At 39.5% G+C, this 120,165-nt stretch overlaps 15 protein-coding genes across 15 annotated transcripts; 12 read left to right on the forward strand and 3 right to left on the reverse strand.

The window, feature by feature from the left end:
- The first annotated feature begins 6,851 nt into the window (after positions 1–6,851).
- Positions 6,852–8,309, forward strand: LOC148215322 (vomeronasal type-2 receptor 26-like). Its single transcript, XM_088144102.1, has 2 exons — positions 6,852–6,963; positions 7,408–8,309. Exons 1-2 carry the CDS (start codon positions 6,960–6,962, stop codon positions 8,307–8,309), a joined length of 906 nt encoding a protein of 301 aa, XP_088000228.1. The 5' UTR covers positions 6,852–6,959.
- A 2,587-nt stretch (positions 8,310–10,896) lies between these two features.
- Positions 10,897–14,405, forward strand: LOC148215323 (vomeronasal type-2 receptor 26-like). Its single transcript, XM_088144142.1, has 3 exons — positions 10,897–11,114; positions 12,134–12,425; positions 13,536–14,405. Exons 1-3 carry the CDS (start codon positions 10,897–10,899, stop codon positions 14,403–14,405), a joined length of 1,380 nt encoding a protein of 459 aa, XP_088000268.1.
- A 353-nt stretch (positions 14,406–14,758) lies between these two features.
- LOC148215324 (vomeronasal type-2 receptor 26-like) lies at positions 14,759–22,321 on the forward strand. Its single transcript, XM_088144143.1, has 3 exons — positions 14,759–14,791; positions 16,296–16,422; positions 21,414–22,321. The coding sequence occupies exons 1-3, from the start codon at positions 14,759–14,761 to the stop codon at positions 22,319–22,321; spliced, it is 1,068 nt and encodes a 355-aa protein (XP_088000269.1).
- A 1,634-nt stretch (positions 22,322–23,955) lies between these two features.
- On the forward strand, positions 23,956–33,101 carry LOC148215325 (vomeronasal type-2 receptor 26-like). Its single transcript, XM_088144144.1, has 5 exons — positions 23,956–23,983; positions 24,994–25,165; positions 26,107–26,398; positions 30,283–30,409; positions 32,194–33,101. The coding sequence occupies exons 1-5, from the start codon at positions 23,956–23,958 to the stop codon at positions 33,099–33,101; spliced, it is 1,527 nt and encodes a 508-aa protein (XP_088000270.1).
- A 4,004-nt stretch (positions 33,102–37,105) lies between these two features.
- Positions 37,106–46,218, forward strand: LOC148215326 (vomeronasal type-2 receptor 26-like). The gene is made up of 4 exons (XM_088144145.1): positions 37,106–37,167; positions 38,277–38,568; positions 41,569–41,695; positions 45,317–46,218. Exons 1-4 carry the CDS (start codon positions 37,106–37,108, stop codon positions 46,216–46,218), a joined length of 1,383 nt encoding a protein of 460 aa, XP_088000271.1.
- Positions 46,219–48,627: 2,409 nt separating this feature from the next.
- Positions 48,628–57,050, forward strand: LOC148215327 (vomeronasal type-2 receptor 26-like). The gene is made up of 6 exons (XM_088144146.1): positions 48,628–48,845; positions 50,045–50,222; positions 50,730–51,590; positions 52,556–52,783; positions 55,541–55,667; positions 56,149–57,050. The coding sequence occupies exons 1-6, from the start codon at positions 48,628–48,630 to the stop codon at positions 57,048–57,050; spliced, it is 2,514 nt and encodes an 837-aa protein (XP_088000272.1).
- Positions 57,051–60,696: 3,646 nt separating this feature from the next.
- On the reverse strand, positions 60,697–61,641 carry LOC103054119 (olfactory receptor 2D3-like). The gene has a single exon (XM_007437714.2). It carries the CDS (start codon positions 61,639–61,641, stop codon positions 60,697–60,699), a length of 945 nt encoding a protein of 314 aa, XP_007437776.1.
- A 5,346-nt stretch (positions 61,642–66,987) lies between these two features.
- LOC103054365 (olfactory receptor 2D3-like) lies at positions 66,988–67,932 on the reverse strand. Its single transcript, XM_007437715.2, has one exon. It carries the CDS (start codon positions 67,930–67,932, stop codon positions 66,988–66,990), a length of 945 nt encoding a protein of 314 aa, XP_007437777.2.
- Positions 67,933–73,913: 5,981 nt separating this feature from the next.
- On the forward strand, positions 73,914–76,213 carry LOC103054605 (olfactory receptor 2D3-like). Its single transcript, XM_007437716.4, has 2 exons — positions 73,914–73,963; positions 75,271–76,213. Exon 2 carries the CDS (start codon positions 75,281–75,283, stop codon positions 76,211–76,213), a length of 933 nt encoding a protein of 310 aa, XP_007437778.4. The 5' UTR covers positions 73,914–73,963; positions 75,271–75,280.
- Positions 76,214–79,734: 3,521 nt separating this feature from the next.
- Positions 79,735–80,673, forward strand: LOC103054834 (olfactory receptor 2C1-like). Its single transcript, XM_007437717.2, has one exon. The coding sequence runs from the start codon at positions 79,735–79,737 to the stop codon at positions 80,671–80,673; it is 939 nt and encodes a 312-aa protein (XP_007437779.2).
- Positions 80,674–85,550: 4,877 nt separating this feature from the next.
- On the forward strand, positions 85,551–86,549 carry LOC112541810 (olfactory receptor 2B8-like). Its single transcript, XM_025172870.2, has one exon. It carries the CDS (start codon positions 85,551–85,553, stop codon positions 86,547–86,549), a length of 999 nt encoding a protein of 332 aa, XP_025028638.2.
- Positions 86,550–91,577: 5,028 nt separating this feature from the next.
- Positions 91,578–92,513, forward strand: LOC148215328 (olfactory receptor 2D3-like). The gene has a single exon (XM_088144104.1). The coding sequence runs from the start codon at positions 91,581–91,583 to the stop codon at positions 92,511–92,513; it is 933 nt and encodes a 310-aa protein (XP_088000230.1). The 5' UTR covers positions 91,578–91,580.
- Positions 92,514–100,605: 8,092 nt separating this feature from the next.
- LOC103055322 (olfactory receptor 2D3) lies at positions 100,606–101,556 on the forward strand. The gene has a single exon (XM_007437719.3). It carries the CDS (start codon positions 100,606–100,608, stop codon positions 101,554–101,556), a length of 951 nt encoding a protein of 316 aa, XP_007437781.3.
- A 7,108-nt stretch (positions 101,557–108,664) lies between these two features.
- LOC112541811 (olfactory receptor 2C1-like) lies at positions 108,665–109,609 on the forward strand. The gene has a single exon (XM_025172871.1). It carries the CDS (start codon positions 108,665–108,667, stop codon positions 109,607–109,609), a length of 945 nt encoding a protein of 314 aa, XP_025028639.1.
- Positions 109,610–118,876: 9,267 nt separating this feature from the next.
- LOC103055555 (olfactory receptor 2G3-like) lies at positions 118,877–119,821 on the reverse strand. The gene has a single exon (XM_007437720.4). It carries the CDS (start codon positions 119,819–119,821, stop codon positions 118,877–118,879), a length of 945 nt encoding a protein of 314 aa, XP_007437782.4.
- Positions 119,822–120,165: the final 344 nt, after the last annotated feature.

Consider the following 120,165-nt stretch of genomic DNA (forward strand, 5'->3'; position numbering starts at 1 on the left):
CCCCTTGTTTTACTGAGAAATATTTGGAATAAACAGTGGAAATAATACTGGAAAAGGTTCTACAGAAATTCTCATGAGTTCTCATTTACTGTTCACTGTTCACGTGAACCCATCTGTAGTATTTATCTTGACCTGCTATTATTTACTGAGAATTATTTAGCTTTCATTTTGGAGAGTTTGATATTTCCTATTCTTTTTTCCCCCTTTTTTAAAATAACTTTATTAAATTTTAAAATGGAAACAGTAAAAACTAACAAAAAATGAATATTAAAGAAAGGAAATAAGAAAAACAATGGAAAATTAGAAAAAAAGAATGACCAAGGTCAAAGGTGTGAGAAAAGAAAAAAGGAAAAAGAAAGGTAAGAAAGATAAGAAAGAAAAACAAAGAAAAATCGTTGATTTCCGACCCTCTTCACAACAGATATATAAGTAACGGGATACATCAATCTCTTCGTCTAACTTTACAACCAAACTTTCATTGTTTCTATAAACCCACCTTATTTCTAATCATTAAATCCATACAACATAATTCCATCTTTTTCTGTTACCTGCAGAAAGTCCAAAAAAGTTTCCAGTTAACATTAAAATTAACAATGTCTTTTCTCAAATCAAAGCCATCAATTTCACCATCTCAGGCATCTCCATCAGCTTCACCATCCATTCTTCCATTGTAGATAATGTCATTTCCTTTCACCTTTGTATATATAAATATCTTACTGCTCTTCTCATATATAAAAACAAAATTCCATACATTTAATAACAAATATACACAGATCCTTAAAACCTCATCATTCAATCCTAGTCACAAAAAAATCCCATTAATAACTACCAAAACCCTCAACATCTGTATTAACCATAATCAAGTAACTTCACTTTGTAAACTTTTTTTTTACTTTTAAGAAGTTTCATCATTAATCCTTTCAAATAATATCCTACAAGTTGATTCCCCATCAGTCCCTCCTCCTCTTCTCCAAGAAGCAGTCCCAGGAATTTCTCTTTGTCTCTTCATAGGAACAGCCTCACCAGTTCAGCACATTCCTTTTGCAAGTCCAAGATAAAAAGTCTTTCCAAGCCACTGTTCCATTATTTGTATGTCCCCTTTGATCATGATGACATCAGTTGGTTTCATTTGTAAATCCATTGTGGCATTCTTTTCCATATCAATCTTCTTCTTTAGCATTTTGAAATCCATTTTCAGATCCACAGCATCTTTGTTCATACCACCTTCATCAACCAGCATTTTTTTAAACTCCAAATCCACATTCCAATCAATCTGCACCTCCATTTCAAAATTAACCATCTTATCCCATCTTTCCTTGATCTTTTTTTCAAGGGACTTGAATTTAGCTCCTGGTTCATCAAATGTTGACTGGAGTAAACTTAAAGAAGTCATTTTTTTTCTAACGGCTGCTGCAAAGGGCCTCTTCTAGCCATTTTTTCTTCTTCCCCCCAAAGCAAGCAACCGTAGCTATCACATCAGGGAAATTAAGCAGACACTTGACGTTCACTGGTGCCTTTCACGCTGCAAAAAATACACAGAGGGCTCCGATTACTATCTTCTTCTGTTCTGAAAATCCAGCCAATCATCAAACATATCACAGAAAACAAAAACTATTCCCATAGAAAAATCAAATCCAATTAATACAGATGGAGTTTTGGAAAATTAAACTTTTAACAAATAAATCTTCCCCTTTCACCATAAATAACTTTTATATCTTTTTTGTATTCTCCTTATCCTCCAGCTTTTCATGAATTATTCAAATTAGAATAAAATTCTAATTCTTCTTTTAAAGTTATAGTCCCAGAAATAATGAAAAGAAAATCAAGAGAATTACTTATCTGTTGCAAAGGGGGTCTCTCTTAAGCTGAAAAATAGTTATATCCAAAAGTGATTTAGAAATGTAGTTTGCTGGGCTCTGGCATTCCATATTTAGGCTGCACCACAGCTGTAAATGAAGATGGATCCCCCGCCTTTTGCTACTCACTCGCAGGTCATTCTCAGAAGCTTCCATTTCTGTGATTGGCTTTCAAGGAATGGCTGTCCCGTAACAGAATGGGTTGATTTCTCACTTCGTCCTTGATCTGGAGCAAGTTGGGTGGCCACCATTTGCTACCAGCCACTGATGCAGCTGTAGTTCAGTCTTTCCTCTCATGGAGATGACTAAGCCCTCGTTGTCCCCACTGGAAGTCTTGATATTTCGTGTTCTCGATTTTGTACCTCATTTCCTCCCCCTTTCACAGATGAAGATGCCAAATGGATTTATTACCTGATCTTAATGTTTTATGGTGCTTTCCCTGCTAGCATAATTACTAGGAACTATTTTACACTTGTGGTAGTGGTGGGGGTGGTACTAGTAGGAATGATACATTTGGCTGGTATTCCATGAGTATAGATGAAAGTCCCTACTGGAGTATTCATTCTCCTCTCTGCTCCATGTAATATTTCCCAATATGAAGTGCCAGGTATGTCCCACATCAAAGTTTCTGTCTGTTAGATTCAATGCCTTGCCTACTTGAGAGCTTTCTAAAAAGAAATCAGGTAGTACTGATTATTTGTCCATCAAATATCAGAAGCATATGTTACTATCAATTTTGGTAACCCTTCCTCTGAAGATGAGCTAGCTTCATAAACAAATCTAAAGATACATAAACCCTTGAGTTGCTTCTCCCCTCTAAGACACAGGGGTGAATACAAATAAAACAGAAATGATAAGAAAGCTGGTCTTTGAACAATCTAGATGGGAATGAGTCCACTCATGGCTTCCAAATAAATATCACCGATAAAGAGGTATATGAAGACAGCTCTGATTGTATGGCCTAAATATTTGCTTTCGATGAAAATTTAGCAAGACCATTGCACTCATTCAACACGTAAATCACATTGCAGATTTGTGACTCAGATTTATCAACATACTCTGGCCTTTGCATTTGCTGTAATGGAGATTAACGAAAATCCTCAGATATTACCGAATATCTCTCTGGGCTTCCACATCTATAATAGCCATTTTGTTGCAAGTTGGACTTACCTCGCCTCACTAGAACTTCTCTCCACATGGAGCAACTTCATCCCAAACTACAAGTGTGATAGTAAAGATAATACTGTCGCAGTCATTGGGGGACCCAACTCAGATGTGAGTTTCTTTATGGCAACCATTCTGAGCACCTACAAGATACCACAGGTAAGATGTGCACACAGGGATTAGCTCCTGAACAAATGTGCAGCATGTCCCTTCAATCTTGGATGTAGCTTTGGATGTGTAGTATAAAATTGATTTATTATTTATCAAGTTGTGTGTGGGATAGAAACAATAGAAATAGCTGAACACCATATACAAAGATGATGCAATCTATAGATTGTACGATTAGAAGTCCATTACATTGAATAATGAATTAAGCATAAGGAATTTAAAAAAAAAAGAAAACTAAAAGCTTGATTGAACAGCCAGGTCATCTTTTGGTAATAAGACGAAAGTGAGGCTGGCAACTGCCTGTTGTAATGGGAAGTCAGATGACCATCTTTCATATTTCTATCAGAGATACAACATACACTCTTGAAGATCTTGATCTTCATTTGGGGGGTGCAGATATGTTCCCTGAAATATCAAGGTCCAAACTGTGGAGGCCAAATGTCAATAGTGAATAGATGCAGTATTTCTTCGGGGCAGATGGTATAGGATAATGAAAACAAGGACGAATAGGCTGAAGAATAGCTATTATCTTAGAGCTGTAACTATACTGAATTCTATCGTACAGTGCAGTATTAATGCAGCATCAGGGGTTGTGAAATATGGAATGTGAAGTTTGTGTTATATGTGTTTTATGTGTGTTATGTATTTTATGTGTTCTATGGTTTTTATATTTTGAAAGCTGCACTGGGGTGGCATTAATTTCGTTGTACAAGTAGTACAATGACAATAAAGATTTCTATTCTATTCTATTCTATTCTATTCTATTCTATTCTATTCTATTCTATTCTATTCTATTCTATTTTATTCTTAAAGTACAAATCCTGAGCAAGAATACACAAAAATACATAGTATACACACTGCACACTACTGCACCCTTGCTTTCTTGCTATCATGAATTCACAAAACCTTCCTTTACCTAGATGGAATGACATTTAAAAACGAGACAAACTCACAGAAACATAAAGTTGGATGGTCCCATTTAGGCCACTGTCTCCTAACCCTATCCTTGATCAGGAAGTAGAACTCACCATTGCCCCTCTTTGAAACTCATCTTTCACTCCCACTTGAAATGTGATGTCCAGACCTAGACACAGTACTTTGAGTAGAGATGGACTGAATAAAGTAAAACAATTTCTTTCCTGTTTTTTGGATATTATATTTCTTCTGATACAGATACAGATTGGGAATTAGTCCTTCCCTTTCTCCTTGCTTATATCTTTTCCCTACAGTTCAGTTATGCTTCTGCTCCAGTTATCAATGACCGGACCCAAAGTATTTTGTTCCAAAGGATGTTCCCCAGTGGCGACCATCAATATTCAGGGATCCTACAGCTGCTGCTGCTTTTCAGGTGGACGTGGATTGGAGTTATTTTTATGAATGATGACACTGGATGGAGATTTGTACAAGTGGTGCTACCCAAGTTTTCCAAGAGAGGCATCTGCTTTGATTTTATAAAAATGTTGCCTACACTGTATATTGCCTCTGATATTAGTGAAATGGTGGATGGATGGATCAAAACATTCAGGGTGATTAGCAGTAGCACAGCCAACGTTGTGATTTTACATGGAGAAATGCACACTATGATATTTTTGATAATCTTCCCTCGTGTTTCAGAATTTGAGAATATACCAGTCAAGACCAAGAGTAAAGTCTGGATTATGCCAGCCCAGATGGAATTCACATCAGTTCCCTTTATCAGATCTTTTGAGGTTGATATTATCCATGGTGCTCTATTGATTGCCCTTCATTCAACTGAGGTGCTGGGATTTCAAACCTTTCTGAAAAGAAGAAACCCAAATGTGGAAAATGGAGATGGCTTCCTCAAGGACTTTTGGCAACAGGCCTTTACCTGTAACTGGTCTCCTCCAAGCGGGGACAAGATCGATGAAAATGTCTGTACCGGGGAGGAGAAGATGGAGACCCTGCCTGGGTCAGTTTTTGAAACCACGATGACTAGTCACAGCTACAGCCTCTACAGTGCAGTTTACACCATGGCCCATGCTTTGCAATCCATGGGTTCATCCCAGTTCAAACCCAGAATGATGGGAGAGAGAAAGAGAAAGAAGAGCATCAGTAAACAGCCATGGCAGGTAATGTCCTGAATGGAGAAATTCAGGAGAGCTGATCAATACTTCCAAAGTGCTTCAAGTGTCAGAAAGCTTTCTCTGTGACAAGTTTCAGGCAGATTTTTTTCATTCTGAAGGTGTAATATGAAGATTTAAAAGAGTGATATGAACTTCTTAGAAATGCAACATCATTTTCCGATAAAAAGGAATGTGATGCAAACATTTATTAAGCACTCAGTGTTTGTATTAAATTCTTAATACCATTGATTTTGCTACTTTTTCCCTGCATAGTCTGCTGCAAAAGGAAAAGGAAGCAAGTTCACATTCTGAGTTGACAGACATGACATCAAAAGTTAAGGAAAGTTCTTCCCAATTTGAGGAGAAGAAAAAAGGGTTTCCTTGATGTACAAGTGTCCTTTCCTTTCCATCCATGTTAATTTCTATCATGTGTAATTTATTCCTAGTGGAATAGTATCACTTGTAATTATAATGATAAAGGTGCATCATATCTGAAAAACTCAATGAGATTGAGAAGATTGACACAACAAAGATGTCCAGAAGAACATTTTTTCTTTTTTGGAATAATGTAACTGTGGTCAGATTTAAGGAAAAATGTATGTATATGACTTAGGTCAGGAAAAAACAAAGCAATGTTGATTAAATTATGGGGCTTTACTAGGAGTATAAAACAATGTTTCTATTTGAAACATATCATTTATTCGCCCTCCTTTTCCTTTTCTTCTTTATCCCTTTCTCCTTCCATTTAGCTCCACCATTATTTAAGAAGCCTCTCGTTTAACAATAGTTTTGGGGAAACGGTTTCTTTTGATGAAAACAGGGAACTGAAAGCTGGGTTCGATATTATCAATTGGGTGACATTCCCAAATCAGACCTTTCTTCGAGTCAAGGTGGGAAACATTGATCCCCTTGCTCCAAAAGACAAAGCCCTCTCCATTTCAGTAGATGCCATTGTGTGGCCCAGGCCATACGATAAGGTACAGTAGATACAGAGGATGGGGTAAATCTAATCCTCTGAAGGCTTTTCAAGAACCAGTTTAAGATTTGGACATGAAAATAAGTCTGTTGGCCTTTCAGATCAGGTTCACTTCCTTCACAATCCACACTATTCCAGAGCTCACCCTTTGAGATAAATGCAACCTCCCCTTCCCCTTGTTTGAGTGTATTCCTGCTTGCTTCCAAGGTCATTTCTTAATCTCTTCCCTTCATTTGGTGATTATATCTGACAATTATATGGAGGAAATAAGTCAGGGAAGGTGAACCTCCAAAAGGAGCTGGTAAGGTGTCATCATCTTCTTCCCCTTTCCTTCCTTTCCCTTCTCCTGATTAACCCACCAACAGATCACACTATGACATACAAAGACCTAGTTACCCATCATACCCATCTTTCAAACCAATTAGGGAGGAGGTCACTTTTATGTCTATTTGGCATTCTTTCTCTGCAACTGATACAGCAATAATAGGTGTTCTTTGGATTTTGATTCCTTTTTTCTTCTATTGGCTGATGATTCTCACCTCTACCTTTCCTGTCAATATTAAAACACCTGCTCTCATTTGCACACAGGAACCACCTTCTTCCTTGTGTAATTACCTTTGCCATTTGGGTCACAGGCGGACGAAGAAGGAAGGAAAACCCTTTTGCTGCTATGATTGCCTTCCATGCCCAGCTGGGGAGGTCTCAGAGCACATGGGTAAGCGACAGTATTTTGAGTTTCATTGCATCACTCTGTATTTCGTTTAGGACTCATTGCATGGGGAGTTGAGCCTGTCATATCTGTCACCCCATTGATTGGCTGATCTGACTGGCAAAGGGGATGTCACCTCCCTCCTTTACCACTCCATGTTGTTCCCCTCAAAGCTGTGTCCTCGGTGGAAGAGGAAGAAATCATTTTCCTTATATTTCAAAACAATGTACATGTCAATGGGTTATCTGTAGTGAGCTAGGTCAGCTTTACTTTTGTTATACGAGATCCCCAGCTCTAGATTGTTCTCCTCTATGAATGTTTGTGCTGGGCAAACATTGCAACCTGGCTTGGAGCTACTTGTGTGAGATAAGGTATCCCTGGAATGCTGGTGATCTGGATGCAGTATATGGAAAACCTCTGTACAGACAAATTGTGCTTTTCTTTTTTCAGACATGGATGCCTGCACCCCATGTCCAGAAGATCACTACCCAAACAAAGAGCAGGATCACTGCATTCCCAAAGATGTAATCTTTCTGAGCTACACAGAACCTTTGGGGATCAGCCTGACCACTCTTGCTCTTTTCTTTTCTTGCACCGCAGCTCTAGTGCTTTGGATCTTCCTTAAGTACAAGGAAACCCCCATCGTCAAGGCCAACAATCGGAACCTCACCTATGTTCTGATCATTTCTCTCCTCCTCTGTTTCCTTTGCCCTTTACTTTTCATTGGTCAGCCAGAGAAGGTGAGGTGTCTCCTTCGCCAGACCGCTTTTGGCATTATCTTCACAGTGGCGGTTTCTTGCATTTTGGCCAAAACGATCATTGTGGTTCTGGCCTTTATGGCCACCAAACCAGGCTCCAGGATCAGGAAATGGGTGGGAAAACCACTGGCCGGCTCCATCGTCCTCTCCTGTTCCCTCACTCAAGTTGCTATTTGTATGGTGTGGCTGGCAACCTTTCCTCCATTCCCTGATGTTGACATGCATTCTCTGGCTGAAGAAATTGTCCTGGAATGCAATGAGGGTTCAGCAATCATGTTCTCCTGTGTGCTGGGCTTCATGGGCTTCCTGGCCATGACCAGCTTCACTGTGGCTTTCCTCGGAAGAAAGTTACCAGACAATTTCAATGAAGCCAAGTTCATCACCTTCAGCATGATGATCTTCTGCAGCGTCTGGCTCTCCTTTGTTCCAACATACCTGAGCACCAAGGGGAAATATGTGGTCGCTGTGGAGGTCTTCTCCATCTTGGCTTCTAGTGCTGGCTTACTAGGCTGCATTTTCCCTCCCAAATGCTATATCATTTTGCTCAGGCCTGAGCTGAATGACAGGCAGCTCCTGATGGGAAGAAGGAATTAATCAGCTGAAATCTGTAAAGTCTCAGCCCTGTTAAATTAAGCTTTAGCTATTAATCGTATGGTATGCTTTCAAGTGGTCACAAGCACACTGTTATTCTGAGATTCAGTGCAACTCTATACTTATTTGTCGAGTTAATTTATATAGCTGTTCTGGACAGATCAATTCCAAAGGGTTTCCTAAATGTTGAGAGTTCCTTCTGAATGTGTCCCAAGAAGTTGTTGCACAGGCTTGGTGGTATTGCTGAGAAATCAGAAAGTGTTCTTCTCCTTCATATCTCACATGGGGAGGAAACATCAGCATTCCATACTGGGACACAGATACTGGAGGAGTAAACAGTCTTGGCTGTGAAAAAATACTAAGCAGAGCAAGACCTGTTTAAGACTTGGATGGTAGCCCATCACAAATAATCTGTGTTGTAGTCTACACGGGGAGGGAAATTGACTAGATAAATTAATCCAAATTTGTGATAACTGTAGGTATGTTCTAAAAACCAACAAAAATACATTCAGGTTACTGTACATATTTTTAGACAACATGGTAATAGTTCAATCAGAGATTATGAATATTCAAAGAAATACAGTTCATTAATGCATAAAACAAACCAGCCAAGTTCTTGCTTATTTTTATATGCATGTATGTATGTATGTATGTATGTCTCTTGCATGGTGTCTCTGCTGTCCCTATCATAACACTCTAGGAAGCTTCATATAATTGTAGCTATTTTTATTTAATAACTGGAGGTGTGTCTACACTATATATCTTGAATGAGTCATTACATTACATATAACTTCTTATGAGTGGAATATGGATGCACATATGTTGGCTCGTAAAGTAGACTCTCGATTAGAAATCTAGCCTGTATAGAACAGCATGCGCACACTTGGAGCAAACATATATTTATTTTTTGTATCATTTTATTTTGTTTTATTTTATTTAAGAGATATATATGGCCACCGATCTTGTAGGACATAACTCTGGCTGGCTCACAATAACACAACCAGAAATAAGGACATCAAGAAAACTAGGGTTCCATAATCCATAATCACTAATTCTTCACATCAGTTGACAGCTTATCTCATGAAGGGCAATGTGTTCAGGTGGAAAGAAACCTCGGAAGAAATGTTTCAGTTCATTCCAAGCCTCTGCCTTAATTGACTCAGTAGGAAGGAGGCTGGGATATTCCTCTGACACCTTCCAGGATCTGAATTTTTCCCAGACTAGCATTAGAGACGCCATGTAGTTCTTGTGGATTTGACCTTGCCCAACTGATGAAGCTTGATCAGAAAGCTATCTGAAGATCTGAAATGGTTAATAGGTTAAAAGTAATTAAGTCAGCCATACTATTGTATCAAATCCCATCCTTAGAATAAGAGCTGAGGGGTTGACCTATTCAATCTATTTCTGGCATGTCCAACCTTCATTCTAATATGGACATGGGGGGTTCAGCTGATCTTCATCAATTATCTATTTCATTTTAGCCAAATTGAAGAAAAGGAAAGTAGAAGCATCAGTTCCTTTATGACAACAGGGTTTCTTGATAATGAAACGCTTTATGGTTGAGGAAAATTGCCCTATTAAAGATTTATGCTCTATTTTACGTCTTTAGGTGTTAATGAATATAAGGAACAGTAAAGTCTCCTTTGAGCTGAAGCGTCCTCAGAATAAATAAGGTAGAAATTGAATTATATCATCCTGAGGGGTGGGGTGGGGTGCGGAGGGTGGGACGTTACAGATGTCCCATTCTCAGAGCTGAAAGAAAGGTCAATAGGCAAATCAGGTCTATCATGGGGACCCAAGTATGTTACTCCACATCTAAACGAATGTTTCCCTATCTAAATAACTAAAGATTGCAACCCTCTATTAAACTGACAGTCCTGGTGTGAGGATGGATGAATTCATATAAAAAATACCAGTTCGTTATCACATTTTAGCAAAGCTGAAGAAAAATACATGGAAAAATTCTGAATTGAAGCTTAGTGACCCAAATGTGGATCAGAACCCCACAAAGTGTACTGAAATAAAAATATGGATGGCAAATATAAATTCATTCATTCATTCATTCATTCATTCATTCATTCATTCATTCATTCATCATATTTATACACCTGCCCATCTCAAGCAAAGTGTGAGAAATATGACATTTCAAAGCCAGCCCCAAATGGGGAAAGCCTTTCATCGCAACACAACTCTCGTCCTCTTGCCTGTTTTGACTGCACTTGGACATGTCCCTGCACCTTTTATGAATCTATAGGGGGAAAATGTTTTCTTCTCCTACATGAACATCTTGTTATAAGTAGGTGTTTAAATTCCCCATAATTATCCAATTGAGGATGATTACTTGGACAACTCCTCCCGAAGACAAGTGATTTTCTGGTAGTAACTAACAAAACAGTGAATCAAGATTAAAGAGCGTTCTTAATCTGTGCTGCAACATTTGGAGCAGGGATTTTGAAGCAATTGGGACCCCTGAACTTACTAATGAAGTTGACGCTGCTGGTCATGCAAAAATAGCACAGCAGATCACCCACCCTTGAATGACTTGTGAAGAACAGGTGACTTGACATTCAGGAGAAGATGTGAATGCAAGATGATGAACTTTACTCTCTTGACTCTCATGCTGCTTCCATGGACTGTGTGTGAAGTTCCGGTTGCTGAATGCATAATCAGTGACCCTCGGCAAATCAAGCATAAATATTATCAGTCAGGGGATGTCATCGTAGCTGGCATTACTTCGCAGAGCTACATGTTTTCCAACCCTCTCAACTTTGAAAAGCATCCCTCTTCTGAACTCCTTGATGACCTCATGTAAGCAACTCATACCTGAAACCAACTGTTTAAGGGGATGAGTCTCTCCTTAGATTTGGGCAGCAAGAGTAACCATGACTTTTCAATCAAAACAAAAACTAAGGGCCGTGCTATCTTTTCAGCTTTCATGGGTCAGAATTCTCATCCAATGAAAAGGAGTCCCAGCTAATGTGAACACATTACACACCCCTTTAGATGATTTTCCTAAGCAAGGTGTTCAGCTAAATTTGAATGGATGGAAATGACTGGGACTGATTCCACCCTCCACCCCTCTTTGTGATGCATTATTATCATTCTCCTTATAGTTTTTCTGTAATTTGCCATAGGTTTTAAGAGAATTGTTCATTTCACTTTCTTGGTACATCTAAATAAGTTTGATGCTGATTTATTACCCTTAGAAAAGCACCCATCTTTCATTATGAACTGTGAAATGAAAGATAACTAAAAGCTGTCAAAGACGTAAGTCAGTAAAACAATCCCTATCAATATCATGGTGGGATTTGAATCTTGTGTAAGGAAGAAGAAGAACTCGCAACTAAGTAGCATTCTTGGGGGGATGGTTACAGGTACGGTAACAGGAAGGTCATGTGCCAAAGATGGGATGTTCAGCTAATCTAAATCCAATCTCTGTTAGTAGGACGTGCGATCCATGGCTAAGTGAAGACTGGGATGGATTTTTTGGAATCAACACCCAGACAGAGATAGTTAGAGATTTAAATTCACCTCACTGAAATAGATGCATATTAGTACAGAATTTTTGAAAAAAAGTACCATTTTGGCATGTGCTTTGGAAAGTCCATGGATCATCTGCCACCACAAAGCCAGTTTTGTTAAATTCCATCTTTTCAGTTAGAAATATTTGAGAACCTGATCCTGGGTTTAATCACAGCTGCCCAGATATCTTTAGATCCAGTAATATGACAAAATACAAGGCCTAAATATTAAGGAAATTGGAATTTAGCAAGCTTTAAACTTCCTAACTAGAGACAGTTCAATGGTGCAGGTTAATCTCATTGCAGATTTCTGACTCAGACCTACCAGCATGTCCTGGCTCTTGAATTTGCTGTGAAGGAGATCAACAAAAATACCCAGATGTTGCGCAACGTCTCTCTGGGTTTCAACATTTATAATGACTACTTCACTGGAAGCTTAACTTATCTTTCCTCACTGGAGCTCCTCTCCACATGGGGCAAGTTCATTCCAAACTATAAATGTGATGCCCAAAGTAGTACTGTGGCCGTCATTGGGGGACCCAACTCGAAAGCATGTCTTTTTATGGCTACTATTCTGAGCATCTACAAGATACCACAGGTAAGGTGCACATTTGGAGCAATAAATTTTAACAAGCCTGATCAACCTCTCTTCTATTGTCCGTTATACATTTTTATTTGTTTGGGACAAAGAAGATGTCATCCTTGAGGTGGTGTTTTTTCTCTCCCTTAAATGTCAGTCCTGACCCAGAAGGGGAACCCTTTACAAGTCATTTGGAATCAGCAATTCACAATATCTATCCTGGATTCCTGAGGAAGGGGGTGAAGTTTGGAGTTGGCAGAGGTTGCAAAGTCTCCACTTGTGAACAGGAAGAGAAGGATCAGGGAGTTAGCAGGAAAGACATCTCAAAGCAGGAGCATCAACCACAGGGAAGCCAAAATCTGCAAGTGGGTGGGCATGACTTTTGCCATCAAAACCCTGTATGTTTTGTGCATCTGACGAGGTCACTGCTATATTTTCATTGACTTATAATAAATAATTCAATATGCTAATTGTTAGGTTATTAACTTATTTTGGTTATTAAACTGAGCCTATCAATATTCTCCCCCATTGTGTCAACTCATATTACTAAAATAAGGATATGACCTCCAAACTGAGGGACGGGGGGAAATGTGTTGGTTATAGTAGTTGTACCAGGAAGGGTCTGATTTAACTTCCTAGAGGAACTTATTCCAATTTCTTCTTAAGGAATTGAGAAACAAATTTCTAGTTTCTGACAACACCGTTCTTCAGATTGTATTAATTGTCTTGCTTGATATAATTTATCTATTTAGAAAGTACTGATTGAACAAATGAAATGGTTTCTGCCGATTTCTTTTAAGAATATTCTTAGGATTCAAAGCATTACTATCTACAGTTACATTCCGAATTTGGAAACATCTCTATTTTCCCATTTCTTGGCAATTATTTTGGTGGAAATTTATCTTTATGGTAGAATATGAGTTGTTCTTGCCATAAGAAGTAGGAAGCAATGAAAATGCTTCCCAAACTGCCACTGTATCTTGGAAAATAGAAAAAAGTCAAAAGTTTTTGCCTCCGCATTTCATCTTCTTCCACCCTGTATCAAAAGATGGGTTGAATACCCACACTTCAGGCACTAAAATGTTACCCACACACAACCTATCTACTTTGCCTTTCTTTTCTTTACAGCTTGGATATGGTTCTTCTCCTGTGATTCATGACCCATCCCAACAAGCTTTTTTCCAATGGATGTTCCCTAATAAGAACCAACATTATGTGGGGATGCTCCAGCTGCTTTTGCTTTTCAGATGGACCTGGATTGGTGTCATTTTTATACAGGATGACAACGGCCTCAGGTTTGTACAGAATGAACTTCCCAGGTTTTCCCAGGGAGGTATCTGTTTTGACTTTGTAAAAGCATTGCCAACTGTATATTTTGAAAAAGGTATTCATGACATGATAGAGTCATGGGTCAAAATATACCAACTGATATTTAGTAGCACGGCCAGTGTTGTATTCTTCCATGTTGAAATTCACATTACAATCTTTTTGAGAATGTTCCCCAGAATTTCAGAAATCGAAGACATACCAATGAAGACAGGCAAAGTCTGGATGATGACTGCACAGATGGAGTTCACTTCTGTTCCCTTTCAACGATCTTGGGACATAGATATCCTTCATGGTGCCCTAGCTCTTGCAACCCAGTCAAAGGAAGTGGTAGGTTTCCAGAACTTTCTTCAGATGAGAAACCCTGGTGTGGAGACCAGAGATGGTTTTATTGAGGACTTTTGGAAACAGGCATTTGATTGTTCCTTCTCAACCTCCTTGGAAGAGGAGAATGTTTGGAATCGCTGCACTGGGAAGGAGAAGCTAGAGGCTCTTCCTCGATCCGTGTTTGACATGAGCATAACTCCCCATAGCTACAGTGTCTACAATGCGGTTCATGCTGTGGCCCACATGTTGCAGTCCATGACTTCATTAAAGTTGAAACACAGAACTATGTCAGACAAAGGAGAAAAGAAGCTCCTGAATCTACAGGTCTGGCAGGTAATGTCCTGATTACACAAACAGAAGAGAGACTGTCCTCTCTACATATCTACTGAAGCTGAGTTTTTCATATGTTTTAGAGCTGGCTTCCCCTTTTTCTTCCATCATTTCACAGCTGTTGTTGCTTACAAGAAGTTACCTTGGTGAATAGAAGGAGTGTGCTTTTGCTGTTGGAGATCCAAATCCAACATCAATGATTCTTCAGCAGGTCATCCTGTGCTGACCACAAGGGGAGAGCAAGGTCCAAAAAGAGGGTTAAGCATTTACTGTATCCCCTTTTGATTATTACTCTGCCTGTTCTTTCTTGTACGAGATTGCTGACCTCAGTTCTCCCCCTTTGCCTTTCTGACTCGCCACCTGGTAGGATGAAGGTGCTGAACTTTGCTTATCCCTACAATGTATGTCATTAGAAGGCACCATAATCTTTGCTTGGGTCAGATTCCCATTCTCAGGAATGCTTGTATGGACACCTAGGACTCTTCAACATTTCTCTAGTGGCTAATGAAAATTATATTGGAAAAAAACATTCTGTAATGGCTATGTCATAACATTATTAGTCAGGTCCAAAGGCGTAGCATGCTCCCATTAAAGCAAAATTATGGGGAGCACCATAGGAGAGAAACTATTTTCAATGGGAAGGCTCACTCTATGATTATTGGTCGACTCCCAAATTAGAATCAGGAACAGTAGAGGGAATTCCAATGATTCAGATAAGACCTGAAGATCCTGATTTCTCTCTTGACCCATTTTTTTCCCTTTCAAGTTGGTTACTGTGACAAATCAGTTTCTTGATGCTTGAATTTGCTTCTCTTCTTCATTCTTTCATCTTTCTCTTTAATGTGATAATCTATATGCCTAGAATCTGTGATAAACTTGTTTTGACTCTTTATATTTTGTTTAAAATTTTAGGCATATTATAGGTCAAACAATATTGAGCACCTGATTGACTATAGTGTTTAATCATGATTATTGATAATTTGGGTAGACCACTGCTATTGTCTACCTTGTGAAATACTCTCACCTTCTATTATATTATTTGTATTTTTTTGCAGTTTATTGCTTATCTTTCTTTCCACTTTCAATATAGCTCCACCACTATCTACGAAAAGTCTCATTTAACAACAGTGTTGGGGAAATGATTTCCTTTGATCAGAATGGGAACCTGGAAGCGGGATTTGATATTATCAACTGGGTCACATTCCCAAATCTAAGTGTATATCGAGTCAAAGTTGGAAAATTTGATTCCAGAGCTCCCAAAGACCAAGTCTTCAGTGTTAATGTCGATGCCATTAGATGGCCCAGGAGATTTAACCAGGTATTTCGCATATAGAGTGGGGTCCCTCTCATTGGTTCAGTGAGCAGATAATGAAAATAGCTGTGTGGCCCCATTAAGGCAATTAGTTGAAGTGATTCCAAGCTTTGTGCAGTGACCCACTTGTCCTTTGGCCAACATCCACAGCAGGGTGATTTAAGTGCCCACTAAGGTTGTAATTCTTCATTCAATTTTGTACGAGAGATTAACCATGCATAATTTTTTTAAAGGTAAATAGAACAAGATTTTGAGGGGAAAATGTAACTAATGTAATATTGTAAATGGTAAAAATTGGTGGGATATAACACCAAACAATTCCATTGCAAAACGATTACCACAAACCTGGCAGGGGTGGAAATATTTGCATTAGACCTTTTTTTTTTTAATGTATTTACTTGTAAGAATGCAATAATGACCTTTGGCTAGGATGGAAAGAGTACATGTATTGGTTTAGAAGGACTTGCTCTGTGCACATTACTGTCTCAGACTACTGGATTATTCTGATTGTCTAACTAAAACCAATTTTAAGTGGTTGTCCCAGTATCAACCCAACATGTAAGTATTCTGCATTTTCTTTTCTTTGCGTCCAGGCACAGCCTCTTTCCTTGTGTAATGAACTCTGCCATCAAGGTCACAGCAAGACCAAGAAGGAAGGGAAACCATTCTGTTGTTATGATTGCCTTCCATGCCCAAGAGGAAAAGTTTCAGACCAGATGGGTAAGGATCTGATGGACTGAGTTTTAATTTGGAAGCAGGTGGTGAGGTTCATAAAACATCACATCAAGATCAAGTTGGATAGAATCAAGTCTATTCCTTTGTGTGGATGCCAGAGGCATCTCCAGGATCCAGTGCACTGGCCAGTAGGATGTTTAGCAAAGCAGAGTTTCCATTGCAAGAGTACACCATGGCTTTCATAAATTTCTCCTTCCTGTGGATGCCTTGGTGGATAGGCACTTGATCCAATTGCTTATCTAGATCTGGAAGAGAGATCTCAAAACAGATTATCATGGGAAATACCTTGACTTTTTTTCATTCTGGGTTTTGTTTTGGTTTTTTTGGTAGAACATCATAAAATACCCATAGAAGTATGCAAATTTTATTTTATTTATTTTATTTATTTTTCCAATTTATGTATGCTGCCCATCTCACTATACAAATTACACTGAATGCAAAGCAAGGATTTTTTCAGCTATCAAACTTTGATTTCATATTTCCATCAATTAAGAGTCATGCATATATTCCATTTAATGTTCTTTTGTTTTGCTGCTAACAGAATGGGGGGAGAATTACCAAGATCTTCAAAGGTTATGAGAGAACAAATCATGCCCTTTCTCATGAAAATTGGTGGAACAGGTTCCAGCCTACCTTCTTTGAAACTTAGCTTTGTATGATTTTAGGATGCTGAAGAATAAAAGAGTCCTACCTAACAGTTTAAGAATGGAACATGTAGATTATCCCTTTGTGGCTGAGCTCAGATATGACTCTTCCCTTAGTTAAGGGTTCCTGAACTGACTCATTTTCTGGAAGACCCCAAGAGAAAAGCACAACAGATTGTGACTACATAGATCACCAAATCTCAGAAGTACCAAGGCTGGAGCTAACATTGTGGGAATGAGATAATGAGCCACTAATGTGACTAAACCCCTTCATCAATCACTGGCTTGTCATGGCAAAGGGGCTTGCGTTACTCAGTGAAGCCATGAGCTATACTGTGCAGGGCCAGCCAAGATGGAGAGTTCATGACAAAGAGTTCTGAAAAAATGTGGTCCACTGGAGAAGAAATGTCAACCCACTCCAGTATCCTTGCCAAGAAAACCCTATGGACAATGTCAAAAGGCTAACAGATATGATGCCAGAAGATGAGCCCTTCAGGTCAGAAGGTGTCCAATATGCTACTGGGGAACAGCGGAGGGCAATTCCAAGTAGCTCCATAAAGAGTGAAGCAGCTGGGCCAAAGCCAAAAGGACATTCAGCTGTGAATGTATCTGGAAGCAAAAAGAAGATTCGATGCTGGAAAGAACAACATTGTATAGGTACCTGGAATGTAAGATTTATGAGCCAAGGCAAGCTGGATGTGGTCAAACATGAGATGACAAGATTGAACATCGACATCTTGGGAATCAGCGAATTAAAATGGATGGGAATGGGTGAATTTAATTCAGGTTACCGTTATATTTACTACTGTGGGCAAGAAACCCTTAGAAGAAATGGAGTAGCACTCATAGTCAATAAAAGAGTGGGAAAGGCAGTAATGGGGTACAACCTCAAAAATGACAGAATGATCTCAGTGCGAATCCAAGACAAACCATTCAGCATCACAATAATCCAGGTCTATGCCCCAACTACTGATGCCGAAGAAGCTGAAGTTGACCAGTGCTATGAAGACCCACAACACCTTCTAGAACTAGCACCAAAAAAAGATGTCCTAACCAGACTGATTATATACTTTGCAGTCAAAGATGGAGAAGCTCTATACAGACAGCAAAAACAAGACCGGGAGCTGACTATGGCTCAGATCACGAGCTTCTTACTGCAAAATTTAGTTTTAAATTTAAGATAGTCTTAAACTGAAGGTAGGGAAAACCACTAGACCATTAAGGTATGACTTAAATCATATTCCTTGTGAGTACACAGTGAAGGTGATGAATAGATTTAGGGGATTAGATCTGGTAGGCAGAGTGCCTGAAGAACTATGGATGGAGGTCTGTAACATTGTACAGGAGGCAGCAACTAAAACCATCCCAAAGAAAAAGAAATGCAAGAAAGCAAAATGGCTGTCTGATGACGCTTTACAAATAGCTGTGGAAAGAAGGAATGTGAAAAGCAAGGGTGAAAGGGAAAGATATAAGCACCTGAATGCAGATTTCCAGAGAATAGCAAGGAGAGATAAGAAGGCCTTCTTAAATGAACCATGCAAAGAAATCGAGGAAAACAATAGAATGGGGAAGACTAGAGATCTCTACAAGAAAATTGGAGATATGAAAGGAACGTTTAGTGCAAAGATGGGCATGATAAAGGACAAAAAAGGCAGGGACCTAACAGAAGCAGAAGAGATTAAAAAGAGGTGGCAAGAATACACAGAAGAACTATACAAGAAAGATCTTAATGTCCCTGATGTCCATGCTGGTGTGGTCATTGACCTTGAGCCCGATAACCTAGAGAGCAAAGTCAAGTGGGCCTAAGGAAGCATTACTAGCAACAAAGCTAGCAGAGATGACAGTATTCCAGCTGAGCTATTTAAAATCCTAAAAGATGATGCTGTTAAAGTACTGCAATCAATATGCCAGCAAGTTTGGAAAACTCAACAGAGGCCATGGGATTGGAAAAGGTCAGTTTATGTTCCAATTCCAAAGAAGGGCAATGCCAAAGAATGCTCAAACTATCGCACAATTGCACTCATTTCACATGCTAGCAAGGTTATCCTCAAAATCCTACACGCTAGACTTCAGCAGCATGTGACCGAGAACTACCGGATGTACAAGTTGGGTTTTGAAGAGGCAGAGGAACTAGAGATCAAATTGGCAACATTCACTGGATCATGCAGAAAGCACGAGAGTTCCAGAAAAACATCTACTTCTGCTTCATTGACTATGCAAAAGTCTTTGTTTGTGTGGATCACAACAAACCTTGGCAAATTCTTAAAGAGAATGGGGTACCAGACCACCTTACCTGTCTCCTGAGAAATCTGTATGCGGGCCAAGAACCAACAGTTAGAACCAGTCAGGGAACAACCGATTGGTTCAAAATAGGGAAAGGAGTACGACAAGGCTGTATACAGTACTTCACCCTGCTTATTTAACCTATATGCAGAGTACATCATGAGAAATGCCAGGCTGGACGAATCACAAGCCAGAATTAAGATTGCAGGGAGAAACATCAACAACCTCAGATATGCAGATGATACCACCCTAATGGCAGAAAGTGAAGAAGAACTAAAGAGCTTCTTGATGAGGGTGAAAGAGGAGAGTGCGAAAGCTGACTTAAAACTCAACATTAAAAAAACTAAGACCATGGCATCTGGACCCATCAATTCTAGCAAATAGAAGGGGTAGAAATGGAAGCAGTAACAGACTTTATTTACTTGGGCTCCAAGATCATCACAGATAGAGACTGCAGCCATGAAATTAAAAGACGCTTGCTCCTTGGGAGGAAAGCTATGGCAAACCTAGATAGCATATTAAAAAGCAGAGACATCACCTTGCCAACAAAGATCAGCATAATCAGATATGGTTTTTCCAGTAGCAATGTATGGCTGTGAGAGCTGGACCATAAGAAAGGCTGAGTGCCGAAGAATTGATGCCTTTGAACTGTGGTGCTGGAGAAGACTCTTAAGAGTCCCTTGGACTTCTAGGAGGTCAAACCAGTCAATCTTAAAAGAAATCAACCCTGACTGCTCATTGGAAGGATTGATAATGAAGCTCGAGCTCAGATACTTTGGTCACCTAATGCAAAGAGAGGACTTTTTGGAAAAGATCCTGATGCTGGGAAAGGTTGAAGGCAAAAGGAGAAGCGGACAGCAGAGGATGAGATGGTTAGATAGCATCACTGAAGCACTGAGCATGAAACTGAGCAAACTCAGGGAGGCAATGAAGGACAGGAAGGCCTGGCGCAATATGGTTCATGGGGTCACGAAGAATCGGACATGACTTAACGACTGAACAACAACAACAACAAAAAACCTGAATAAAAATGTTGTCCGAACCCATCTCTGGAAATGCTTTTCTTTGAAAGGGGAGGGTTTGTTGCTGAGCGTCAGGAGAAGATCAACCCTTCAAAAAATCAATTACTACAAAATGAGAAAGGAAAGAAAAGCAAGTTGAAAATCCCAGATTCCTTTTTTAGCTTTGGAATAAAACCTACCTTCTGATTATAACAGCTTTATTTAAAAAAAGAGTTGACCAACTGTTTCCACCGGACCTAAAAATAAATGGAATGCTCTATTTCCATTTTTTCTTCCCAAACAACAGAGTCAGGGAAAACCAAAGAGGAGGCTAAGCCTAAACTTGTAGGCAAGAAAAGTCAGCTGACTGCTAGGGTAGATCTCAGAGCTCTCTTCCTGCTACCTTTGATACATGGGGAGGGAGGATTGCCACCGTCATTCTTAAGGCCTTTCTCCAGGTCATCCAATAGAAAAGAGGGAGATTATTCCAAGCAAAACAGAGCAAAGGTATCTGTTACATTGGGGAAAAAAAACAGAATGATGTTCTGAATCCCCATGTTCTACCCAGGACCAGTGTTTTGACTGAAATGGATTCCCATCTCCAAGAAATACATGCTGAACCTTTCCAAGATATTTCAAAATGTCTGAGCAGTGGCAGCCGATAAACAGGCATCTGCCCAGCTTCCGCAGTGGTGGAACAGGAGACAAACCCAGGTTCTATTCCACTTTCATCCATGGAAAGTGATGGTGACTTTGGCCCAGTCGCTCTCTCTCCCAAATATTTCCCACCAGGTTGTTGTTGTAGGGAAAGCAGAACAACAGAGAGCTATGACTGTTTGCCTAGAGCTTTTGAAGAAAAGGTGGGATATAAATTGAATGAGTGAATAACAAAAAAAAAAAAGTGAGACACTGGATTATGCCATATGAAAACAACTCCATGAGAATCATGCACTTGCCCTTGGAACTCACATTGTGTACTGAATTCTTAATTTCATCTTGATTCTATACATCAGCTTCTAAATAAAGAGACCCGGTTTTTCCTTTTCAGACATGGATTCTTGTTACTACTGTCCAGAGGATCACTATCCCAGCAAAGCCCAGGATCAGTGCCTTCCAAAAGGTATCAGCTTCCTGTCTTTCCAAGAGCCTTTGGGGATCACTTTGGCCATTTCTGCTCTTTTATGTTCCTCCATCACAGCCCTGGTCCTCGCAGTCTTTCTTCAGCACAAGGACACTCCCATAGTCAAGGCCAACAACCGGGGCCTCAGCTATGCCCTCCTGCTCTCCCTTCTGCTTTCCTTTCTCTGCCCTTTGCTTTTCCTTGGTCGGCCTCAGACGGCAACCTGTCTTCTTCGCCAAACCACTTTTGGCATCATCTTCTCTGTGGCTGTTTCCTGTGTGGTGGCCAAAACCCTCACTGTGGTCCTGGCTTTCATGGCCACCAGGCCAGGCTCTCAGATGAGGACCTGGGTGGGGAAAAGGCTGGCCCTCATTATGGTGCTTTCCTGTTCCCTCTTTCAAACCACTCTTTGCACTGTGTGGCTGGCGAGCTCTGCCCCCTTCCCAGATCTTGACATGCACTCTCTGCCTCAGGAAGTGGTCCTGGAGTGCAACGAAGGCTCCCCTGCCATGTTTGCTTCTGTCCTGGGTTTCATCGGCCTCTTGGCCATGATCAGCTTTATGGTGGCTTTCCTTGGCAGGAACCTCCCAGACAGTTTCAATGAAGCCAAATTTATCACCCTTAGCATGCTGCTCTTTTGCAGCGTCTGGATCTCTTTTGTTCCAGCCTACCAGAGCACCAAAGGGAAATACACGGTGGCTGTGGAGATCTTCTCCATCTTAGCTTCAGGTGCTGGATTACTGGTCCTCATTTTCTTTCCCAAACTCTACATCATCTTGATAAAACCTGAGCTGAATAGCAGGCAACAGCTCATGAGAAAAGTCCTTATACAATGAAGTATAAGAATCATTCGCTTTATACACAACAGAATTTAGATTAGTGGTAAATCCACTGTGGGGCTGCCAGCAGTGTCAAGTGTCTTAAGTGTTTATTAAAACAGAAAGGGTGGGTATGAATGTAATAATAAAATAAAATAAAAATTCATCTTGCTCCATCCCTCCTAGGTGTTCTTAAACAATATTTTCTTTTCCTCTCCAGCACAGTTATTTTATTTTGCCCTCTGTCATGCATGAAACTATCCTTAGTTAGGAGGATAGTTAACTTAACTCTGATATACAGGACAAGACTATTTTCGCTTTTTTCCCATTATAGCTTTCTGCTAGCCAAAAGCCACTTTGTACAATGCAGTTTCTTCCATTAATATATATCCGTAGCGGCTGCTTTCAGTGATGCTTAATGCTTCACCAAAAATTAGAAAGAAAAATGTTGAAGGATCTCTGCAAAAATAGACCTAACTGAAGTTGCTCCCAGCCCAAGGTCATTGTGCTGCTTTAGATCCAGGATGATACTGCACTTCTCAGATTGCAGCCTTATTTCTGCAGAAGTAATCTCAGGGACATAAGGTGAGGTGAGCTCCAGGCCCCACCCAGAACCAAAGGGGAATCCTCTCTCCCTTGAATGAGATTGACAAAAAAATTCAATTCTGCCCCTGACTGACACCCACCTACCAGGACAGTTCCCAGAGCAGAAGTGATTGGGATCTTGGTTAAGTACAAGGACATTCCTAGAGACAAAGCCAAGAATCAGAATCTCATCAACATTCTCCTCATTGCCCTCCTGCTCTGCTGTATTATGGTAAAAGCTGAGTTGAATGTAAGGCAGCCCCTGATGAGAAGAAAGAATTAATGCATTGAAGTCTAAGTCAATTAGATGAGAATCATTTCAGATTCAGAAGCAAAAAGTTGTTTTGGAGCACATAGGAATAGCTAATATAAATATTCCTGGCACCTTCTTAAAGTAATTGCATCTTTTCCCAGGATCCTCCAGGGGCTCTCCACACTTGCTGACTATCTTGGGTGAAGAGGTATTTGGTTTAAGGAGTTCTTAACAGGTGCTACATATGTACCCATAAAACCCTGCTCCTTGAAGTCACTATATTTTACTACATCAAGAAGTTTTAACTCTATCATAACTTTTTAACTTGTTCTCAAAGAATGTTGTCAAAAGTCTGATGCATTTCCATGATCCTTTTGTTATATTCCCAGCCAGCAAAGACTTCTCAATCGATAGGTGTACTAAAACCTGCATTCTCCACATTTTAGAATTCTTCCCTTTCGATATCTCCATCAATAATGCCCTTACATTGTGGTCTTTCAAGGCACGTTATTCTCATCAGATCAATTCTTAATGGATGTTTTCCTGTATTTATTCTAAGTGACAACTATAGGGTAAACTTTACCCATATTGTGATCATAATGGATTAAGCAGGTCTACCACTTAGCAGCCCTAATTATTTGAAGTTTGATGTAAACATCGAATAAGAGTGGAGGATTTGAACTATTCGATCTATTGCTGGGGTTTGCAGCCTTCATTCTAGCATGGACATGGGGGATTAAATAGATCACTTACCTATTTCACTTCAGCAGAATTGAAGAAAAGTAAAGAAAGGAACATCAGTTACTATATGACGATGGGGCTTCTTGATATTGAAGCACTCTGTGATTGAGGAAAATAGCCCTATTTAGGATTTCTACTCAAATTTATGCCTTTGGTGTAGAAAAATATGAGGTGCATTAAAGTCCCCTTTGAGTTGAAACACCCACAGAATACATAAAACCACAACAATATTATGACTACCATGATCCAGGGTGGGGTTGGAATGTTACAAACATCCCATTCAAGTGCTGAAAGAAAGGTCAATAGGAAAGTAGGTCTGTCCTGGGGACCCACTTTTATTATTCCACATCTAAATTATTGTTTCCATTTCTAAATTAATAAACACTGCAACCCTCTTGTGAGGATGGATGAATTCATGTCAAAAATATCAGTTAATTATCATATTTTGGCAGGGCTGAAGAAAAAAATATGGAAAATTGCTAAACTGAAGCTTAGTGACCAAATCTGGATCAGAAACCCACAAACTGCACTGAAATAAAAATATGGATGGCAAATATGACATTTCAAAGCCAGCCCCAAATGGGGATGGGCTTTCATCACAGCACCACTCTTGCCCTGTTGCCTGTTTTGACCGCACTTGGACACGCCCTGCACTGGTCTCTCTTTTTTTAGGAAGTTGCATTCTTTTGAAACTTTTAAGAAAAGAGAAAAACTTTTGTGAATCTATAGGGGAAAAATGTTTTCTTCTGCTACATGAACATCTGATTATAAGTAGGTGTTTAAATTCCCCATAATTATCGAATTTAGGATGATTACTTGGACAACTCCTCCTGACGACAAGGGGTTTTCTGGTAGTGACTAACAAAACAGTAAATCAAGATTAAAGAGGATTTTTAATTTGCGCTGGAACATTTGGAGCAGGGATTTTGAAGCAATTGGGACCCCTGAACTTACTAATGAAGTTGATGCTGCTGGTCATGCAAGAATAGCACAGCACAGCATCAACACTTGAATGACTGGAAAAGAATAGATGACTTGATGTTACGGAGAAGATGTGAATGCATAGGGATGAACTTTCTTCTCATGATTCTCATGCTGCTTCCTTGGACAGTGTGTGACATTCCGGTTGCTAAATGCATAATCAGTGACCCTCGACAAATCAAGCATAAATATTATCAGTCAGGGGATGTCATCATAGCTGACATTACTTCTCAGAGCTACATGTTTTCCAACCCTCTCAACTTTGAAAAGCATCCTTCTTCTGAACTCCTTGATGACCTCATGTAAGCAATTGATACCTGAAACCAAATGTTTAAGGGGATGGGTCTCTCCTTAGATTTGGGCAGCAGGAATAACTATCACTTTTCAATCAAAGCAAAAACTAAGGGACATACTATCCTTTTGGCTTTGTAATTTCTCATCAATTTTAAGAGAATTGTTCATTTCACTTTCCTGATACATCTAAGTAAGGTTGATGCTAACTTATTTCCCTTAGAAAAGCACCCATCTTTCATTATGAAGTGTGAAATGAAAGATAACTAAAAGCTGTCAAAGACACAAGTCAGTAAAACAATCCCTATCAATGTCATGGTGGGATTTGAATCTTGTGTGAGGAAGAACATGATCTTGCAACTAAGTAGCATTCTTGGGGGGATAGTTAGAGGTACGGTAATGGGAAGCTCATGTGCCAAAGATAGGATGCTCGACTAATCTAAATCCTATCTCTGTTAGTAGGACATGCAGTCTATGGCTACACCATATTTCCTGCTATATTATGCAGTTGGTGGAACTCTTTCCATATATACAAAAAGTCCCTTGCCGTTTTCTCTCAGACATGTTCTCTTTTTTAGCAATGAAGGTTAACACTGGGGAGGATTTTTGGAAACAATATCCAGACAGAGATAGTTAAATAGAGATTTAAATGCACCTCACTGAAATGTGTGCATTGTGGTACATGATTTTTGAAAAAAAGTACCATTTTGGCACTGTGCTTTAGAAAGTCCATGGGTGATCTGCCAGCACAAAGCCAGTTTTGGTGGATCCCATCTTTTCAGTTAGAAATATTTGAGGACCTGAGCCTGGGTTTAATTGCAGCTGCCCAGATCTCTTATCATCCAGTAATATGACAAAATACAAGGCCTCAATTTTAAGGAAATGGGAATTTAGCAAGCCTTAAACTTCTGAACTAGAGACAATTCAATGGTGCAGGCTTATCCCATTGCAGATTTCTGACTCAGACCTACCAGCATGTCCTGGCTCTTGAATTTGCTGTGAAGGAGATCAACGAAAATACCCAGATGTTGCAGAATCTCTCCCTGGGTTTCAACATTTATAATGACTACTTCACTGGAAGCTTAACTTATCTTTCCTCACTGGTGCTCCTCTCCACATGGGGCAAGTTCATTCCAAACTACAAATGTGATGCCCAAAGTACTACTGTGGCTGTCATTGGGGGACCCAACTCCAAGTCATGTCTTTTCATGGCAACCATTCTGAGCATCTACAAGATACCACAGGTAAGGTGCACATTTGGAGCATCAAATTTTAACACCCCTGATCGACCTCTCTTCTATTGTCCAGTATAAATTTTTATTAGTTTGGGACAAAGAAGGTGCTATCATCTAGAGGTGATGTTTTTTCTCTGACTTAAATGTCAGTCCTGACCCAGAAGGGGAACCCTTTAAAAGTCATTTGGAACCAGCAATTCACAGCATCTCTCCTGGATCCCTGAGGAAGGGGATAGAGTCTGGAGCTGGAAGAGGTTCAGAAGGTCTCCACTTGTGAACAGGAAGAGAAGGGTCAGGGAGTTGGCAGGAAGGACATCTCAAAGCAGCAGCATCCACCAGAGGGAAGGCAAAACCTGCAAGTGGGTGGGCATGACTTTTGCTATCAAAGCCCTGTATGTTTTGTGCACGTGACGAGGTCACTGCTATACTTTCAGTTACTTGTAATAATTCAATATAGCAATTTTTTTTTAGTTTTTATGGGTTTTAGACTCAGCCTTTCAATACTCTCTCCTCATTCTGTCAACTCATGTTACTAAAATAAGTAATATAGACCTCAAAACTGAAAAAAAAATGTGGCACTTATGGTAGTTGCACCAGGAAGGGTCTGATTTAACTTCCTAGAGGAACTTATTCCAATTTCTTCTTAAGGAATTCAGGAACAACTTTCTATCTTTTCTGACAACACCATTCTTCAGATTGTATTAATTGCCTTGCTTATATACTGTATCTATTTACAAAGTACTGATTAAACAAATGGTTTGTGACCATTCATTTTGAGAAAATTCTTACGATTCAAAGCATTGCTCTCTACAGTTGCATTCCTAATCTGGTAAAAATCTCTCTTTTCCCAGTGCTTGGCAATTATTTGGGTGGAAATTTATCTTCAGGGTAGAATATGAGTGTTTATTGCCCTAACAAGTGGGAAACAAATGAAAATGCTTCCCAAACTGCCACTACATCTTGGAAAATAGAGAAAAGTCAAGACCTGTTCCCATCACTTTTCATCCTCTACCCTGTATCAAAAGATGGGTTGAATACCCACCCTTCAGGCACTTGAATGTTACCACCACACATCCTACCTACTTTGCCTATCTTTTCTTTATAGCTTGGATATGGTTCTTCTCCTGTGATACGTGACCCATCCCAACAAGCTTTTTTCCAATGGATGTTCCCTAAAAGAAACCAGCAGTATGTGGGGATGCTCCAGCTGCTTTTGCTTTTCAGATGGACCTGGGTTGGTGTCATTTTTATACAGGATGACAACGGCCTCAGGTTTGTACAGAATGAACTTCCCAAGTTTTCCCAGGGAGGTATCTGCTTTGACTTTGTAAAAGCATTGCCAACCGTATATTTTGAAAAAGGCATTCATGACATGATAGAGTCATGGTTCAAAATACACCAATTGATATTTAGTAGCACGGCCAGTGTTGTATTCTTCCATGATATAACTCAGATTACAGTCTTTCTGAGAATGTTCCCCAGAATTTCAGAAATTGAAGACATACCAATGAAGACAGGCAAAGTCTGGATGATGACTGCACAGATGGAGTTCACTTCTGTTCCCTTTCAACAATCTTTGGACATAGATATCGTTCATGGTGTCCTAGCCTTTGCAACCCAGTCAAAGGAAGTGGTAGGCTTCCAAAATTTTCTTCAGAGGAAAAACCCTGGTGTGGAGACTAGAGATGGGTTTATTAAGGACTTTTGGAAACAGGCATTTGATTGTTCCTTCCCAACCTCCTTGGAAGAGGAGAATGTTTGGAATCGCTGCACTGGGAAGGAGAAGCTAGAGGCTCTTCCTCGGTCTGTGTTTGACATGAGCATAAGTCCCCATAGTTATAGTGTCTACAATGCGGTTCATGCTGTGGCCCACATGTTGCAGTCCATGACTTCATTAAAGTTGAAACACAGAACTATGTCAGACAAAGGAGAAAAGAAGCTCCTGAATCTACAGGTCTGGCAGGTAATGTCCTGATTACACAAACAGAAGAGAGACTGTCCTCTCTACATATCTACTGAAGCTGAGTTTTTCATATGTTTTAGAGCTGGCTTCCCCTTTTTCTTCCATCATTTCACAGCTGTTGTTGCTTACAAGAAGTTACCTTGCTGAATAGAAGGAGTGTGCTTTTGCTGTTGGAGATCCAAATCCAACATCAATGATTCTTCAGCAGGTCATCCTGCGCTGACCACAAGGGGAGAGTAAGGTCCAAAAAGAGAGTTAAGCATTTCCTGAGTCCCCTCCTGATTATTATTCTGCCTGCTCTTTCTTATATGAGATTGCTGACCTCAGTTCTCCCCCTTTGCCTTTCTGACTCTCCTCCTGGTAGGATGAAGGTGCTGAACTTTGCTTATCCCTACAATGTACTATATGTCATTAGAAGGCACCGTAATCTTTGCTTGGGTCACATTCCCATTCTCAGGAATGCTTGTATGGACAGCCTGAACTCTTCATCCTTCAACATTCTGTAATAGCTCATGAAAATTATATTGGAAAAAAAAATTCTGTAATGGCTATCACACATAACATTATTAGTCAGGTCCAAAGGCATACATTGCTCCCATTAAAGCAAAATTATGGGGAGCACCATAGGAGAGAAAATATTTTCACTGGGAAGGCTCACTGTATGACTGTTGGTCAACTCCCAAATTAGAATGAGGAACAGTAGAGGGAATTCCAATGATGCAAATAAGACACGGGGATCCTGGTTTCTCTCTTGACTCATTTTTTCCCTTTCGATTGGTTACTGTAACAAAACAATATATTGATGCTTGAATTTGCTTGTCTTCTTCATTCTTTCTTCTTTCTCTTTAATGTGATAAACCATATGCTTAGAATCTGTGATAAACTTGTTTTGACTCTTTATATTTTGTTTAAAATTTTAAGCATAAGTCAAGCAATAGTGAGCACCTGATTGACTATACTGTTTAATCACAATTATTGATAATTTAGGTAGATGCTGCTAATGTCTACAGTACCTTGTGAAATACTCTCACCTTCTATTATATTATTTGTATTTTTTTGCATAGTTTATTGCTTATCTTTCTTTCCACTTTCAATATAGTTCCACCACTATCTACGAAAAGTCTCATTTAACAACAGTGTTGGGGAAATGATTTCCTTTGATCAGAATGGGAACCTGGAAGCGGGATTTGATATTATCAACTGGGTCACATTCCCAAATCTAAGTCTACATCGAGTCAAAGTTGGAAAATTTGATCCCAGAGCTCCCAAAGACCAAGTCTTCAGTGTTAATGGCGATGCCATTAGATGGCCCAGGAGATTTAACCAGGTATTTCGCATATAGAGTGGGGTCCCTCTCATTGGTTCAGTGAGAAGATAATGAAAATAGCTGTGTGGCCTCATTAAGGCAATTAGTTGGAGAGATTTCCCAGCTTTGTGCAGTGAGCCAGCTCTTCTTTGGCCAAAATCCACAGCAGGGAGATTTAAGTACCTACCAAGTCTGTAATTCTTCGTACAATTACATACAAAAGATTACCCTTGCATAATGGTTTTCTTTTTCTTATTTTTTTTAAGGTAAATATAAGAAGATTTTGAGGGGAAAATGTAACTAATATAATATTGTAACTGGTAGAAATTGGTGGGATACAACACGAAACAATTCCATTGCAAAACGATTACCACAAACCTGGCAGGGGTGGAAATATTTGCATTAGACCTTTTTTTTTAATGTATTTACTTGTAAGAATGCAATAATGACCTTTGGCTAGGATGGAAAGAGTACATGTATTGGTTTAGAAGGACTTGCTCTATGCACATTACTGTCTCAGACTACTGGATTATTCTGATTGTCTAACTAAAACCAATTTTAAGTGGTTGTCCCAGTATCAACCCAACATGTAAGTATTCTGCATTTTCTTTTCTTTGCGTCCAGGCACAGCCTCTTTCCTTGTGTAATGAACTCTGCCATCAAGGTCACAGCAAGACCAAGAAGGAAGGGAAACCATTCTGTTGTTATGATTGCCTTCCATGCCCAAGAGGAAAAGTTTCAGACCAGATGGGTAAGGATCTGATGGACTGAGTTTTAATTTGGAAGCAGGTGATGAGGTTCATAAAACATCACATCAAGATCAAGTTGGATAGAATCAAGTCTATTCCTTTGTGTGGATGCCAGAGGCATCTCCAGGATCCAGTGCACTGGCTAGTAGGATATGTGAAGGAGTAAGTTTCCATTGCAATAGTACACTATGGCTTTCATAATTTCCTCCTCCCTGTGGATGCCTTGGTGAATAGACGCTTGATCCAATTGCTTATCAAGATCTGGAAGAGAGATCTCAAAACAGGAATCCATGTTTCCATTATTATGGGAAATACCTTGACTTTTTTTTTTCTAGAATGTCATAAAATACCCATAGAGGTATGCAAATTTTATTTTATTTATTTTATTTAGTTTTCCAATTTACGTATACAGCCCATCTCACTATACAAATTACACTGAATGCAAAGCAAGGACTTTTTCCAGCTATCAAACTTTGATTTTGTATTTCCATCGATTAACAGGAGAGTCATGCAAATAGTCCATGTAATGTTCTTTTGTTTTGCTCCTCACAGAATGGGGGGAGAATTACCAAGATGTTCAAAGGCTATTAGAGAACAAATCATGCCCTTTCTCATGAAAATTGGTAGAACAAGTTTCAGCTTACCTTCTTTGAAACTTAGCTTTGTATGATCTTAGGATGCTGAAGAATAAAAGAGTCATAGCTAAGGGTTTAAAAATGGAAAATGTGCATTATCCCTTTGTGGCTGAGCTCAGATAGGCTCTTCCCTTAGTTAAGGGTTCCTGAATTGACTCATTTTCTGGAAGTCTCAGAAGTACCAACCAAGGCTGGAGCTAACATGGTGGGAATGAGATAATGAGGCAGTTACCTGACTAAAAATGTTGTCTGAACCCATCGCTGGAAATGCTTTCTTTGAAAGGGGAGGGTTTGTTGCTCAGCTTCATGAGAACATCAACCCTTCAAGAAATCAATTACTACAAAATGAGAAAGGAAAGAAAAGCAATTTGATAATCCCAGATTCCTTTTTTAATCTTTTTTAGCTCTATTTCCATTTTTTCTTCCCAAACAACAGAGTCAGGGAAAACCAAAAAGGAGGCTAAGCCCAAACTCATAGGCAAGAAAAGTCAGCTGACTGCTAGGGTAGATCTCAGAGCTCTCTTCCTGCTACCTTTGATACATGGGGAGGGAGGATTGCCACCATCATTCTTAAGGCCTTTCTCCAGGTGATCCAATAGAAAAGAGGGAGATTATTCCAAGCAAAACAGAGCAAAGATATCTGTTACATTGGGGAAAATAAACAAAATGATGTTCTGAATCCCCATGTTCTACGCAGGACCAGTGTTTTGATTGAAATGGATTCACATCTCCAAGAAATACATGCTGAACCTTGTGTGGCAGTCAATAAACAGGCATCTGCTGAGCTTCCACTGTGATGGACTAGGAGACAAACTCAGGTTCTAGTCCACTCTCATCTATGGAAAGTGATGGTGACTTTGGCCCAGTCGCTCTCTCTCCCAAATATATCCTACCAGGTTGTTGTTGTAGGGAAAGCAGAACAACAGAGGGCTATGACTGTTTGCCTAGAGCTTTTGAAGAAAAGGTGGGATATAAATTGAATGAGTGAATAACAAGAAAAAAAAGTGAGACACTGGATTATGCCATATGAAAACAATTCCTTGAGAATCATGCACTTGCCCTTGGAACTCACATTGTGTACTGAGCTCTTATTTTCATCTTGATTCTATACATCAACTTCTAAATAAAGAGACCTGGTTTTTCCTTTTCAGACATGGATTCTTGTTACTACTGTCCAGAGGATCACTATCCCAGCAAAGCCCAGGATCAGTGCCTTCCAAAAGGTATCAGCTTCCTGTCTTTCCAAGAGCCTTTGGGGATCACTTTGGCCATTTCTGCTCTTTTATGTTCCTCCATCACAGCCCTGGTCCTCGCAGTCTTTCTTCAGCACAAGGACACTCCCATAGTCAAGGCCAACAACCGGGGCCTCAGCTATGCCCTCCTGCTCTCCCTTCTGCTTTCCTTTCTCTGCCCTTTGCTTTTCCTTGGTCGGCCTCAGACGGCAACCTGTCTTCTTCGCCAAACCACTTTTGGCATCATCTTCTCTGTGGCTGTTTCCTGTGTGGTGGCCAAAACCCTCACTGTGGTCCTGGCTTTCATGGCCACCAGGCCAGGCTCTCAGATGAGGACCTGGGTGGGGAAAAGGCTGGCCCTCATTATGGTGCTTTCCTGTTCCCTCTTTCAAACCACTCTTTGCACTGTGTGGCTGGCGAGCTCTGCCCCCTTCCCAGATCTTGACATGCACTCTCTGCCTCAGGAAGTGGTCCTGGAGTGCAACGAAGGCTCCCCTGCCATGTTTGCTTCTGTCCTGGGTTTCATCGGCCTCTTGGCCATGATCAGCTTTATGGTGGCTTTCCTTGGCAGGAACCTCCCAGACAGTTTCAATGAAGCCAAATTTATCACCCTTAGCATGCTGCTCTTTTGCAGCGTCTGGATCTCTTTTGTTCCAGCCTACCAGAGCACCAAAGGGAAATACACGGTGGCTGTGGAGATCTTCTCCATCTTAGCTTCAGGTGCTGGATTACTGGTCCTCATTTTCTTTCCCAAACTCTACATCATCTTGATAAAACCTGAGCTGAATAGCAGGCAACAGCTCATGAGAAAAGTCCTTATACAATGAAGTATAAGAATCATTCGCTTTATACACAACAGAATTTAGATTAGTGGTAAATCCACTGTGGGGCTGCCAGCAGTGTCAAGTGTCTTAAGTGTTTATTAAAACAGAAAGGGTGGGTATGAATGTAATAATAAAATAAAATAAAAATTCATCTTGCTCCATCCCTCCTAGGTGTTCTTAAACAATATTTTCTTTTCCTCTCCAGCACAGTTATTTTATTTTGCCCTCTGTCATGCATGAAACTATCCTTAGTTAGGAGGATAGTTAACTTAACTCTGATATACAGGACAAGACTATTTTCGCTTTTTTCCCATTATAGCTTTCTGCTAGCCAAAAGCCACTTTGTACAATGCAGTTTCTTCCATTAATATATATCCGTAGCGGCTGCTTTCAGTGATGCTTAATGCTTCACCAAAAATTAGAAAGAAAAATGTTGAAGGATCTCTGCAAAAATAGACCTAACTGAAGTTGCTCCCAGCCCAAGGTCATTGTGCTGCTTTAGATCCAGGATGATACTGCACTTCTCAGATTGCAGCCTTATTTCTGCAGAAGTAATCTCAGGGACATAAGGTGAGGTGAGCTCCAGGCCCCACCCAGAACCAAAGGGGAATCCTCTCTCCCTTGAATGAGATTGACAAAAAAATTCAATTCTGCCCCTGACTGACACCCACCTACCAGGACAGTTCCCAAAACATGTCTCGTCCAGGAAGCTTTAACTAGCCAGAAGGGACAGGGTAAGAATGTACCCTGGGCATCTCTATAGACCATGCCTCATGCTTGGTACCCAACTGGAACTGGATGCAAGCAATTTAATCCTCCAGATGCCTAGAATACTCCTCTGTGCAACCCTGTAAATGGGCTACTGAGCCCCCCTTTCCCAAAAGAGATCAGGTTTTCTTAAACAGGGCCACCGGGCGGTATTCTGTGGATGCAATAAGAATGGAGAAATATTGACGGTTCGCCGCTCTTACTGCCACAAGGTAGGCCTTAATAGCAGTTCTAGTTTGTGTTCAGTCAGGTTCAATCCTTGTTTTCCTCCAGTGGCACTCTAGACCTCTTTTAACCCTTTTCAAAACCCTCAGCTCCTGCGTAAACCATAGGAAGTGTCAGGTCCAATGGGTCAAGAGAGGTCACATGGGTGCGATCTTGTCCAAGGCCTCAGACGCTTTTCTACTCCAGGTAGCGGCCAAGGCCTCCACTGGAGCGTGCAGCAGGCTCTCAGGTATAACCCCCAGCTCCCTTCGGAACCCAGTTGGGTCCATCAGTTGCCAGGGGCAGACCGATTGAATGGGTCCTGCCTCCCTGCGGAGAGGAGAAGCATAGGAGAATCTCGGGGCCACCAGGACATGATCTGACCATGACAAAGGGGACAGATGTAATTCCTCCTGGATCACTTTTCCACTGCTCTGACAAGAAAACCAAGTCCGGTGTGAGACCACTGTCCCGAGTCAGGTCATGGATAATCTGGGGCAGGCCCATGGCTGCCATGGTAGCCTTGAACTTCCAGGATGCCTCTGAGGCATGTCCCAGGGATGGCGGATTGAAGTCCCCCAAGACCATCAGTTTGGGGAACTCCACTGCCAGCCCCGCGATGGCCTCCAGCAGCTCAGGCAGGGAAGTTGCTACGCAGCAGGGAGGCTGGTACAGTAACAACAATCCCAACTGTGCTCACAAACCCAACTTCAGGAACAGGGTCTCACAACCAGCCACTTGTGGAGAAGCGCCCCTGACGGCCCACAGAGATTCTCTGATGACAACTGCTACCCCTCTTCCCCTACCCTGGGGCCTCAGCTGGTGCCAAACAGTAAACCAAGCCAGGCACATTTTTGAAAGAGGGACCCCCCTTTCAGGGCCCAGCCAGGTCCCATTGATATATGCCAGGTTGGCCCATTCCTCAGTGATCAACTCACATATAAGAGGGCTTTGTTGTTAACTGACCTGGTGTTAAGAAGCAGCAGCTGAAAGCCAGGGTCTCTGCAGGTCTGCTATCCAGGGCCTGGGTCTGAGTCCAGAGGGCGTTGTCCCTGAGTGCGGCCTGCCCTCTGACTCCCATCATAATACCTCCTCCCCATCACCACCTGAATAGCGTAGTCCAACCTGACCTCCCAGAGCTTCCATTCCCCCCCAATCCCAGTCCACCAGTTTCCCTGGTTAGAGGTCCCTCCATCCAGCCAAACAACATCAGACACATCCAGTCAACTAAAAGGCAATGGTAGCCTCCATAGTACTTCAGCTCCTGCTCTCCACACCATTGGAACCCTAATCATCACCCTGCTCACTCACTATACCCCCTTGCCCACCTCTCTCACTAGTTGGCTGGCTTCTCAATGAATAGGTGTTACTAAAACCTGCATTCTTCACATTTGGGTTTTCTTCCCTTTTGACACCTGCATCAATAATGCCCTTACACTGTGGTCTTTCAAGGCACGTTATTCTCATCAGATCAATTCTTAATGGATGTTTTCCTGTATTTATTCTAAGTGACAACTATAGGGTAAACCTGACCCATAGTGTGATCATAAGGATTAAGAGAAAGGTCAGTGGAATAAGCAGGTCTGCCACCTAGCAGCCCTAATTATTTGAAGTTTGATGTAAAAATCAAATAAGATTTTTAATGAGACTTTGACCTATTCAATCTATTGCTGGGGTTTGTAGCCTTCATTCTAGTATGGACATGTGGGATTAAGCTGATGACCATCAGTTATCTATTTCATTTCAGCAGAACTGAAGAAAAGTAAAGAAAGGAACATCAGTTCCTTTATGAAAATGGGCTTCTTGATATTGAAGCACTCTGTGATTGAGGAAAATAGCCCTATTTAGGATTTCTACTCAAATTTATGCCTTTGGTGTAGAAAAATATGAGGTTCATTAAAGTCCCCTTTGAGTTGAAACACCCTCAGAAGACTACTACAGTACTATGATTCCATCATCCAGGGTGGGGTTGGAATGTGACAGATGTCCCATTCAAAGTGCTGAAAGAAAGATCAATAGGAAAGTAGGTCTGTCCTGGGGACCCAATTTTGTTATTCCACATCTAAATGATTGTTTCCATATCTAAATTACTAAACATACCAATCCTCATTTACACTGATGTTCCTGGTGTGAGGATGGATGAATTCATGTAAAAAAAATCAGTTAATTATCACATTTTAGGAGAGCTGAAGAAAAAAAATATGGAAAAATTCTGAACTGAAGCTTAGTGACCCAAATCTGGATCAGAACCCCACAAACTGTACTGAAATAAATATATGGATGGCAACTTATCTATCTACCTACCTACCTACCTACCTACCTATCATATTTATACTGATACCCATCTCAAGTAAAGTATGAGAAATATGACATTTCAAAGCCAGCCCCAAAAGGGGATGGGCTTTCATTGCAACACCACTCTCGTCCTCTTGCCTGTTTTGACTGCGCTTGGACATGCCCTGCACTGGTCTCTCTTTTTATTAGGAAGTTGCATTCTTTTAAAACTTTTTAGGAAAATAGAAAACCTTTGCTGAAACTATAGGGGAAAAATTGTTTTCTTCTGCACATAAATATATAGTTATAAGTAGGTATGTAAACTCCCCATAATTATCCAATTGATGGTGATTATATTGATCGCTTCTCCAGATGACAAGGGGTTTTCTGGTAGTGACTAACAAGAGAGTGAATCAAAATTAAAAAACCATTCTTAATCTGCGGTGGAACATTTGGAGCAGGGATTTTGAAGCAATTGGGTCCCCTGAACTTACTAATGAAGTTGACGCTGCTGGTCATGCAAGTATAGCACAGCAGATTATCCAGCCTTGAATGACTTGTAAAGAATAGATGACTTGATGTTACGGAGAAGATGTGAATGCAGAGTGATGAAATTTATTCTCTTGATTCTCATGCTGCTTCCTTCGACAGTGTGTCATGTTCCAGTTGCTAAATGCATAATCAGTGACTCTCTGCAAATCAAGCATAAACATTATCAGTCAGGGGATGTCATCGTAGCTGGCATTACTTCACAGAGCTACATGTTTTCCAACCCGCTCAACTTTGAAAAGCATCCCTCTTCTGAACTCCTTGATGACCTCATGTAAGCAACTCATACCTGAAACCAACTGTTTAAGGGGATGGGTCTCTCCTTAGATTTGGGCAGCAAGAGTAACCATGACTGTTCAATCAAAGCAAAAACTAAGGGGCATACTATCCTTTCCGCTTTCATGGGTCAGAGTGTCCATCCAATGAAAAGGACTCCCAGCTAATGTGAACACATTACACACCCCTTTTGATGATGTTCCCAAGCAAGATGATCAGCCTAATTTCAATGGATGGAAATGACTGGGACTGATTCCACCCTCCACCCCTCTTTGTGATGCATTATTATCATTCTCCTTATAGTTTTTCTGTAATTTGCCATAAGTTTTAAGAGAATTGTTCATTTCACTTTCTTGGTACATCTAAATAGGTTTGATGCTGATTTATTTCCCTTAGAAAAGCACCCATCTTTCATTATGAACTGTGAAATGAAAACAAGGGAAAGCTGTCAAAGATGTAAGTCAGTAAAACAATCCCTATCAATGTCATGGTGGGATTTGAATCTTGTGTAAGGAAGAAGAACTCGCAACTAAGTAGCATTCTTGGGGGGATGGTTACAGGTACGGTAACAGGAAGGTCATGTGCCAAAGATGGGATGTTCAGCTAATCTAAATCCTATCTCTGTTAGTAGGACATGCAATCCATGGCTACACCATATTTCCTGCTAAATTATGCAGTTGGTGGAACTCTTTCCATATATACAAAAAGTCCCTTGCCGTTTTCTCTCAGACATGTTCTCCTTTTTAGGAATGAAAGTTAACACTGGGGTGGATTTTTGGAAACAATATCCAGACAGAGATAGTTAAGTAGAGATTAAAATGCACCTCACTGAAATGGGTGCATTGTGGTACATGATTTTTGAAAAAAAGTACCATTTTGGCACTGTGCTTTAGAAAGTCCATGGGTGATCTGCCAGCACAAAGCCAGTTTTGGTGGATCCCATCTTTTCAGTTAGAAATATTTGAGGACCTGAGCCTGGGTTTAATCACAGGTGCCCAGTTATATTATGATCCAGGAATATGACAACCTATAATACCTAAATATTAAGGAAATGGGAATTTAGCAAGCCTAGAGACAATTCAATGGTGCAGGTTAATCTCATTGCAGATTTCTGACTCAGACCTACCAGCATGTCCTGGCTCTTGAATTTGCTGTGAAGGAGATCAACGAAAATACCCAGATGTTGCAGAATCTCTCCCTGGGTTTCAACATTTATAATGATTACTTCACTGGAAGTTTAACTTATCTTGCCTCGCTGGAGCTCCTCTCCACATGGGGCAAGTTCATTCCAAACTACAAATGTGATGCCCAAAGTACCACTGTGGCTGTCATTGGGGGACCCAACTCTAAGTCATGTCTTTTCATGGCAACCATCCTGAGCATCTATAAGATACCACAGGTAAGGTGAACATTTGGAACATCAAATTTCATCAAGCCTGATCAACCTCTCTTCTATTGTCCAGTATAAATTTTTATTAGTTTGAGACATAGAATATCATTAGGATTCAAAGCATTACTATCTACAGTTACATTCCTAACTTGGTAAAATCTCTCTTTTTCCATTTCTTGGCAAATATTTTGGTGGAAATTTCTCTTCAAAGTAGAATATTAGTGGTCATTGCAATAAGTAGTAGGGAAAAAATGATAATGCTTCCCAAACTGCCAGTATATCTCAGGAAATTGAAAAAAGTCAACACTTGTTCCCTCCCCTTTTCACCTTCTTCCATCCAGTCTCAAAACATGAGTTGAATACCCACACTTCAGGCACTAAAATGTTACCACCACACAGCCTACCTACTTAGCCTTTCTTTTCTTTGTAGTTTGGATATGGTTCTTCTCCTGTGATTCATGACCAATCCCAACAAGCCTTCTTTCAAAGAATGTTCCCTAAAAGAAACCAAGAGTATGTGGGGATGCTCCAGTTGCTTTTACTTTTCAGATGGACCTGGATTGGTGTCATTTTTATACAAGATGACAATGGCCTCAGATTTATACAGAATGAACTTCCCAAGTTTTCCCAGGGAGGTATCTGCTTTGACTTTGTAAAAGCATTGCCAACCGTATATTTTGAAAAAGGTATTTATGACATGATAGAGTCATGGGTCAAAGTATATCAACTGATAATTAGTAGCACGGCCAGTGTTGTATTTTTACATGGTATAACTCACATTACAATCTTTCTGAGAATGTTTCCCAGAATTTCAGAAATTGAAAATATACCAATGAAGACAGGCAAAGTCTGGGTGATGATGGCACAGGTGGAGTTCACTTCTGTTCCCTTTCAACAATCTTTGGACATAGATATCGTTCATGGTGTCCTAGCCTTTGCAACCCAGTCAAAGGAAGTGGTAGGCTTCCAAAATTTTCTTCAGAAGAAAAACCCTGGTGTGGAGACTAGAGATGGGTTTATTAAGGACTTTTGGAAACAGGCATTTGATTGTTCCTTCCCAACCTCCTTGGAAGAGGAGAATGTTTGGAATCGCTGCACTGGGAAGGAGAAGCTAGAGGCTCTTCCTCGATCCGTGTTTGACATGAGCATAACTCCCCATAGCTACAGTGTCTACAATGCAGTTCATGCTGTGGCCCACATGTTGCAGTCCATGACTTCATTAAAGTTGAAACACAGAACTATGTCAGACAAAGGAGAAAAGAAGCTCCTGAATCTACAGGTCTGGCAGGTAATGTCCTGATTACACAAACAGAAGAGAGACTGTCCTCTCTACATATCTACTGAAGCTGAGTTTTTCATATGTTTTAGAGCTGGCTTCCCCTTTTTCTTCCATCATTTCACAGCTGTTGTTGCTTACAAGAAGTTACCTTGCTGAATAGAAGGAGTGTGCTTTTGCTGTTGGAGATCCAAATCCAACATCAATGATTCTTCAGCAGGTCATCCTGCGCTGACCACAAGGGGAGAGTAAGGTCCAAAAAGAGAGTTAAGCATTTCCTGAGTCCCCTCCTGATTATTATTCTGCCTGCTCTTTCTTATATGAGATTGCTGACCTCAGTTCTCCCCCTTTGCCTTTCTGACTCTCCTCCTGGTAGGATGAAGGTGCTGAACTTTGCTTATCCCTACAATGTATGTCATTAGAAGGCACCATAATCTTTGCTTGGGTCAGATTCCCATTCTCAGGAATACTTGTATGGACACCTAGAACTCTTCATCTTCAACATTCTGTAATGGCTGATGAAAATTATATTGGAAAAAGAATTCTGTAATGGCTATCTCACATAACATTATTAGTCAGGTCCAAAGGCATACATTGCTCCCATTAAAGCAAAATTATGAGGAGCACCATAGGAGAGAAAATATTTTCACTGGGAAGGCTCACTGTATGACTGTTGGTCAACTCCCAAATCAGAATGAGGAACAGTAGAGGGAATTCCAATGATACAAATAAGACACGGGGATCCTGATTTCTCTCTTGACTTTTTTTTCAATTTGAATTGGTTACTGTGACAAATTATTGATAGTTTTGGTAGAGACTGCTAATGTCTACCTTGTAAAATATTCTCACCTTCTATTCTATTATTTGTATTTTTTTGCATAGTTTATTGCTTATCTTTCTTTCCACTTTCAATATAGCTCCACCACTATCTACGAAAAGTCTCATTTAACAACAGTGTTGGGGAAATGATTTCCTTTGATCAGAATGGGAACCTGGAAGCAGGATTTGATATTATCAACTGGGTCACATTCCCAAATTTAAGTCTACATCGAGTCAAAGTTGGAAAATTTGATCCCAGAGCTCCCAAAGACCAAGTCTTCAGTGTTAATGGCGATGCCATTAGATGGCCCAGGAGATTTAACCAGGTATTTCGCATATAGAGTGGGGTCCCTCTCATTGGTTCAGTGAGCAGATAATGAAAATAGCTGTGTGGCCCCATTAAGGCAATTAGTTGAAGTGATTCCAAGCTTTGTGCAGTGACCCACTTGTCCTTTGGCCAACTTCCACAGCAGGGTGATTTAAGTGCCCACTAAGGTTGTAATTCTTCATTCAATTTTGTACGAGAGATTAACCATGCATAATTTTTTTAAAGGTAAATAGAACAAAATTTTGAGGGGAAAATGTAACTAATATAATATTGTAAATGGTAGAAATTGGTGGGATATAACACCAAACAATTCCATTGTAAAACAATTACCACAAACCTGACAGGGGTGGAAATATTTGCATTAGACCTTTTTTTTTTTTTATGTATTTACTTGTAAGAATGCAATAATGACCTTTGGCTAGGATGGAAAGAGTACATGTATTGGTTTAGAAGGACTTGCTCTGTGCACATTACTGTCTCAGACTACTGGATTATTCTGATTGTCTAACTAAAACCAATTTTAAGTGGCTGTCCCAGTATCAACCCAACATGTAAGTATTCTGCATTTTCTTTTCTTTGCGTCCAGGCACAGCCTCTTTCCTTGTGTAATGAACTCTGCCATCAAGGTCACAGCAAGACCAAGAAGGAAGGGGAACCATTCTGTTGTTATGATTGCCTTCCATGCCCAAGAGGAAAAGTTTCAGACCAGATGGGTAAGGATCTGATGGACTGAGTTTTAATTTGGAAGCAGGTGGTGAGGTTCATAAAACATCACATCAAGATCAAGTTGGATAGAATCAAGTCTATTCCTTTGTGTGGATGCCAGAGGCATCTCCAGGATCCAGTGCACTGGCCAGTAGGATGCTTAATGGAACAGAATTTCCATCGCATCAGCATACCATTGTTTTCATCATTTCTGGATTCTTTTTGGGATAGTTGTTTCATGCGATTGCTCATCCAGATGTGGAAGAATGATCTGAAAACCAGAATCCATGTTTCCATTATTGTGGGAAACAGATTTATTTATTTATTTATTTATTTTTCTATTTATTTATTTATTGTAGAATGTCATAAAAGACACATCAAAGTCGCCAGATTACACCAAATGCAGAGCAAGGACTTTTTCTAGCTATCAAACTTTGATTTCATATTTCCATAGATAAGAGCAGAATCATATAAATATTCCCTGTAAAGTTCTTTTGTTTTGCTCCTCAAAGAATTGGGGGGGGGGGATTACTGAGATGTTCACAGGCTGTGAGAGAACAAATCATGCCCTTTCTCATGCAAATTGGTGGAACAGGTTCCAGCCTACCTTCTTTGAAACTTAGCTTTGAATGAACTTAGGATGCTAAAGAATAAAAGAGTCCTACCTAAGAGTTTAAGAATGGAAAATGTGGATTATCCCTTTGTGGCTGAGCTCAGATTCCGCTCTTCCCCTAGTTAAGGGTTCCTGAATTGACTCATTTTTTGGAAAACCCCAAGATAAAAGGGCACAACAGATTGTGACTACACAGATCACCAGACCTCAGAAGTACCAACCAAGGCTGGAGCTAACATGGTGGGAATGAGATAATGAGGCACTAACCTGACTAAAAATGTTGTCTGAACCCATCTCTGGAAATGCTTTTCTTTGAAAGGGGAGGGTTTGTTGCTGAGCTTCAGGAAAAGACCAACCCTTCAAGAAATCAATTACTACAAAATGAGAAAGGAAAGAAAAGCAAATTGAAAATCCCAGATTCCTTTTTTAGCCTTGGAGTAAAACCTACCCTCTGATTATAACAGCTTTAGTTAAGAGAAGAGCTGAGCAACTGTTCCCACCAGACCTAAAAATAAATGGAATGCTCTATTTCCATTTTTTTCCCCCAAACAACAGAGTCAGGGAAAACCAAAGAGGAGGCTAAGCCCAAACTCGTAGGCAAGAAAACTCAGCTGATTGCTGGAGTAGATCTCAGAGCTCTCTTCCTGCTCCCTTTCATACATGGGGACGGAGGAATGCCACTGTCATTCTTAAGGTCTTTTTCCAGGTCATCCAATATAAAAGAGGGAGATTATTCCAGGCAAAACAGAGCAAAGGTATCTGTTACGTTGGGGAAAATGAATGGAATGATGTTCTGAATCCCCATGTTCTACCCAGGACCAGTGTTTTGACTGAAATGGATTCCCATCTCCAAGAAATACATGCTGAACCTTTCCAAGATATTTCAAAATGCCTGAGCAGTGGCAGCTGATAAACAAGCATCTGCCCAGCTTCCGCTGTGATGGACTAGGAGACAAATTCAGGTTCTAGTCTTTTCTCCTAACCATTGTTTTATGTCCTTCATAACCAACATGATCTGGAGATCCAGATTCCTAACTTTTATTTATTATTTATTTTGGTGACTTCAAGTTAGTGTTCTTTATAATATTTTTTTTAAAGTTTTATATATATATAAAAGCTAACATGTAACTAAAAGAATCTTCAAACAAAAAGAAAAATAGAGAAAGAAGAAAAAGGAGGAGAGAAAGAAATATAAAAAGTGACTTCCCCCTCCCTTCTGACAAGTATATGGATTAACAGTAACTTAACAGCTTCTCTAATATTACATAAAAAAGCCCTCTTCATCCTAATTTTCATCCATAAACAATAACCAAACTATGAAACATATTCATCAGTCTGTCCAATCAGGAAATGCCTTAAGAGTTCCAGTGATAATAAACTATATATATTAAGCTTAAATAAATCTCTCCTGAATTTTAACTTCTAATTTTTTTCTGAGAAATCAAACATAAAAGATCTCTCCCCCTACACGCATAAGAAAGACCAATAACAATAACATCTGTATTTTAAACTAAACCAAATAAATTGCTTTTGCAGGTGTAAATCATCATCTTACTGTCCTGGTCAAAAAAAGAAAATTCAATTTTAACTACTCAGGATCAACACTTATACCATTTAACCCTGATCTGATAAATCCACTTTAAATTCTTTTCTTTTTAAAAGGCTCATTCTTCAATCTGTTCTCCAAATAAAATCCCAGATAGCTTCTTTCTCCATGTCATTCTTATAATCAAGTGACCTTAAATCCATCTTCAGAACCACAGCATCTTTTTCCATATCTTCCACGTCTCTCTGTTAGTCTAGCATTTCTTTAAAGTCCATTTTAGAATCCTTATTCAAATAGTCCTCAGCTCCTGTTTTATCCAATGAAATCTTTTCTTCTTCTACAACCTCTGTTAGACCCAATTTTAGAAATAATTCCTGGACACACTGATCCCAAACAGCTAAAAAATCTTCTATGAAAAGGGAATGTTCCTCCATTATTTTAGGAGATATCTTTCTTCTTTTTTTTTTAACTGTCCTCTGGCTCCTCTAGTTAATTATGAAAGCCCAGTCTTATCATATGTTTATTTTCAGAACCAGTACTTTCCCAGGACTGATTTTCTTACAGTTATATCCAAGATCACATGCTGTATTTTCTTAAAAGTTTAAAACAATCCATAAAAAAGCTATTTCAAATCCATCTGGCCTCTTAACTGTCCCCAATCAGCATTCTTAATTTCCCTTTCGCTGTTTCCAAAAATCTTAATATTTCTTTTTGAACTTTAAACTTATTTTAATCTTCTTTCTTCCAAGATAGAAGGAAATTCTCCTGGTGTGCAGCAACTTGCCTTTCAGGAGGTTTTTAATTCCAAGTAAATCCCAAATAGGCAGTTTCCAATGTGAATTAAAAGAGGAAGTGAACGCAAATCTAGTGTCCCTTTGCAGGCTCTGCACTGTAGCTTGAGCTTGATGCTTCCTTCAACTCCCAGAGGGCTGAACCCGCTGGAGATTGCTAAATAGTGATCCTTTCAAAGGGACCCTCTGTAAGGAGTACCTGTGGGCGATTCAGCCATCTCCTTCAACCAAAGATGGCTCCAAAGAGTCAGACCAATCATCAGCTCCTCTAATTACTGCGGGCATCACTTCTGCAGAAATGAGGCCGTATTCAATCTGTCATGGCTCCCCCAGAGGTCTCTATGTTCTATTACCTTCTCATCCATAGAAATGCATGGTGAATTTGGCCCAGTCGCTCTCTCTCCCAAATCTATCCCACCAGGTTGTTGTTGTAGGGAAGGCAGGACAACAGAGGGCTATGAGTGTTTGCCTAGAATTTTTGAAGGAAAGGTGGGATATAAATTGAATGAGTGAATAACCAAAAAAAAAAAAAAAAGTTAAACACTGGATTATGCCATATGAAAACAATTCCTTGAGAATCATGCATTTGTCCTTGGAATTCATATTGTGTACTGAGCTTTTATTTTCATTGATTCTATAGATCGAATTCTAAATAAGGGGCTTTTTTCCCCCTTTTCAGACATGGATTCCTGTTACTACTGTCCAGAGGATCACTATCCCAGCAAAGCCCAGGATCAGTGCCTTCCAAAAGGTATCAGCTTCCTGTCTTTCCAAGAGCCTTTGGGGATCACTTTGGCCATTTCTGCTCTTTTATGTTCCTCCATCACAGCCCTGGTCCTCGCAGTCTTTCTTCAGCACAAGGACACTCCCATAGTCAAGGCCAACAACCGGGGCCTCAGCTATGTTCTCCTGCTCTCTCTTCTGCTTTCCTTTCTCTGCCCTTTGCTTTTCCTTGGTCAGCCTCAGACGGCAACCTGTCTCCTTCGCCAAACCGCTTTTGGCATCATCTTCTCTGTGGCTGTTTCTTGTGTGGTGGCCAAAACCCTCACTGTGGTCCTGGCTTTCATGGCCACTAGGCCAGGCTCTCAGATGAGGACCTGGGTGGGGAAAAGACTGGCTCCCTTTATAGTGCTTTCCTGCTCCCTCATTCAAACTACTCTTTGCACTGTGTGGCTGGCGAGCTCTGCCCCCTTCCCAGATCTTGACATGCACTCTCTGCCTCAGGAAGTGGTCCTGGAGTGCAACGAAGGCTCCCCTGCCATGTTCTCTTGTGTCCTGGGTTTCATCGGCCTCTTGGCCATGATCAGCTTTACGGTGGCTTTTCTCAGCAGGAACCTCCCAGACAGTTTCAACGAAGCCAAATTTATCACCCTCAGCATGCTGCTCCTTTGCAGTGTCTGGATCTCTTTTGTTCCAGCCTACCAGAGCACCAAAGGGAAATACACAGTTGCTGTGGAGATCTTCTCTATCTTAGCCTCCGGTGCTGGATTATTGGTCCTCATTTTCTCCCCCAAACTCTACATCATCTTGATAAGACCTGAGCTGAATAACAGGCAACAACTCATGAAAAAACCCTCATAAAGTGATTTATAGGAATCATTCTTATTATACACAATGAGATTTAGATTAGTGATAAACCCACTGTGTGGCTGCCAGCAATGTCAAGTGCCTTAAACAGCTGTTAAAACAGAATGGCTGGGTATAAGTGTAATAATAAAGTATATAGTGTGCTCTTTCTCTCCATTCAATCATGTCTATAATGTAATAATAAAAGTATTATTGTGATGGAATGGACTTATGAAGGCCAGGTTCAGGGAGATAAGCTTGTTCTTAGACCCTAGCAGGAGCGTGGGAAGTTCAAGAAGATGAGGCTGGCACCTCCCTAAGGAATTCACGGTGTTGTGGCTGGCTGGCTTGGGAACTAGGGTTCAGTCTGGGGACATTTTCTTTCTGGAAGTTGTAGCTAATAAATGCAACAGAACTGTATTTGCATAATCTCTTGGAGTTCTCTGGGCTGAACCTGACAATTATAGAGACAGGTTCTACCACAAAATATGGACAAATTTCCTGATTGTAAGAGCTTTAAGCAGTCAAATATCCTGCCCCCTGAAGCTATAAAGTTCAATGAGTCACAATACTTAACAGTTACAGTTCTGGAACAAAATTTGAGGAGTGTAAACAGGAAGAATTGTTAAACAACATATGTTTGTAGTCAGTCAAAGGTAAAGGCTTCATCTGAGATGATTAATGTCTTCAGTGGTGGGTGCAGAAGTCCATGAGCATCAATGTACCAAAGAAACTCAAGCCTGCTCACATGTTGAGGTTGTCTAAAAGCCAACAGTTGAGAAACTGTTCTGTCTACAGAAATTTAGACCTCAGGCCTTCTAGATCCCTTTGCCCTGCAGATCTAGGGATTTTTCATTAGTTACTTTCAATTACGCCCCTCCCCCAGTCTGGCTCTCTGCACCTACATTTCCAAGCATATATGCACCTACTTTTTACCAAATTAGCCTATGAGGGAGAGAGGGATTGCAATCAAAACCTCATGCAAGAAAATTGGGGAAATGAATAATTTGGTATACATTGGTGGGGGTTTACTATGAGAAGGAGATAACTTGGGTGCTAGGAACCTGAGTTCCTGGCATTTATAAGAATCTTAATGTAAGAAAGAAGGGAGAAGAAGCCAGGGTTGTATAGTGGTTAAAAAGCTGGACTAGCAGTGGGGAGACCTAGCTTCTTGTCCTCTCTTCAGCATGGAAGCCAGCAGGATGACTTCAAATTGGTCCCTCTCTCTCAGGCCTGGACTTGAAAAATACCTCAGAGGAAAACAGTGGCCAACCACTTGTGCAACGTTCCCATGAAAATGGCATGGACCTCTCCATCTGGCTAGAGGAGAAGGGGAGAAAAGAAGCAGGTTAAGAAGACCAGAGAGAGAATTCAGAAGCTTTTCCTCCTTATCCTGCTATATGCCTCCTTGCCAGCCTGTCTTCAATCTGGGTTCAAGGGAGCTGGATCATCCAGCTCTTTTTACCCTTCAAGGAAATCCCCCAGCTGGGGAAAGATTGAGGCCCACAAAGTGAGGAACTCAGTAGGCGGAGGCTGCAGGAATAGACTGAAATGAGCAAACAAGAAGAAAATACAAAACAAACAGGAGCAAAGATGGCAGAGATGACAAACTCAGATAGGAAAAATTGTGTTCCTGATAGATGGCATTGTTTAACTGAAGGAACTCAAACTGGCTGAGCAGATACTATGGGAGACAGTGGTCCCTCAAGTAACCAGGCCCTATGCCATATAGTGCTTTATAGATAGAAATCAACACCTCAATAAGACCTTGAAGCAAACTGACAACTAGTACAGGTCACGAAGCAGATCTATCATATGGGCATACGGAGGCATGTCCATCACTGCCTATGCTGCTGCATTCAGGACCAGTTAAAGCTTCCTGGTGATCTTCCAGGGCAGCCCCATGTAGAACGCATGGCAGTAGTCAAGCCATGAGGTGTCCAGCACATGAGTGACAGTCTGAAGGGTCTTTAATCTAGGAAAGGCCACAACTGGTGCACCAGATGGCATATAGACTAAATAGAATGACCCTAAAATAACCCTAGTCTCTTGGGATCTTAATAAAGTGAAAAAGAGAAAAAACCCTGTAGAAATAAGCAATCAAGCTTTTTTCTTCGATGGCATTGCATAGAACCCATAATTTTGCAAAGGCAATTATCTCCCCCGTAGTTATCAAGCTGACAAGGCTAACTTCTACTTCACCTCCCAAAGGACAACCAATTCACCTTGGCAGAAGACAGGCAAGATCAAACTATGCTACTAAGAGATGTTTTGCCATTCAAGAAAGGGACCCAACACGTTTTGCTTCGTGACTTTCCCCTGAAGATTCCTAGTGCAAAGTTTGAGAGGGCACTAAAGTCAGCCAGAACTCCTTAAGGACACTTACGACAGGAACTGATGTCCAGAAAAAAATGTTTCTACCTAATGCCACTCTTTGTGCTCCTGATGTTACTGCTACTACCTCAGACCGTGTCCAATGTCCCAGCTGCTACATGCAGTATCCGTTACCCTCTGCCAGTAAGTCACCGGTATTATCAGCCAGGGGACCTCTCCATTGCTGGCATTATTTCTCAAGCTTTCACATTTTCGAACCCTGTGACCTTCAATCAACATCCATCTCAGGACCTTCTGAATGAGACTGGGTAAGCCAAGAGGTGGCTAATCCTTCCTGATCAGATGGACTATCATGAAATCTACTAGATCACAGTTCATTTGGTTATTTTCATTGTTTGTATATTATGTCCCTCACTCATTCAGTCTATAACCATGACAATATTTCTATTACTGTTCTGTATAACTCGTACTATAAATGCTACACATTATTCAAGAATTTCATATATGTCATGCCTGTGAAAGGACGTTCACTGCATTGCCTTGTATCTGTTAGGAAGGAGGACCCTGAATTCACCTAGTTTTGCTATGAAATATTTGGAATAACTAGTGGAGGTAAAATTGGAAAAAGCTCCACACAGATTCTCATGAGTTCTCATTTACTGTTCATGTCTACCCCACCATTGCATTTATGTTGATGTGCTATTATTTGTTGAACTGTATTTAGCTTTCATTTTAGAGAGTTTTGATATTTCCTATTCTGGATTTTGTGTCTCATTTCCTCCCCTTTCACAGATGAAGATGCCAAATGGATTTATTACCTGAGACAATGTTTTATGGTGTATTCTCTACTAGCTTAAGTACTAGGAACTATTTTACACTGGTGGTAGTAGTGATAGTAAAGATATATTTGGCTGCTATTCCATGAGTATAGATGAAAGTTCTCCTACCCTCTCCACATAATATTTCACAATATGAAGTGTCCCACATCAAAAGATTCTGTTCACTAGATTCTACACCTGGCTTACTTTAGAGCTTTCTAAAAAGAATATCAGCTGCATATATCATGTGGAAGTCTACCATTAATTTTGGTAACCCTTCCTCTGAATATGAGCTAGTTTCATAAACAACTCTGAAGATACAAAAAGACTTGAGTGGCTTCTGCTCTTTAAAATGCATGGGTGAATGCAAATAAAACAAAAACAATAGAAAGCTGATCTTTCAACATTCCAGATGGGAATGAGTCCACTCATGGCTTCCAGATAAATATCACTATTAAAGAGATATTTTAAAACATCTCAGATTGTATGGTCTAAATATTTGCTTTGGGTGAAAATTTAGCAAGACTCATATTCTTCAACCACAGTACTCATTCAGCATGTAAATCACACTGCAGATTTGTGACTCAGATTTATCAACATATCCTGGCCTTTGCGTTTGCTGTAATGGAAATTAACGAAAATCCTCAGATATTACCCAATATCTCTCTGGGCTTCCATATCTATAATAGTCATTTTGTTGCAAGTTGGACTTACCTCGCCTCCCTGGAGCTTCTCTCCACATGGACCAACTTCATCCCTAACTACAAGTGTGATACTAAAAGTAATACTGTCTCAGTCATTGGGGGACCCAACTCAGATGTGAGTTTCTTTATGGCAACCATTCTGAGCATCTACAAGGTTCCACAGGTAAGATGTGCACACAGGGATTAGCTCCTGAACAAACCCACAATATGTCCTGTAAGTCTTGGATGTAGTTTTGTATATGTCCTACAATATTGATAAACATAATACATCAGTGGATAATTTGGAATAGAATTTATAAAAATAGTTGAACCCGCATACGATGGTGGTACAATCTATGAACCGCATCACTAAAATGCCATCACTTTGAATAAGTGATGGATGAGGTAAATTTTTAAGAACTAAGAACTTGATTGAATACCCTCTCTCTCACAGCATTTAATTTCTAGTTCCTTGATCAAAATCTAAATCTCATCCATGCCCTTCTGGAACGCTACTCTTTCATGTGCATTTAAGATGTGATGTCCAGACCTGGACACAATACTTGAAGAACACATGATTAGAATGTGAAATAATTTATTCCCTGTGATTTGGATATTATAGTTCTTTTGATTCAATAGAGAATGGGAAGTAGGCCTTCCCTTTCTCCTTGTTTATTTCTTTTCTCTACAGTTCACTTATGGTTCTGCTCCAGTTATCAATGACCGGACCCAAAGTATTTTTTTCCAAAGGATGTTCCCTAGTGGGGAGCATCAATATTCGGGGATCCTACAGCTGCTACTCCTTTTCAGGTGGACGTGGATTGGAGTTATTTTTGTAGATGATGACAATGGATTGAGATTTGTACACGTGATACTGCCCAAGTTTTCAAAGAAAGGCATCTGCTTTGATTTTGTAGAAACTTTGCCTACACTCTATTTTTCCTCTGATATTGGTGAAATGGTGGATGGATGGATCAAAACATACAAGGTGATTAGCAATAGCACAGCCAACGTTGTGCTCTTACATGGAGAAATTCAGACTATGATCTTTTTGAGAATGTTTCCTCGTGTTTCAGTATTTGAGAAATTACCAAACGTGACCAAGAGTAAAGTCTGGATTCTGACTGCCCAGATGGAATTCACATCAATTCCCTTTCTCAAAAACTTTGAGGTTGATATTATCCATGGTGCTCTATTGGTTGCCCTTCATTCAACTGGGGTGATGGGATTTCAAACATTTCTTAAAAAAAGAAACCCAAAAGTGGAAAATGGAGATGGCTTCATCAAAGACTTTTGGAAACAGGTCTTTAACTGTAACTTCTCTCCTCCAAGTGGGGACAAGTTCAGTGAAAATGTATGCACTGGGGACGAGAAGGTGGAAACACTTCCGATGTCAGATTTTGAACTCACTATGACTAGTCACAGCTACAGCCTCTACAGTGCAGTTTATGCCATGGCCCATGCTTTGCAATCCATGGATTCATCCCAGTTCAAACCCAGAATGATAGCAGAGAGAAAGAGAAGGAAGAGCATCAGTAAACACCCATGGCAGGTAATGTCCTGAATGGAGTAATTCAGAAGAGCTGATCAATACCTCCAAAGCACATCAGGTGTCTCCACTCAGCACAGAAAGCTTTTTCTGTGGTCAGTTTGGGGAGGAGTCTTTTCCTTTTGAAGGTGCAATTTCAAGGTGAAAAAAAAGTGATATGAACTCCTTTAAAAAATGCAGCTTATTTTCTTATAACGCAATGGGGTGTAAACATATATTATGCACTTTACTACAGTTGTTTTTGCTACTTTCTCCCTGTATTGACTGAAGCAAAAGGACCAGGAAGCAAGAACTTCACGTTCTGAGTTGAGGAATATGACATCAAAAGTTCAGGAAGGTTCTCCCCAATGTGAAGAGGAAACAGAAAGTTTTCCTTGATGAACAAGTGTTCTTTCTTTTCCATGCATCCTAATTTCTACCATCAGTATTTTATTCCTGGTGGAAAGGTATCAGTTGCAATCGTAATGATAAAGGTGGTGGTGCATCATGACTGAAAGATTCAACAAGACTCAGAAGACTGGCACAGCAAAGAGAAGGACAGGAGGGTGGGGACCACACCATTACTCCTACCAATGGACCACTGGCCATTTGGTTCTCTTGTTCCATGACTGTCCTTTACTAGGAATCCATTCAGAAGGACCAAGGAGCTGATCCCCATTCCTTAGGTCCTCTGGGCATTTTTCCTGCCACTGCTCTTTTATTCTAGCTGGTCACTAAAATCAAATATATTTATGTAAAGCTTGGTGCCACCATTTCTATCATTTTTCCTAGCTTTTTTTTTTTGAATAGTGTACCAGTGGCCAGATTTAGAAAAAGAAGTATGCATATGAATTAGGTCAGGAAAAAAATGAAGCAATGTTAATTAAATTATGGGGCTTTACTATGAGTATAAACAATCTTTCTATTCGAAACATATCATTTCTTTGCCCTCCTTTTCCTTTTTTTCTTTATCCCTTTCTCCTATTTAGCTCCACCATTATTTAAGAAACCTCTCATTTAACAATAGTCTTGGGGAAACTGTTTCATTTGATGAAAACAGGGAACTGAAAGCTGGGTTTGATATTATCAATTGGGTGACATTCCCTAATCAGACCTTTCTTCGGGTCAAGGTGGGAAACGTTGATCCTTTTGCTCCAAACGACAAAGCCTTCTCCGTTTCTGTGGATGCCATTGTGTGGCCCAGGCCATACGATAAGGTACAGTAGATACAGAGGATGGGGTACATCTAATCCTTTGAAGACTTTTTGAAATAATAACTTTATTAAATTTTTAAAAAGGAAGATGAAAAATAACAAGGACTAATAATCAAGAAAGAGAATAGAAAACAAAAAATAAAGAGAAAGAAAGCAAAAGTGCAGAGAAAGAAAGAAAAAAAAGAAGCAAAAATATAAAAAAGAAACAATGATTTCCAACTGCTTTTACAGCAGATATAGGTAAAATATACATTAAACTCTTATTCTAAGATTTCAACTTAACATCCATTTTTTTCTATAATCTATTAATTTTATTAATCATCAGATCCACATATTTTACTCTCTTTTTTTGTTTCCCGCATAAAGTCCAAAAGGGGCTTCCAATTAGCATTAAAATTATCCAGTGTCTTTGTCTAATCAAAGCTGTCAGTTTTGCCAACTTAGCCCGTTCCATCAACCTTACAATCCATTCTTCCATTGTAGGTAATGTCAAATTTTTCCACCTTTGAGCATATAAAAGCAGTTATCATATATAAAAACAAAATTCCATGGGATTTTTCCAATTGTTTATCCATCAACCCCAAAAGAAATGTCTCTGGTTTTGATGGTATATTAATCTTCAAAACCTTCTGAAGTAATATATGCATTTGAGTCTAAAATTCTTTAGCTTTATTACATGTCCACCAAAGATGATAAAAAGTCCCTTCTTGTTTTTCACATTTCCAACATATATTTGAAGTCCCTTTATACATTTTTGACAATCTTTCTGGTGACAGATACCATTGATACATCATTTTATAAAAATTCTCTTTAAGATTGTAACATAATGTAAATTTCAAGCCTTTTTTCCATATATTTTCCTATTGTTCCATTTGTATATTATATCCAAAATTTTTGCGCATTTTATCATACAGTCTTTAACGTGTTCATCTTCTGTTTCAAATCTCAACAAAAGTTTATACATTTTAGCAATAAGATTTTCATCATTAGTACATAATTCAATTTCAAATACAGTGTTATCACATTCAAAACTGTATGTCTTTTTATCAACTTTAAATCTTTCTACTAATTGTACATGTGAAAACCTTTGACACATATATCCTTCTGATGTCAAATCTTCTCTTGCTTTTATTTTAAATTCACCCTGGTAGAAATCTAAAATTCATCCTGGTAGAAACCATAAGTTAACCATTTCTGCTTAATTACCATTTCTCTTCTACAATAGACTTCTTTTGGTGATAGCCATAAAGGTATTTTTGAACACGATCTAGATTTATATCTATTCCAAGTTCTCAAAATGACATGTCTAATAAAATGATTTTTGAAAACTACATTAACCTTAACTTTCTCATACCATAAATAGCCGTGCCATCCAAATCTCAAATCATGTCCTAAGTCCAATAGTCTTCTGTTTCTCAATGTCACCCACTCTTTCATCCAAACTAAACAGCAAGCTGCAAAATTCAGTTTTAAATCAGGTAAAGCTAAACTTCCCTCTTTCTCTGGCATTTTCCACACCTTGTATTTAACTCGTGGTTTTTGCCTTGCCACACAAATTCAGATATATCCTTCTGCCATTGTTTCAATGGTAGTTACAATTGCTATTGTCTGAAACAAAAATAACGTCCTAGGCAAAACATTCATTTTTATCACAAACATTCTTCCCAATAATGACAGTTGTAGTTTCTACCATCTTAACATGTCTCTTTTAACTTCATTCCATGTCTTAACATAATTATTCTGAAACAACATACTGTTCATATTTGTCAAATTAACACCCAAGTATTTTTCTTTTTTCTCAATCTGGAAACCTGTTTTGTTCATCAGTTCTATTTCATCTTTGTCTTCTTATTTTTGTTAACAGCTTTGTCTTTTGTTTATTAATCTTAAAACCAGCTAGTGTACCAAACTCTCTTAATTTTCTCATTAATAGTTCTACCCCTTTCAACAGCTCTTCCAACACCAGCACCAAATCATCTGCAAAAGCTCTCAATTTATATGTCCCTTTTTAACAATTTTACGCCCATTATTCCCTCATCTTCTCTTATATCTCTATTCAAAACTTCCAAAACGAAGATAAACAAAAATGGCAACAATGGACATCCTTGTCTTGTTCCTTTTGGTATCTCATATGTTTTTGTTCAATCTCCATTGACAATAATTTGTGCTTTCTGTAGCATATATATCAATTTAACCCATTTTATAAAGTTCTCACCAAAATCCAAAACTTTAAATAAAAATGGCCAATTAAGGTTGTCAAAAGCTTTCTCTGCATCTCAAAAAATCAGTGCAGTTTGTTTTTCATTATGCTGTTCAAAATATTTTTAATGTCCAATACTGTTCTAACATCATCCTTTAGTTGTCTTTTAGGTTAAAATCCACATTGGTCTTCATGAATAAAATCTTGTAAAACCATTTTCAGTCTATTTGTCAAAATCATTGTAAATAATTTATAGCCACTATTCAGTAATGGTCTACAATTTTTAGTTAAGGTTAAATCTTGTCCCTTCTGCTGATTAAACCAACAAAGAAGCCATATGGCATCACAAAAACCTAGTTATCCATCATACCAGTCTTTCGAATCAATCAGGGAAGGGATAATCTGGAGGTTATATGTGTTTGGTGTTCTTTCTCTGCAACTGATACAGCAATAATAGGTGTTCTTTGGGTTTGGATTCCATTTTTCTCCCATTGGCTGATGATTCCCAACTCTACTTTTCCTGTCAATATTAAAAAAAACCTGCTCTCATTTCCACACAGGAACCACCCTCTTCCTTGTGTAATGACCTTTGCCATTTGGGTCACAGGCGGATGAAGAAGGAAGAAAAACCCTTTTGCTGCTATGATTGCCTTCCATGCCCAGCTGCAGAGGTCTCAGGCCAGATGGGTAAGAGACAGTATTTTGAGTTTCATTGCATTACTCTGTATTTGGTTTAGGACTCATTGCATGGGGATTTGAGGACAATCTGACTGCCACATTTGTCACTCCATTGATTGGCTGATCTGAGCAGCAAAGGGGGTGTCACCTTCCTCCTTTACTACTCCACTGTGTTCCTCCCAAAGCTGTGTGCTCAGTGGAAGAGGAAGAACTCATTGGATGCACATTTTCCTTAAGTTTCAAAACAGTGTACATGTGAATAGTAGTTCCTGGGAATGGGATATCTGTAGTGAGCCAGGTCAGTTTTACTTTTGTTATAGGAGAGCCCCCAGCTCTAGATTGTTCTCATCTATGAATGTTTGTGCTTGGCAAACATTGCAACCTGGCTTGGAGCTACTTGCGTGAGATAAGGTATCCCTGGAATGCTGGTGATCTGGATGCAGTATATGGAAAACCTCTGTACAGACAAATTGTGCTTTTCTTTTTTCAGACATGGATGCCTGCACCCCATGTCCAGAAGATCACTACCCAAACAAAGAGCAGGATCACTGCATTCCCAAAGATGTAAGTTTTCTGAGCTACACAGAACCTTTGGGGATCAGCCTGACCATTCTTGCTCTTTTCTTTTCTTGCACCACGGCTCTAGTGCTTTGGATCTTCCTTAAGTACAAGGAAACGCCCATCGTCAAGGCCAACAATCAGAACCTCACCTATGTTCTGATCATTTCCCTCCTGTTCTCCTTCCTTTGCTCTTTGCTTTTCATTGGTCAGCCAGAGAAGGTGAGATGTCTCCTTCGCCAGACCGCTTTTGGCATTATCTTCTCAGTGGCGGTTTCTTGCATTTTGGCCAAAACGATCATTGTAGTTCTGGCCTTTATGGCCACCAAACCAGGCTCCAGGATCAGGAAATGGGTGGGAAAACCACTGGCCAACTCCATCGTCCTCTCCTGTTCCCTTACTCAAGTCACCATTTGTATGGTATGGCTGGCAACCTTTCCTCCATTCCCTGATGTTGACATGCACTCTTTGGCTGAAGAAATTGTCCTGGAATGCAATGAGGGTTCAGTGATCATGTTCTCCTGTGTGCTGGGCTTCATGGGCTTCCTGGCCATGACCAGCTTCACTGTGGCTTTCCTCGGAAGAAAGTTACCGGACAATTTCAATGAAGCCAAGTTCATCACCTTCAGCATGATGGTCTTCTGCAGCGTCTGGCTCTCCTTTGTTCCAACCTACCTGAGCACCAAGGGGAAATATGTGGTCGCTGTGGAGGTCTTCTCCATCTTGGCTTCTAGTGCTGGCTTACTAGGCTGCATTTTCCCTCCCAAATGCTATATCATTTTGTTCAGGCCTGAGCTGAATGACAGACAGAACCTGATGAGAAGAAGGATTTAATGACCTGAAATCTGTACTGTCTTAGCCCTGTTAAACCAAGCTTTAATATGGTTTAAAGTGGTCACAAGCACACTGTTATTCTGAGACTCAGTGCAAGCCTGCACTCATTTCTTTATTTAATTTAGTTTAAATTTAGTTCCCAAATGTGATGACTTACTGATAAGATATAAAATGACTCACATCATTACTGTGCCTCTGTAATGGATCTATCCCTTTCATCACTCATCTAACTAATCTTGGCTGTGAAAAAAATGCTAAGCAGAGCAAGACCTGTTTAATACTTGGATGGGAGACCATCACAACATAATCTGTGTTGTAGTCTAGACTGGGAGGTAAAATTGACCAGATGAGTTAATCTTACTGTAAACTGTAAGGAGGAAGTTGGTCAAAACACCTCACTGATATTTCTGAATGCAGTGCAAATCTACTCAATTTCTCCATTCCTGATGTTCCTGAACCCAAACTATGCCCACACTTTCCCAGACACAACCACTCAAGTACTGTTAAAATAACTTATATTTTTTCCCTTCAAGATGGATCTTTCCCTTACAGGCATTTAATGCATCTTTTTACAAGAAACCAGTCTATTCAGAGCATTTATGACTGTATGATTATATGATCCAATTCTTGATAGGTCAGTTGAATTCCATTCTCTCTAACAGCTGCCAAACATCTGTCCAGAGTTATTTGTAAATCTTAGATTTTTCTTTGAGTAGCTGACCCAGTTGGCAGTCAGAGATTTCTGTCAGGATTTTCATTCTCATGGGAAAGGATTCATCCTGTTATCTTTACAACAATAACAAATAATATTTTGGCTACAGAGATCATGTGAAAAACACCTGTTATTGTGTGTTGTGTGTTGTGCTATTTACTGCCACCTATAGGCATGTGTATGCTAGTTACCCAGTGGGGGTGGCATAGAGCTATAATACAAGGAGAGGAAAATGTGCAGCCTCTCTGAGTAGTTGTTAGTTGTTTTAGTGTTAGCCACTATGTAGGTTTTATGGGCTACGTAGTTGTAACAAAGTACCAAGTAGTGTACCTCTTCTCTAAGAGTTTGTAGCTAGAGATTTTGTTAAGCTTGTGTTGCTAATAAGTCTTGGATGCTACATTACATGGGAAGATGTGTTTTTCTTTATATTTTGTATGATATTTGCATTTTATGGAATTTTGCATTTTTATTAATAAACACCAGTTAGTATATATTTTCTGACTGGATTTCTTTGGGAAACAAGAAATGGACATTGCATTGTGTTTGCTTTCATGGCTAATATTTTCCTGGAGTTTTTGCTGTGTTCTGCACAAACAGGAGTGTTTGTGATTATCACTCTGCCTGACAATTTCCCACTCTTGGAAAGACCCCTGCTGAACTATTGTTGGGACTCAAGCTCCTGCTGCATGAAATGCTTTGTATGCTATTGCTGATTTTATTTTAAAAGCTATTGATCATTTCTTAACTTCCCATTGCTTCATTCTTGCATAAATATTTGACATTGCTTAATCATTTCGTTACACAGAAGATGGTGCTAGATTGTTATCTAGTTTTCATAGTGCTCCATCCATCCATCCATCCATCCATCCATCCATCCATCCATCCATCCACTGGAATATGGGCCATACTTCTTCATAAGTACATGAAATAGCCCAAACTCTCATGGATTTGGGTTATGTTTAATTATGCTGAGTAAAAGTTCCTAGATCAATAATGCATGTCTTCCATTGTGTCCTACTCAAGAGAAATGAAAATGGACATGCCTATTTGAGACAGATGTAATCATGATGGATTTGATTTGTCTCTTCTGCTTAAGTATTCACTCAACTTTTAGGATGCAAATCCAAATTTGTGATAATTATGGGTATGTTCCACAAACTAGCAAAAGCAGATTCAAGCATTAGATATTTAGACAACGTGGTAGTACTTTAATGAGAGAGTGTGACAGTTTAACGAAATACAGTTCATTATGAATAAAACCAACCAGTGTTACACACGCTGCTCCCAGGTTCGGCTTATGGTCACTCACTCACACACTCACAGCCTGTTGAGGCACCCGGATCTTGTCAGCCCCCCTTGCTTTCTACCTGTCCATCTCTTGATTGCATTAATGCGTGAGAAGGGGTTTAGGTCTAATTGTTCTACATCAAGTCCAACCAAATATCTTCTGGACTCCATTCATATGTAGCTTTTGTTAATACATGATGCAGATGCTCCTCATTCATATAAGACCTACCAGAAGCTGTGACAATTAATTAATAAAGCATCCATAACCCAAACATTTTTTTCATATTATTTTTATTAGGAATTTTAAAAAGGAGGTAAAAACTCACAAGAACTAATATAAAGTAAAGTAAAGAAAGAAAGGGAAAAAAAAAACAGAGAAAAACCCAAAAGTGCAAAAAGAAAGGATGAAAAGAAATAGAAAGAAGTCACTTCCGATGTTCTTTACAGCAATTATAAGTACAAATACAAAATTACCTTTTATGCTATGGTTCAAGAAAAAAAAAAAACCACCTCTCTTTTTTCTGTTATCTATTTTTTCTAATCATCAAAACCATAAATCATAAGTTCATTTTTTTCTGTTTCATGCAAAAAGTTTCCAGTCAGCAATAAACATGATATTGTCTTTTCTCTAATCAAAGAAGTCAATTTAGCCATCTCAGCAAGTTCCATCATTTTCACCAACTATTCCTCCATTGTGGGTAGTACCAAATTTTTTCACTTTTGTACATGTAATAAACTTGCTGCAGTTATCATATATAAAAACAAAGATCCGTGATTTTTTCCAGCTGTTTGTCCATCTATCCCAAAAGAAAAACCTTCAGTTTCATTTGTATATTAATATTTAAGACCCTCTGAATTTGTGTATGTATTTGTATCCAAAGGTTTCTAGCTTTTTTACATGTCCACCAAACACGATAAAATGTCCCTTCATGTTGTTCACATTTCCAACACAAATTTGAAGTGCCTTTATACATTCTAGACAATTTTTCTGGTGACATATACCAACGATACATCATTTTATAAAAATTGTCTTTAATTATAACATGATGTAAATTTCAATCCTTTCAGCCACATATTTTCCCATTGTTCCATTTGTATATTGAAACCAATTTTTTTGTCCATTTTATCATACATTCTTTCACTTGCTTTTCTTCTGTTTCAAATTTCAATAAAAGTTTATACAATCTGGCAATTACATGTTCATCATTGGTACACAGTTCTATTTCAAACTCAGTCTTACTGTGTTCAGAACCATAATTTCTTTTGACTACTTTAAACCTTTCTAATAATTGTACATAAGAAAACCATTGACAAGTATGTCCCCCACATATTTTTAATTTATTTTAAAGCAATTAAGGAGCAAAATAAATAACTACATAAAGGGAAAAAAATTAAAAAGTACAGAGTGGGTGGGAAAGAAAAATATCAGTGAATAAACAGGGAATTTGCAATGATCATAAAATTAAAATTCATTATTTAATTGATTAATTAATTGGATATATAAAACTCACCTCCTATCATCTAAAGAAATAACTGAAAATCACTACAAAACTCTAGACATTAATATTTATACTGAAAACCCTACTACTGTCATTAAATGTTCCAAAAATATATATATATCATGTCCCTTAAGCCAAATAGGAATTCTCATGGCCTTTCCCCAACAATCGGTCTGAACAGCACTTTGGCTGCTGCATCATGGACATCTTTGTTCCGTAGGGTATAAATGATAGGATTGAGCAGTGGGGTGATTACCATGTAGAAGACAGCAATTTTCTTGTCAAAATCAGATGCTGTGCCCAAGCCAGGCCTCATGTACATAGTAATTACAGTGCCATAAAACACAGTGACCACTGTCAAATGAGAGGCACATGTAGAGAAGGCCTTGTGCCGGCCAGCGGTTGACTGCCTTTTCAAGACACTGGCCAGAATGAGCCCATATGAGGTCAGAATAACAGAGAGAGGTCCAAGGAGGATCACGGCAGCTGTTGTAAACACCACAAACTCTGTGATATGTGTGTCTGTACATGCAAGCTTCAACACCGCAGGCAGCTCACAGACAAAGTGGTTGATGTAGTTGGGGCCACAAAAAAGATGGTGGAATGTACAGCTTACATTGATGGTTGCAAGAAGAATGCCAACTGACCATGAAATGATGGTAAGCAGCAACTGGCGCCATCGACTCATGAGAAGAATATACAGCAGGGGATGGCAGATAGCTAAGTAGCGGTCATAAGCCATGGCACCTAGCAAAACACATTCCGTACCTCCAAGAGTCAAGATCATATGCATCTGGGTTGCGCAACCAATGAAGGAGATGCTTCCATGTCCTGTCAAAAGATTAAACAGCGCTTGAGGCAATGTGGTGGTGATGTAACAGATCTCCAGGCCAGCAAGATGTTTGAGGAAGAAGTACATCGGTGTGTGGAGGCGGGAGTCCATCTGCACCAGCAGAATGATCACCAGATTCCCCACAATGCTAAGGGAATAGATACTAAGAATGACTGCAAAGAGCAGAATTTGTGTCTTCCGATGGCTGGAGAGTCCAAGTAAAATGAACTCTTTAATAGAAGAGACATTGTTATTCCCCATCCTGGCCAGCCTGCCTGTAAAGGGAGAGGGAGAAAAAAAATCAGGATGACTATAAAGGCAGGTAATTTTTCTTTTTCAAAGACATGTGATTCTCCATTCCATTCTCCAGTATTTTCCAACCTTGCAGAAGGTCTGATGCACATATTTACCGGTTGTTTCAAAAATGAATTTTCGAGGCTCATATTATTTCAAGTTGACTATCTCCTTCTGAAAAAGTATATTTAAACAGTCAATTAAAAAAAACAAAAGAAATGTTTAAAACATTGCAGCAACTGTCTAGGGTATTTGGAAGAAATTAACTATGTAACAGATACTAGACAATTAGCCCTGGGCCCAGAAAACTTCTCCTGGAAACTGGAAGAACCTCTGCCCTATTTCTCTGATTCTGAAAGTATTAGAGCTATCAGATTAGCATAGCTGAGTGCTGCTGTTTATTATATTTTTAAGAGTTGAAGTTAATAAGGAGCAGTACTAGCATTCATAATAATATTTGTATTCATATTGTTGAAAGATTAAGAGAGATTAAAGGAAAATGAAGATCTCTTTAAACACATGAAAAAAAGAGCAAAAGCTATAAATGTTTTCTACTGGCGGAGCATGAACTGAAATCAGTAACGTATTGGGGATTAAAAAGGGACAAAGAGGTTGGGGAAAAGATCAAGATGATAATTATTCAATAAAAAGAAGAGCAGAAGGAACCATTTTTCCTCATTTCTATTCTTTTTATTTCTTTCTCTCTTTTTGTTATAGTTGTTTATTTAGGTAAGATTAAGAAAAGATCATTTTACTGGGCTCAAAGGTATCTGTTAAACCATGTGAGCTCTTCCATATACCAAAGCCTTTGTGTCAGATGGTCCACAGCAGCTAACAAAAAGTTTGTCATGATACTCGCTTATCTCAGTGTAGACAAGCTAAATGGCTCCCAGTCATCTTGGGGGGGGGGGGGGGTGAACGTTGAATTTTAAAAAAAAAAGCATGGAGAAAGGTCACCAGATAGGCAATGATTTCAAAATCAAGCCTCTTTACTCAGGATTTGGAAAGGAAATATGTATCCATCAATATAGGACAAGATCAAGAATTTATGCTGGTAGAACGATTTGGTTATTTTAGACTCTAAAGTACCCATTCCTCTTTAGATTTTTAAAAGTTCATTTATGTTTTAATTTCTTTATTTGGCAGATTTGTATGTCACCAAATTCATCTCACTTACGTTGTGAGTATCAACATGCATGGTACATATAACAGTGTAAAACAGTGGACATCTACACTAAATATAAACATGGCAACACTTAACATCCCCCTGGGGATAAGTGAGGGATTAGGAGTAAGACATCTACATCTCAAAGACTCTACTAATCACATCTCCTATTGTCCCTTCAACGAGCCTGTCGTGCTAGTAAGAAACAGCCACCCTGGAAGACTTTTATGGGGTCCCCCAATCCAACTTTTTTAGACTGAAGAAGCTGCTTGGAGAAGTAGCGAAATGTCTCTAACCAAAAAGAAAAGAAGTCCAGTTGACTCAACCTCCAGACAATTCCACCTGGATGACTGAGAATCTTCATAAACATATAGCCATGATAAACAATAAACTGAAATCTCCACAGAACACAATATAAGAAAAACATCATACATTCAACTGCCCAAATAAATGGATAACTCCTGTAAATGCAATAATCTTATGACAGTTACCCAACAACGTACAAATTGAATCTATCACAGCATCAGGATAACATTCAGGTAGCAAAGGCCCTCCAGAATAGCTCATTTTTTATTAATCTAACATCAGAACAGAAGCTGTTCTATAATGCAGATATAATGATGAAAAAGCATAATCTCCTAGCCTCGGCCCCCTTCATCCCATGTAAGTATAAAGTTACCAGGAGCTTCTTCCATGATGTATGCCCTGGATGGGATGGGCTGGTTCTGGCTGAAGAACTAATTGCATGATTTACTTCAAATTGCAATTAGCCAACCCTGAAACTTTCATGGGCTCTTCTCAGGTGAGGCCCTGGATTTCCATCGGATTTTCCATGGAATGTGCTAGCTTTTGAGATTAAGTTAGAAAGTAATATCTGTACTTTTCTCCCTAGCATTTCTTATCTTCATCACAGCTTTCAGTGAGCTTAGAAAAGTGTCCTTCTATGTCCTGAGAATATGCAGAACTGCAAAGTGCTCATTGTTCCACCAAACTATGGTTCCTAAACTAATTTTACTTCTTAGAAGTTGCTCCACTTAAATGTTTAAAAACCTTGTCAATAGGAAACCCCATCTATTTGTTTGATTTCCTATATCTTTTCTGTTCAAAATTGAATAGCCTGCTGGCTTGTTCTCTCTGTTTTTCTCCCAGTCTTCCTATGTAATTTCTCAAATGTTTAAGGATTCAGTAGGATAATAAGGACTTTGGATCTCCCCTGCAGAGATTGCTTCAATCCCCTTGCTGCTTTCCTGCGGATCTTTAATGATCGGTTGTTTGTTGCTGCAATCTCTTGGGGCCAAGGCACTAATTGAAGTACAACGAATAATTGACAATTTACACCTGAGAAAGAGGAAGGAAGGAAGGAAGGAAGGAAGGAAGGAAGGAAGGAAGGAAGGAAGGAAGGAAGGAAGGAAGGAAGGAAGGAAGGAAGGAAGGAAGGAAAAAAAATATCCAAATCAAGAAAGGGTTTGGCAGCAACTGCAAAACAGTGGATCCTACACATATATTCCTAGATTAATGGGATTACCCTTTAATTTTGAAGAAAGAAAGAAAAAATAAGAAAAGGACCACCACCACCCCACCACCAAAAATGTACATGACTGCTATATACAGGAAATACCAACAATCATGTCAGTGTAGTTTCTAAGTTCTACATTAGTTATCTCTCTTCCACTTAACCATGTAGTGTGTTTTAGGGTGGAGAAATAGAATACGATTATTTGTTGGTTTTGCATCCCCTAACTTCAAGGGAGTTCAGCAGAATCGTTGTGACCAAACAAGTAAGAATATCAGTATCCATTATTTATCTTTGCCCTTGGATAATAAGCTTTCTTCAAAGTTTTCTGCAACTTTTTGTTCTGTCTTATTTACTGATCTTCCTAGAACCAGTGGTCTGTTTATGTTCCATCATATCATTGGCCATAATATATCATGTGTGAGCAGAAGACATGGATCTTCTAAAGACACTCCACCAGGGTGATGGAGAAGCCCTTAGATATGAAGTACTGTCATACTGAATTTTAAATCTGCAGTGAAAACTCTGGAGAATGTATGCCAAGGAAGAGACAAATGGCAATGAGGAATATCTAGAGTATCCTTAAGGAATAACTAATGGATGTAGCCAAAGATCATACTGCATAAATAATAGGTGATGGACAAATATACATACACCAGCTATACAAATGCCCTGACAGTCCAGCTCTGTGGGCACAAAAAATCCATCTAGATGTCATTTCTTGATTAATAATCTGAGATATTTTGATGGGGATGCTGCAAATTTTGGTGTGTACCATTTATAAACTCCAGCTGTTAGTGGCTTTGAAACTTGCTTTTCAGGTCAACTCAAAGCTCTCATAATGGTCAGACCCAGCTAGTGAAATTGACAGTGGAATTTTTCAGTGCATGACAGGATACAGTTAGACCCTGGTCTCTTCGTTTCAATACTGGGAACAGATTTGTGGGTTTCATAAATTAATAAAAGTTATTATTCTAGAGAACTACAGCATACTCCATGGATATTGTTCCATCCTCAATGGTAACTACCCAAAGATTGTTATAGATGTGTTCCTTTTTAGCTAAACCTCTTTCTTTTCTGCATCTTTTTCTTTTTATTCTTTTAGTTTTTTTCAGTCTGTATTAGTTTTTACTGTTGTAATTATAATTCTTAATAAAATTACTATTAAAAAAACCCTACTAAGATGTGAAACCAGGTGTGACAAAGACATACTGACATTATTTCAAGCAATGAAAACATTTTCTATATGTTGGTAAAGAGAGACCAAGGAGAAAGTTATTTTTTCCTGCTGTTATTTATTTAGGTTTGTAGTCTACAAAAAAATAAGCATATAAGCCATCAAATGTGTTCCCTGCTTCAAATTTCAAAAGAACAGTGGAACCTGTTGCTTCAAATTCCTCTAAACTGATAAGGCATGAGGTTGGAGGAAGAAAACATGCACAATATATGTAAAAATGCTCTAAATATCCACTTCTGGAGGCAACATTTTAAGAAAAGCATTGAAGTTCTAGGGCACTTCAGAGGTTGAGATGTTTAGAAAGTCCAGAGAAATTTTCCCTGGCAAAATAAGGCATAGAGATAAATAGCAGCTTTCCAATCTCCAAAGGATTGTCCTGTGAGAAATGGGAAGAAAATTGTTTTTTGTAGCTCACACAGCAAAGAGAGGAGTCAGGGGATGGAAAAGGTAGGGAATCAGGTTCGGGCTACATTTAGAACACATGAACCCAGAAGGTGATGGGCTCTTCTTTGTAGTATGTACTTCAACCCAAACTGGATAGGCATTGTGTGGTCTTAGGGTTAATATATTCAGGACTGGAGTCACTAAATTGAATAGGGAAATAAACTGGGCACGTTCAAACAGCCTTACACTTAATGTTCCCTTTACAACAGACTCAATGAAGTATAGAAATGCTTGCAGAAGAACTCAATGCTCCACTGTTATATCCCATTGCCTTAATGTGTGTCTGCTTCAACCACATTGCCTTCCAAAGGTCTGCCATAAGCATGTCCAGCAAAAACTCTTCCTAAATCTGAGAAGATCCCCATTTCACTGTAGCAGCAGGCAGAGCTGTAAGAAGAATCAAAGTAAAATGTTCTATGGAAGGGGTGAGGTTCTACATTATTATATTTTATGGACTCTATTTTATCACCCCTTAGCCTAGACGTAGCACTACAATGTTACTACTGCTGCTGTAATTTGGAACTGGAATGTTGTACATTGTTATGTTAGTAATGTTAAGTTTCACTGACTGTTGAAATGGCTGCAATCTTGTATCTGTGTAATTTTATGCTGGTCTCTGTAAGGGTTTGTTTGCAGAATCCCTCTTAATGTTTTCCCAGTTTCTAACCTCTTCAGGAAACCATCAGAAGCTGGTGCTTCTTTCTGCTAAAGTCAGCAAGAACTCATAGAAGTTAACTCTTAAATAATCAAGAGACAAGTTCAAGCACATCAGGATTCCCCTGGGTTTGATTCCAGACTTTCCTTCCAGCAACATTTGAAGACCCAGAATTAAACTTCACTCCAGTCCACTAATAAGGGCTCCTAATATTTTCTAACCTGTCCACAAAATCACCAGCAGAAAGCATTTCTCTTCTGGACTGATAATCAGCAGGTTTTAACTAAAAGCAACCCAGTTCATGTTTTTTCTTTGAACCTCCATCTTTTCAACACCTTGGCCACAGCCTGGTGGACATCCTTGTTCCGCAAGGTATAAATGATGGGGTTAAGCAGGGGAGTGACCACAACGTACAACACTGCAATTTGTTTGTCCCGATCAGAAATTGTGTTTGATTGGGGGAGAATGTAGATGGAGATGATGGTGCCATAGAACAAGGTGACCACAATAAGGTGGGAGCCACAGGTAGAGAAAGCCTTATGCCATCCTGCGGCTGAGTGCATTTGAAAAACTGAATACAGGATGAAACTATAGGAACATAAGATAGTCGAAAAGGGGACCAGAACAATAAATGCTGCTAGACCATTCAGTATGGCTTTGGTGCGTTTTGTATCACCACATGCAAGATCTAGCAAAAATTGCAGCTCACAGACAAAATGGTTAATGTGGTTGGGACCACAGAAGGGGTGACGGGAGATGCAAACAACGTTGATGATTGAGAAGAGACAACCTATGATCCAACAGGAGCTGGCAAGCAGATGTTGCCGCTTCCTGTCCATAGCAGAGGCATATCTCAAGGGGTTGCAGATGGCCAAGTAGCGATCATAAGCCATGACACCCAACAGCAAACATTCCGTACTGCCCATGCTCAAAGCGCTGCATCCTTGCAACATGCAACGTGTTATGGATATAATTCCATTTCCAGCCATGAGATGAGCCAATAACTGGGGTGAGCTGCTAGTGACATACAAAATCTCCATGCCTGCAAGATGGCTGAGAAAGAAGTACATAGGAGTGTGCAGTTGGGTGTCAATCTGTACCAAGATGATGATCATCAGGTTACCCAAAACTGTCAGCAAGTAAATGATGAGGAAGACCACAAAGAGCAGGATCTGTTCTTTTCGGTGATGGGCCAGTCCTGAGAGAATGAACTTTGTTTCAGTGGTGACATTCTCAGGTCCCATCTTGGCATCCTGCCTACAAAATTGAGACACAGAGAGGCACACTGAGATTAATGGAGAGAGAGAGAGAGAGCTATATCCGCTCCAATACAATAAAATCTCAATTCTTAATTTCTAATACATCATCATGAAAGTACTGTCATATATTTGTCAGCAGGATGTATATGCCTAAGTGTGGTGTGAAGAGTTCTTTTTCCTTAGGGAAACTTTGTCATCAGCATCCTCTTCATTCAAACTTTCCTGAGAACACAGAAACATGCGTCCTTGCTCATCCTTACGAATCCGTTTACAACTCTCAGAATCTTTTCAGAATTGACTCACATTATTAAATTATGTTGTGTTTTAATTTTGGGTACATTGAATGTTGTCCTCCAACAGACCTCCATTGATCTGTGGCAATATATCAAACCTCAAAGAATATAAACTACTGATTTCTCAGAGGTTTGTTTGCTTGAGTTATTGATTTAGCATCTCATAAGTTACCATTCCTGCACAATAACATGAGGATAGCTCGGTTTTCCCATCAGAAGAGTTAAAAAACGAAGTAGCAGTAGGTGATTACAGGTGATAAATATCTTTATGGATTCCATGGATGGTGAGCTTTGAGATGCAGAGAGAATATTGAGCGAAGGAAAAGCTATGAGATGAGACACTTTCCTCAGATCTTTCTACACAAAATCAGGAAAGAAGCTGCTTTCATCTTCCCCTTCAAAGTACATCTATGATCATATTGGAATCAGGATACATGGGGTAATACTTATTTTAATGAATAGATTTCTGTTTTAGAAACCAGCAATTTAGATCCATAAAAAGTGAGGACTACCTGTATACCCTTCTGACAGATTGGCAACAATACAGGAGTGATCTGCGATTGTCTTCTTCTGGCATGTTTCTTCAACTTCCCAGTGTAATCTATAGTCCCAGGATTTCATAATGATCTCCTAACTAGGTAATAGCCAGATCTGGTCCCTTTTTGAGATCAGGCAAAGTAATCTGCCATTTAGCTGATCCTTCATCCATCAACTGTTACAAGGAATGTTACAAATAGAAAATTTACCTCTGTGCTTCTCCCAGGCATTAATTGGCTGTCAGTGAGATCTGCTTCTTTCTACCAGCTTCAGATAAAGTGCTAAGAGCTAGGTAGCTGTTAGCTCAATTCCCCATGAATGATGCTGAAATATATTGAATTATACTGTCATCCATATTCCTTAAAAATGCTGCCTGAGCCAGGTTCCCAGTAGACTAATGGAAATGGGGCTGTAGGCTCGACTGAGAAATTAAAGAAACATGTTAGAAAAAGGCAGTGGCAAAACACTTCCGAACTGTTGCCATGAAAACAACATTAAGTCACAGGAGCTGAGCTCAGCTTGAAGGAGACTCTACTTTTATGAAGTTTTAATTCCTCAATTACCTTGCCATCTGTTGATAAATGAAATTTTAAATCTTTCTGGGATGATGAGCAAAGCACTACACAAATTCACCTAGAAACTATTTAGTGCCTGAAAGGAAGTGAACGGCAGACTGGTTCTTTGTTTTACATGTGCAGAAGGTTTTGCAAGATCATAAGTAGATGGAGATAACTCCATGGGAATTGCTCCACTCTCTTAGGTATTCTTTTGTACATCATTATCACTGTTTTGCTCCTTCTTTAAACCTCAAGAGCATCTGAGAGACTAATCTCAAAAGATGATGCTAACGTGATGAAATTGCTCCATTTAGCAATCCCAGATTTGGTCCTGTTTCCCTTGCCTGGGCAGGAGAAGGCTCCAGACTTGCCCTTTTGCCTTCAATGGAGATGTTGTCTCCAGAAATATCACTCCAAGATGGCTTCATGGAGAACAGTGGTCACCTTCTACTTCAGGGCTGTTTCCATTGGTGGGAAAATAGTTCCCTTGTCATATTGTCATGAGAAATCAGGGCCTTCCAATTACATTCTAAAATGAAAATATCTTAGAAACGTGTAGTGAACGTTTGGTCTATGACACTAAAACAAAATAAATAAAACCCTCCTGTTGTTAAAGACTTTCCAAAGGCTAAGGCTCAAGAAAAACTCAGAAACTTTTTTCTAGAGCAAACTTCTCCAACCTGGTGCTTTGCAGATGTTCTAGCACTGCAAAACTGCAAGCAATTGTCTTCCCAAGAACAATCTGGTAGGTTTGGAAGCAACATAATTACAGAGTGTCAGAAGCTATTCAAGGCATTCCCTACTCAGTTCAATGAAGGTGTGTATGTATTTGCTTTTTGCCATCAACTTTCCTTTGTAAGTTATTTTTTCAAATAGATCTACCATATCTGATCTATATTTTAAGCTTTCAAAATGCTCTGAGAGATGTCTGTTTCTCTTTGCCACCACCTAGTGGCTATCCTTATTTTTGCAACCTAGAAGTTCTATCTAAAGAAAATATTTTCAAACCAACATTAATGGCTAAAATCATTTCTTGGATCTAGCTATGTCATTTCTGTTTCCAGGTTTAGACTGGACTGAATACAAAGGAAAAACAATCAGCTAAAATGTGATTAAACTCATTCCTGGATAATAAATAAACATATGGAAGATGACATGATTCAGAAGTCAAACCCATCATTATCTTTGAATAATGATAAAGATCTCTCAAATGGTAGCGGAGCACTAAATAAAGCACGGTCAGTCACAATATCTTTTAGCTCTATTGTGGATATGAACATTTTCCTGTCCAGCTCAAACTCTACTTTGTCTCTTGGCTCTCTGGAAAATACAGGACTTTTCTCCAATTCAAGTTCCATTCCAGACTGTCCAGATGGGAATTGCTGATATGTACTTTCCTCCTCCATTGATAAATTGAAACTTTTTTTCATTATGTTTCCTTATTCCTCTTTCTTTTTCTGTTACAGATTTATATTAGCTGGTCCTAATGGTGATGTGATAGTTAAGGTCTAATCCCTGGCTTCAAGAATAGCACAATATGAAGTTCCGTAGGAAGGTCTCCTGTGTTACGGGACCTCAGCTTTGGAATGTCTTTTCCATGGAGATCAGGGCAGCATTGTTTTCACCCACAGGTTTGGGCCATGTCATCTCAAGAGTCTCTGTGTATTTTCTGTAGCTTTGTTACAACGATTATGTTGTGTTTTAATTTGATTTATTATTTATTTTACTTGATGACCCTGTTTGATCTTGTTGATCTTGATTTTATAGATTACTGTCTGCCACAGGATCTTCTGTGTGAAAAGTGGACTATAAATATCCTAAATAAATAAATAAATAAATAAAGCTCTTTTCTGTGACCTGCAGAAACTTCATCAGATGGATGAGTGTCTAAACCTGGGTAGGTTTTAAACTGGGATAAGGTGGGGAAGGTGGGGGAAATAAGTTGGTTATGCAGATGCAAATTACATGTGACAAATGTTATGAGTACCTGATCGATTAACAACTGTAAGTGTTAAACTCCATTGTGTTTGTTGAGCCTTTTGGAGATAGCCTGAAACTTTTCATACTTGTATATGTGAGTTCTGCAATCACTTGCTCAATTGTTTTGTTAAAGTCATGTTTCTTCCAACATGGACACTTTGAAATCTGCAATAGAGTCCTGGGAGGTTGAAATACCCTGATATTACTTTGACCTTGTTTGGGGTACTGATGTCAAACTTACATCCATTAATTCCTTTCTTCAAAATTTATCCCATTTGTCCTATGTAGAATCCTGAGATAAATGCTCTTAATTCCAGTACATGATTTAGTACATTTATCAAAGTAAGTATCATACTCCCCAGTATATAGTTATCAAGATCAGTCTCTGTCCTGTTTGAATATAACCCTACCCATATGAAAATTGTGAGACTTCTCCTGGTCCACAGTAGAATTAGAAGCCTTGGAAGTAGCGATTCAAGGACATATCTCTTCAATCAGTAAGTTTATGCAAGAAGTAAGGAAGCACTTGAAGGAAAGAGAAGAAGAGGATGACCAGCAGCAAGGTGGATAGATTGTTACAGTGGCAACGGGAGTGCCATTGGAAGAGCTGAAAAACCAGGTTAGGGACTGATCATCATGAAGAAAATCCATCTATGTGGTCGCTAAGAGTTGGCAATGACTTGATAGCATGTAATCGATCAATCAAAGGAAGCAATCAAGAAGAATTCCAGCAAGTATCAGCTGTAAATGGAGATGCTCCTGTATTTATAATAGCAGTAAGATTCAATTCCTGTGTTTCTTTCTGCTGCTATGTAGTACAATGTGCTAAGGCCTCACATTTTGGGCAACAGGAATAGCTGCTCCTGGGCCTTGTTTCTGTAATGTACTAGTCAGCAATCAAGCTGTTTCTTCTGCTCTTGCCAGTCCTAGTCATCACAGAAATACAGTCCTGACTGTGGTGGATGTTTGATTCCACGTGGAAAGGCTGAAGCTTTATAGCAGTGTTTCTCAACTTTGGCAACTTTAAGATATGTAGACTTCAACTCCCAGAATTCCCCAGCCAGCATGATAATATTGAGATCATCTTCTTACTCTTTTGGAATGGTCAAGGGAATACTGGTTCCAGGACTGGTGTCTCCTGATACGCTCATATAACACAGCTGTTCCGTCACCCGCATTGGCTCCCAGTAGGCTGCCAGATCCACCACCTATGGCATAGGACCAGGCTATTTGTGGGACTGCCTGTCCCCCATTGTTTCATTGCCCACCCCACCCAGTATAACCTTGCTATTACAGGTCTATCTTCATTGCTGTCACAATACCACTTCCCCAGTAAAGTTTATATTGGTTTACTTTCACACAATTGCCAGCCTCCAAAAATTCTACTAATATAGTACTCCCAACATAATTATTTCTCTCTCAACATTTTCTTTTCCTTTGTTCAAAGCAACCTGCGTCAACAAGGCAATGGTTAAAATATTGGATTAAGACTGGGGAATTCAAGGCTCAATTCTCTGCTGGGTTAGGGTTAGAGAATTGGTTGTAATGTTAACACAGCAGTCTTAGCTCATGAGACGGAGGAGGGGCAGGGTAAAAATGGAATAAAAGTCTACTCATCTTTGTCCATTTATCTCCCTAACCAAGGAATCACGAATGGTCTTCTTCCATCTATGATGGAAGAAAAGCATGGAAATACATTCAGTATTCCTATCAGTTGTATCAGTTGAAACCTTTTTTATGTCTTATAATTGCCATCCCCTTCTTTGCTTTAAAGTTAACCCTGGTTGTCACACTACAAAAATCAATAAAGCCAGTGGACTTTCTACAGGTCAAGCCTCCTACATAAAAAGCACCTTCCTTTGTGTTCTTAGCTAAAGACAGTCCCGAGGGAGGGAGTTAATATTCTGAAGAATTCAAAAGAGAATTAAAGAAGTCCCTGTAGAATAGATTCAGAGTCTTCTATATTAGACTTGGAGCTTCAGGCAGATGATGACTTGAAGGGAGAAGAAAAGATAGCCCATTTTGCATCTTCAGGCATTGGCTGAGAATTATCAAGCAGTTAGATGATGCAGGTTGGATTGAACTGAGTTAGCCCCCATATAATGGAGTTTTAAAACAGTCTGCTAGATATACTATATCAAAGTAATTTAGCAAAATAGGTTTTTTGACAAGGGACATCTTTTGCATGGTTAAGATTGATGGAGTCTCCAGTTCAGGAACAGGGCATGGTAGAACATTTTCCAGAGAGCTGTTATTAACATAAGGAAATATTTACCCATTTGAAGCTCTAGAGACAAGGCAATATGAGAAATTGCTTTATCCTTCTAACTCCCAGAGAATGGCAAGCAAAGCTCAGTATGTAACATCCAAGATCTTCACTTGTAACATTCTAGCCACTTCTGGTTTGGGTGTGTGTAGGTGTGTGCGTGAAAAAGTCTTTCTTTGTTTGCAAAGAATGTCTGCGGAGAAGCAGGAAGGTAAGATCATATTTTGTAATCTGGAATGCAGGCTGGCAGCATAAGGAAACGTCACCAGTTATTTGCAGGTATTTTTTTTGGCTGGCAATATTAGATCTGCCCTAGTTTTCACTAGAATCAAAATTGTTACTATATCAAACGTATTCAAATTTCAATTAAAACTCAGTAGAAAGTCTAATTTGGCAGGAGATGCCCATTTAAATTTCTCCTTCTCCTTCTCCTTCTCCTTCCCTCCTCCTCCTCCTCCTCTGCCTCCTGCCTCCTGCCTTCTGCCTTCTACCTTCTCTTTCATTTTTTGCCTTTTAAAACTCTCTTGATCTACCTGTTCTTGATTGCAAATGAGAGAACAGCTTTCTGTACCTTGCTTCTATCAGATGTGTTGGAGTTCAACACCCCTTGAAAGAAAGAGACCTGGTAGAACAGAGGAGAAGGAGATCCACATTAGATCAGCACCCAAAGAGGTCAAGGAGAGCCATCCAAACTTTCTGCCTAGTGCCATTGTATGGCATCACAATTTATTAGAACAACCTTAGTTTACACTATGGTTTATTGATATATGAGGCTCTTCTCCCTTCCTTTGACTGTTTTTAATTTTTTCTATAATCTAATTTCTCTTGTTCAAAATAAATGACTACTATGAATGAGGTTTTGTAACCAACCAGATACTGTATGTCTTTGGGTCATAAATGATGAGGGATGAGTTATCAAGCACTTGGCCCACTTGGCTCCTGCATTTTGCACAGAATGCAATTTATGAAAATCATGGATTTTTTAAAATAGTTCCTGAAGAAATGGGAAAATTCCTTTTAAAATAAAGGAAAGGAAAAAAGACAGCCTGCATATTAAGGTAGGGGCAAATTATCATAGAAGGATTCAGGCATCACATATTTCTCCCAGCTTCTAGTAGTCTATATGACCTAAAAGAAGACATCCCTTTAAGATCTTTTATTGAAAACTATCCTTGAAAAAAGATGTCATCTCCCCTTTTCTGTATGTGGAGGGTGGGGAAAGAAATGCAAGCCATTTCTTGTTTGCACACTTGCCCAGATAACACTTAGTTTGCTCTAAGATAGTGACCAAGAAGGATGCATTTTGTTCTGAGGTTTCAAGATACTTTCATGCCTTTTTTTTTTAACTAACAAAGAAAACAGCCAACCCACAAATCAGGTTTCTACAAAAGTGGTTCCAGTCTAGCTGTCAAATCCTTTGGTCATAGCCATTTTCTTCCATTCAATCCAATGGTCTGCTTGAACTAACAGCAAAGCCAGGAATCCTTATATTGTGTCTCTGGCTATAGAGTTTTCCTAGCCCTTCATTACTTCATGTTAATTAAAGCTCGTTTTAGATAGGCTTTGCTCCTCCAAATATTCTTGAGGGAGGTGAGAGCTGTCACCAAGAAATGTCAGAAGTACTGAGAAGGGAACATTAGAAGTGATATATTAAGAGAGAATCTCACTAACAATTGGATTTTTTGTCCAGGCAGAAGCCCATGATGGAGGGTGACAACTTCACTGCTGTCTCAGAATTTGTCTTAGCAGGACTGACTAATCACCGTAAAACCCAGATTTTGCTTTTTGTGGTCATCCTCATTATCTATCTATTTACTCTTTTGGGAAACGTTGTGATCATCGTGCTGGTGAAGACTGACTCCAGGCTTCACACACCCATGTACTTCTTCTTGACTCAACTCTCAGGTCTGGAGATTTGTTATGTCTCCAACATTGTGCCCCAGATGTTGGTTCACCTCTTGTCTGGAAATGGAACCATTTCCTTCATACACTGCACAACTCAAATGTACATTGGCTTGTCCTTAGGTAGTACTGAAGGACTTCTTTTGGGGGTCATGGCCTACGATCGCTATTTGGCCATCTGTCATCCTTTTTTTTATACTGTTACCATGGACAAGTGGCGGAGGGTGCAACTCACCATAGTTTCATGGGCTGGTGGCTTCCTCCTCTCCATGATGAATGTGGGCTGTACCCTACGCCTCCCCTTCTGTGGCCCTAATCGCATGAACAATTTCTTCTGTGAGCTGCCCATGCTGTTGAAACTTGCATGTGCTGATACCTATGCTACTGAGACCATAATTTTTGGAGCAGGTGTTCTGATCCTGTTGGTTCCCCTGTCAGCTATTCTGACCTCCTATGGGCTCATTCTATCTACTGTACTACAGATGCAGTCAGCTGCCGGTCGAAGCAAGGCCTTCTCCACATGCGCTTCCCACTTGGCGGTGGTCGCCCTGTTCTATGGCACGGTCATCTATATCTATATGAGACCTCAGTCAAGAACAACTCCAGACAGCGACAAGAAAATTGCTGTCTTTTACATTATAGTCACGCCTCTGCTCAACCCTATTATCTATACCCTGAGAAACAAGGATGTTCATGGAGCATTGGCCAAGATGCTAAATAAACAACACTAAAAAGACAACCACTGGTGTCCTCATGGGATTTCCTTAGTTTAGAGGTTACCTTGGCCAATCCTGAATTGAACATCATGTTTTGGGTAGACAGGAGTGACCAAAGGTTCCCACAGTATTGACACACCCTCAGAAAATCTGGGGGTTATTCACCATCTCTCAGCTTTCTCTTCATTATGGGGAAACCATCTTGTAGGCCCATCCTCAGCACTTTGGGAAGGATGGGACAAAGAGACTGACAATGTTATGTATTAGTGTTGGGTAGAGTGATACTGGTTTTCCCCCCTACTGGTTCGTATTCACTTTGATAGGAGAATATTTGTTTTAAAAATTGTTTTTAAGAGTCAAACATTGTAGAAAAGTCTTGTCAGTAGAGTATGGTGTTCTTGCATTTATTTATTTACAGGGTAGCCAAGAAATGTGTATGAATGCCCCCAAATTAAAATCTCAAAAGGACATTATGAGGGAACCACTCATGATTTGTGTAAACTGTCATTTATATGTTCTGTTATTTCTAAGTTCGAAGTTCTGTCCTTGAGAAAGTGTTGGGGAATATCTCCCCGCTTCTGGAAAAATTCAGACAAATCATGCACCCAGTTTGCTTTCCTAGCCACTTGATGGAGAATTCTGAAAGGAATGTGTACATCTACACCTGATTAGTTCTCTAATTTGAACAACCCTAATGGTTCAAGGAGAAATTGGGTTGGTTCCACATTTACTTTAAGAGAGATACTGTAATGATGGCACCAAGTTAATTGAGTCCTCCTTACTTTCTATATGATCTGATCTATCCCATTTCCTTTTTCTCAGTATACAACCTTCAATCTAATCTGACATCTCAATGAGTTTCCATATCTATAATATTAGTTTCACAGCTAGCTAGATGTATCTCTTCTGAGTGGAACTTCTCCATCCAGCCTTTTTTTTTTTCCCATCCACAACTTCTTTTACTCCATTATTCAACCAAACAGCCATTTTCATTACTTTCCATGTGGGCAACTTTGCATACTTTGTACCAATTTTTTTACTCTTGTCCAACAGCTTTCATGTCCTTTTTCCTTATCTCCACCTCTATTCATTCTGTTGAGAGATAATTTGTCTTTCATACTAGACTTGCACTTTCTCTTCCTAAGCCATTCTACTTCCAGTCTAATTTCTTTCACATATTTTATTTTTTTTCAAGATCCACTCTTGACACCACCAAATAAGGTTCACATTCAGCCCCTCTCATCACCCTCAGAACCTTTGCTAATTTTCTTATTTTTTTAGCATAAACTCTCAAATCAGTCATATTTTCAGACTGATTTTATTACCATGTGGGCACATGAATACCCCTATACATAACCCACTTATTTGAAAGTTTCATGGGAAAGAGATTCTAAATCTCTTTTTAGAAATTATTCTGCTGCCAAGAATATAAGAGGTCCAAATCTGGCGTTTTAAAATGCAGCACACCATATCACACTATATTATTTTTTCCTAGATTAGCCTGTCAGTTGTCCACGAGAATAAAAGAAAGAGCAAAACATTTATAACAATCTATGGAAAATTACCAAAAGGTGGGGGGGGGGGCAATTTCCATGGAGTTCCATAGAGACAATCTACTTATTACCTTACAGAATCATCTGAACATAGTAAACAAGAGAATAGTGTGTGGCTCTTTTCCTCTCATGCACTGAGTAGTCACTAAGTGAAGTCATGTAATATTCTGCTCAACACCCCAAGGAGATTTACATTTTTGTGTATAGACAGAAGACAAGATAGATCAGGAACTAAAGGTTCATGAAGATCAAGTATCCTTCAAGTTGAGCTCAGCTCTTGCTGACTTGATAATTCCATGCACACAGTTTTCATGGCAGTACTACAGAAGAGATTTACCACTATCTTTTTCCAGTCTGTAGGTTAGACTGGAAGCCTCAGACTAACCTGCAGTCCCACTCCCATTAGGGTACTGGGGGACCTGGATCAGGTGGCCTTTTAAAAAAAAAAAAAAAAAGAACATGGGCGACAATTTCTGAAAAACTTCCCCAAATAGAATAATTCAACATCGTTCCCTGGGAATCCAAGTAACATCCACCTACCTATTGGCACCTTATATGAAACTGGTAGAATGAAGCACAATTCCCTGATAGCTGCTGGACACCTAGGAGAAGCACACAGGTAAATTTCACTTTTCTTATTTTTACCAGTTTATGGATGAGGGATCAGCTAAGTGGCCAAAGGCCTTGCCTGACCTAAAAAAAACTTAAAAAATAGCCAGCTATTAATTAGATGGAGGATCACTCAGAAATCCTAGGGCTAAAGATTACAATGGGCAGTTGATGACACCTCTCGGAAGAAGACAATGATAAATATAAACAAATCCTGTATTATTTCAAAGATAACTAGGTATGACTTGAAGGTTTTATTTTTTCATGCATGAAGAAGATTGCTGCTTCTTAAAGAACATATGTATCTATTTATTCAAAGAACTGCAATATACCATGAAAGATTCCTGATCCAATTAGTGTGAACACAGATGTATTTTGAAAGACAATATGAAGGTAGCTTCTTCCTGATTTCTTTTGGAAAGGCTAAGAAGATTGTCCGTATCAGCAGTTTTTCCTTCTCCATTTATCTATGCATCTCAGAGATCATCACCCATAGAATTGCCCTGGAAATGTATATCCTATAATCACCTATAGTTTCTCATCTTTGAACTCTTTAGAGAGAAAAGCCAAGCTCTCCTGATTTTATTTTACAGCAATCATGAGATGTTAAATTAGGAATTAAAGCAAACCTCTAAGAAATCCTTATTCTATAGCCCCTGAAATAGAATATAGTGCAGTGATTCAATGAAAGTCTAGAGGAAAACAAAGTACAATGTATCAAGATAAAAATATGGCATGATTTCATAAGGTGAGTCAAATGCTCAGAAGATTCTGAGAGTTGTGAAGTGACTGATAATGGAGTGCAAGTTCAAACCTTTCCATGTTCCCAGGAAGGTTTCAGTGAAGATGATACAGATTACATCATTAACCTAAGGAAAGAGAACACTTTACACTAATGCTCTGGCACATACATTAGTTGTGGGAAAATGCTATTGTGAGAAATAGTCTACCACTTCCCTCCTTCCTTTCCTCCTGCTCCATTTTTGTCACTCTGGTTCAGACATGGATATACTCCTCGTAACCCAAAGGCTAGTTCTGAATTCCCCTTGGTAAAATATTGTCAGCTTGGGAACAAATGTTACCTAAGCCATACCTTCATGTAAGTTTGATTATGTATATACCAAGATGGTATATTATTTGCCTAATGCAGTCCAATCTCATTAACTACTGAGAAATGCATTGAAAAGGTGTTGTACTACAGGAAGGGATTAGTATTGCTGATGGCAAACATATGAGCAGGACTTGCAAGATGATGCATTAAAAATCAAGAATGTCTGAACTGAGATTTTACTGGAATAGAGTGGTCATACTGCCCTTCCCCCTTTCTTTTGTCAGTGTCTCTTAATGTCTCTGTTTTGTAGACATGATATAAAGATGGAAATTGAGAATTTCACCTCTGAATCAATGCTCATCCTTGTGGGACTCACCAACCATCGAAAGGAACAGATCCTGCTCTTTGGGGTCTTCCTCACAATCTACTTGCTTACAATCTTCGGTAACCTGATGATCATCGTATTGGTGCAGATTGACACCCAACTTCACACTCCTATGTACTTTTTTCTCAGCCATCTGGCAGCCATGGAGATTGTGTATGTCACTAGCAGTTCACCTCAGTTATTAACTCATCTCATGGCTGGAAATGGAGTGATTTCCTTAACGCAATGCATGTTACAGGGTTACATTGCTTTGAGCACAGGATGTACGGAATGTCTGCTGTTGGGTGTCATGGCTTATGATTGCTACTTGGCCATCTGCAAGCCCCTGAGATATGCTTCTGCCATGGACAGGAAGCACCGACACCTGCTTGCCACCTCCTGCTGGATCACAGGTTCCCTCTACTCACTGTTAAGTGTTGTTAGCATCCTTTATCATCCCTTCTGTGGTCCCAGTTACATTAACCATTTCATATGTGAACTGCAATTTGTGCTGAAATTTTCATGTGGTGATATAAAACTGACCAAAGCCATACTAAATGCTGTAGCAGCATTTCTTGTTATGATGCCCCTTTCAGTTATCTTATATTCCTACGGTCGCATCCTATATTCAGTTACTCAAATGCAGTCAGCTGCGGGGTGGCGTAAGGCTTTCTCCACCTGCAGTTCCCACTTTGTTGTGGTCACCTTGTTCTATGGCTCCGTCATCTCTATCTACATTATTCCCCAGTCGACCTCAGATCCTGATCAGGACAAACAAATTGCTGTCTTGTATGTTGTGGTCACTCCCCTGCTTAACCCCATCATTTATACCTTGAGAAATAAAGATGTCCATAGGGCTATGAGTAAGGTGATGAAAGGAATTGGCCTCATAGACTGACCATGAACATCCTAACATTTTTGAAATTATCTGCATTTACATAAGGACTGCTGCAGGCTGATTCTCATTATTGCACCAAAATTATTTCAAGTGGTGACTTTTGGAGATGTTAATAATGGGCTGGAATGAAATTAAATATTTCATCCAATATTGATCAAAACAATGCCCTGAGAAAAATTAAGAGAATCTCAATAGGATTGAACTGGTCTCTTGATTTCCTAATGGTTGCTGATCTCTTCATTGAGAAACCCTTACTGGGGGCAAAGAGTACCATAACTTCAAATACAACTACACAGAATCTAGCTTTCCATAAGTTGTAATAATAATAGTAATACTTCAATGCCATTGCCATGCTAACTAATCAGTAGAATACCACTCATATACTGTAATAGAATTATGTATAATTGATTATAAGAATAATAATCACAGTTGTTAAAATGTATGCCTTAAATTAATCAGAAATTCGGTATCAGTGAGGAGGAGGGGAGGGAGTTATTTTGTTGCAACCAAAGTCCAACCAAATAAAACCTTTAATCGTATCAGCAATAACATTAAAATTATTTATTAAATGAGATATCCTTGAAATCTAGCTGTACTTCACTTCAAATTTTATTTATGGTCATAGACCAAAATTCATGTAACAAATCATATCCAACAAAATGAATGGGTAAAATGCAAAGCTAATTGCCTCCTAAGATAATTTAGCAGACTTTAATCATACCCTAAGTTTCCTTACAGTGATCATAATTGCACAATCATTTTACTGCTCATTTGGAGGTTTCTAGGGATTTATCAGCTAACAAGAAAATGCATTCTCTTTCATGGAACAGCTGGAGCAATTTATAAGTAGGGGTGATCTTAAGTCAGAATCCCATGAACCATACAATGGGCATTTCAGCAAAAAGTGTGAGATTCATTCAGTGATACCCTCTATGGAGGGACAGATTGGATCCTGGAAAGGAACATTGTTATACCTTCCTTCCAGAACCCTTAATGGTAAACCATTAAGCCTAGCCAGAGTAAGTGGTCTTCTGTGATGTACAGAGCAACTGTTATATGAATGCTTGATTGTTGCTTATGTGTCATCACATAGATAGATGTTCTCCATGACAATCTATCCCTAACCTGGTCCTTCAGGTCTTTCAAACACCACTGTGACAGATTTACAAAGGTGGCCTAAATGTTAACTCACATTCTACACAAGAGGAAATTTTAATCTGGTTCCTCTAAGGTTTGTGCCCACTGATGTTCTGAAATGGAGATCTCCCTCGGTTTAAGAAGAGTTTTTACTGAAAAGGATTGTGACAGACCATTGTGGGGCAAAGGGATTGGGGCAGGCAGGTTGACATATTAAGGCAATGGGATATGATATTGGAACATTGAGTTCTTCTGCAAAAAATACTACAATCTGCTGGGATGGGAACACTGAGATGGAAGGATGGTCTGAACTTCTCCAACATAATCCTCTATTTAATGCAGTTCATGGAAGTGGAAAACATAGAAAACCTATCTCCTCGCATCTCCAGATCTTTGTCCCTAGTGGGCACAATCACCAGAGAAGGTAGCAGTACACAGTACAAAAATTGCATAGGATTATTGAAACAAAGCAACGTGAATACAGTTGTCCCTTTAATATAGCTTTCAGTTCCAGCACAACTAATTTAGGACACAGATTGCTGATCAACACAATTTTCCCAACTAATATAAGCAGTCAAGTTATATGAACTAATTTTGACTTTCCAAAAGCTGTCTTGTAGCTCCTTGGTGTTATTTTTTTTCCCCCTAGCATGGAAAAGATAGTAAAAGAAGTAGTGGAATGGAATGGAATGGAATGGAATGGAATGGAATGGAATAGAATAGAATAGAATAGAATAGAATAGACTAGAATAGAATAGAATAGAATAGAATAGAATAGAATAGAATAGAATAGAATAGAATAGAATAGAATAGAATAGAATAGAATAACCATTACGTACTAGCATTCCCTTAAAACACCTGTCCCAACTTACACAAAACTACTCTTTTACATCTTAAGAGTGCTGGACTCTGACCAACTGATTTACATCAATCTTATAATGAAATAATGTTACAATTTAGAAGACAATTCAAGGAGGGCTCTAGCTGTTCTTGGGCACTTCTTGATTGTGGAAGTTCATGTCCTAACTCTTGGCATTTTTAGCCATCAATCATGCTTTAATCTTCCCCTGGCCTTGGTGCACTATTATTTGAGAGTACCCAAGCAAAGTGGTGCATTTCCATGTACCTGTTTGTTCAGATGGACTTTAGGTACTTCATCAAAACAACCCATTAAGCTCATTATCCATCATGATCACTAGAAAAGATCATTTCCTGGGCAGTCTGCAAAGAGGCTACATTCCATTCAATCATGGCTTCCCTGTGGTTCATCTAAGCCCTTGATTACTACATATCCAATGGGTCCCTCCAACAGTAGTTATTCTACCCTAGAATATATCTGAACCTCAGGTCCCACAACAGCTATCCACCTTATATTTAACTATTTATAATAAAGGACAACCTATCATTTTCTTGGAAACCGTGTCCCTTCACTGGATAGCTGCAAGGAAATTCCTTCTAATTTCATCCCAAAGCTGCTTCCCTATCTTTTCCATCTACTGACTCCTGTCTTTGGCCTATGAGCTATAGAAAACCATTTTCTTCCAACTTTAATAAGATAGTCCTGTGGAGATCAGAAGGATCCAGCTACAGAGGTTCTTAAAAGTTTGTGAACCCTTCTCAATGTTCAGTATTTCTGCACAAATATGACCTAAAACATTATTTGTTCTCCACACAAGTCCTAAAACTAGATAAAGAGAACCCAATTAAATAAACGAGTCAAAAACATTATACTTGTTCAGTTATTTACTGAGGGAAATGATCCAACACTAAGTATTTAGGAATTGTGTGAAGAAGAGGTCACATTTTAGGTCATATTGAAATATTGAAAATTCAAAAGGGTTCACAAACTTTCACAAGGGTTCACAAACTTCTGTCTCCATGTCTTTCTTTTTCCTAAGGAAAACTACTCTCCAGCTCTGTGTCAGGTTTCCAATACCTTCCTTAAAATGTTGCCTGCTGAAGTGGACATTTTGGGTCTCTTTACATTGTCTTGGCTCAACCCTTCATTATGCTTTCTAGTCCACCTTCTTTTTTAAAATTTAGGAGTACTGAGTTGGAAGATACCCCAAGACCCCCAATTCCCATGGCAATATTATGGGGGAGCTATTTCCCCACCATCAGAAATTTCAGAGATGGAAAAGTAGATTGCTGCGCTCCATGAAGCTTTCTTGCAGTGATATCTTTGGCGTCATCTTCTCAATTTCAGAGAAAAGAGAAAAACTAAATTCTTTTACTAGCCTGACAAAGGAAAGAAGTCTAAAAGTAGATTTTCCTAAAAGGAGCAAGCCTTATCGCATTATCATTATTTTTCTAGATTAGTCTGTCAGATGCCCATGAGGTTTAAACAAACACTTATAATGATCTACAGAACAATACCAAAGGGAGTGAAGCAATTTCCATGGAGTAGATCCATTTACTTATCTTACAAAATCATCTGCTCTAGATGAAGCTATTTTGCTGCTCATTTCTTATACACGGAAGAGTTGGCAGGTGAGTTCATGCAGTGCTTTGTCCATGGCCACTAAGAGGTTTGCAATTTAATTTAGAGACAGCTGTCAGGGAAGTTGAGGAACTAAACCTTCTTAAAGGTAAAATTTCCTTCAGGATGAGCTGAGCCCCTCCTTACTTGATGGACACATTCACACAGCTTTCTTGGCAATAGTATAGAAGAGATTTGAAGCTGTCCCTGATTTCTTTGATTCCCTTTAGCAAGTAGTTTCTCCTTCTCTCAGAACTGTCTATGTGTCTCTAAAATTAGAGAATCCACAAGGAGGTTTACCTCCTGTAATTATCTATTGTTACTTCTTATTTTGGAACCTTTCTGAAAGAAAAAACCCAAACGCTTCGCATTTTATTGTGCAGAACATTATAATTTATGAGATCCAAACTTATGCAAACTCAGGAAGAATCATTATTCTATATTCTCAAATTTTGATCAGTTTTGATTCTAGGGAAGTCTGTAGTGGAAGTGAGTACAATGCCTTTAAAACATGATTGAATGAGATTCTCAAAAAGGTTTCTACCACTCTGAGAGTTGTGAAGCTATTTGTAAAGGTGAGTAGGTTCACACCTTTCCATATTCTTCACAAAGTATAAGTGAAGTTGATCCTAGTGGGAGGAAAGGACTGATGTGGCAAAGTAGCTCCCCACAATCTGTAACTTTCTCACAAGTCATGTATGCACCTACGTGTATGTGATGCTGATGACATATTTTTCCAAAGAAAAGAGGATTCTTTCCCACATACCTGTAGGTACGGACATGACTTGTGAGAAAGTGACAGATTGTAGGAACTAGTCTTCTCCCTTTCCTCCCACCCAATTTTTGTCACTCTTGCTGAAACTTATCTGTACAATAAGAAATAAATCAGAAAAATGGAATAGACATTCCAGACTCTATTGGTGAAATGTTTTCTGCTTCAGGAATAAATTGCTCATCAACTATGTTTTCATCAATATTCCATAATATCCATTTCACTTGTTATTGTCTAAATGCAACCCTTTGGTGGAATCTTCTGAAAGCTTATTAGGGACCATTTAGTATCACAAGAAGGACCCAGTGCTGCTGCTGACAAACCATAGAATTAGTACTTGCCAGATGGATGCATTGGAAACCAAAAAGTCTCTGACCTGAAATTGTGATATAAGATCAGAAGTAGAATTTTCTCTCCTTCTCTTTCTCTCTGTTTCTCCATTTACCTCACTGCCCATTCATATCTCTACTCTGTAAGCAGGATGCCAAGATGAGTGTTGAGAACTTCACCTCTGGAACAGGGTTTATTCTCTTGGGACTCACCCATCAGCGGAAGGAACAGATTTTGCTCTTTATGGTCTTCCTCATCATCTACTTGCTTACAGTTTTGGGTAACCTGCTGATCATCATACTGGTACGCATTGATGCCCAACTGCGCACGCCTATGTACTTCTTTCTCAGCCATCTTGCAGGCTTGGAGATTGTGTATGTCACTGGCAGTTTGCCTCAGACATTAGCCTTTCTCTTGGATGGAAATAGAGTGCTTTCTTCAACCCGTTGCATCCTGCAGGGTTCCACTGGATTGAGCACGGGCAGTACCGAATGTTTGCTGTTGGGTGTCATGGCTTATGATCGCTATTTGGCCATCTGCAAGCCCTTGAAATATGCTTCCGCCATGGACAAGACACATCAATTACTGCTTGCCACCTCCTGTTGGACCATAGGTTTTCTCTTCTCAGTTGTATACGTTGCTTTCCTCTTTCACCATCCGTTCTGTGGCCTCAATTACATTAATCACTTCATTTGTGAACTGCCTGTTGTGCTAAAACTTGCATGTGATGATACAAAGCTCACTGAAGCCATACTTTATGGTCTATCAGCATTTATTGTTCTAGTTCCCTTTTCGGTTATTTTATGTTCCTATAGTTGCATCCTATATTCCATTTTTCAAATGCAGTCAGCTGCAGGATGGCATAAGGCTTTCTCCACCTGTGGTTCCCACCTTACTGTGGTCACCTTGTTCTATGGCACCGTCATTTCTATGTATATTATTCCCCAATCCAACTCATTTCCTGATCGGGACAAACAAATTGCAGTCTTGTACGTTGCGGTGACCCCTCTGCTTAACCCCATCATTTATACCTTGCGGAACAGGGATGTCCACCGGGCTGTGGGCAAACTGTTGAGAAGAAAGTCCTTCAAAAGAAATGACAAACATCCTAGTCTTGTGGAATTGGTCTGCATTTACCTAAAGTCTTGTAGTTTATAAACATTTTGGAGTATATTTTATGAACTGTATTTTATGCCTGGATGGCATAACAGAAGCAGTAGAATATATGATTACTGGTATAATGTAGAGAGACCAGTACAACCACATTGGCATTCTACTACAGTTATTTTGGTTCTGTTTTGATAAACAAGAACCAGAACTGGATTTTGTTCAAGTCCATTAATGAACATAATCACTGTTGCTGTTTGGGAATCTTTCCACAAAGTCACCAGCTAAAAGCGCTTTGGTGCAACATTGGCAGTTAGCCTGGAGCAGACTTTAGGTAAATGCAGACCTAACTACAAGGTCTTTAAGACCTTTTACATATAAAGAAATGTAGTTTCCTCCTCCATTGATAAATTGAAACTTTTTTTTCTTTAAGTTTCCTTTTTCCTCTTTCTTTTTCTATTATAGGTTTATGTTAGCTGGTCCTAATGGTGATGTGATAGTTAAGGTCTAATCCCTGGCTTCAGGAATAGTATGATATGAAGTTCTGTAGGAAGGTCTCCTGTGTTACCCTCAATTTGGAATATCTTTTCCATGGAGATCAGGGCAGCATTGTTTTCACCCACAGGTTTGGGCCATGTCACCTCAAGAGTGTCTATGTATTTTTTGTAGTTTTGTTACAATGATTATGTTGTGTTTTAATCTGATTATCTATTTATTTATCTTGATGTTCCTGTTTGATCTTGCTTGATCTTGATTTTATAGATTACTGTCTGCCACAGGACCTTCTGTGTGGAAAGTGGACTATAAATATCCTAAATAAATAAATAAAGCTCTTTTCTGTGACCTGCAGGAACTTCATCAGATGGATGGAGTGTCTAAACTTGGGTAGGATTTAAACTGGGATAAGGCAGGGAAGGTGGGGGAAACAAGTTGGTTATGCAGATGCAAATTACATGTGACAAATGTTCTGAGTACCTGATCAATTAACAACTGTAAGTCTTAAACCCCACTGTGTTTGTTGAGACTTTTAGAGATAGCCTGAAACTTCTTATATTTGCAATAGAGTCCTGGGAGTTTGAAATGCCCTGATTACTTTGCCCTTGCTTGGAGTCCTGATGTCAAACTTATATCCATTAATTCCTTTCTTCAAAATGTATCCCATTTGTCCTATGTAGAATCCTGAAGTAAATGCTCCTAATTCCAGTACATAATTTTATAGATTTATCAAAGTCAATATCCCCAATATATAGTTATCAAGATCACTCTCTGCCCCATTTGAATATAAGCCTACCCATATGAAAACTGTGAGATTTTTCCTGGTCCACAGTAGAATTAGAAGCCTTACAAGTAGTCATTCGAGGACATATCTCTTCAATCAGTAGGTTTATCCAAAAAGTAAGGAAGCACTTGAAGGAAAGAGAAAAAGAGGATGACCAGCAGCAAAGTGGATAGACTGTTACTGTGGCAATGGGTTGCTATTGGAAGAGCTGAAGGACCCTTCCCTGTTGACATTTCTGACAAGCGAGTGACTTCCTAAGAACTATATACCTTAACATTCTCATCTTTGAATATTTTTTTTTCCAGATTTAAGTGATTTGCCAAGATCCAGCTGAATATTTCACTACTGGGATTGGGGAAGAGAGATCCCGCCCTCAGCTCCTACTTTGTGGGGTGTCGCAGGGGTTGGCGTTCTCTCCCCTCCCATTTAACATCTACATGAGGCTACTGGGTGAGCTCATCCATCGCCATGGGATGAGGTATAATCAGTACGCTGATGATACCCAATTATACATCTCTGCCCCTGATGAAGTGAGTGATGCTGTGTACACCTTATCCCGGTGTCTGGAGGCTGTGAGGATCTGAATGGGGAATAAAAGACTTGAATAGAATAGAATAGAATAGAATAGAATAGAATAGAATAGAATAGAATAGAATAGAATAGAATAGAATAGAATAGAAATCTTTATTGTCATTGTACAACTTGTACAACGAAATTAATGCCACCCCAGTGCAGCTTTAAAAATATAAAAACCATAAAACACATAACACACATAACACACATAAAACACATATAACACAACCTTCACATTCCATATTGCACAACCCCTGAGGCTGCATTAATACTGCACTATACGATAGAATTCAGTATAGTTGCAGCTCTAAGATAGAAGCTATTCTTCAGCCTATTGGTCCTTGTTTTCATTATCCTGTACCGTCTGCCAGATGGTAATAGTTCAAAAAGTATAGTCCTGGGAAGCAGGATTTCAAATCATTCAGAGAGATTCCATTTTAATGAACTCACTATAAATGACGCTGGGGAATTCCTCTTAGAATTTCCAAGATTCTTTTTACTCCAGACTATCACTTATTCAATAAGATACATATCTTATTGAAATCTGTGAAATTCCTTCCTTCCTGAATCTTGCCCAGCTGTGTAGAGTTTAACAGATGTATACGCAACAGTGCAACCACAAATAAAGTGATATAGATGTTTTATGAAGTCAATGCCATTTCTATGTATTATACATGGATAAGGGAGATCAAATTCCTCTATATGAAAGAACAATATTGAGATCATCTTCTTACTCTTTTGGAATGGTCAAGGGAATACTGGTTCCAGTACTGGTGTCTCCTGATATGCTCATATAACACAGCTGTTCCGTCACCCGCATTGGCTCCCAGTAGGCTGCCAGGTCCACCACCTATGGCATAGGACCAGGCTATTTGTGGGACTGCCTATCCCCCATTGTTTCATTGCCCACCCTACCCAGTACAACCTTGCTATTATGGGTCTATCTTCATTGCTGTCACAATACCACTTCCCCAGTAAAGTTTATATTGGTTTACTTTCACACAATTACCAGCCTCCAAAAATTCTACTAATATATTACTCCCAACATAATTATTTCTCTCTCAACATTTTCTTTTCCTTTGTTCAAAGCAACCTGCGTCAACAAGGCAATGGTTAAAATATTGGATTAAGATTGGGGAATTCGAGGCTCAATTCTCTGCTGGGTTAGGGTTACAGAACTGGTTGTGATGCTAACACAGCAGTCTCAGCTCATGAGACGGAGGAGGGGCAGGGTAAAAATGGAATAAAAGTCTACTCATCTTTGTCCATTTATCTCCCTAACCAAGGAATCACAAATGGTCTTCTTCCATCTATGATGGAAGAGAAGCATGTAAATACATTCAGTATTCCTATCAGCTGTATCAGTTGAAACCTTTTTTATGTCTTATAACTGCCATCCCCTTCTTTGCTTTAAAGTTAACCCTGGTTGTCACACTACAAAAATCAATAAAGCCAGTGGACTTTCTACAGGTCAAGCCTCCTACATAAAAAGCACCTTCCTTTGTGTTTTTAGCCAAAGACAGCCCCAAGGGAGGGAGTTAATATTCTGAAGAATTCAAAAGAGAATTAGAGAAGTCCCTGTAGAATAGATTCAGAGTCTTCTATATTAGACTTGGAGCTTCAGGCAGATGATGACTTGAAGGGAGAAGAAAAGATAGCCCATTTTGCATCTTCAGGCATTGGCTGAGAATGATCAAGCAGTTAGACAATGCAGGTTGGACTGAACTGAGTTAGCCCCCATATAATGGAGTTTTAAAACAGTCTGCTAGATATACTATATCAAAGTAATTTAGCAAAATAAGTTTCTTGACAAGGGACATCTTTTGCATGGTTAAGATTGGTGGAGTCTCCAGTTCAGGAATAGGGCACGGTGGAACATTTTCCAGAGAGCTGTTATTAACATAAGGAAATATTTACCCATTTGAAGCTCTAGAGACAAGGCAATATGAGAAATTGCTTTATCCTCCTAACTCCCAGAGAATGGCAAGTGAAGCTCGGTATGTAACATCCAAGATCTTCACTTGTAACATTCTAGCCACTTCTGGTTTGGGTGTGTGTAGGTGTGTGCGTGAAAATGTCTTTCTTCATTTGCAGAGAATAACTATGGAGAAGCATGAAGGTAAGATCATATTTTGTAATCTGGAATGCAGGCTGGCAGCATAAGGAAACGTCACCACTTATTTGCAGGTATCTTTTTTGGCTGGCAATATTAGATCTGCCCCAGTTCTCACTTGAATCAAAGAGATGCCCATTTAAATTTCTTCTTCTTCTTCTTCTTCTTCTTCTTCTTCTTCTTCTTCTTCTTCTTCTTCTTCTTCTTCTTCTTCTTCTTCTTCTTCTTCTTCTTCTTCTTCTTCGTCTTCTTCTTCCTCTTCCTCTTCCTCTTCCTCTTCTTCCCTCCTCCTCCTCCTCCTCCTGCCTTCTCTCTCATTTTTCCTCTTTTTAAAACTCTCTTGATTTAGATAGCCTACCTGTTCTCAATTGCAAGGGAGAGATCAGCTTTCTGTACCTTGCATCTATCAGATGCGTTGGAGTTCCACTCCCCTTGAAAGAAAGAGACCTGGTAAAACAGAGGAGAAGGAGATCCACATTAGATCAGCAATCAGAGAGGTCAAAGAGAGTCATCCAACGTTCTGCACAATTTATTAGAACAATCTTAGTTTACACTTCGGTTTATTGATATATGATGGTCTTCTTTCTATCCTTGAAAAAAGATCTCAGCTCCCCTTTTCTGTATGTGGAGGATGGGGGAAGAAATGCAAGCCATTTCTTGTTTGCACACTTGCCCAGATAACACTTAGTTTGCTCTAAGATAGTGACCAAGAAGGATGCATTTTGTTCTGAGGTTTCAGGATACTTTCATGCCTTTTTTTTAACTAACAAAGAAAACAGCCAACCCACAAATCAGGTTTCTACAAAAGTGGTTCCAGTCTAGCTGTCAAATCCTTTGGTCATAGCCATTTTCTTCCATTCAATCCAATGATCTGCTTGAACTAACAGCAAAGCCAGGAATCCTTATATTGTGTCTCTGGCTATAGAGTTTTCCTAGCCCTTCATTAGTTCGTGTTAATTAAGGCTCGTTTTAGATAGACTTTGCTCCTCCAAATATTCTTGAGGGAGGTGAGAGCTGTCACCAAGAAATATCAGAAGTACTGAGAAGGGAATGTTAGAAGTGGTATAATACGAGACAATCTCACTAACTACTGGATTTTTTGTCCAAGCAGAAGCCCATGATGGAGGCCAACAACTTCACTGCTGTCTCAGAATTTGTCTTAGCAGGACTGACTAATCATCGTAAAACCCAGATTTTGCTTTTTGTGGTCATCCTCATCATCTATCTATTTACTCTTTTGGGAAACGTTGTGATCATCGTGCTCGTGCAAGCTGACTCCAGGCTTCACACACCGATGTACTTCTTCTTGACTCACCTCTCAGGTCTGGAGATTTGTTATGTCTCTAGCACCGTGCCCCAGATGTTGGTTCATCTCTTGTCTGGAAATGGAACCATTTCCTTCATACGCTGCACATCTCAGATGTACATTGCTTTGTCCTTAGGTAGTACTGAAGGACTTCTTTTGGGGGTCATGGCCTACGATCGCTATTTGGCCATCTGTCATCCTTTTTTTTACGCTGTTGCCATGGACAAGTGGCGTCAGGTGCAACTCACCACAGCTTCATGGGCTGGTGGCTTCCTCCTCTCCATGATGAATGTGGGCTGTACCCTACGCCTCCCCTTCTGTGGCCCCAACCACATCAATCATTTCTTCTGTGAGCTGCCAGTGCTGTTGAAACTTGCATGTACTGATACCTATACTACTGAGACCATAATTTTTGGAGCAGGTGTTCTGATCCTGTTGGTTCCCCTTTCAGCTATTCTGACCTCCTATGGGCTCATTCTATCTACTGTACTACAGATGCAGTCAGCTGCCGGTCGAAGCAAGGCCTTCTCCACATGCGCTTCCCACTTGGTGGTGGTCGCCCTGTTCTATGGCACGGTCATATCTATGTATATGAGACCTCGGTCAAGCACAACTCCAGACAGCGACAAGAAAATTGCTGTCTTTTACATTGTAGTCACGCCTCTGCTCAACCCTATTATCTATACCCTGCGAAACAAGGATATTCATGGGTCATTGGCCAAGATGCTAAATAAACAACACTAAAAAGACAACCACTGGTGTCCTCATGGGAGTTTAGAGGCTACCTTGGCCTATACTGAATTGAACATCATGTTTTGGGCAGACAGGAGTGACCAAAGATTGCCTCCAAATTAAAATCTCAAAAGGACATTACGAGGGAACCACTCATGATTTGTGTAAACCATCCTTTATATGTTCTGTTATTTCTAAGTTCGAAGTTCTGTCCTTGAGAAAGTGTTGTGGAATGTCTCCTCCCTCCTGGAAAAACTCAGACAAATCATGCACCCAGTTTGCTTTCCTAGCCACTTGATGGAGAATTCTGAAAGGAATGTGTACATCTACACCTGATTAGTTCTCTAATTTGAACAACCCTAATGGTTCAAGGAGAAATTGGGTTGGTTCCACATTTACTTTAAGAGAGATACTGTAATGATGGCACCAAGTTAATTGAGTCCTCCTTACTTTCCATATGAGCAGATCTATATGAGCAGATGAGAGTTTCCGTATCTATAATATTAGTTTCACAGCTAGCTAGATGTATCTCTTCTGAGTGGAACTTCTCCATCCAGCCTTTTTTTTTTCCCATCCACAACTTCTTTCACTCCATTATTCAACCAAACATCCTTTTTCATTACTTTCCATGTGGGCAACTTTGCATACTTTGTACCAATTTTTTCACTCTTGTCCAACAGCTTCCATGTCCTTTTTCCTTATTTCCACCTCTATTCATTCTGCTGAGAGATAATTTGTCTTTTGATATTTTTTCATACTAGACTTGCACTTTCTCTTCCTAAGCCATTCTACTTCCATTCTAGTTTCTTTCACATATTTTATTTCCTTCCATGTCCATTTTTTCCCATGAACCACTCTTGACAGCACCAAATAAGGTTCACATTCAGCCCCTCTCATCGCCCTTAGAACCTTTGCTAATTTTCCTTTTTTTTAAGCATAAACTCTCAAATCAATCATATTTTCAGACTGATTTCATTACCATGTGTGCACATGAATACCCTTATACATAAGATTGTTTGTTTGTTTATTTATATATCACATTTATATAGCGGCCCATTTCATACAAAGTAACTCTGGGCGGTGTACAATTAAATAAAATAACAAATGGATAAAAACAATCATTATGAAAGATAAAAAGGTGACTATTTAAATTCAACATCATCAAAATGTTTAAAAATTTTAAAATATACAAACCCCAGGGAGAGAGAGAATATTTATCATAGTGGAGCCATCTAAGAATGTCTCCAGTTCCTAAAGACCCCCAGGCCTGATGACACAAGCAGGTCTTGAAGGACTTCCTAAATGACATCAGGGAAGGGGTGAGCCTCACTTCAGGGGGGAGAATGTTCCACAAGGAGGGAGCCACAGCAGAGAACGCCCACCTCCTGGGACCCACTGAATGCAAGTCCCTGGCCGTTGGCACACGTAGCACACCTTCCCTGCCTGATCTAATGGGATGGGCTGATGTGATCAGGGAGAGGCAGTCCCTCAAATTACCCAGCCTCTGCCATGAAGTGCTTTAAAGGTCAAAAACAGCACCTTGAATTGGACCCAGAAGCAAATTGGCAGCCAATGCAGCTCACGAAGCAGAGGTGTAATGTGTGCTCTTCTAGGAGCACACATAATTGCCCACGTCACCGCATTCTGCACCAGTTGAAGCTTCTGGATACTCCTCAACAGCAGCCCCATGTAGAGTGCATTACAGTAATCCAATCTGGAGGTGACTAGGGCATGAGTGACTGTGAGCAGAGCCCCCCAGTCCAGGAAGGGGTGCAACTGGCGCACAATATGAAGCTGTGCAAACCACAACTGCCACCTGCTCTTTGAGCAGGACTTGTGAGTCTAGGAGGACCCCCAGATTGCACACAGGGTCTGTCTGGGGCAGTGCAACCCCATTCAGTACCAAAGATGGCATAGCCCTAGCACCAGAAGGCCCCAAAACCCAAAGTCACTCAGTCTTGTCAGGGTTCAGTTGAAGCCTGTTGTTCCCCATCCAGACCCTCACAGCCTCCAGACACTGGGATAAGGTGTCCACAGCATCTTTTAATTCACCAGGGGCAGAGATGTATAGTAGGGGATCATCAGCATACTGATGATAACTCACCCTGTGGCAATGGATGAGTTCACCCAGAGGTCTCAGGTAGATATTATATAGGAGAGAGAAGAGCACAGAACCCTGCAGCACCCCACATAGTAAGGGCCAAGGGTGGGACCTCTCCTCCCCAATCATCACTGACTGGAATCAACGTTGGAGAATGGAGGCAAACCAGGACAGCACTATGCAGCCCACCCCAGTCCCCTGAGCCGATCCAGAAGGATTCCATGGTCAATGGTATTGAAAGCCACCAAGAGATCAAGTACAACCTCCATCCCACCCATGCCAGAGATCATCCAGAAGTGTGACCAATGCTGTTTCTGCCCCATGCCCAGGTCTGAATCCAGATTGAAAAGGATCCAGATAATCCACTTCATCCAAGACCCTCTGAAGCTGTTCTGTAAAGTTGTGTAAACCTAAACAGAAACTCAATATCTGTTTAAGAGAGGAAGAGGGGACAGATTATTTTATTGCAACTATGGCCCAACCAGGTAAAACATTTACTGATATCAAGCAGTAAGATCAAAAAATTCATTGCTTATTAAAGGATGTACCCACATAATCTCGCTGTACATTTATGTATGTTTGTACACCCATATACATGGGCAGTTTCAAACCAATCCAAGACAGGAAAGACAATATTTAAACTGTGATCTGCTAAAAGGGGCCAGTTCACAAATTAGTGTAGAAGACTCAGACTCTACACAGAAGGAAATGTTACTCTGATTGCTCTAATGTTCCTGCCCACTGATATTCTGAAGTGGGGATCTCCCCACACTTAAAAAGAGTTTTTGCTGAACAGGATCATGGCAGAGAATTTCAGGACAGCATGGCTGGAGCAAGCAGGTTGGCATGTTAAGGCAATGAGATATGATCCTGCAGCATGTAGTTCTTTTGGACAATGCTAGGATGGCATCATTGAGGTGGAATCTGAATTTATCCAGTCTATTTCTCTGTTTAATTCAGTGACTCCAATCCAGAATGTATCTAAAATTCAGCAGCTTGCATTTAACTACAGGAGAGGGGAGCCCATCACCTTCAAAAGCAGTGTCCTTCTTCATTGGAGAGCTGCAAGGAAATTCCTTCTGATATTTAGCCCAAACTAGCTTCCCTATTCTTTTCATCCACTGGCTCTTGTCTTGGCCTGATGAATTACAGAAAACTATTTTATTCTACTTTTCCAAATTCTGCTTCCTCCACACACTTGGAAGCGAGCTCGTGGCAACAAAAGGATTGGGCAATTGAACAAACTCACTCCTGCCTTAGTCACCCCTGCTCCCCGAATGGACTACTGCAATGTGCTTTACATGGGGCTGCCCTTGGAGAACATTCAGAAGCTAAAGCTAGTTCAAAATGTTAACTTCAGCTTCTGGATTTTAGTTGACAGTGTGCTTCCGGGTTCAATGTATGCTTCCGGGTTCAAGCACAGTTCCTAATATGCTTCCGGGTTCAAGCACAATAATTCGCATTTGCAAGCTCTTTCTCTATATATACATATACATATACATATACATATACATATACATATACATATACATATACATATACATATACATATACATATACATGTACATACAGTATATATATACAAATACACACACAGATACATAAATACATAGATTGCATAGATACAAGCCACCTATTTCTTACAATTTGTGTTTGTTCATGGCCTCTAAGTTATCTTCAGTTAGAATTGACCAGCTGTTCATCAAGGATATTTTACGTGACCTCTCCTTCCATTACCCACTTCAGCAAGGTCCATGCATATTTTCACAAATAGGTCTCCTTGAAAATGGAAGAGTCATCTTAGGCTGATTATTTTTCCCTAGTCATTTCCCCCATTGAAGGGGATCGTCTTAAATTGCCATTTTTATTTTGGGGAAATATAGTATCACACACCCAACCATGTGTCTATGTCTGTAGATTCTCCTCGGATAGTTTGCTGAATTTCCATATTCTGCCTCATCCACAATCACTTGGAAGCCAGCTCATAGTGACAAAGGATTGGGCAACTGAACAAACTCACTCATGCCTTAGTCACCTCCCAAATGGACTATTGCACTGTGCTTTACATGGGGCTGCCTTCTGGAGCATCCAGAAGCTGCAGCTGGTTCAAAATGCAGCAATGAGGACAATTATGTTTGCTCCTCAATCAATTCATGTTATACCTCTGCTCCATGAGCTGTATCAGTTTCTAGTATGTTTCCGGGTTCAATTCAAGCTTATGGTAGTTACCTATCAAACCATTCATGGTGTTGGTCCAACTTATCCAAGACAGTGCCTCTCTCCAATTGTGTCAACTCATCCCATCAAACCTAGCAGGAGAGACATGTATGGATCCCTGCCATCTGACAGGACCCAGGAAGAGAGCCTTTTCGGTCATGGTGTCCACTCTTTGGAGCAGCATCCCCTCACACACACTCCCACCAATAGGAGTAGCTCCAACTCTGTTGGGCTTTTGTAAGCCTTGAAAAAGTGGCAACGTCACCGGGCATGGGGGATGGAACTTATGCGGGAGGGTAGAAATCATGTAAAACCTTGTACATGGGAGCATAACATAATGTAACATCAGTATCTGTGTGTGTGTGTGTGAGAGAGAGAGAGAGAGAGAGAGAGGTTAAGGGAAGATGGCTTCATCACTTTCTGCATATGCTTTTTTATCCTTATGTTTTCAAGTTTATCATAAATGTTTAAGGTAGAAGTATACAAGCAAATAAATAATCTTTCCATGTTTGTGTGTGTGTGTTGCTTCCTAATGTAATGACTTTCATCTTTTTGGTCCACACCCTAAATTATTATCATTCTTAATTTTGATGTGTGTGTTATTATGTATCAGTTCCTGATGATGTACAATCAAAAGGAGTCCTCTCTTCACCCGCAGTTGAAACCATTTGTAATTTTGGAATTCTCCTTTCAGCACACATCATTCAGTAATATTGGAGAATTTTATCTGATTCAGAAGAACAAATCTAAAGCAATAGAAGCCCACTGAACCATTATCTGAAATTGCTCCTCATAAGACTTGGCTTGCAAACAAGCATCTCCCCAACCTAGTTGAACACCTCACATTCTTTCTTAAAATGTGGCACCCAGAATTTGACACTTACTCTTTACATGTGGACAGTTTACACATTTGGGTTTTTTCCCCCTGATCTTATCCTGACTTCTTCAGTTTTGTTGCATGTCAATGGGAAACAAAGAAGAAAGTAAATCAGTATTGTCTTAATGTTTTGGTTAATTAAATTAGTTTTTGTCTGTTTGGTCTCAGCATAATACTCCAGCCTCTCTAACTCATTTAGGCTCTGCCTAATCATTGATAGAAATCCAGTGGTGCACTTATCTAATTCACTTCACTTCAATCACTGTGTGTGTCCCTCTTCCAAGATGGAAGATATCCCACAACTCCAGTTCCCAGAACAATATTACAAGGGAATATGAAGGTCTTGGTAGGAGCTTATTTTAGTCTCTTGGCCCAAACTTTCATGGCAGCTTTCTGGGTACCTTCATCTTAGGATGCAGGACTACTGATTTGGAAGACCCCAAATCCCTATGACAAAATGATGAAGGAACTATTTCCCTACCAACAGCACTGAAGTAGGAGATGGCCACTGTCCCTGTGAAGCTCTCTTGGAACGCTATCATTGGAGATCTTCCCAATTTCAGGGAAAAGAGAGAGGTTGAAGCCTTCTCTTGTCCAGGCAAAGGAAACAGGCCTAAATCTGAAGTTGCTAATGGAAGCAATTTCATCACATTGACTTCATTTGTTTTAAATTAGTCTCCCAGGTTCCCATGAGGTTTAAAGAAGCAGGAACATTTGTAATGATCTACAGGAGAGGACTCAAGGGAGTCAAGCAATTTTAAGTGAGTAAATCCATCCATTCAGAGTCTTACAAAATCTTCTCCTTATAATGAAGAAGGAAGCCAGTGGGCTACTCTGTTCCCCTTAGGCACTGAATTGTTGCTTAATAAAGGTAAAATGTCCTTCAAATTTTAGTTGAATTTAGTTCCTGAGGACTTCATGAAATCATCTATGCAGTTTTCTCAGGAATAATATAGAAGAGGTTTGCCTATCTCTTCTTCCAGGATATGCTTTGATTTCCCAGTCCAGCTTCAGCCCCATTTCTATCAGGTTACTAAGAATCTAATTCAGGCAGCATTTTTGAGGACCAAAGATGAGAGTTTCTGATGATCCCTGCCTAAATACTTCATTAAATTTCAGCATCATTCCATGGGAATCCAACTCACATCTACCTAGGTTTGGCACTTTTTCTGATGCTAGTATTATGTAGCACAATTCTTCAGGAGCTGACAAACTGCTTGGAGAAGCACAGAGGTATATTTTATTTTATTAGTTTTATCAGTTTAGGGATGAAGGACCAGATAAATGGCAGATAACCTTGACTGATTTCCAAAAATTAAAAAAATCAGATCCATCTAGTAATTGAATGGGAAATCACCAGGAAATTTGGACTTATAGACTAGACTGGGAAGTTCATGGAACATCTCAGAAGAAGACAGTGGCAAATTACTCCAGATTGTGGGAACTAGTCAGCCAACATCCCTCCTTACTTTCTTCCACCCACTACTGTATTTGTTTTCCTTAATGAAACTTTTCTACATATTTCCTACAACTATTTTTGTGGTGCCTGGAGGCTGGAGGCACCTGGATGGGGGACAACAGGCTTCAGCTGAACCCTGGTAAGATGGAGTGGCTGTGGGTACGGGGAGACTTAAGATCTAGGAGTTTGTCATCTTTGGTTCTTGATGGGGTTGCATTACCCCAGACAGACCCGGTGCATAATCTGGGAGTCCTCCTGGACTCATGACTCCTGTTCGAAGAGCAGGTGGCAGTCATGACTAGGAGTATAGCAGTTATGCCCTTCCTCAATCGGGATGCCCTCTGCAGAGTCACTCATGCCCTGGTCATCTCCCAGTTGGATTACTGCAATCCACTCTACATGGGGCTACCCTAGAAGAGTATCCAGAAGCTGCAGCTGGCACAGAATGAGGCGACGTGGACAGTTCTGAATGCCCCCACGGGGCACATATAACACTGCTGTTATGCGAGCTGCATTGGTTGCTGGTTTGCTTCCGGGTCCAACTCAAGGTGTTGGTTATCACCTTTAAAGCCCTTCATGGCACAGGAACAGGTTATCTGAGGAGCCATCTCGCCCCTGTTATATCAGCCCACCCCACTCAGTCTGGCAGAAGGGGCATGCTGCAGACCCCACCAGTCAAGGAATTTTGACTGGTGGGATCTAGGAAGAGGGCCTTTTCTGCCATGGCCCCCGCTCTGTGGAAGAACCTACCTCCTGAGGTGCAATGTGCCCCCCCCCCATGGCCTTCAGGAAGAGCCTGAAATCCTGGTGATGCCAGATGGCCTGGGGGCTGGATGGGGGCTCGCCTCGGTGGAAGTGGGGTAATTGATTCTGCCCCCCCCATCTTGAATGTTTTTAGTTTTTTATGTATAGGGTTTGCTTTATAGCTTGACCTTTTAATGAATTAATCCATTTTAATTAATTAATGTGCATTTATTTTTTTAATTGTTTGTGGGTTTTGTTTTAATTGTGAGCTGCCCAGAGTCACCCGTTGGGGGAGATGGGCGGTATGCAAATTTAATAAATAAATAAACTATTATACAGAAATTCTAGCTTCTTTTGGTAAAATGCTTTCTCTTTGGAGATAAATCATATGTAACACTATGGAGTGCAAGAGCACCTCCCTCATGATAGTAGTCAATGCATTATTTGCCAAAAGCAGTGCACTGTTCTAATCCGTTGAGAGGGTTTTTGGTATCATCTAGTATTCCTGAACGGATTCAGTCCTGTTCCTGACAAACTTATGATCTGTAATGGCCAGACAGACAGCACTGAATGAACTCAGCTGAGATTGTACTATACTGTAATGGGCTGAAAGTAGACTTTTCTCTCCCTCTCCTTCTTCCTCGTTCTGTTTTTCCTTTTATCTCATTGCCAGTCAACATCTCCGCTCTAGAGGCAGGATGCCAAAATGAGAGCTGAGAACCTCACCTCTGGAACAGGGTTCATCCTCTTGGGACTCACCCATCAGCGGAAGGAACAGATTTTGCTCTTTCTGGTGTTCTTCATCATCTACTTGCTGACAGTTTTGGGTAACCTACTGATCATCATACTGGTACGCATTGATGCCCAACTGCATACGCCTATGTACTTCTTTCTCAGCCATCTTGCAGGCATAGAGATTGTGTATGTCACTAGCACTTTGCCTCAGACGTTAGCCCATCTCCTGGCTGGAAATGGAGAGCTTTCCACAACACGTTGCATGTTGCAGGGATGCAGCGCTTTGAGCATGGGCAGTACCGAATGTTTGCTGTTGGGTGTCATGGCTTATGATCGCTACCTGGCCATCTGCAAGCCCTTGAGATATGCCTCTGCCATGGACAGGAAGCACCAACACCTCCTTGCCACCTCCTGCTGGATCATGGGTTGCCTCTTCTCAATGGTCAACATTGTTTGCATCTTTCATCATCCCTTCTGTGGTTCTAATTCCATTAACCATTTCACATGTGAACTGCAGTTTGTCCTGAAACTGGCATGTGGTGATATCAAACGCACCAAAGCCATCCTGAATGGTCTATCAACATTTATTGTTCTAGTTCCCTTTTCTATTATCTTATGTTCCTATAGTTGCATCCTGTATTCCATTTGTCAAATGCAGTCAGTTGCGGGATGGCAGAAAATTTTCTCCACCTGTGGTTCCCACCTTGTTGTGGTCACCTTGTTCTATGGTACCATCATCTCTATCTACATTATTCCCCAGTCGATCTCAGATCCTGATCGGGAGAAAAAAATTGCAGTCTTGTACATTGCGGTGACCCCTCTGCTTAACCCCATCATTTATACCTTGCGGAACAAGGATGTCCACACGGCTATGGGCAAGGTGTTGAAAAGAAGCAGCTTTGGGGCAAAGCCATCTTGCTGAATGTGTCGTTTTCAACTAAAGTCTGCTACATGCTCACTATTAATATTGCACCAAAACATTTCCGGCTGGTGACTTGTGGGGAGTTTCTTAATTGTTTGGGATGAAATTTAAATCTGGATCTTCAAATGTTGCTGAGAAGAACTGCTTGGAACAAAAATAAGGAAAATCTAAATGTGGCTGAACTAGTCTGTTCATTATTGAAAAAGTCCTGGTATTTTTTACTATACAACAGGGTTCCTCAACCTTGGCAACTTTAAGATGGGTGGATTTCAACTCCCAGAATTCCCCAGCCTCTGGAAGTTGAAGCCCACCCGTCTTAAAGTTGCCAACGTTGAGGAACCCTGCTATACAACACTGCATGCTGATGGATTTCTGAAGAGGTAAGAGAAGTGGGACAATATTAAGAAAGATTTTAAAGCAAGCAAATTCTTAGTTGGTCAAAGTCCAGGATAAAATGACATAACACTACAGAGATAGAAGGTTTGCATCCATTTCAGCATTACTAACATTGCTAACATAACAGTCTGAAACATTATAGGTATACCTTGTATCAATAATAATAATAATAATAATAATAATAATAATAATAATAATAAGAAGAAGAAGAAGAAGAAGAAGAAGAAGAAGAAGAAGAAGAAGAAGAAGAAGAAGAAGAAGAGGTAGTCAAATCCAGTCTAAACATCTGGCTGACTGTGCGACCAACAATAATAATATACTGCTACAATTATTCTAAGTGGTAAAATATTGTCTGTAAATATTTTATTCAAATTTTCAATAAAATTATTAAAAATATATTGTCTGTAAAATGTAAAATGATTTATGAGAATTCCAATAAAAGCTCTTGAAGTGTATGTCTACATTTCTTAGGAAGTTTAATATCAGCTGTACTGTGGAGGAGAGAAAAATGGGACAAGGAAGAATATGAGGAAGACTTACAACCAAACCTAACCACATAAACATGTAATAATACTGAGCAATAGTGTAAAAACAATAAAACACAGGTTAAAAGATATACCCACATAATTTAGATATATATGCTCTTACACATACATATTCGCACTCTAAAACCAGTCCAAAATAGACAAGATAGGATTTAAATTGTGATCTGCTAAAAGTTAACCGGCCATTTTACACAAGTGCCCTATATGTGATCTCATCTCACACTCTAAACAGAGGGAAATTTTACTCTGGTTCTCCACCATTTTTGCCTACTGACGTTCCTAAATGGAGATCTTCCAAACTTGAGAAACATTTTTCTGAACGTGATTGTGGCAGACCTCTACAAGGCAATATGGTTGGAGTAGGTAGGATGAGGCAATAGCATATGACACTGGAGCATGTTGTTCTTATGGAAGATGTTCTATAGTCTATTGAGTCTGCTTATATGGGAATGTGGAAATGGAAGGGCAGTTTGAATTTATCCACTGTATTCCAGTGTTTAATTCAGTGACTGGAATCCAGAATATATCTAAACTTCAGGCCTTACAACTGCTCACTGATACAGCTTGTGTTTAACTATCGGAGAAGCCAACATCTTCTGGGCAGTGTTCTCTTTCATTGGATAGCTGCCAGGAAGCTTCTTCTCATCTTTTCTCATCATTCCTGCTTGTTTTTTCCATCCCCTGGCTCCTGACTCCATCCCCTGGAAACCATTTTCTTCCAAAATAATCCTTTGGAGATTGGAAAGCTACAGTAGCTTTTTGCCAAGGAAAACTATTCTCATCACAGTTTCCAAAGAGATCAACCACTGCAGATGTTCTAGTTCTCAATCCGTGGCCTGCAGAAATGGACGCTGAGGTGGCTTTTTCCATATATTATGCAGGATTTCTTCATCCCAACTTTATGCCTTATCTATCCAGAAGGTTTTTGAGGAATGAGTCACATTGTTCTTTTGAAATCTGATGCCATATTGGATGGATCTGTTATTTATTTTTGCAAAATAGAAAATAAATAAAAAATAGCAGGAGAAATAATGTTCTGCTCAGTCCCTCTTGATCAATATCTGGGAAGTGGTCTCTTTGGCTGACATAATGTATATTCAAAAAATTCATGGGATGTTCTGCACGACTGCTTTTTTTTCCCCATAAGTTAAAAAACAAATTATTTGTCTTTATTTTGCTTTATTCCCTTTTTAAAAAGTTTTTTAAAAGATACAGGATTTTGAGTAAAGACTTGACAGAGACTGTTTTATTTTTTTTATTTATCTTTATTTTATTTAAAAGCAAATATATTAAAAGGACCTAACAACAAATCAAGATTCCAACAACTTTTCTGTATAGTCCAGTAAACAGAAAGAAGAATTTGGCCTGTTACATTTTGCAAAAAGGATAATTTTTTCCCAAACTGAATCATACTTTTCTGGTATATCCCAACAAATAATTTCTCTTTGTTTTGCTTCACAGTGTGCTTCAGATTGCAGGAACTTTGGCTAAGGAATAGCACCTGTATAAGAATCTTTGGAAGTCTGTTGTGAGTAGTTAGACAAGAGCTCGGAATGCGATTTCCATCTGCCATAAACTCAAGAATTTCATTGACAATATCACTAATGCAGTCTGACCATAGCCTTGGAGAGCTTCTGGTTGACTGGAGAAGTGGCTGCCAAAGTCGCTGTGAAGTTAGAGCTTAGGAATAGCACAAATGCCTTGCATATTTAAGACCTGCAATATCCACAATTAAAAGGTCTCAGATAATAACCAGAAAATGACCTCTAGCTGGAGCTATCCTGCCCGCTATATTAGATAGAGCTGGGATGACAGGATCCTTTGTCTCGCCAACTGAAAAGCAACTCCTCTCACAGTTCAACAACAGGGACTAACTGTGAAAAGTACCATGATGGGATGTTCCTCCAACCTCCTTCTAATCAATCTGAAGAGTAGGAATGTCTGGGAATCAGCAATAGCAGAGCTCATAGTACGGGAGTGCATTGGTTATGGGTGTGTTTCCAGATCCAATTCAAGGTGCTGGTTGTCACCTTTAAAGCTCTGCATGGCTTAGGACTGGATTACCCAAGGGACCCTCTTCTCCCAATAGTTTCTACCTGTCTAATTTGGTCCAGGACATTGGGGATGCTACAGATCCCATCAGCCAATGTCAGGTTCAGCCCAAGAACAACAGTGAGACAGTCCAGAACAGTTTAGCTCCTTTATTAGTTTATACCTAATAGACAGAATCTCGCCAGACTAACTCTGTACCACAACAACAGTAACTATAACCATGAGTCTTTGGTGTTGCTTCCATCAGCCTCCTGGATTTTTCCTCTTCCTTCTACTCTGTGTAAATGTGTTTTTTTATAAATTTTAACTATGCATTTATTTATTGTTTTAATCTATTGTAAGCTGCCCAGAGTCCCCCATTGGAGAGAGATGGGTGGGGATAAGTTTGATAAATAAATAAATACGCAAATATGCATGAAGGAGGAACACACTGTATCAGGAAGGTACATCTGGACAATTCTGAATGCAACCTGACTTTGTGTAAATGCTCTTTTTTCCAGAAAACCAAGAGAATAAATGGTGTTTGAGCTGGAAGGAAACTGTTCATTCCATTACAGATTCTGATTGACTGTGCTTTATTTAGCATTTCAGAACCACTTGAGATATCGTTATCATAATTCACACATAATGGTAGGGTTGATCAAATAGCACCATCTTCTAAATATCTATTTGCTAGGTAGGACTAAGTTCATGTCCAGATTTTGGCAGATATTTTTGTGGTATGTAATGGATTATCTAGTGCATCAGCGAAATAGGAATGACATAGTTGGATTTTAAAAAATGCTTTTCAGTCATTAAGTATTATTCTAAATATTTATAGAAATACAGGTAGTCCTCTCTTAAAGGTCATTTGTTTAGTGACCATCTGAAGTTATGACTTACAACCAGTCCTTGCACTTATGACCATCGCAGCATCCCCTTGGTCTCATGATCACGATCCAGACGCTTGGCAACCAGCCCACACTTACAACAGTTGCAGCATCCCGTGGTCACATGATCGCCATTTGCTATCTTCCCAGCCAGTTTCCGGCAAACCAAATCAATGGGGAATCGCAAGATTCACTTCTCAACCACTGCAAAAAATCAGGTGCGGCCACGTGATGCTTCACTTAATGACCACCTCACTTAATGATGAATTTTTCAGTCTCTATTGTGGTTCTTAAGTGAGGACTGCCTTTAGATCTACAATATCTAGGCTCCATTCATCTAAATAGACACAAGGTAGCAGCAAAGAGATACAGACATCTGTTTGGGGATGCTCAGCATACAGCCCAGATATGGTAGGTGCATGTAAACAAAACATTTCCAGATGATAATTCATGGCTAAAAGCCAGCAAGCAAAGAAATGCATAGACTGGAAATAGCAGGGAATGCCTTGAATACACTTTGGCACTCTGGATCTGTTCTAGAATTACCAGATGGCTGAAGCATTCTGCAATGCTTCTTGAGAAATCCTACAGTCCTAGAACAGCTGCAGAACAACAGGGTGGAGAGTTTTGCTCTAAAAAAAAGGGTTTTGCCTCTTTCTTGAGACTGAGCCATTGTCAAATGTCTTTCCTTAACCACAGGAGGATCTTAGCAGCTGATTTAGTGTCTTGACCCAATTATTCAGTATTGCTTTCTTCAACTTCCTTTTTAGGTTTCAGGACTACCAAAATGGAAGCCACCCACAACCCCCAGTTTCCATAAGAATATTGCATGGGAACTATTTTCCAACTGCAGAAAGAATACAAATGGAAAAGGTGATCACTGTCTGTCCTCCATGAAGCTTTCTTGGAGCTAAGTCTTTGGAAACAAGCTCTCAAGTTCTGGGAAAAGACAGTGGCTAAAGGTTTCTGCTGCCCAGGCACGGTAAAGAGGTCCAAATCTGGAGTTCCTCAGTGGAGCAAACTTCATCACGTTATCATCACTTTTCTAGATTAGTTGCCCACATACTTACGAGGTTTAAAGAAGGAGCAAAACATTTATAATGATCTACTGAAGAGGACCAAGGGGAGTTGAACAATTTCCACTGAGTGGATCCATATCTCATAATCTGAAAAAAAACTTCCCCTTATAATAAAAAGGAAGGTTGCATGCTGCCCACCTCTCTTTATGCACTGAGTAGTTGCTTCATAAAGGTGAATTATCTTTCAGGTTGAATTCAGCTCCTGTGGACTTAATCCACACAGTTTTCTTGGCAATAGAATAGAAGAGGTTTTTCTTTTTCCTCTTTTCTTCCCAGTCTAGCTACAGCCCCATTTCTAATAGGTTACCAGGAACATTTCTGGGGGACTGTACATGAGATTTTTTGATGATCCTGCCCAAATACTTCCCTATATTTCAGCATCATTCACTGGGAATTGTACTAGCAACTACCCAAGCTCTTAGCCCCTCATCTGAAGCTGAAAGACAGAAAAACACCTCCCTGATAGCTGATGAAGTCCTGGGAGAAGCACAGAGGTAAGTTTCTATTGTATTATTTTTGTCAGTTTAAGTGGCCAATGAAGTTGAATGAACTAAAAAAAAAAAAAGAGTCAGACTTGGTTAGTATCTAGATGGGAGATCATTAGGACTATAAATTACCCTGAGATGTTGAAGAAACACCCCAGAAGAAGACAAGGAAGGACAAATAACTTCTGAGTTGTTGTCACGAATGCTACACGTGACTTCAAGGAGAATTTACTTTATATGGGTGTAGATTGCTGGTTTCTAAAGAAGCAATCTATTCATTAAAATAAGTACAGTATTATATCCAGAAAGTATCCTGATTTCAATTACTGTGAACACTGGTGTATTTTGAAGGAGAAGATGGTGGCTTCTTCCCTGATTACCTTTAGAAAGGTCTGAGAAGAGCACCCCATCTCATCAATTTCTCCTTCACTAAATATTTTCTACATGCATCAGAGCTTCCATCCATAGAGTCCACAATAATATTTATCCCCTGTAATCACCTCTGGCTATTTCCTCATTTTTGAACTCTCAGAGAGTTCAAGCTGTCCTCATTTTATTGGTCAGGAATCAAATTTTGAGATGCTAAGTCAGTAATTGAAGCAAATTGCTGAGAAATCAATATCCTGTCTTCCCTGAAGTTTGATATATTGCAGTGTTTCAATGGAATTCTTTTTTATATCTAATTTTTATTTTAAAACATTTTCAACAGAATACAAACAATACAAATTTTGAAATGAAGAGAAGAACAATAGGGAAAAGTAATAAGTGAAAAAGAAATAAAGCAACAGAAATAGAAAAAAAGAAAAAAAGTGATAAAGAAGTCGCTTCCAATCTTAACAGCAGTTATAAGTACATTGATATTTTACCCTCACTCTCTAAGGTTATATCATAATTTCCTTCTTTCCATAATCTACCCTTTCTAATCATCAAATCCATAAATCACCAGTTCATTTTCCCCCTTTTTTTCAGCAAAAAGTCCGTAAGGGGGTTCTGTGTTTCAATGGAATTCTGTAGAAGAACAACGGATAATTTAACAAACACACAAACAACAATCTACTTAATAATGTAAAGGAACTGTTCAAAAGATTTTAAGAACTGTGAAATGATTTGTAAGGGTTAGTAGTTTATAGTTTCTGTGCTATTGGTAACTTTGAATGAAGATGATCCTGACTGCACTTTGTCCCAAAGGAGAAAGGACTTCTTATAAAGAGACTTAAGGACATATATTCATGATAGAAACTAGTGTGCCATATCACTCCTTACTGTCCTTCCACCTGACATTCATCACTCTTGCTGAAAATCATCTATATCTCTCCTACATGAATTAGGCTAGCAATTCCAAATTCTATTGTTTTCTGTTTAGGGGATAAATCATATGCGAATCATTCCAACTTTTAAGTTTCATAATGGTGATCCCGAGACAGGAGTTGATGCATTATCTGCTAAATGCAGTGCAGGGTGATAATCTGTTGAGGATGTCTTTGGTACCATTCTGTATTAATGAAAATGTTCAGTAGTGCTGCTGACCAATCCAGAAAGTTGCACTGGAAATCAAGGATCTCTGAGCTGACATTCTACTATAGTTGGTTGGATGGAGAATTTTCTCTCCCTCCTCTCTATCTCTGTTTTGCAATTACTCTCATTGCCCATCAATATCTCTATTCTGTAGGCAGGATGCCAAGATGAGAGCTGAGAACTTCACTTCAGAAACAGGGTTCATCCTCTTGGGACTCACAGATCATCGAAAACAACAAATTCTGCTTTTTGTGGTCTTCCTAACAATCTACTTGCTCACAGTTTGGGGTAACCTGCTAATCATCATACTGGTACACATTGATGCCCAACTGCACACACCTATGTATTTCTTTCTCAGCCATCTTGCAGGCATGGAGATTGTGTATGTCACTAGCACTTTGCCTCAGACATTAGCCGACCTCTGGGCTGGAAATGGAGTGCTTTCCACAACACGTTGCATGTTGCAGGGTTTCAGCGGATTGAGCATGGGCAGTACCGAATGTTTGCTATTGGGAGTCATGGCTTATGACCGCTACTTGGCCATCTGCAACCCCTTGAGATATGCCTCTGCCATGGACAGGAAGCACCAACACCTGCTTGCTGCCTCCTGCTGGATCATAGGTTGCTTCTTCTCAATGATCAACGTTGTTTGCATCTTTCGTCATTCATTCTGTGGTCCCAATCACATTAATCATTTTGTCTGTGAGCTTCATTTTTTGCTAGATCTTGCATGTGATGATACAAAGCTCACCAAGGCCATACTGAATGGTCTAGCAGCATTTATTGCTCTAGTTCCCTTTTTAGTTATCCTATGTTCCTATAGTTTCATCTTGTATTCAGTTTTTCAAATGCACTCAGCTGCAGGATGGCGTAAGGCTTTCACCACCTGTGGCTCCCACCTTGTTGTGGTCACCTTGTTCTATGGTCCCATCATCTCTATATATATTATTCCCCAGTTGACCTCAGATCCTGATCGGGGCAAACAAATTGCAGTGTTGTATATTGTAGTCACTCCCCTGCTTAACCCCCTCATTTACACCTTGCGGAACAAGGAAGTCCACAAGGCATTGGGTAAGGTGTTGAACAGAAGCAGCATTGAAGAAAAACCATGAACATTCTTATCTTGTTGAATTCATGTTTTAACCTAAAGCCTACTACTTGAAGTCACTATCAATATTGCATTAAAATGCATTCAGCTGTTCACCTGTGAAGAGTTTCAGAAACATCAGACATGATTATGAATGAACTGGAATGAAATTTAACTCTGATTCCTCTAGCATTGTTTTGTTTTTTTAAGATTTCTATCCCACCTTTTTTTTTCATATACAACTCAAAGCAGCAAACATACCTAATCCTCCTTCCTCCTCCTATTTTCCCCACTACAACAACCCTGTGAGGTGAGTTGGGCTGAGAGAGAGTGATTGGCCCAAAGTCAACCAGCAAGTTTTCATGCCTAAGGCAGGACTAGAACTCCCAATCTCCTGGTTTCTAGGCCAGCACCTTAACCACTCCACCAAACTGGCTCTCTAGTTGAAAGGAAGGTTTTGGAACAAAAACCAGGAGAATGTGGTTGAAGCCCTCTGTTAGTTATTGAAAAGCTGTTGCACAAAAGTTATTGCAAACACATGCTAAAGAGGTAAGAATAGTGGAACAATATGAAGAGAAATTTTCAAGCAAATAAATTCTTAGTTTCATTAAAGCCCATAACGAAATGACATAGCAGTGCAAGGATTGTAGCTTTTTCAGCAGTCAATGTAACATAATACTAATATTGTGATGTAAAACATTATAGCTGTACATGGTATGAGCCACAGTGATATTGTACTTTTATACTATCTAACAGACAAAATGTTGTCTGTGAAACATAAATCTGGGAAATACTGGGTAGGAATCACAGTAGAAGCTGTTGAAGCATATGTCTAAAATTCTTCAGAAATTCAGTATCAGTTTAACTCTGGAAATGAAAAAAGACAATAAGGAAGACGATGAGGAAGATTTACAACCAAACCCAACCACATAAAAAAGTAACAATACTGTACTGAAGGATAATATAAAAGACATACTCACATAAACTATAGCTATATATGCTCACAGACATATACATTTGCAGCCTAAAACCACTGCCAGCCCATAATGTAAGATTTAAATTGGGACTATCTGAAACTCAAGCAGCTAGTTCCCAAAGGTGGCCTAGATGTTATCTCATCTCACATTCTGCACAGAAGGAAATTTTACTATTCATCCTCTAAATCTTCTGCCTACCGAGATTCTTATAATGGGATCTTCCCAAACTTAAGAAAAGTTTTTGCTGATCAGTATTGGGGAAGAACATTGCAAGACAATATGGTTGGGGCAGGCAGGCTGACATGTTGAGGGAATGGGATATGACACCAGAGCACTGAGTTCCTCTGCAAGCATTTCTATACTTCATTGAGTCTGCTGTAATGGAAACACTGAGATGGAAGGATCATTTGAACTTCTCCTGTTCACTGTTTAATGTAATGAATCCAAAATATATTTCATAGTGGCAATCCAGTTTGTGTTTAACAATCTATAGCATGGAGAGTCCATCACCTTCTGGAGCAGAAATTTATTTTCATCCAATTTTAACAGGATGGAGAATTCTTTGAAAGTTCCATTTTGTCTCCATGACTTTCTTTTTGCCAAGGAAAACTATTCTCATTGCAGTTTCCAAAGAGCTCAACCACGGAAGATGTTCCGGTTCTCAATCCATGGCCTGCAGAAGTGGGTGATAAGGTGGCTTTTTATATGCATTATGCAAACTTCCTTCATCCTAACTTTATGCCTTAGCAATCCAGAAGGTTTTTGGAAGAACAGGTTTCATTGTTCTTTGGAAATCTGATGCCGTATTTGATGGATTTGTTGTTTATTTTTGCAAAATAGAAAATAAATGAGTAATAGGAAAAATCATTTTTGCTCAGTCACTCTTGACGATATCCCTTTCCCTTCCTCTCACTTCTTTCCTTCTTTCCTTCTTTCCTTCCTTTTTCCCTCCCTCCCTCCCTCCCTCCCTTTTCCTTCCCTCCCACCATCCCTCCCTTCCTTTTTTCTTTCTTTCTTTCCTTCCTTCCTCCCTTTTCCTTCCTTCCTCCCTTTTCCTTCCTTCTGCCCTCACTCTGACTCCATTCCTTCCTTCCTTCCTTCCTTCCTTCCTTCCTTCCTTCCTTCCTTCCTTCCTTCCTTCCTTCCTTCCTTCCTTCCTCCTTCCTCCCTCCCGCCCTCCCTTCCTTCCTTCCTTCCTTCCTTCCTTCCTTCCTTCCTTCCTTCCTTCCTTCCTTTCCACATACAATATAAGCTTGCGCCATTTGCCCTCCCCCAGCCACCCATAGGAGAGCCCCAGTGAAGCTGCTGCCTCCTCCTCCTCCTCCTTCTCCTCAGCTGACCAGCAGAACTGCCTGTCACTTTCCTGGGGGGAGGTGGAACACAGGATGCTGTGGACTGTGAGGAAAACTGCACCCCCGCTCCCCATTCCAGCATGTCCCCAAGGGCCCTCTTCCTCGAGGGAGGAACAAAGCTCACCCATTGACCACCAGCACCCCCCAGCCAGCCCTAAACCACCAGCAGGCATCCAAGTTACTCCCTCATCCTTCCCTCACTGCTAACTGCCATTAAGAGATTTCAAATTTCTGCCTTGTTTCCAAAGCAGCCAATCGCCACTTGCCCATCAGGCCTTGCCACCAGCCAATTGGGTGCAGGGGACAGAGGGAGATGGGAAAGAGGTCAGGAATATGCCCATGATGATCACATGAGCTGGGCTGACTGCTGCAGTGCAGAGCTGAAGCAGCTACAGATTTCCCAAAAGTCAATTCCACAGGAGCAACGAGTCCCAGAATTTGGACACATTCTGTAAGTTAGCCCATTTGAGGTACCTTGGTTCAAAAACTGTTGCCCTATGACACATCATTTTGCCCAGTTGAAGGTTATAGACATGAGAGCTTTAGTAGTATCGAGATTTGGTAGACACATGCATTGTAACCCCAAAATCTCTGGACTGAGCTTGTAAAACAGGACTGGATGTTGCAATTTCTCTCCCTCCTCTTCTCTCTCTGTTTTCCTAATTGTCCATCAATATTTCTACTCTATAGGCAGGATGCTAAGATGACAGCTGAGAACTTCACCCGTGGAACACAGTTCACTTCTTGGAACTCAATGATCAACGAAACAAACAGATTCTGCTCTTTGTGGTCTTCCTCATCATCTACAGTTGTAGGATCCTTAAGAGAGGGAACACTTGAAGTGAAATCAATAGTTCAATTTTATGAGGAATTTAAAAAACAGAATTAAAATTAGTATCAGTTACATATCTGAACTGTGAAACTAAGAATTAGACTACCTGATCTTGGAAAATCAATGGGTCCAGGTTTAAGAAATATAAAATGTATTTCATATGACTTAAGAAGGAAATTAATTCCATGGGGGATATTTTATGTCTATTGGACCTCTGAAAGGATGTTTTAAAAAGGTTAGACAGCAGATAATTCTTTGTGCGTGTTGGCATTGTATGCAATTTAAGGTTTCCTTAATTCATACGACTTGGTTGTGTCCAGCCATAGCTTTGTTTTGGTTTCAAATCATAGCATGTTAATACAACTTTGGAAAGCAATATCATAATTCAAGATTAAAACGTGACCTTTAAACTATATTCCTAAAATAAAGAATTTGTCATTTTCTGAAGAACTTTGGATGTACTAAGTCTGGGACTCATCACAGAGGATAATCTTATGTAAATGGAAATAAAATTATTCTCTTGATACCAAGGAGTGAATGCAGGATATGGGTCTGTTATTCTTCTGAAAGATGAAGCAATATTTACCATATGATCTAGATTAAATGATAAACTGAGGGGCTGAAATAATTCAAATCTAATATTACATGGATAGCTTATTAGTCTTTTTTTTCTTTTTTATTTAACAAGTTTCTTTCTTTCTTTTTAATTATGTTTATTTATTTTAACCACCAACAATGCATGTACATTATTTTCTCATGGTATAATCACTACTGGGGTTTCCCCCCCCCCCTTGTTGCTGTGGTAGCTATTTGTTTTCCACCATTAAAAATAATTATACAATCTATTTTCAAAGTTCAGAGGGATTTGAAGGAATACATCATTAGAAGCCATGAGTTAATTTTTGACCATTAAAAAAAAATAAAATACAGAAGGAAAAAATGACTTCCTGCTCAGTCTGTCTTTTATCAACATATAGGAAGTGTTTTCTTTGGATGATATAATATCTGCATGCTGTTGTCGCATAGGTTGTTCATCACACTTTTCCAGTCAAAGAATGTCAGAAGATCATGGAATTTTCTTCAGTACCATATTACCTTTTATTTTTAATTTTTCAAAAGAGAAAGCATTTTTCTTCATTTTGCTATCTTAACTGCTTCAGATTCCCGGGAGGTTTAATTAAGGAGCAACCCAACTATAATGATCTTTGAGAATTGACTAATGAGAATGGAACCATCTCCATGGAATATATTCCTAAAAGAATAATCATTAGTTTATGAAACCCACAAATCTGTTCCAGGTACCGAAACAAAGAGGCCAGTGTACCATTTCTATCCTCCCATACACTAAATAATTTCTCTGGCAATTTCACTAAATGGGTAAGAACATCTAAGTGGAGAACATTTGGCTAATGGGAGCTAAAACTTAGAAATAATGCAAAGACCTTGTGTATGTAGCATTGGCAATACTCCCAGTGAAAAGGTCTCATAGATAATCAAGGAATAACGTCTATCTGCCCAATACATAAGTCAGAGCTGGGCCCTTTGTCTCACTTTATGGAAAGAATCTCCTCTCCCAGGGCCTTACTGGGAAAAGTTGCATGATACAATCACACTCCAGCCCCCATTCTTGAAGATAAGAAACAGCACAGTAATTGGCATTTGCACAGCTCATAGATACAAGCTACCTATTTCTTAGGAATGAATGCTCGTTCATGGGCTGTTCTTTATTCCAGAAGATCTTCAGCTACATCTGTTACACATCAAGGATATGCTTCTCCTTCCAAAAGCCAAATTCCAAAGAATAGTACTTTTTTCCCAAATAAGTTCCACTGAAAATGAGAGAGTCAGCTCAGACTGGTTTTGTAGAAGCTACAGGGCCATGTTTTCCTTTACGGTGAGATCCTGGTAAATAAGGAAATATATCTGCAGCAGCTTATTTGAATAGTTTCCAGATATAGAAAAGTGTTTCATCTAGCTGAGATAATCATTTGGCTCTGCAGTTATGGAAGGAGATGCATATGGGTGAATAGGGCAGCCTAAAGAATGTCTTGCTTGGCCTTGTGAATATGGTGAAATAGATACAAAATCTCCTGTTTTGTGAGTTTTTGAGGAATATAAAGAAAGCATGAATGCTTCCATTATTACTGAAGCATCCTGGCCCAAATTTAAAATTCTATGAAAATTCCTGATGAAGAGATTATGTTTCAAAGGTTGCCCCTCTTTCTCATAAACCTGGTGTTCTCATATAAGCGATGAAGTTGCAATGAGGAACAACTTGTATGAAAATCTAGTTCTCTCTCTCTCTCTCTCTCTCTCTCTCTCTCTCTCTCTCTCTCCCCCTCCCCCTCCCCCTCCCCCTCCCCCTCCCTCCCTCCCTCCCTCCCAAAGGTTAAATCCTAAGATCCTTTCATTCATCCTTTTGTTATAATGGACTCCTCACAGTCTCTTTCTCATGCTGGCTGGGTGGTTGTCCTGGCTTATGTTTCCCAAACAATCATACCTAGTTCCAAGCTCCTTGTTCAACTATCTTGCTGTCTCCAGTCCTCACACCATTATATTATTGTCTCAGAGTACACTTCTAACTTTCTGTGGGCAGCCATTTAGATGAGAAACAGCATGACCCAGAGTACAGGATCTTTGTGATGGAAGATCAGATGTTATGTGTTGATTCATTGGCTTGAGTGTATTATTTTAGATGCACTAATAGTCTTTATATTAATTGCAGAACAATTTGCTTTCTTGGTTTTGTAAAGGCCTCCCACTAAATCAAGAGACTTACATGTCTCTTCTAAGTTACGTTCCACTCATTTCAGTGGAGATAATTCCCAAATAAGGCTAAGTTATCCTGATCTATAATGGGGAAGGATTGATGTGAGAAAGTATAGGCTGGTGGCTCTAATATTGTTATGGAGAACACTGTAGAATGTTTCATTGAACAGAGAGTTTGTACGCATCTACAAAACATCATTGGAGGCACTATAGGGTGAGAAGGATAAATCATATCAGCCTCAGTTCCTTTTTTAATACCAGTCATAGTCTGGTAGATATCAGAGTGCTATAGACAAAATGTATCTTGACTTCTGCAAAGCATTTCTCATGTTCTTCTATTATTACCAAGGTGATAAAATGTAGACTGGAAGTGGCAAGTCCTTAAATTCAGTTGTCTTCTTCAAACATGCTGTTAGCAAATTATATGTACAGCAACTACAGCAACACAATACTCGTTAATAACACATGATGAAAATGAAAGGAGATAGCAAGAGTAATGGCATAGGGCAGGAAAAAAGAAAACATAGAGTAAGTTAGGAAATAAAAAACTCTTGCATTTACTTACCCCCCCCCCCAAAAAAAAATAATAGTAATGAAGAGCAGGTTGGCTTCATAGCAGGGATCTATACATTTTAAGGAAGCAATTGACAAAGGAGGCCACCTTCAGAGATGGCTAATTAGAAAGGGGAAACAGTTGGAAGCCAAGTGATACAATGAAAGGCTTGGCCTGAAGAAGAGAAGGCTTTGCTGTTATGAAGAGCAGAGGTGTTTTTCACATCAGGATTACAGACATAAAGGGTTGAATGATTATTTACTTAGCTTAAGTATATCCCATAATTTTAGATTCCATTTCCATAATTTATGGGCCTGCTTTCCTCTTTTGGCATTGGCCTACCTAGTGACTAGGGAGAAGTCATCTCAAAAGTTCTGCACAACTGGATTAAGGGAAAACTCTGACAATCAATAATCTATCATTGGAAATTGGAGATCCAGAAAAAATGTAGCAATCGAGGGAATAGTAGAGGTAGAAAAGGCATAGAGTTGTTTTCTTTAAAAAAAAGTTATCAAAAGTAATTTGAGCCATTGTTATACTTTTTGCCTTTTTTGTTTATGTTCTTCTTGTGTTATGTATATTAATGTGTGTTTTTCCATGCCCTGCTATGATAAACCCTGCAGAAGTCATGGTTAATTTTTCTTTCCTCCTGTTGGCTTTCAACCTCTATCCAGTTCCTTAATCTTGACATGCATAATAAAGACTTCAAAGCTTACTGAATCAACACTCTCATTCTAACAGAACTTTAATCTTGGCTCATGGTTAACTCCACTTAGTTAACCTACAACGATGAAGGAAAACAGGGATGGGGTCAACGCTTTACCTACTCCTGAATAATTCAGCAATAGAGATAATTTCTTCAGGAAAAAATGGTAGTTGTTACCATTTACCAAGTAAGTTCTGCCCTGGGGCATGGAGGGGTATATTTGGAATTTTATGAGACTCCCATCTGAAGAATACACAGGAATAAACCTACCATAGATGTGGATACATTTGCATTCACTCTGTTACAATATAGAACAAGTTAGGTGACAGCATCATGCACAGTTATAAGTCTTTGGGATATTCCCCATTAGAAAACCAGTAGGTGAGAAATTTTAATTTTCTTACAGTGAGTTTCTCTCTCAACACTTTCCAACCTCTCCATCAAATTTCAGAACTCCCCTCTTAATCTAAAAAGACACTTAATTGTACATCATCATCATCATCATCATCATCATCATCATCATCATTATCATTATTATTATTATTATTATTATTATTATTATTGATTTTTTAAAAAAGAAGATAAAAACGAATACAAACTAATATAAATGGGAAAAAGAAAAGAAAAAAGTCAAAGAGAAAGCTAAAAGTGCAAGAAAAGAGAAAAAAGGGAAAGGGAAATAGAAAAGAAAAAAGGTACAAAGAAGTAGCTTCCAATCTTCTTTACAGCAGTTATGAGTATAGTTATAAATTTCCCTCTTACTCTATAGTTATAACATAACTCTCTTCTTTCTATATCCTGTCTAATCAAAACCATAAATCATAAGTTCGTTTTTTTCTGTCTCATGCAAAAAGTCCATAAGGAGTTTCCAGTCAGCAATAAATGTAGATATTGTCTTCTCTCTGATCGAAGAAGCCAATTTAGCCATCTCAGCAAGTTCCATCATCTTCGCCAGCCATTCCTCCACTGCGGGTAGTGCTGAATCCTTCCATCTTTGTGCATACAATAATCTCGCTGCAGTTATCATGTACAAAAACCAAGTTCCATGACTTTTTCCCAACTGTTTGTCTATCAATCCCAAAAGAAAAACCTCTGGTTTCAATTGTATTGTTTCAATCATTAAAATCTTCTGAATCAGTGTATGTATTTGAGTCCAGAATTTTCTAACTTTTTTACATATCCACCAAACAAGATAGAATGTCCCTTCTTGTTGTTCATATTTCCAACATAAATTTGAAGTGCCTTTATACATCCTAGATAATTTCTCTGGTGACATATACTAACGGTACATCATTTTATAAAAATTCTCTTTAAGGTTATAACATAATGTAAATTTCAATTCTTTCAGCCACATATTTTCCCATTGTTCCATCTGTATATTATAACCAATTTTTTAGCCCACTTTATCATACATTGTTTCAATTCTTCTTCTGTTTCAAATTTCAATAAAAGTTTATACATTTTAGCAATTACGTGTTCTTCATTTGTACATAATTCTATTTCAAATTCAGTCTTACAACATACAGAACCATACATTCTTTTGTCTGCTTTAAATCTTTCTAATAATTATGAATAAGAAAACCGTTGACAACTATATCCCTCTGCCACCAGTTCTTTTCTTGATTTCATTTTACATTCCCCTTGACAAAATTCTAGTATCTCATGATAAGTTAGCCATTTGTGTTTGCTTATTATTTCTCATGTATAAAATGCTTCTTGAGCTGAGAGCATCAAAGGTGCTTTTGGGCACATCCTGGTTTTGTATCTATTCCATATTCTCAGTATGGCACATCTAACGTAATGACTTTTAAAATCCTCATTAACCTTGACTTTGTTGAACCACAAATATCCATGCCACCCAAATCTCAGGTCATGTCCTTCTAACTCCAAAAGCCTTCTATTTCTCAGCAGCTCTTTCACCCAGACCAAACAGCAAACTGCAAAATACAATTTCAAGTCAGGTAAGCCGAATCCTCCTCTTTCCTTTGCATCTTATAACACCTTATATTTAACTTGTGGTTTTTCCCCTGCCACACGAATTTAGATATATCCTTCTGCCACTGTTTAAGTTAAAAGACACTTGATTAAGCAAGATGAAAATATTCATCTTTTTTCTTCAAGGTCCCATCTTCTCAGCATTTTGAGTACTGCTGAATGGATGTCTTTGTTCCTCAGGGTGTAAATGATGGGGTTAAGAAGGGGAGTGATCACAAGGTAAAAGACAGCAATTTTCTTGTCATGATCAGGGGCTGAGTCCGACTGAGGGACAATGTACATAGAGATAATTGTGCCATAGAATAAGCTTACCACAGCAAGGTGGGAACCACAGGTGGAGAAAGCCTTATGCCATCCTGCTGTTGACCGCATGTGCAATACAGAATCCAAAATGAACGCATAGGAAGTCAGGATAACAAAAAGGGGAACAAGAACAATGCAAGTTGAAAGACCAAAACCAATGACTTTAGTGATTCTTGTGTCACCACATGCAAGTTTTAGCACAACAGGTGGTTCACAGATGAAGTGGTTGATGTAGTTGGGGCCACAAAAGGGATGACAAAAGGTGCAGATGACATAAATTGCAGAGAACCCAAAACCAATGGTCCAACAGGATGTGGCAAGCAAGATTTGGTGCAACCTGTCCATGGCCAATGCATATACCAATGGATGGCAGATGGCCAAGTAGCGGTCATAAGCCATGGCTCCTAAGAGCAAACATTCAGTACTACCCATGGCCAGAGTGATGTAACCCTGCAGTGTGCAACGTGCTAAGGAGATGGTTCCATTTCCACTCAAAAGGTGGGCCAACATCTGCGGCTGTGTGCTAGTAACATACCCGATCTCCATGCCGGCAAGATGGCTGAGAAAGAAGTACATGGGGGTATGCAGTTGGGAATCAGCCCACACCAGTATGACGATCAGAGAGTTCCCAAGGATGGTAAGCAAGTAGATAAGGAGAACAGCCACAAAGAGTAGCAGCCGGGATCTGGGATGGCTGGTGAGCCCAAGTAGGATGAATTCTCTGGTGGAAGTGTAATTCTCAGCTCCCATCTTGCCTTCTGTTTGAGAAGAGAGGCGAGGTTGGGACAAAATGAAATTTCCTGAAAATGGGATAACTTTTAAAAAGAGAATGCATCCAACCACAACATTTTAATGAGAAAAATATCTTCATTCAAAAAATCCTGATTTCCAGTATTGGTTTTCTGCAGGCATCATTCATATGTTCCACCGCATCAGGAAAGGTTGCTTTTTGTGGCAACAAATTCATTTTTAGTGAATCTGTGTACAGAGTAACACACTGTATTTATATGGCAGATAATGCAGCATTTACAGTATTAGAACGAATGAACATCATGAACAAGGAAATGGGATTGGTTTGATTTATCTCCATGCTG

This window comes from Python bivittatus, unplaced genomic scaffold (assembly GCF_059951505.1).
Source record: "Python bivittatus isolate LINGU-HERP-01145 unplaced genomic scaffold, Pbiv_v1 ctg000430_np1212, whole genome shotgun sequence".
In the NCBI taxonomy this organism is placed as follows: domain Eukaryota; kingdom Metazoa; phylum Chordata; class Lepidosauria; order Squamata; family Pythonidae; genus Python; species Python bivittatus.

What these genes read in the sequence shown, in the direction of transcription:
- LOC103055555 (XM_007437720.4), bottom strand. Translation starts at nt 119,821, where the DNA reads ATGGGAGCTGAGAATTACACTTCCACCAGAGAATTCATCCTACTTGGG.
- LOC103055322 (XM_007437719.3), top strand. Translation starts at nt 100,606, where the DNA reads ATGAGAGCTGAGAACCTCACCTCTGGAACAGGGTTCATCCTCTTGGGA.
- LOC112541811 (XM_025172871.1), top strand. Translation starts at nt 108,665, where the DNA reads ATGAGAGCTGAGAACTTCACTTCAGAAACAGGGTTCATCCTCTTGGGA.
- LOC148215326 (XM_088144145.1), top strand. Translation starts at nt 37,106, where the DNA reads ATGTTTTCCAACCCGCTCAACTTTGAAAAGCATCCCTCTTCTGAACTC. An exon ending in GAACTCCTTGATGACCTCAT is followed by an intron (nt 37,168 to 38,276) that starts GTAAGCAACTCA and finishes ATCTCATTGCAG; the next exon opens with ATTTCTGACTCAGACCTACC. An exon ending in AAAAGTTTCAGACCAGATGG is followed by an intron (nt 41,696 to 45,316) that starts GTAAGGATCTGA and finishes CCCCCTTTTCAG; the next exon opens with ACATGGATTCCTGTTACTAC.
- LOC148215324 (XM_088144143.1), top strand. Translation starts at nt 14,759, where the DNA reads ATGAAGGTGCTGAACTTTGCTTATCCCTACAAT. An exon ending in ACTTTGCTTATCCCTACAAT is followed by an intron (nt 14,792 to 16,295) that starts GTATGTCATTAG and finishes CTTTGCGTCCAG; the next exon opens with GCACAGCCTCTTTCCTTGTG. An exon ending in AAAAGTTTCAGACCAGATGG is followed by an intron (nt 16,423 to 21,413) that starts GTAAGGATCTGA and finishes TTTCCTTTTCAG; the next exon opens with ACATGGATTCTTGTTACTAC.
- LOC148215323 (XM_088144142.1), top strand. Translation starts at nt 10,897, where the DNA reads ATGATGAACTTTACTCTCTTGACTCTCATGCTGCTTCCATGGACTGTG. An exon ending in GAACTCCTTGATGACCTCAT is followed by an intron (nt 11,115 to 12,133) that starts GTAAGCAACTCA and finishes ATCTCATTGCAG; the next exon opens with ATTTCTGACTCAGACCTACC. An exon ending in GCATCTACAAGATACCACAG is followed by an intron (nt 12,426 to 13,535) that starts GTAAGGTGCACA and finishes TTTTCTTTACAG; the next exon opens with CTTGGATATGGTTCTTCTCC.
- LOC112541810 (XM_025172870.2), top strand. Translation starts at nt 85,551, where the DNA reads ATGAGTGTTGAGAACTTCACCTCTGGAACAGGGTTTATTCTCTTGGGA.
- LOC148215327 (XM_088144146.1), top strand. Translation starts at nt 48,628, where the DNA reads ATGCCACTCTTTGTGCTCCTGATGTTACTGCTACTACCTCAGACCGTG. An exon ending in GACCTTCTGAATGAGACTGG is followed by an intron (nt 48,846 to 50,044) that starts GTAAGCCAAGAG and finishes TATCTATAATAG; the next exon opens with TCATTTTGTTGCAAGTTGGA. An exon ending in GGCCCAGGCCATACGATAAG is followed by an intron (nt 52,784 to 55,540) that starts GTACAGTAGATA and finishes ATTTCCACACAG; the next exon opens with GAACCACCCTCTTCCTTGTG.
- LOC148215325 (XM_088144144.1), top strand. Translation starts at nt 23,956, where the DNA reads ATGGGGCTTCTTGATATTGAAGCACTCT. An exon ending in GAACTCCTTGATGACCTCAT is followed by an intron (nt 25,166 to 26,106) that starts GTAAGCAATTGA and finishes ATCCCATTGCAG; the next exon opens with ATTTCTGACTCAGACCTACC. An exon ending in AAAAGTTTCAGACCAGATGG is followed by an intron (nt 30,410 to 32,193) that starts GTAAGGATCTGA and finishes TTTCCTTTTCAG; the next exon opens with ACATGGATTCTTGTTACTAC.
- LOC103054834 (XM_007437717.2), top strand. Translation starts at nt 79,735, where the DNA reads ATGGAAATTGAGAATTTCACCTCTGAATCAATGCTCATCCTTGTGGGA.
- LOC103054605 (XM_007437716.4), top strand. Translation starts at nt 75,281, where the DNA reads ATGATGGAGGGTGACAACTTCACTGCTGTCTCAGAATTTGTCTTAGCA.
- LOC148215328 (XM_088144104.1), top strand. Translation starts at nt 91,581, where the DNA reads ATGATGGAGGCCAACAACTTCACTGCTGTCTCAGAATTTGTCTTAGCA.
- LOC103054365 (XM_007437715.2), bottom strand. Translation starts at nt 67,932, where the DNA reads ATGGGACCTGAGAATGTCACCACTGAAACAAAGTTCATTCTCTCAGGA.
- LOC103054119 (XM_007437714.2), bottom strand. Translation starts at nt 61,641, where the DNA reads ATGGGGAATAACAATGTCTCTTCTATTAAAGAGTTCATTTTACTTGGA.